Source organism: Canis lupus, chromosome 24 (assembly GCF_003254725.2).
Source record: "Canis lupus dingo isolate Sandy chromosome 24, ASM325472v2, whole genome shotgun sequence".
Classification (NCBI taxonomy): Eukaryota; Metazoa; Chordata; class Mammalia; order Carnivora; family Canidae; genus Canis; species Canis lupus.
The window spans coordinates 22,602,536-22,727,697 of NC_064266.1; the positions used below are offsets into that span (position 1 = coordinate 22,602,536).

At 43.9% G+C, this 125,162-nt stretch overlaps 4 protein-coding genes across 19 annotated transcripts; 2 read left to right on the forward strand and 2 right to left on the reverse strand.

Annotated features, from left to right (window-relative positions):
- Window positions 1-9,074: 9,074 nt before the first annotated feature.
- Window positions 9,075-16,099, forward strand: LOC125753537 (vomeromodulin-like). Of its 2 annotated transcripts, XR_007405615.1 has the most exons (4): window positions 9,075-9,346; window positions 12,405-13,287; window positions 14,569-14,724; window positions 16,014-16,099. XR_007405615.1 is itself a non-coding variant. In XM_049100531.1 (2 exons), exons 1-2 carry the CDS (start codon window positions 9,085-9,087, stop codon window positions 12,890-12,892), a joined length of 750 nt encoding a protein of 249 aa, XP_048956488.1. In that variant the 5' UTR covers window positions 9,075-9,084; the 3' UTR covers window positions 12,893-13,498. The 2 variants fall into 2 exon arrangements, 1 of the variants encoding a protein (XP_048956488.1); XM_049100531.1 differs by lacking the exons at window positions 14,569-14,724; window positions 16,014-16,099 and having other exon boundaries at window positions 12,405-13,498.
- Window positions 16,100-16,183: 84 nt separating this feature from the next.
- LOC112673809 (vomeromodulin-like) lies at window positions 16,184-24,230 on the forward strand. Its single transcript, XM_035705703.2, has 9 exons — window positions 16,184-16,467; window positions 17,160-17,230; window positions 17,673-17,819; window positions 18,687-18,809; window positions 19,135-19,202; window positions 19,444-19,474; window positions 21,248-21,308; window positions 22,095-22,174; window positions 23,436-24,230. Exons 3-9 carry the CDS (start codon window positions 17,769-17,771, stop codon window positions 23,457-23,459), a joined length of 438 nt encoding a protein of 145 aa, XP_035561596.2. The 5' UTR covers window positions 16,184-16,467; window positions 17,160-17,230; window positions 17,673-17,768; the 3' UTR covers window positions 23,460-24,230.
- A 5,401-nt stretch (window positions 24,231-29,631) lies between these two features.
- On the reverse strand, window positions 29,632-69,752 carry CDK5RAP1 (CDK5 regulatory subunit associated protein 1). Of its 11 annotated transcripts, none has more exons than XM_025469738.3 (16): window positions 69,607-69,742; window positions 68,001-68,199; window positions 66,170-66,485; window positions 63,413-63,516; window positions 62,701-62,735; window positions 61,626-61,726; window positions 59,454-59,664; window positions 56,164-56,284; window positions 49,729-49,959; window positions 47,428-47,525; window positions 46,078-46,133; window positions 44,357-44,487; window positions 41,402-41,551; window positions 35,451-35,675; window positions 34,871-35,011; window positions 29,632-29,911 (listed from the first exon to the last, which is right to left on the reverse strand). In XM_025469738.3, the coding sequence occupies exons 3-16, from the start codon at window positions 66,459-66,461 to the stop codon at window positions 29,831-29,833; spliced, it is 1,977 nt and encodes a 658-aa protein (XP_025325523.1). In that variant the 5' UTR covers window positions 66,462-66,485; window positions 68,001-68,199; window positions 69,607-69,742; the 3' UTR covers window positions 29,632-29,830. The 11 variants fall into 11 exon arrangements, with proteins under 11 accessions (XP_025325523.1, XP_048956480.1, XP_025325521.1 ...); XM_049100523.1 differs by having other exon boundaries at window positions 41,402-41,548; window positions 67,936-68,199; XM_025469736.3 differs by having other exon boundaries at window positions 67,936-68,199.
- A 7,639-nt stretch (window positions 69,753-77,391) lies between these two features.
- On the reverse strand, window positions 77,392-109,466 carry SNTA1 (syntrophin alpha 1). 5 transcript variants are annotated; one of them, XM_049100530.1, is made up of 9 exons: window positions 109,142-109,466; window positions 105,134-105,319; window positions 87,191-87,283; window positions 86,351-86,555; window positions 82,794-83,001; window positions 82,521-82,651; window positions 78,992-79,188; window positions 78,112-78,299; window positions 77,392-78,027 (listed from the first exon to the last, which is right to left on the reverse strand). In XM_049100530.1, exons 1-9 carry the CDS (start codon window positions 109,449-109,451, stop codon window positions 77,935-77,937), a joined length of 1,611 nt encoding a protein of 536 aa, XP_048956487.1. In that variant the 5' UTR covers window positions 109,452-109,466; the 3' UTR covers window positions 77,392-77,934. The 5 variants fall into 5 exon arrangements, with proteins under 5 accessions (XP_048956487.1, XP_048956486.1, XP_035561604.1 ...); XM_049100529.1 differs by having other exon boundaries at window positions 82,507-82,651; XM_035705711.2 differs by lacking the exon at window positions 109,142-109,466 and adding an exon at window positions 106,548-107,238 and having other exon boundaries at window positions 82,507-82,651.
- Window positions 109,467-125,162: the final 15,696 nt, after the last annotated feature.

Sequence of the window (125,162 nt, forward strand, 5' to 3'; positions counted from 1 at the left end):
TGATACTCACCTTCCCCCACAAGAAACCCAAATGCCTGAGGTTGACAAGAGCAAGCCAGATCTCACGTTGATCAGGAATCTTGAAGATATTCATTTTCTTTGAAGTGTCTATGATAAATTTTCACTTCTGGAGATTTTCTAAAGAAATCATCAAAGATTCAGAGAAACATTTAAGGGCAAGGCTGGTTGCCACAGCATTGGTTTTATGATGAAAATTTGGGAACAAGCTACATGTCCAACAAGAGAGGATTTATTTTTTTTTTAAGATTTTATTTATTTATTCATGAGAGACACAGAGAGAAGAGGCAGAGACACAGGCAGAGAAGCAGGCTCCATGCAGGGAGCCCGATGTGGGACTCGATCCCAGGACTCCAGGATCATGCCTTGAGCCAAAGGCAGACGCTCAACCACTAAGCCACCCAAGAAGCCCCAAGAGGATTTATTTTTTTCTGACAAATTCTTAGTAAGAAATATTACATAGCCATTGAAGTCATGCTTTTATCTTTTTAAAAAAGATTTATTTATTTTAGGGTGGGTGGTTCAGTGGTTGAGCATCTACCTTTGGCTCAGGTCATGATGCTGGGTCCTGAGATTGAGTCCTGCATCGGGCTCCCGGCAGGGAATCTGCTTCTGCCTTTGCCTATGTCTCTCCCTCTCTCTCTGTGTCTCTCATGAATAAATAAATATAATATTTTTTTAAAATTATTTACTTTAGAGAGAGAGCAAGAAAGAGCATGGTGTGGAGAGACGGGGGAAGGTAAAGTGAGTCTCAAGTAGACTGCACAGAGCACAGAGCCCAACATGGGGCTCCATCTCACAACACTGAGATCACGACCTAAGCCAAAACCCAGAGTCAGGCGCTTAACTGCCCTGCCCCACCCACAACCCCTAAAGTCATGCTTTCAAAGAACATTTGGTGTCAAAAGAAAATACTCACAAGAAAATCAGTATGCATGGGATGCCTGGGGGGCTCAGTGGTGAAGTGTCTGCCTTTGGCTCAGAGCGTGATCCCAGAGTCCCAGGATGAGGTCCCGTATCGGGCTCCCTGCATGGAGCCTGCTTCTCCCTCTGCCCATGTCTCTGCCTCTTTTTTTTTTTTTAATTTTTTTTTCGTGTCTCTGCCTCTTTCGCGCTCTCTCTCTCTCTCTGTGTGTCTCATGAATAAATAAATAAAATCTTTAAAAAAAATCAGGATACAAAATTAGAATAAGATCCCCCCCCAAAAAAGAATAAGATCCCAGACTTGAATATATATAAAATAAATTAATTCAAAATGTTATGTGATTGTCAGATGCTTGAGTTGGTAGGATTGCAAATGATTTTTATTTTCTTCTTAACATCTTTTCCAAACATTTTATGGTTAATATGATTGACTTTTATCATTAGAGGAAAAAAATGTCTGATTTATTCAATAAATAGGATATCAAGCACCTACTCTGTGCCATGTGAGCAAAACAAAGCAAGAGCAAGAATGATTTCTGCCTCCTGAAGCTTGTGAGGCTCAGCCAACAAACAGACACATGACTACAAATTCCAATGATGGCTAAGAAGGAAAACCACAGGGGTACTGGAAGATAATAATGCAGGCGTGCCTGATTTCACCAAGGTGCCAGGGAAGGCCTCTCAGAGGTAACATACAAGCTGAGACCTGTAGGATGAAAAAATTAGGCAAAATGTGGAGGAAAGGGATCAAGGCAATGGGGCCAGAATGTGCAAAGGGTCCTGAGACAGGAACAAGGTAGGTATAGCCAAGAAACTAAAAGAAAGCTAATGCAACTAAAGAGATTAGCAAGAAGTGTTGGAGAATGAGGTTAGAGAGGCAGACAGGAGTCAAACCAGACAAAGCCTCACAGGCCAAGGCCAAAAATAAAGATCTTACTCTGTGTGCAATAGTCAATTATTGCTAAGTATTGAGCAAGAGTTATATGATCCAAATTATGTCATATATATATGACATAATTATATGTATATATGATCATTATAATATAATTAGTATAACATATTAATTATATAATTATATACATATATATATAATTTATTTAGAGAGAGAAAGAGCAAGGGGAGGGGGAAAGGGAGAGGGAGAGAGAGAATCCCAAGCAGACTCCTGCACTGAGCACAGAGCCTGACACAGGGCTCGATCCCATGACCCTGAGATCATGACCTGAGCCGAAATCAAGAGTCAGATGTTTAACCAACTAAGGCACCCAGGCACCCCTGAATTATGTCATATATTTTTAGGAGAGAAAAGATTGAACCAGAGCTTCAAAGCTACAGACCCATAGAGCTTTGGGGGATAATCCAATGTCTTTTATCATAAGAAGTCAGAGAATTCATCCCGAGCCATCCAAACTGACCACCTAAAGGAGTCCATATCTCTGCCCAATGACATTTTGAAAAGGAGTCTGGGACAGGACAAAGGTGGGCTGAAGATGGAGGGAAATCCCTACCTCATGTATGGCTGTCACTCTAAACACACAGAGCCACTGTGTGGCTCTCATACCCACCATGTAATAGAAGGCAAGGAAATGTTAGCCTATTTGACAGTCAGAGAAACTGAGAAGTTGGCCCATTCATGTGTTCATTCACCCATTTGTTCAACATTTGCTATACACTGAGTGGAGAGAGGAATATACAAGATAAGTAAGGCATGCCCCAGCCCTCAAGAATCTCACAGACTAGTGGAACAAGAAGACAAATGGCATGTCCTATGTCAAGGCTTTGGTTTCAGGCACATCTTGGGCTTGCATCTCAATTCTGCCACTTCTGTAGAGAAGTCACTTAACTTGTTTGAGCCACAATTTCTTCATCTCTAAACAGGGATGTGGGTGATGCTGCTGCTGCTGCTGCTGCCGTTGAAGATGATGATAACAGGTTGTTGTCAGGGTGGAAAGCATTTTCTGAGTGTTCATTAGTAGGGTTTGGTAGTTGTGGCCTTAGCACTCAAGTTTCATTGCGATTTTCATGACATGACCCTTTCCTCCTTCTCAGTCAGAGCTAGTTCCCCATAATGTAAAACCCAAGCTGGCTGAATCTATAGGTGAATGCCATCATATTGACACCTGCAGCTATATATGGAGGCAACTTATTGCACTTCCATAACAGGATGCCCATTAGCAGCCATGTGTAGCTAGTGATGGCAAAGTGCTCAGAGGAAAAGCAGCAAATACAAGGTGTCTGTCAGCTACTTGCTCCTCTGGGGATAATGAAAAGCTCCTCTCAGCATAGACAAATTCACCTCTGGCCTACAAAGTCAAGACCACGGGCCTGACACTGGACATTGACACCTGTGGAGCAACTGGGTGGAAAAAAGAACAGAGCCAATACATAAGCATTTGAAAGGTGTCCTGGAAGTAAATACTTAGCCTTTTGACACCTTTTATGCACTTGTGACAAGGTATATTCACAAGTACAGTTGCAGTAGAATGTACCAAGAAAACTCCATCTTTCTACTAACAATTAAAAACTCAGAGTGACATTAAAACGTCTCTATACCTGCCTTTATTTTGGTAAAAGTAGGATGAAAAGTAAAGGATCCATTTCTTTTGTAAAGAAACAATTTAAAAATCCATATTTTCCTGTTGCAAATAAGACACGATAGTTGTCAAAATCTAGGGAAATGGTATGAAATCTGAGATAAAGATGGATGAAAAAAACTGAAAATGGCCAACATGATAATAAAAACTGATGATGATGATGATGATGATGATGATGATGAGTAAATTATGGAATGCTCACATATGCTAAGCATGGTGCTAATCTTGTAACATATTTCATCTCACTTAATTCTCATGACAATCCTATATGGGGACAATATTATCTCTATTTTATGGATGAGACATTGGGTAATGTCCAAGATCATACACCAGTAGGCAGCTGAACCAAGATATACATCCCGGTCTGTCTGGACCCAAAGCCTGTACACAGAAACTTCACATCCTCCTAAAACTCATATTCTAAGCCTTTGATAACTCACAAAGAAAATCTCGTGAGAGATCCTAAGAAATGAAAATTGACCCAAATTTTACAAGTCACCTAAGAGTATGCAGGGATATAAGTTCCCTGCAGGAGGCCCCTGTGAATTCCTGTTATTGGCCAAGATCTGAGATTGGTTACACCAGAGAAGGAAACTGAGGCAGGACTGCTGGACATGACCACTGAGTTCCAGGGACTAGAAAGACATAGACAACCACATGACTGTGTACACAGGTGTGTGTACGTAACTAAAGAAACACCTACAAAAGGTCAAAATCTTGATGCCTGTCAGCAGGACATGTACAGCTCAGCCAGACCTATTGAGACATCTTCTCACAGAGGCCATTAAGAATTGGTACTTGCCTTATCATCTGCAATTGTGATCTCAGCCAAGCCTTGGCCAGCCTTAAAAGGGTCCTCTCCTTCAAGAGTCAGCAGGTCAAATCACTTAGGGCTTGGTTACAAGCAGGCTCTTTTGTCTAGTATGATAAGCCACCATGCATGAAAGATCTTCCCATAAATCTTGGATTAGCAGAATTCAATGGCTGCCCCACCTCCCAAGGTTGAAGGAGAGAAAGACAAAGAACTGGGAGGTCCCAAGGGCTACTAGAGGCTGCATCCAGGATGTGCCCTTTCCCAGCCTTTGAAGTTGTATTCATTCTTTGGGTCCAGAAAACCACTGGAGGCATCAAAAGCAAGGGCCACGTCCACCAACAGGTATCACAAATTTTGCCTAAAAGATGACTCCATTTCCCTCAGATATCCAAGAAAAATAAGACCCAAGACAGTTGGGTTTTGTCTTCTACTTATCATCACGTATAAAACTCTAGGTTCTACCCTTTGAGAAAAGGTCAACTGTCATTTGTTCTAAGCATCTGACATTTCAGCAAAGCCCAAAATGGGACTTTTGGCAAATGAAACTATAGTTGAGGTTCACAGTATGGGAACCCCCCATGGGGTGGAAGAGAGCCCTGCAACAAACATCTGGAGCCTGCCTGAGGCAGGGATCTGAGCTAATTTCCCAGCCTCAGGTAGGCAGGAGCAGGCATTAACCAACCCCTTAGTCAACATCATCTCTCTCTCTCCCAGACTCTTGCACTGTCAGGCTGTGCAAGAAATCACAAAATTTCAAGTGGTAGGAACCTAACATGTGACTAGACCTTCTCTAAAATAAAGGAAAAGCCAGAGGCCCAGAGAACAGGCTCTAGAGTTGTGGGGGCCATTAAATGAGGTAACAGGGATCCCTGGGTGGCGCAGCGTTTTGGCGCCTGCCTTTGGCCCAGGGCGCGATCCTGGAGACCCGGGATCGAATCCCACGTCAGGCTCCCGGTGCATGGAGCCTGCTTCTCCCTCTGCCTGTGTCTCTGCCTCTCTCCCTCTCTCTTGGTGACTATCATAAATAAATAAAAATTTTTAAAAAAATGAGGTAACAGATGAGAGCAAGCCTAGAATTCTTGAATACAAATGAGGCTACCAGGCTACCAACTCTGTTCAAGTTTTATTCCAAGCGCAATTAGGGAAAGGAAAGAGGACTGAGCAAATTATGTAACTACCATGCTTAAAATCCCCCAGGCATGCATTCATGCTCTCACCAGTTACAGACACCATGTACTTTCCAAGCCCCCTGGATCCATCACTTCCTTCTTATCACATACATCTGATATAAAATGTCACTTGACAGAAGGCTCTCCCTAAACACCCTCTCCAGAACAACCCCACCCCTCTCCCTCAGATCCTCACCCTTGCAATGGTCAGTGCTGAGTGCCTACCATGACGAAGCCATGGCATTGGCACCATAAAGGGCTCTCACTGGGTTGGCACCTGGCAGTCTTTCAAATCCCTCTACTCTGCCATTCACACAACACCCACCTAGATTGAAGAAAACAGGCCTGTGAAGGTTTAAAATAAGGAAAGGACAGATACCTGGCCTGGCTGCACCTCCAAAAAAGTTCTAAGTACCCTGAACATCTCTCAGAAAGACACTGGCAATGTCACAACCATTAACAGGTGCTGATTTTGGAAGTCAGCCTATATCACGCCACCCTTATCAGCACACTTGGATTATGCCCCTTCATGTCTAACAACTTCTGTGAGAGACACTGGGCTATAAAATGAGATGCAGCTTTCCTTCTGACAGTTCACAGACAAGAGCAGGAGGAGAGGACACTTCCAAAAGGTCCACCTATCATCCACAGAGACCCATCAACACTGGGCAAGGTAAGAACTTGCTAAATCAAAATTCATGAAAGAAAAGGCCAAAATTCTGAGGCAGGGACACGTATAGGACAGTTCATCAAAGGAGTGATACCTAGGATTTTGCATTTATAATCTCTTTAGCAATGCCCCTTCCCTACTGAAATGCATAGCACTCTATCTAGCGTGGTAGGTGTTAACAAATGCCTGGTATGCAACTGCTTTTAAAAATGAGGGATCTTGGGGATCCCTGGGTGGCTCAGCGGTTTGGCACCTGCCTTTGGCCCAGGGCATGATCCTGGAGTCCTGGGATCGAGTCCCACATCGGGCTCCCTGCATGGAGCCTGCTTCTCCCTCTGCCTGTGTCTCTGCTTCTTTCTGTGTGTTTCTCATGAATAAATAAATAAAATCTTTTTTTTAAAAAAATGAGCTATCTTTTGGGGTACCTGGCTGGCTCAAGTCAGTAGAGCATGTGACTCTTGATCTCAGGGTTGTGAGGTTAAGCCCCATGTTGATTATAAAGATGACTTAAAAATACAATCTTTTAAGGAGTGCCTGGCTGGCTCAGTTGGAAGAGCATACAAGCATGTGACTCTTGATCGCAGGGTCGTGAGTTCAAGTTCCACATTGGGTATAAAGATTATTTAAACTTAAAAAAATAATTAAGATAAAATCTTTTTTTAAAAATAGGGGATCTTTCCTGGGATTATTGAATGATTCCATTTAAGACAATGTCTTAAAAATAGTGCCATAAATTCAGTCACAGGCAGAGAAGTTTATTTCTCCCTCACAGGACACCTACATGTTGCCTTAGACACCAAATCCTAAATTCTCACAGATGAAGGTAAAATGAGAAAAATAATGAAAATGTGATGAGCTTTTTCCTAAAGTCTAACTTATTCAATGTGAAAGATGTCATTGACTTCCCATTATGTCTTCCCAATATTTCAACAATAGCGGTACTTCTCGGTCTTGGTAAATGGCAGGCTGCTTGATTTGGGCAATGCCTATGCATGGCAAGAGCAGAGGTCAAGGAGCCTGAGTTTTTCTTGTTTGTTTGTTTTTTGTTTTTTTTTTTTAAGATTCTATTCATTTATTTATTTGAGAGAGAGAGAGAGAGAGAGAGAGCACACCAGCAACAGGGAGGGGCAGAGGGAGAGGGAGGAGCAGGCTCCCTGCTGAGAAGCCTGGGACCATGACCTCAGCGGAAGGCAGACTCTTAACCGACTGAGCCACCTAGGTGCCCCAATAAGCCTGACTTCATAAAACTTTCAAGGTATGAAATGTAAACAGAGAGGAACTGCAGAGTCTACTGGCTTCATTGAGGGAAAATACCCTAAGACACAAACCTCTCTACTACCTTAAACAAGACAGAAAGACTTGAGAGAATCATTGTTACAGGAGGAATCTGATGGCCAGAGAAGGGAAGTTACCACTAAGTCACACATCTGAGCTCAGAGTCAAACAGGGGTTTTCTGCCTGGGTGGACCCAGCTCTCTGTCTCCTTGCTGAGGCTGTCTCCTAAGCTGGAAATGGGATAATAAATATTATCTAATTCCTAGACTTGCTGAGGATTATATAAAATGTTGCAAATGAAATGTTTAGCACACTGACCAGTACCTACACTGACCAGTACTCCATGAGTAGATATGTACGGACACATCCTAACAAAGAGAGGTAAAGTCAAGACTTACAAGTTTACACATTCATGACAGCTATGGCTGCTCATCCCTGGCCAAAACAAAAAGAAGCCACATGCTCTGTGGTCAATAGAAGAAGCTACAGAAAGTGGGTAAATGGGTTAATTCAATCATCAATCCACACAGAGGAGCCTCCTTTGTGCCATCCACCAACACCACAGTGAGGATGGTCCAATCCCACCATCAGACCATGTCTGTGCTCTCTGAGTTTAATGGGTTTTAAAAAAGATATGAGAACGCCTGATATGGTCATAGCCATAAAGATAGCTCTAGCCTCTGCACACTGAGCTGAAATGCCAGGATAGCTCAATGACCAAAGGGGTGGAGGGTGCCAAACTTGGAACTGATTGAATAGGTGATTTAGTCCTGATTAAGTAAAACTACCAGCTGGAGACTGGCCATTGGGCACAGGGTGAGCATATTGTCTGCTCTGCACCACAAGTTTTGCCATCTGTAAAATGAGGGTATATCCTCCTTCTCAGGGTTGTGTAGAGAGTTTAGAGCAACTCATGTCCATTTACTCTCCACAAAGGGTCTGGTACATAGAAAATTCATACCAACAAGGACAGTACTATATGCTAGTTGACCACATGCTGGGAGAGACTTTTGCCACCACTGGAGTGACATCTATTGTGGCTGGTTCATCCAAAATCCTTGAATTCTCCAGTTGGTAACTGGAAGGCTCCAAGGATATTTGAGAAAGGAAGACTGGCAGAAGGATATGGACCCTAGAGGTAAGGCTGTTAGCAGGGCTTGGCCTGTACTCAAAGGTTGCCACCAGCCTGTAGACATCTTTATGCAAAGTCGAAGAAGTAGTGGGACACCTGGGTGGCTCAGTGGTTGAGCGTCTGCCTTTGGCTCAGGGTGTGATCCCAGGATCCAGGATCGAGTCCCACATCAGGCTCCTGCAGGAAGTCTGCTTCTCCCTCTGCCTGTGTCTCTGCCTCTGTGTGTGTGTGTGTGTGTCTCATGAATAAATAAATGAATAATCTTTTTTTAAAAAAGTTGAAAAAGTAGAAAAAATAAGACTTTGCCATGTGATGGAACATTTTCCAATAAATACAACATACAGACTAGAATATCAATAATGTGAATAGCACCTTTCCACAAGAGCTAGGACCTTGTATGTGCATAGCCAATACAAATGTACAGGTACCCGTATGGTCCTTTGGAATGTGGTGTCTAACAAAGCTCACTTTTGCAGGTATCAGTTGCCAAGATGCTGACCCTCTGGGCCCTGATCATCACGCTGACCATCCAGGCAAGAGCAATTGACCTGCCAAGCCCATCTTTACTGGTGGGAACTCTTCCTATCAATGAAGCCACTGGGGCTGTCAAAAACGTCCCTCTTGCTCTAATGGGAAGACAGCTCAGAAATACCCAAAAAGGCTCTCCATCTATAAAACGTCAAGTTGGGACCCCAGGAGTCAAGTGTTCACCTGTGGCCAAGTACTTACTATCTAGAAACTACCTTGAAGAATGTAAGTAAAAATTGTTTCACCTGCACACCTTTGATTTTCCACCCCCTCACACACACTTCTCATTTCCAAGCCCAAAAGTTAAGTATATCTTCACTAAGAATATATTAGAATCATCTTGGGAGCTTGTTAACAAAACAGTTGCCTTGGCTCCACTCGCAGACATCGTGGTACAGCACTACTCCAGTGCACTTGAAAATCTGGTTTTCTTTTTTTTTTTAAGATTTATTTATGTATTTATTCATGATAGACACAGAGATTGAGAGAGAGGCAGAGACACAGGAGGAGGGAGAAGCGGGCTCCATGCCGGGAGCCCGACGTGGGACTCGATCCCGGGACTCCAGGATCGCGCCCTGGGCCAAAGGCAGGCGCCAAACTGCTGAGCCACCCAGGGATCCCCGAAAATCTGGTTTTCTAATAAGCTCCAAGATGATGTTGAAGCTGCTTGTCTTTAGTCCACACATGGGGAAGGACTGGTTGAAGCAATCTCAGGAAAGGGAACTCTTGGATCCAGCAAAATGTCTGGTTACCTGCATTTTATGTGATCCTTATCACCTGGACACTGCCAGGAGCTCTCACAGCTTCTCAGTGCTGGACTCTACAGTTCACCCCAAACACCCACAGGTGCTTAGAGCATCAACCTGGTTGATAAGGAGGCAGGAAATGAGAAATCCAGGTCCACTACCAAACTCCCTAACCAGATTCACTCCTCCAAGTTCTTTTCTCACACCCTTCCTGAGACTCAGCCTCCTCCTCAAAGATGTGGAATTGTGTTCTCCAGCAATCTCCCAGGGCCAGAGAGCAGAGGAGCTCAGGAATTACAAGGCTTGGCAAAGAAGTGACTCTTTTGGGGGACCAAGAAAGGAGCAGGACTCATCAGCAAATAAAGGCCAGTAGGAAAGTCCACAAAGCAACCTGTCATGGCTTTTTGCAGCCATGGCTTCTATAGCCAGCCTTCCAGGATGACGAGACAGAGTAACATAGGGGAATCAGTGCCTGCCTAATGATCATAGTGTCCAGTCCCAAAGCTCACACATCCACTGTTTTGCCTCTTTAGGAACATTTCCTCTGCTCTGCCTCCCATCATCCTGCCTTATGACAAAATACTTGAAATATATAGAAAAGTTCAGACAGTGATAAAAATAACAGCTGTGGAGGCACGTGGGTGGCTCAGTTGTTAAACATCCAACTCTTGATTTCAGCTCCAGTCATGCATGATCTCAGGGTCATGAGATCAAGCCCCATGGTGGGCTCCATGCTCAGTGGGGAATCTGCTTGAGATTCCCTCCCTCTACTCCTCCTCACCTCTTGCACTCTAATAAATAAACACATCTTTTAAAAAAAATAACAGTTCTGTGCCCAACAAACAGTGATTTGGTGGTGGTAGTTAATTTCATTGTCAGACATACAAAAACCTTAAAATATAGATAGATAGATAGATAGATAGATAGATAGATAGATAGATAGATAGATCAAATACTCTTGTACACACAACTGAGATTAAGGAAGAAAATATCCAGCCACAGGACTGAAGGCCCTGGGGCTCCTGCAGAACTGCCTCTCTCCCTCCCCTTCTCCTCCTATCCTCCAAGGAGACCTCTGGCCTGTTTATTTTTCCCTTGCCATTTCTCTACATATTGTGATATGTGGCTATTTCTTCTCAATATAAAAAATTGCACTACATGTTATAAAGTTTTCCCAAAAGGTAACCTGCTTGCATTGTCTCTCAATCTTGTTTCTGAGGTAATTAATCCATGTTTAATGAGAAAGACTTTCCACTCATTTCCACCATGGTATTCTCCTGGATGAATCCTCTAGTATATGCATCTATTCAATTTCCATTCTGTGCTACTCCAAACAATGCTGACCTAAACATCCTTGTATGCATCTCCTAGTGTCCATGTGAAATTCTCTAGGCAGAAACCTATGATGTGGGTGCATCCACCTCACCCTACATAGGCAAGGCTCTCCAGAGCATAGAGCCCTATGCATGGGAAACAGCAGCAAGACTCCAAAAGCCAAGGCCTCTCAGCTCAGCAGGGCTGGTACTAGTGGACTTCTTCCTCCTGCTACTCTGTAGCCCTTTGGTCCAATTAACTTCTTTTTTTTTTTTTTTTTTTTTTTTTTTTTTTCCAATTAACTTCTTTGCTGAGAGACGCTGGGTTGACCACCAACCAGATGTAATAGCTCCCCTTCTGAGTTGCTTCTCAGGCCACTGAGAGTAGTATGATAGGACAGGACCCCTGTGACTTCAAAGCTCTCCAAGTTGGCCCTTGACCATCTCTCCTTCTCAACCATCTTCTGGGATTCCACTTCTCTCTGCCCTGCTTATCTCCAGTGTAGAGGAAAAGACATGGTGAGCACATCCCCCACCCCGACAATAATAATGCTTCTGGAGGATCAGCGCTGATGCAGGAGGTCTCTTAGCATGGGCAGCTTGTCAAAGGTGGCAAGACCTACCAGTGACCCACAAGGGGGAAATGAGGCCTAAAAAAGAGAAGCATTTGCACAGAATCACACAGAAGGAGAACAGGAGAGTCCAGATCTGTCAGCAACACCATCTTTTCTCTAGCCACCTCAATCCTACTGACCACTTAAAATTAGCTCAACTCATTCATCCTGTACCCAGTAACCCATGCTGTAGGTTCTATCATGCACCCCTGGAAGGGTGCAGAGACTGGAGCTCAGGAAAGAGGAGACCTTGCCCCAGGCTACTCCTAGGAACAGAGTCTAGACCTATAAGCTCTGGGCTACTGGGCTCAAAAGCTAAACTAAGTCCTTTCGTTCCATGCTCAAATCATTCTAGAGCAGCATACTCAACACCAGGTTGGCCTCAGGTAGGTGCTAATAAATGTTGACTCTTGACAGGGGACAGGTTATCCTTACATCGCCAGGCTGTCCTATTGTGGGCAGTGACAGGGAAGAATATATCCACAAGGCATAATATACAGGACCTACAAGCCTCACAATTCAGAGGTGCTGGCTCTCCAGCTGGAAAGGTTCCTCAAGCTGAACCAGCTGGACAGCCAACAGCAGGATCATGTCTCTTAACCCGTTTCAGATCTGAACGCCACCCTGCCCCCAAAGATCAAGAAGAAGTTGATGTGTGAGGAGGTCCTTCTGTCTGGTATGATTGGGAAAGTGATATCCACGGTGTCTAGCTCCGATCTACTGTCTGTGTTAGACATCACTTCAGCCCTCAACATACCTGGAGGTGATCCTCTTGGTGGCATCCTGGGCAAGGAAAGTGGTGGCCAGTCCCCAAAGCTCCCACTGCCATTGCTCTCAAAAGCCACTGATGCACTTGGTACCCAAAAGGATCTGGGCAGCCTACCACCCACTGGTGCAGAGAAGAATCCTGTAAAAGGACTCATCAACAACCTTGGTCTTGCAAATCTCCCCCTGCCCCTGAATGATGTAGGTGACCAAGTCAACAAGCTCACAGAATCCACCCAGGGCATGCTGAACAGTGTAGTGCCAGCAGGCGTTGGAGACGCAGTTACAGGCCTGCTGGGAAATCTTAACATAGAAGATCTCCTATTAGGGTAAGTGATTCCTTGACCATAAGGTCTGGCACAAGAAGAAAGTTGCTATTTAGGGACACTGAAGTTCAACCTCCAACAATCTCATGGAAAGGGACAAGCACATCTTCATGAAGAAATATTCTAGCTCTGTGCTGAAAGGGTGCCCTTTCAGAGGGAAATATGATCGAGATTTCTTGAGCTTAGAGAGCAGTGTGGATGGGTTGGTAAGCTGTTAACTGGCTGCTTCGAGGTTATTTTTCCTACTGCCCAGACTGATTCCCGGAGCCAGGACTGATCCATGATACTATTACTTTGCAGATTAGAGGTTCAAAAAGTGACTGTGGAGAGCATGACAACAACCATGACAGGTGATGGGATTCTCGTCCATGCCACAACTACTGCCTTCATAGGTGGAAAAGGGTGAGTCTGTTTCCAAATGAGTCAGCTGAGACAGCACAGACTGGAGACTTATGATTCAAGGTCCAAGGATCAGGCAGAGATAACACAGAATAAGGTAGAATGACTGAGGATGGGACAAATTGGAAACGAGGCACAGCTGTCTCTCTCCTCTTCCACAAAGGACCAATGCAGGAGAATGACCCTATGGAGCCCCATTCTCAAATAGTGTAAGCACAGCCAGAAATCCAGATTTCCATGTGAAATCTGCACAATTTTATACATGGGCAATAAAGAGAGAAACCTCAGAGAATGACATGCATACTGGTATTATGGCCCCAAATAATCTGGACTCTCCAAGGAAAATCAGCCCATTCTACAAACAGCACTGTCCAAGGCAGTAAGGGGGGACACAGATGATTAAAACACATGCATCATTCGTCCACCTAATCTGTAATTAATATACAGCTCTATACCAGATGTTGTGCTGGGCACAGGAGGACTAATGGCAGTCCCTGTGCTCAGCAAGCATCAACGTGTGGGGGAGAAACAGGTTAACAGTGTAGACTCAAGGCATACAGGAAGGCATTCATGTGAGAGGAAGGTAATCCACACTGGAGAGAAGGCTTCTTGGATGAACACACACAGCACTGAAACCTCTTACTACGCAAGCTCCAGGTAGGCACCTAACTGAGGCACTCTGAACTCACTGACCCCTTTTGACAATCTCATCAGAAAAGCAATCCTCTTTCTAGACTAGGTAGTTTAGACTATCAAACCCGGTCATAAACCTTGCTCAAAGTCACACAGCTGACAGAGTCTGAACCGAGGCATTGTGCCTCCAGAGCCCATGTTTGTGACCACTACAGTCAGCAGTGTCAGGAAGAATCATTTGTCTTCTCCAGAACATCTGACTTTAATGAGACCTGGCTCTAGTACATGGTGAGTTTTTCTTATGCTGTCACCCATCCAACAGACAGCTGGGGATACTGGGCACAAGCATAACCTGTAATGGACATCTTATTCCAAGTTGGCCTGATGCTACCAACAAAAGAAGACATCTTGAAGGCTGGTGATTGAAGGAGAGTGATTTTATCAATGTTTACTGAATGCCTCCGATGAGCCAGGCTCTGAATCCTGTGTAGAGGAGGAAGCCACTCTTGAGGCATGCTCACTGGAAAGCACCAACCTTTCCCTCTCCCAATCTAGACAAATATATGAGGCTGACTCCCCAAAAACCTATTGTTTAGCCTGAGAGACATCTTGCAGCCAGGTCTGGTTTCACCCACATCTTGCTCTCCACAGTCTAGCAGGACCTGTAGTCAGCATACTAGGATATGAAGTACATGGCGATGTAACCCTGAAAATTGGCATTTCCACGAACAACACCCAGTGTGTCAACCTCCAAGTCCAGGACAAGGACATCAAGGTCAAGAAAGTGACTCTTCAGATAACGGACATGTACGTGAGACCATTTTTCTCATTCTCTAGATCAATGTGTGCCAAAATGTCCCCAGTGATACCACCCTTAGAGATGGAATTTGGCCAATCCAATGGTTTGAATAATTAGTAAATGGAGGTTCAGCGAGGGGTCTCTGATTGGGAACAGCTCACTGTGTTTGAAAATAGTCTTCTCTCACTCTGCCTGTATTATGCTAGGTGTAGTATACTCTTTGTATTTTGTTCTTTTTGCATAAGCAATACACACACTTAGATCAAAATTCAAAAGATACAAAAAGCCATACAGTGAAAAGTCCTCCTCTTACCCATGGATGCCAACTGGCTAATTATCCTCCCTGGAAGCAACCAATGGATCTAGTCTCTTCTGTTGGCTTTCAGACATATTATTTGCATGTGTACAGTTGTGTGTGATGTATACACACACAGAAAGGGGCAAATATTATATACGCTTTTCTGGACTATGGTTCACTTAAAAAAAATAGCTTGAAATCTGTTGCATCCATTTAAAAGTAGCTTCTTCACTTTTTTTTTTAAGATTTTATTTATTTATTCATGAGAGACACACAGAGAGAGAGAGAGGCAGAGACACAGGCAGAGGGAGAAGCAGGCTCCATGCAGGGAACCTCACATGGGACTCCATCCCAGGTCTCCAGGATCACGTCCTGGACTGAAGGTGGCGCTAAACCACTGAGCCACCCAGGTTGTCTGCTTCTTCATTTTTTATGGCTTAGTATTCCACTATGAAGATGCACTAAGCTTAACAGTCCCTTATCAAGGAAGAGTTGCATTTTTCAATTAATAACTTTTTTATTTTTATTTATTTATTCATGAGACACAAAGAGAGGCAGAGACATAGGCAGAGGGAGAAACAGGCTCCATGCAGGAAACCCAATGTGGGACTCGATCCCTGGACTCCAGGATCACGACCTGAGCTGAAGGCAGACGCTCAACCACTGAGCTACCCAGGCGTCCCATCAATTAATAACTTTTGTATCCAACTCCAACTAGTAAAGTCCCAGACAAGTCTGTTCACTATCATTAGCAAGTACCTGAAGCACAAATATCTCTGCATGGGATTGCTGGGTCAGATGTCAGGCATTGGCAGTTTTCCCAGGCATCCTTGCATCTTCCTTAATGACTGAAACTGTAGACAAAAGGGCTCAGGTGCTTGCATGAATTAAGAAGCAGGACATCACGCAACTGTTTCATCAAAAAAATGGGTTTTTCCCAAAATCTGGGCAAAATCCAGAAATGCAAGAATTACACGGTTCTTCACATATCTTTCCCAGGCTCACAGATACTTTGCCTCTCCCTGTGCCTCTGCCTTTGGACAACATCATTTCTCAAGTGTTGACAGTAGCTATGAAAGAAAATGTAAGTCCTGGGAAAAAGGAGAACACCACCTCAGAGGTCTAGGTCACTGGGGGAGGACAGAGAGGAGCCCCTTTCTCAGATATTGTCTGATGCTAGGAGAGACTCAAGAAGGACATATCAACCATTCTGGCCCAAAAGACCCCAGCAGCACAACAGAATAAGGCCTCAGGCTGGGAGAGGGAGAAGTCTAAGAAATAGAACAGAGAGAAGAGAAGGAGGATGGGGAAAAGAGGAAGAGGAGCTGGGCTGAGGAGGAGGAGGACAGGCCTGCTGCACTCCTTTGGCAAAGCTAACTCGTGGTGATTTCACAGTTTCAAGAATCGGAATCGTGTAACATTGATTTCAGTGATTTCAACGAATGCAAGAACTGTGAGTACAACCAGACCACCCTGGGGCTGACAGGTCGATGGAGGGCTCCTCTGGGATCCCACCAGATGACAGACCAGGGAGTATGGGGCTATGAGCTCCAATACCATGTACCCCCAGGCATTCAAACCTCAGTACCCTCAGGGCAGAAAATAAGGCAACTTACCTGCTTCTCTAAACCACAGTGACTCATCCTCCAGGACAGAGCAGGGCAAAGAGGTCTCTGTGGCAGCCCCGCCTCCCAAATGGTTTGCAAAATACACACATGTGCAGAGTCAGAGCAAAGAGCATTCCCAGTCCTCATGCCAGAGAAGCTGAGAAGCAAAAATTCTCTCCCATACCCAAACACATCCAGAAGACAGGAATGATAGGATACAGTGGACAGTGACTGCCAACACAGCCAAAGCAGGGAAGCTGGTAACATTTCCCAAATCCTAGAGTAGATGAATCTGGAGCCTGGGCAACAAGTCTTTTCCTCTCACTTGAGGTTTTGGCACAATGAGGATAGGGCCCCCATGTTTTCTTCTTCCCTGAAGCCTCCTCCCAGAAATATGGAAAAGTCAGTAAGACACCAGCTTCCTGCCTGGGCCCTAGAAAGAGGAGGGTGTCCAACTGAACCCCCATCTGGAGGGCAGGGCCACCAAGAGCCCAAGGGTTGCAGGGGTCTCTATAGTTCTCTTTCCTCTCACCTGCAGCTACTGGCTTGTTCAAGTACGATGTTAAAAGTTCCAGGATTTCTACACGAGGCCTTTTCATATCATACTGTGTAAGTGTTCTGTGCTTACAATAGATTCCGGGGGAGGGCTGGAGACATCCCCGAACTCATGAAATATATGCTACGTGAAGGACACTTAAATGGGGGAATTCACCTGAAAAATGAGGATTTGTGGCTTCTCTTAGACAATCAGAGGTCTGGTAGTCCTACGTTGGACTACATCTTACAGCCCTAAGTAGGGCCAATCTGCTAGAGAGGAGCCATGCTTCCTCCTTTACAAGAGGTGTTCCTACTCTCCAGTCTCCACAACCCCACAACTCCCCACAGACTCCTACAGAGGCTGAGTAGGTCTACCGCTGTCATCATTCTCATCCACTGCAATGCTCACAAGGGGCCACTTCAGTCCTCCAAATCTCAGCTGTGCCTCCAAAGACACAGAAATTGATGTTAGTCTCACATAATGACAGGGATTTTTCTGCTTTTCTTTTTCTAGGCTAAAGCCCTCTTTAACAACAATATAGTCCCTGTGCCCGGAAGCCCTCTTCCACCAGATCCTAAAAATGCCAACATTTCCCTAACTCTGTCCCATATGTTACTCAAGGTAATCATCACTCTAAGTGCCAAGCAGAGCTCTGCCAAGGTAAGCATCATCTATATGGCCCCTGGCACCATTCTCCTCTTCACTTAAGCTTAGTCTATCAAACCCTGAAAGGTGAAAATGCAGTGGGTTCCAGAACATTCTTCCAGAGATAAATATGAGAAAACCCTGTGGGATGTAGATTTTCCCTTAATAATCATGTAAATGGATCCTTGTTGACATTGAAGGACAGCAGAGAGCAGGGGCATAGAAGGACAAATGCTTTCGGAATGCCTGCTTGGCGCCAAATTCAATGCCAGGTGTCTTATTTACATAATAAATGTCCTTGCATTCTCACAATAACACTAGAAGGCAGGGATTCTTACCCGTTTTACAAAGAACCAAAGTGAGAGAAGTAATTTACCCATAGTCACAGTATGAGCAAGGGTTTATCCACATGTGAGGTATTCATTTGCTTCTGGCCCCAAAAGAGAAAGAAGAGAGGCAGTAATTAACAGGGATATAATAATCACTGAGTACTTTCTATGGGCTAGACTCAGTTTCAGCAGTGTACAGTGTTTCCGTAACAGTTTCCCAAAATGATCAACTGCAGAGCAGTCTGCCACAAGACCATAGTAAGAAATAGGTTTAAGTTGGATGAATGTAATAGAAAAGTAAGATTTTATGTGTTAAATGCCCTACTGTCTTTCTGAGAATGGAAATGAGATATAGAAAAATATCTGAAATTAGACCCTGTCTGTTGTGGTCACATCAGATGCACAAAAGGTGCACCAGCACCAAGCTAGGTGACCGACTCATACTAGAGGGCCAATAAATATTTGAATAAATGAATGATGCATGGGTGTCTCATAAGGCACCATTCTGCAGTCCTTCTTCTCCATATTCTAAATGATGGCTTCTTTACAACAGATGAATAACCTGACTGCAAGCATCACCAAAATAGCCTACTTCTTCCAATCAGGCAACAAAATCCAAGCCACCTACTGGGTTACTGTGGAAAAGGATGGTGAGAGTGTTGCTAATGGGAAAACGGTAAGTACAATAACAAATCAGGATTGAGGTGTGAGGAGGAACTAATAGGAGCAGAGGTTCCATGGAAAGAAAAGTGGACTGGAGTGTAAAGAAAGCTAATCCCAAACCCTGAGGGCCCAAGTGCCTGGATGTCTCTATGACAAGGGAGGCTGGTGTGCTCAGCCCCCAGAACAGAAGAGATAAACAGGTTGTCTCCTGAGACCAGGTAATCTCTGCTCTGGTCCTTACCTGTGATCTTGTTGGTGATTACCACAATGTGATAGGTTTGCTGACTAGCCAGGTCAAGGTATTATTTTTAACTTATGTTTGTCTTATATTAATACAGACCTTAATCATCTCCCATAACTGCAAGATTTCAAAAGACAAATTGATATTAAGCATCAAGATTGAGAGGTACTGTCAATAACTACAAAATCCTCTTGACATCTGTCAGTGTAAAAACATATATCAAGAACCCAATTCAAATCATATGCATAATTATAGAGAAATCAAAATGGACTTCTACTCACCTTAAAATTGCTTTCTCCTCTGTACCTGACATAAGTTGCTTTGAGAAGTGACCTAATACCTAAACTCTAGAATTGGTTAATATTTATGTGAAAATAATTTTTCCTTGTACTTTGTTTCCTGACAGCTCTGAACACTCAGTGACACCCCCTGAGGCTGTAAGTAGATTCAATTTTCAAAATATCTCTATGTGAGAAATTATTTTAATGCCAGATGCTTAGTGACACAGGGACTCTGGAAGGAAAAGACAGAGTAGAGCACAGATGCAATGTAGAGTAGAACTACAGGTTCCAAACCTAAGCCCTCTCTGAAGAGTTCTTAAAACTAGTTCCCAAAGTCCATTATTGGAGTCCCACACTCAGTTGGTGACCTAAGGAAGGCCTAAATCCATGCTTTTTTAGTGTCATGGGTGATTCTGATACACAAGGAAATGCTAGGGTCCACTAGAAGAATGACAAAATGATCTAGATTCTAATCTTGCCTGGATTCATGAGAGTTGCTCAAAAATATACCCAGCCTCCCATGGCCTCACTCTTCCCATCAGTGATTCTCAACTCATGTTCTATGGAGTATGCACATGATCACTAGATGGGAGCCTGGGAAGTGGAGAAATTGGGAAAGTAAGGGTAGGGTCCAGTGAGCAGCCTCCAGGAAATTCACAGGTGGTCCACCAACCTACCTTCTTTAAGATATTTGATCTTATACACATTCATGCCTTCGTTCAACAAATGTTTAGTGAGCACCACTATGTGCCCAGCCTTAGAATACAACATGAAATAATGATGGGGGATGCCTGGGTGACTCAGTGGCTGGGTGTCTGCCTTAAGCTCAGGGCATGATCCTAGAGTTCCAGGATCGAGTCCCACATTGGGCTCCCTGCCGGGAGCCTGCTTCTCCATATGCCTGTCTCCATCTGTTTTTGTGTGTCTCTCATGAATAAATAAATAAAATCTTTAAAGAAAAAAAAAAAAAGAAATAATGATGAGATCCCTGACTCCAAGAGTGACCCTCAAGTTTAGGTGGGAAGACAGAGACAGACTAAAATCATAAATAAATCAAGTAAATCATTTGGGAGTCTAGCAACCACACACTGGGTGGAGGCATATAATAAGCACCCAGAAGCAAACAATCTTATGACTATCAGAGACTACAGGGACTGTCTGCATCTCATGTCAGCCCTGAGATATAAAGGAGTCATTTGAGACAGACTCTGGGAGGTGTCACAAGCCCAGTGATCCTTCTCATCTTTACTGTTGTGCAGTTATGTAGCATGCCAGGCTCTGTACAGGGGAAGGGATATAGAAGGGCACAGTCCCTAACCATGTATCTACCTACCTGATGGGACACAGACATTTATGCAGAAAGTTGTCAATTTAGCACAAAGATGACAGAGCACCAACTAGATGGCAGACAGTGAGTTCCGTGAGATGATGCCTGAACTTAGCCTTGAAGGAGGAGCAGTTTACCACAAACCCAAAGTGTATACCACATGAAGAAAACAGGAGGTGTCAAAGGTAGGCATCACAGAATCATAGGCCTTTTGAAAAAGGGAAAGATAAGCAGAATGCCAGCAGAAAGAAGCAGATCTTGGAGGCCCTAGGAGGGTATGCAAAGGAGGCAGGCTGAGCTGCTGAATTCCCAATACTGAATTCAGCATTTGTCTCAAGGGTATGCAGCTGCACCAGTGTACCTACAGCACTGTCTGGAACATAATACTAATCCAATAAACATTTGTTCAAGGAGCCACCTAAGGCATCAAAACCTACTAAAGGGCTTTGTAAAACTCCTGAGTCAGAAGAAACCTGAGGGACTGACCCAGATCCACCTCCCTATCTAGTCTTGTCTAGTAATAGACTTCTACTAGGACAAAACCCACGTATCAGAGGCATCCAAAATATACTGGTAAAAAATGCTCCTCTCATCTCTTCCAGGAGGACGAGGTGCAAGATATAATGCACTTGCTTCTGAAGAAATTTTTGTCTGCCTTTAATGGTATGTGGAATTAATAATGTAAACACAAGAGTCCTAAGAAAGGGACAAGGGTATGAAACCACACTACAGAATGTTCCATGGCACTGAGCACAGTATCATTCAATCACCATATGGACTGAAAATCACTTGTTTTCAGATAGAGACTTCAGAATCTTGAGATGGCAAAACATGAAATTAAATCTAAATGCCTCTTCTACAGGTCCTAATGAAATCTAGCTCACTAGGGGTCTTCAGGACCAACATCATCATACCACTTAGAGGAAACATGGACCTGGATCACCTATCACAGAGATGCAGAAGTTTGAGAAACTTGAGACTGAGATCATGAACTTCACAACCATCATGAGATGATGGTACAAAATGCCATTTATACATATTTATGGTAAACCTGTAGATAGGTTCAAAAGATTGCCAATAACACCAAAATAACAGGGTCTTTTAGTCTTAAGTTAGTGAGGGCAGACATGCCTACGTGTCTCTTAATATCAATTCTCTGTACATAGAATACCCACCACATTTCCAGTCAGTTCTAGGGTCATTTCTGATCCTTGTGAACTCACCCTTACACAAAACTAAGAGAATCTATATCTAAAATCTGTCCATTGAAAAAAAAAAAAATAAAAAATAAAAAAAAAATAAAATAAAATCTGTCCATTGAATGGGCATGGGAAAAATTCTTCCTAGAGCCATACACTAACCAGAGATCCCTCTGGTTAACTGTAGCTAAAACAACTCAGCCTGGTCATTGTTTCTTTCAACGCCTATCATAAAATTCTTTTATTTCAGAAATGACGAGTACATGGAATGTTCCACCAGGAATAACCTCAAATCCTCTAACCAATGTCAAGGTTCAAGTACTTAAATCGGTAAGAGAAAAATACAAATACTTTCCTTTTGCCCTAAGGCCTACTCTATACTTCAACCTTCACAAGATTGAATGGGGCCAACAGGCCTCATCCTCAGTCAGTTCCTCCTGCTTTACCAGCTCCAACCAGTCTCCCCATTCTTTCCTAGGCAGATTCATTGCCTATTGTCCCTTTAGACAGAAGTCCTAAAACTGAGACACTCTTGGTTATACATAAGCAAATAATCTACCCATCCCCATAAGGACTCTCATACTTTTCTGAATATGTCTCAATCTCTTCTTTGGAAAGATCTCCACCACATATGCCTAACTCATCTACATTATCACCTTCTATATACTAGAGCCTCTCATTCCTTACCACTTTGACTCAAATTTCCACCCTTCTTCCTATCTAATCTTAAACCCAGAGAAAATTACAAAGAGAATTTGCTTCCTAAGAAACAGATAGAAGAATGAGATTTTTAAATTTATCACCAGAAAAACAGCAAATAATGAGGATGGAACAAGGGAAGATATATGAAAGAGCAAAGAAGTTTAGAATCTCCATCACCCTTAGATGTTCCATTCTTGATAAACATGCTTATTGAGTATGTAATCTAACCAGGAAAATAATGCCTTTCATTTCGGTTCAAATATCAGAAGTTGTATACTTGTGCTTTTACTTAACCCTCAAATTTCCCTGGATCTGTGGCCAAATCAATACTAGAGTATAGAGCAGAGTAAATCAGCATTTACCTTACTGTTGGTTTGCTACCTCCTGCTCTTATACTCCATGGCTCTGGGTGGCCTTGGACCTATCATTTAGCCTCCTGAAGTCAGCCTCGAGTCAAGGGATTAGATTAGATGAACATCAGCTATGTTCCAGCTACAAATGATAGCCCATCCAGAACTGGTTTATGCAAAAATAAAATTATAGGCAGTGAACATCCAGGGATGGGACTAGCTTCAGTAGTGGCCTGATTCAGGGCCCAAAATATGACACCAGAATCCATCTCTTGGCTCTACTATTTCTACATGGGCTCTATTATGGCTGTACATGAAGGTCTCCATGTACTGGGAGCTTCTCTCTCCATTTCTTTCTGGAATAGTTCAAACAACAATCACCCAGAAATAATCTCTGAGGCTCCCACCATCCTGACTAGTTCTCTTCTTGAAGCTAGCTCTGTGGGCAGAGGAATGGAGTATACTGGCTAGCTCAACCTGTGCCTGCAGCCAGCTTATGTATTTAAGAGTATAATTAGTTGTCTTTTATCTCCTCACAGAATGATCTTCAGGCAGCAAACTAAACCCACCACACATGAGGCCAGATAATTTTCCAGAATGAAAGCATTTTAAAACTTCTTTAAGAAATGTTAAGCCAAGGACATCTTTATTACTAAGAAGCCAAGTAGAATAGAGTTCTTAACATGTCAACTATTCTTTGGAATCTCACCAATATTATCTGGAATTTAAAAGTGCAAGAAAAGCAAGAATCCAGAGATTTTTGGCATTTTGTAAACACTTCTTTAATAATTAGCTTATTTTCATGCAAAAAAACTGGACTCCTTTGTCTTCAATTCATACAAATAGGAATTTTGTCTTATGTTTATGACTAGTGAAAGCACTACTTCCTAGGGACATAAAAATTAATAGTATGAATGATGAGGCAATAAACACAGGATTAATTTATCTAGTGCACTAGGGGACAATCCTGACAATGATTAAGACTTTTCTTCCCATATCTCTGCCCTCCTCTCCCCGATTCCAAGTGCTTTATTTTTTGCCCGTTGGTCCAACATGAAAATCACACAGGGGCTAGGATCCAACTTCCCCCATCATCACAAGTTAAACAGTGGGGGGCACAGTCCAAATGCTAAAAGCTGGATGGAAAAGAGAAGGAAGAGCCTGCCAATACCATGAACAGGACAGTAAAAGATCTAGGTCTCAGCTTAGGAACTATAGGCCATGCCAAGTGGCTATGAGAGGGAAGCTAAGCCAAGCAGTCAGGAAACCAATTAATGCAAAAAATTCCCAGAAAAGTATACAAGAGGGATACTGAGAAACACAACTGTGATCTCTACATCAGGCAAAGACCCTATGTCTTGTACACAGTGTCTGCTCTGGAACCAAAAGAATTCAAACTGTGGATACAAAGACCAGGTAGGGGAAGCAGGGCCAGATATTGGGCTTGCCTAACAGCAAGGGGCAGCACCCCACAAAATTAAGGCCAAATCTTCCTATTACCTTCAGCCTCTTGTCCAAACTTTAAGTTCTGATTTCTCCCCAGGCCATACCTCCCATAGTCAATCCCATCTCAGTAAATGGCAATACAATCCACTCAGGTTCCATAGCCAGACACCTGGGATCATTCTTGACTCATCTTTTTGACCAACAGACCAAGTCCTATTGATTCTGCCAAAAGAAGACCTCTCCCATCTGTTTGCTTCTCTCTCACCATCCTAGTCCAAGTCATCATCATTTACTAGGGCAACTGGACCCCCTGTTTCTGCCTATGCCACCTACCATCCAGTCTACCTGGATGTGAGAGTGAGAGAGCGCAAGCAGGGGAAAGGCAGGCAGAGGAAGAGAGAAGCAGACTCCCTGCCTAGCAGGGAGCCTGATATGGAACTCAAACCCACAACCCTGGAATCAGACAGACCCGAACTAAAGGCAGACCCTCAAATGACTGAGCTACCCAGATGCCCCTAAAACAGAAACAGAAACTTCTAAGCAGAGACTAAACAAAACAAACACTTCCAGGGAAGACAGTGGAGTAGGAGGATCCTAAGCTCACCTCATCCCACAGATATACTAGATAACACCCACATCAGTGTAAATAACCCAGAAAGTGACCTAAAGACTGGCAGAAAATACTCTCCACAGCTAAATGTAGAGAAGAGGCCACACTGAGGAGGGTAGGAAGGGAAGAGAAATGGTGGGGAGCTAAATGGACCTGCAGGGCTGGCCGTGGGAGGGAGGGATACCAAAGGTGCTGCATGCTGCTAGGGGAGAAAAACAGACCCTCATACCAGGCATCCCGGGAATAGCGAACCCCCACAGGAAGACAAATCCCCATAACATTTGGCTTTAAAAACAAGAAGGGCTGAATTTCACGAGTTCTTACCGTCAGAGGAGCTTAACACGTGGAACTTTAAAAATCAGCAAGCTCAGCTCTCAGAGAGCTGAGAGGGCAATAACAAAAACAAAAACCTTCCTGGGTGACTGAGTAGTTTAATTCGTTTAGTGTCCAACTGTTTCAGCTCAGGTCATGTTCTCAGGGTTGTGGGATCCAGCCCCTTGTCAGCTCCCCACTCAGCACAGAGTCTGCTTGAGATTCTTATTCCCTCACCCACTCTCTCTGCTCCTCCCACTGCTTGCTCGGCTCATGCGGATGCTCTCTCTCTCAAACAAATAAATAAAATCTTAAAAACAAAAACCTTCCAACTCATAGTAGCGACAAACCACTCAGACATTGTTTTCTAATACCATTCTCTATAAAAGAAATCAGGACCCCTTGGAGAAATGGCTAATTCTAGGACTAGAAAAACAGTACAAGATGACCCTGAAGCATCTTACTAATTACTGAAAAAAAGAAAGTACTCAAAAAAACCACAATGATGGAAGTATGTTAAAGTTACAGTGCTAACTGAAAGGGCTGCAAAAGCTGAAACAACAGAACCAACAGAATAAACAAAGTGGTACTGGATTATAATCCAAATATAAATAAATACCCAACAGTCTATACGGACATAAACAAATTATTCAGTAAATAATTGGGGAGAAAAATAAATAAATAAATAAAATAAAATAAATAAATAAAATAAAATAAAATAAAATAAAATAAATAAATAAAATAAAATAAATAAATAAAATAAAATAAAAATAATAATTGGGGAGAGAACAGACAAACCTCTTGTGCAGAAAACCCCTAACTCATTTACACAGCTACTTAACCTGCATGGAGGTGGAGCATAACTTCCCACTAGTTAAATTCTCAGCTGCACAGTGACTTTTCTCCCAAGAGCACAGTATGGAAAGGAGGAGAAAGCAACTTTACAATGAAGAAAGTTGACAAACACTACCTCCAGCCAGGTGATCAAGGGTAACAGGAATAATGATAAATCATATTAACAGTATGTATCCTTATGTTGTGATGAGAATGGTACTCTATCTCAGTAGCCTTCCTCCTCCAAACTTGCAGCTGTAGTCTAGTCATGAGAAAAATTTGACAAATTCCAATTGAGGGGCACTCTACAAAGTATATGACCAGTTCTCCTTAAAACTGTCCAGGTCATCAAAAACAAGGAAAATCTGAGAAAGGGTACAATGAAGAGGAGAAACTCACTTTAGAACCAAAGACATAACTAAGTTGAAAGAGAAGGAATGGAAAAAGGTATTTCATTCAAATGGTAACCAAAAGACAAATGAGGAAGCTATTCTAGTATTACACAAAATAAACTTTTTTTTAAACTATTTTTTTATATAAAGATTTATTCATTTGAGAGAGAGAGAGCGCGCATGCGAGCATGGCGGGGGCAGGGGGGAGCAGACGGCAAGGGAGAGGGAGGCTCCCTGCTGAGCAGGGAGCCCAACTCAGGACTCTATCCCAGGACCCCGAGATCATGACCTGAGCCAAAGGCAGATGCTTAACAGACTGAGCCACCCAGGGGCCCCCACAAAATAAACTTTAAAACAAAAACTGTTGTAAGAGACAAGGGACATTATATAATAATATAACAGTAAAAAGGCAGGTTATCAAAATGATGTAACAATTACAAACATATGTGCATATGAGCCCAAAAGTTATGGAGCAAACTCTGACACAACTGAAGGCCGAGGGATCCCTGGGTGGCGCAGTGGTTTAGCGCCTGCCTTTGGCCCAGGGTGCGATCCTGGAGACCCAGGATCGAATCCCGCATCGGGCTCCCGGTGCATGGAGCCTGCTTCTCCCTCTGACTGTGTCTCTGCCTCTCTGTGTGTGTGTGTGTGACTATCATAAATAAATTAAAAAAAAAAAAAAAAAAAAAGCTATATGTTTAAAAAAAAAAAAGAACTGAAGGCCGAGGGACGCCTGAGTGGCTCAGTGGTTGAGCATCTGCCTTTGGCTCAGGGCATGGTCCTGGAGTCCCAGGATCGAGTCCCACATCGGGCTTCCTACAGGGAGCCTGCTTCTCCCTCTGCCTTTATCTCTGCCTCTGTCTCTCATGAATAAATAAATAATTTTAAAACTTTAAAAAAAATATTTAAAAGATGAGCTTTAAAGGCATGAAAAGACATTGAGAAACTTTAAATGCATATTACTAAGTGAAAGAAGCCAATCTGAAAAGGCCAAATAACGTATGATTCCAACTATACGACATTCTGGAAAAGGCAAAACTATGGAGAAACAGGGGTGCCTGGGTGGCTCAGTCATTATAGCATCTGCCTTCAACTCTGGTCATGGTCTCTGGGTCCCATGCTTCAGGCTTCCTGCTCTGTGGGGAGTCAGCTTCTCCGTCTCCCTCCTCCCCTCTCCCCCTCAGCCCCTTCTACTTGTACTCTCTCATTCTCTCTCAAATAAATAAATAAATGAATTTTTTAAAAAAAAGAGAGAGAAAGCTAGAGGCATCACAATTCTGGACTTCAAGTTATATTACAAAGCTGTAGTAATCAAAATAGTATAGTACTGGCACAAAAATAGATCACTACAACAGAATAGAAAACCCAGAAATAAACCCACAATTATATTGTCAACTAATCTTTGACAAAGCAGGAAAGAATATCCAATGGAAAAAGTCAGTCTCTTTAATAAGTGGTGATGGGAAAACTGGACAGCAACATGTAAAAGAATAAAACTGGAGCACTTTCTTACACCATATATAAAATTAATTCACAATGGATTAAAGACCTAAAATGTGAGACCTGAAACCATAAAAATCCTAGAAGAGAACACAAGCAGTAACTTTTGACATAAGCAGTAGCAACTTCTTTCTAGATACGTCTCCTGAGGCAAGGGCACCAAAAGCAAAACTAAACTATTAGGACTACATCAAAATAAAAAGTTTCTACACAGGGAAGGAAACAATCAACAAAACTCAAAGGCAACCTATGGAATGGGAGAAGATATTTGTGTAAATGATGTATCTGATAAAATGTTTAGTATCCCAAATATATAAAGAACTTATAAAATTCAACATCCCAAAAACAAACCAAAAAAGGGGGAAGAAGATATGAACAGACATTTCTCCAAAGAAGACAGATGGCCAATAGACACATGAAAAGATGCTCTTTATCACTTATCATCAGGGAAATGCAAACCAAAACTACAATGAGATATCACCTCACACCTGTCAGTATGGCTAAAAACACCACAAAAAACAACAGGTGTTGGCAAGGATGTGGGAAAAAGGAGGCCTCGTGCATAGTTGGTGGGAATGCAAATTGGAGCAGCCACTGTGGAAAACGGTACAGAGGTTTCTCAAAAAGTTAATCACACTACTAGGCAATTACCCAAAGAACACAAGAACACTAATTCAAAGGGATATATGTACCCTTGTGCTTATAGCAGCATTATTTATAGTAGCCAAGATATGGAAGCAGTCCAAGTATCCATTGACTGATAAATGGATAAAGATGTGGTATGTATATACAATGGAATATTACTCAGCCCTGAAAAAGAATGAAATCTTGCCATCTGCAGTGACATGAAAGGAGTAAGAAGGTATAATGCTAAGCTAAGTGAAATAAAGTCAGTCAGAGAAAGACAAGTACCCTTGATTTCACTCCTATGTAGAATTTAAAAAACAAAACAAACAAGCAAAGGGGAAAAAAATGAGAGAAAGGCATATTGGGAAACATTCTCTTAATTATAGAGAACTTATGGTTACTAGAATTATAGAGAACTTATGGTTACTAGAATGGGGGAGATGGCTGAAATAGGTGATGGCGATACAGAAGTGCACTTGTGATGAGCACAGGGTGATATATGGAAGTGCTGATTCATTATACTGTACATCTAAAACTAATATATTAGTTATATACAACTATAATAACAGTTAAGTAACTGGAATTAAAATTACAATGTAATATAAAAACAAAAACAAATTTTAAAAAATAAAAACAAAATAAAATCAGGAAAAAAAAAGTCCTCCAAGTGCTGTCAGACCAAAGGGCAATGAATGAACTGACAAGCTAAAAAAAGAAGGCTATAAGGGAAATTCTCATGTAAAACATGAGAATAAAGTAAGGAGACAGGCAGCTGAGTTAATGTCATTAAACCAAAATTAGAAAGATAAATAGCACAGTTTTTCCCAAGCAAATGGGACTCTCCACCTTCCCCTCCTTCAGTCTCTAACTTCTAGCATGCCAGGTCAAAAATCAGGTAAGTTAGCAGCATCCACAGCAAAAATTGGGTTGCTAAACATTTAACACAGACTGTAGAGAAAACCCCAGAAACACTAACCAAGGCAAAAATGAAGTAAAAGTAGAGAGACAAAGGGATCACTTTACTTTTGGTAAATTTAATGACTGTAAAACTGTTCACGTAGCAGCAAAGAGATACATTTTCCATTTGACATAAAGTTGCTTTACCACTTGCAGCTTGTCTCCAGAGGTTCTACCTCTTTCATTAGTGACCAGTCATATCTCCCTTCCTGTTGGGAAGGACAGCTCATGTCAACTCTAACACCATCCACTCAGGTCAGCAATATGCTGAGGAGTCCTTCAGGGTGGTCCTGCAGAGAACATGTCCTTTAAGTGTCTGAGAGCTGGTGGATGTGATCTGAAAGAAAACCAGTCAGAAGAAAACAAGGTAACCAGGACTGCACTTGAGGGACTTAATGTGGGGCCTCCTGAGGAGAGGCCACCAACAGGGATCTAATGGAGGTGGTGTCAAGCAGAGACTGCATGGTTCCCATGTGCCCCCAATCCTGGAAGGAAGAAACATCTAATACAGTGGTAATATGTATAATTTAAGAAGTCTAATAGTTAAGTCCCAACTACCACTTCCCCTTTTTCTCTTGCGAGATGGCTCTTCTCTAGCACCAACCGTAAGTTTCTGGTATGAGCTGCCCATCATAGACCCTGCTCTCCTAACCCCAGGGGTAAGCTGTGGTTTAGGCTTACTAGTCAAATACTTCCTTAGGATATTTATGACCAAAATTTGGCAAGAAAAACTCTCTCTTTCTCTCTAATTGAGAACTGAAAGAATGTGACCCCAAAGGAGCTTTCAGGAGAAGACCAGCAAAAATAAGTAACCAAGGATAACTTCAAGCACTGAAAAGTGTCACAAAGATAAAATGGGCTGATGTGATAAAGGGAAACTGCTTTAGCTTCCCTAAAGAGGCTTTTCAAGGAAGTGACATTTCAGAGAGAAACCGAAGGTTAAAAAGACAGCAGTCACATAAAAATCAAGAGCCTCCCAAACAACACAACATGTGCAAAGTCTCTGACACTAGAACTAGGTCTGAGGAGCAAAAAGGAGGCCATCAAGGCTAGAGGAAAGAGATTTAGAAGAATAGAGGGGGCAGGAGGTTGGAAAGGTTGCTAGGACAGATCGTATAAGGCCTCAGACACTGTGTTTCATGCTGGTTCCAATGAGAAACCATTGGGGCAGCCCCGGTGGCGCAGCGGTTTGGCACCACCTGCAGCCCAGGGTGTGATCCTGGAGACCTGGGATCGAGTCTCACATCGGGCTCCCTGCGTGAAGCGTGCTTCTCCCTCTGCCTGTGTCTCTGCCTCTTCCCTCTCTCTGTGTCTCTATGAATAAATAAATAAATAAAATCTTTAAAAAAAAAATAAACCAATGAGAAACCATTGGAGGGCTTAAGCAGAGGAGTGAGTGATCTAATTAAGAAAGGCCACAGCAACTACTGTGGGGCGGACAGACAAGAGGGCAAGGATGAAAGTGGGGAATATGAAGCCTTTGGAATTTCCATGCACTGCTGGGGGAGTGCACTATGGTACCTTTACTTTGGCTGGTTCTGTTATATGCACTCTATGACCCAGCAATTCTAGGCCATATATCCAATAGAAATGAATACATATGTGCACTAAAACACATGTACAGGAATAGTCGTAGCAATACCATTCATAACAGCTCCAAAATGGAAACAACCAAAATAGCCATCAATAGTACAACACAGGGGCAGCCCGGGTGGCTCAGCAGTTTAGCGCCGCCTTCAGTCCAGGGCGTGATCCTGGAAATCCGGGATAGAGTCCCACATCAGGCTCCCTGCGTGGAGCCTGCTTCTGCCTCTGCCTGTGTCTCTGTCTCTGTCTCTCATTAATAAATAAATAAAATCTTTAAAAAATAAAAAATATAAAAATAGTACAACGCATAAACAAATTCTAATATATTCATGGATAAATATTATCACGGATGAACTGCACAACATAAGACTGAGGAAAAGAAGACAAGCACCAAAAATACACACTGTACAATTCAATTTTGTAACAAAAATACACAAAACTAAACAATGGTATTAGAAATAAGGATGTAGAGGTGCCTGGGTGGCTTAGTTGGTTGAGCATCTGACTCTTGATTTTGGCTCAGGTCATAATCTCAGGGTGGCGGGATTGAGCCCCACAATGGGCTCCATGCTGAATGCTGAGCTGCTTGGGATTCTCTCTCCTCCTCTGCCTCTCCCCTGCTCTCTCACACTCTCTCAAAAAAAAAAAAAAAAAAAAAGAAGAAGAAAAGAAGAGGGAGAAGAATAAGAAGAAAATTACGATGTAGGGAAAAAGAGTGATGAGTAGGAATATGAAGGCCTCTGAGGTTCTGAAAATAGTCTATTTCTTGATTCATGTGGTAGTTACTGGGGTAGGATCACTTTGTGGTAATTCATCAAGTATTATAATATGGGCAATTTTCTACATTTATGATATGCTTCAATAAAATAATTCATCTTTAAAATACAGAAGCAGAAAATCCTGAGAAGGCTGCTGAAATCTCCTAGCCAAGAAATGATGATAGTTTGGAGACGTAAAGAAATAGGCAGCTTCAAGATACATTCCATAAGCGAGCTGAAACAGATGAACTGCTGATAAAGAACAGGAAAGTGAATATCTAGGATGAGCCCTACATTTTTAGCTTGAGCAACTGAGTATGCCATTTACTGAGATGGGGAGGGCTTAAAAAGAAGAAATTTGCAATAAAAAATTCATTCTATTTTGGCTACATGAAGCTTAAGATGCAAAAGAGAAAGGATATAAATGTAAATCTTGAGAGGATGAGAAGGGATGGAAAGGAAAATATACAGGGACAGTGAAACAGAATATGAAGATGTTTCCTATAAAGTCCCATATGACTGGACAGCATGTATGAGTAGGGATGTGAATGAGCCAGTGGAAATAATGAGACAATAAGGCTTCATCTGATTATATTGCTTTTCTTCATGAAATATGAGGCAAAGATATCAGCTGAGATAAGGTTTAGATAGGTGAGTAAAGATTTAAGGAGAAAAAGTAGGAAAAGTCCATTTATTAGGAAAATATAGTAGGATCAGGATTTCAGGGTCATGCTGAGTGCTCATGTAAGTTTCATCATCACAAATTTGAACTGAATGCAGCTGGATTCATGTGACAAAGACTGTTATTTGTCTCCCAACACTTCTCCTCTTCCTAACAAAACCCAATTTTTAGCTGGGCATCTGATCATTCAGAATGAAGACCACACTTCTCAGCTTCTTTGCAGCCTGATATAATATGTTATAAAAAGTGTAGGGAAACTCCCACAAACTGCCCTGAAAGGAAGAGAGTATGCCCTTTCCTGCTCTTCTTCCTTCCTGGAAGAAGGAAGAAGGAAAATATTTTTCCTGCTAGTTAGAATATGGACATGGTAGCTGGAGCAACCATCTAGGATCATGGAATAACCTTAAGAATGGAGACCACACACAGCAGGGCAAAAGATAGGAGCCTGGACCCCTGATGATCACAAAACCATCCCAATCACCAGTTCTGAACCTTCCATATCTAGATTTTTATGTAAAAGAGAACTACCATATTTTAGGCATTGTATTTTGAGTTTTTAATCACCATCATCTGACCTAATCTATGTAATAAAGATTATCTGTATGCTTTTCCCTAGCAATGTTCAGCTGCTAGGCTGCAAATGCAAAATAAGAAGATAACCACTTTCACCAGGGTTGGGGTTTAGCCAAATAAGCACCAGACAAAAAAGGAGACAAGAAAGTGAAATCTAGGGCACCTAGCTGGCTCAATCGGTGGAGCACGCAACCCCTGATCTTGGGATTATAGGTTCAAGCCCCATGTAAGGTACAGGGATTACTTATTTTAAAAACTTAAAAAAAAATAAACTTTAAAAAAATCGAAATATATGAGTGTATCTATCTCTAGTCTAGAGACTCTCTGTGAAGAGAAATGAGAACAGCAGAGAGGAAGGAACAACAGAGAAACCCATAGAACCTCTGCTCCACAGTGACTTCTTCATTTTGATCCTTCCACTAAATCTTTCCTGTGGGGTTTAGGTCACTTGGGAACAAAAAAGGAGTAGCAAGTAATACAGCATCAACTTTCTACCTTTCTTGACAGATGGAATTTTTCCATTACATAAAAGAATATCAAACTAACAATAAAACCCAGCACACCAACCTCATCCTTTTTTCAAGTAACCCTTAGCTAAAGTGAAAAGAAAGCAGGAGGTGTGAGAAAGTAACTAAAAACCAAAAGCAAACATTCAAGACAAAGAAATAAAAAAACGAAAGTGTCCTAAAAAAACAACAAATGGAGAAGCCTATGAAGAATTATTTCCAAATCAATCACATTGTTGCCTATTAGGAATATTCCACTTAGTAAATTCTTAAAGTAAGACAAAGCTCAGTTGAAACAAAGCCAGAAGGAAATAGGACCAACCAGCAAACTGAATGTGTTTTAAGTTTTTGTCAGATGGACAGAACCGAACATCTCAGTGATGGTAAAATTTCCAGGTCAATCCAAAGAAGTTACATGCCTTCTTCAGCTGAAAGCCACAAACCATGGCCCCCATGACAAGACAGATGTGACAATAAAAGCAAGGACAGAAAGTAGAGTAAAGGGTTAGGCATGAGGGAACAGGACAAAGGATATTATACTGATCAGCATCAGCAGAAAAAAGAATCACCCTCTCTCCATTTCTCTCTTCTGTAGATTCTTCAGACCTCGGTTTGGAAGAAGTGGCTTTATTCCTGCCTACCATCAGTATGTGTCCTGTCAGGCTTTGGTTCTGGGGTAAAGTGGACATGAGGACCAGAAAGGAAAGGAAGATGGCACTAACAGACCTGTACAGTATGATAAGGAGGTAGAAAGAAAGTACAGGAAGGAGGGGAGAAAGGGGAAATCCCACAGCCATTCACCTCCATCTGCTAGTCCAGAACTGAGGGATACCTAGGATATCAGAGACCTTAGAGAGTATGCTCATCTCTGACAGAGAGATGATCAAATCACTCAGAATCACTTACACTTCCTAGTCTCTCTATAGTAGGGAACTGTATGCTACTGCATACTCTAATCTCACCAAATTCCCAAAAAGAATCCTTTAAGACAGAAGAAAGGAGAAGAAAAACAGAAAGGTATTAGTTGGGAGCAGTTTAAAATTCAAATCAAGGTGTCCTTTCATTGTTCAGGCTGAGAAGAGATTTTTATTTCACTAAAAAATTTCCCCTGAAGAAATTCCATTCCCCCAAATTATCTAACCCAACATCCATCTCACAATGCAAGCCAAAAGCCCAAAAGGACACCTTACCTTCACCAGTACATAGTCCCCAGGCTGAGCTCTGACCCTGACGTCAGAATTATTAATGTCCTCCATCTCTACATCGGGGAAGATCACTTTAAGGTTTCCATCATTCCGGCCACACAGATCAGTGGCAGAGCGTTTACTGTGCTGCAGAAAGAAGAGACAGTTTATGAATCTGTCACAATTACCAGTTCTGGGATAGCAGAAATTATGCTTTCTCTGCCTCAGATCACTAAGGGTCTTACTTACAGAGCATTCCTTAATCAAGCAGTCACTGAAGTGTTTACTGCTGCTTCACCAACAAGGAGAGTACATGACAAACTATAGAAACTCAATAAAGTTTTGCTGTCTATATCTTAATAAAGGACTCAATCAGTCTTTGATTAAAGAATCACCTTCCTGGGAATCTGCCTTTGGCTCAGGTCGAAACCGCAGAGTCCTGGGATCGAACCCCACATCGGGCTCCCTGCAGGGAGCCTGCTTCTCCCTCTGCCTATGTCTCTGCCTCTCTGTGTGTGTGTGTGTGTGTGTGTGTGTGTCGTGAATAAATGAATAAAATCATAAAAAAAAAAAAAAAGGGAATCACCTTCCTTAGGAGTGGACTTCCAACAATCCTGAAGGCAAGGCAATGACATATGGGTGATGCAGGTGGCAAACTGACTTTCACTATACCCAGTCTCATATTAATCACTCGGGAATGTTCTGGGGTTGTTTGGCCTGAGTTACCAGCTTCTAATGAACAGGCAGACATGACACCAGAGACTCCATCACAACGTATAGAAGACAAGGTCAGGAGAATAATAAAACCATTCTGAATAAGAGAAAAGTTTATTATTGTAAGTGTATTACATTATACATGTTACATGATGCCCTATCTGCGGTTAAAACAAATGGCCATGAAAATAAATAAATAAATAAATAAATAAATAAATAAATAAATAATAAAATAAAAATAAAAAAAATAAAAAATAAAAAATAAAAAATAAAAAAAAACAAATGGCCATGGGGTACCTGGGTGGCTCAATCAGCTAAGTGGCTTTATTTACCTCAAGTCATGATCCCAGGGTCCCAGAATTGAGTCCTACATCGGGCTTTCTGCTCAACTGGGAATCTGCTTTTTTTTTTTTTTTTTTAAGATTTTATTTATTCATGAGAAACACAGAGAGAGAGAGGCAGAGACACAGGCAGAGGGAGAAGCAGGCTCCATGGATCCCAAGGATCCCTGGGAGTCTGCTTCTCCCTCTACCCCTCTCCACTGCTAAAGCCTTTGTCCCTAGATTAGGGGCATTGAAGAGTCACCTGTTATACTGACATTGATGGTGATGACATCTTGCCTGGTACTGTAAATCCACTACATTAACAGCTATAGAAAGTCTGGCTCAGGGTGTGTGTGGGGGTGTACCTGGCTGGCTCAGTCAGCTAAGCATCTGTCTTTGGCTTAGGTCATGGTTCCAGCGTCCTGGGATTGAGCCCCACACTGGGCTCCCTGCTCAGCAGGGAATCTGCTTCTCCCTCTGCCTCTCCCTGCCCAACCCGCCAACTCATGCTCTCTGTCAAATAAATAAAATCTTTTTAAAAAATAAATGAGGGACGCCTGGGTGGCTCAGTGGTTAAGCATCTGTCTTTAGCCCAGGGCATGATCCTGGAGTCCCGGGATCAAGTCCCACATCGGGCTCCCTGCATGGAGCCTGCTTCTCCCTCTGCCTATGTCTCTGCTCCCCTCTTTTGCTCTCTGTGTCTCTCATGAAAAAATAAATAAAATCTTTTAAAAAAATAAAAATTAAATGAATGAATGAATAAAACAAATGGTCAAAGACAGTCCAAAAGATAATTTGTTCTTAGAAAAATCAAGCTCCCAGGGCACCTGGATGGCTCAATTGGTTAAGCCTCTAACCTCAGATCTTAGCTCAGGTCTTGACCTCAGGGTCATGAGTTCAAAACTGCATTGAGCTCTATGCTGGGCATGGAGCCTACTTAAAAAAAAAAAAAAAAAATCAAGCTCCAACTTCATACTGTATTCTTCAGTGATCAAAGACACAGGAAGAAGTTTAGTTCTTAAACTAATACTACTTTAGGGAAACACCAGTCAGGTAAGATTTAAAAAGATTCCCCACCATCTCCTTACAAAACACTTAACTAGTTACAAAAGGAAAAGAGTAAATTTTCAGTCAACAAGCCTAGCAGACAACACCTTAATGAAATGTTCAAAATTAATATCACCAGTAATGAGATAATCAAAACCGTATGCCACCCCAAAGGATACAATTAAGAAGAACACAATATCATTCCTTTAATATTCCTGCCTAAAATATATAACCTGAATCTTATCACAAGTATACTCTTTAGACAAACTCAAATTAAGGAACGTTCTACAAAATAACTGGCTCATAATCATCAAGTGACAAGATTATAAAAGCCAAGAAAGACTGAGGAATTGTTCTAGACAGACAGGAAATTAATGTAACATGTGACACTGAAATGAATCTTTTTCCTATAAAGGACAGTTCTGAGACAAGTGGAGAAACTTAAATAGGGTCAGAGGGCTAGATGGCAGATATCTAACAAGATTAATTTCCTGATTTTGATGGTTGTACTTGTAGTTATGTAGAAGAATGTCCCTGTTTATATAAAATATATACTACAGTATTTGAGGGGGTTGAGGGCATTAGTCAACAACTAACTCTCAAATGAGTCAAAGAAAAAAAATTCTTGGTACTGTATTGCAACTTTTCTGTAAGTTTGTGATTATTTTACACAGGTTCTGTGATTTGAACAGACCAAAGCTAAAAGAACATTTATAAGACAAACAGGGGGGCAGCCCGGGTGGCTCAGCGGTTTAGCGCCGCCTTCAGCCCAGGGCGTGATCCTGGGGATCCCAGAATCAAGTCTCACATCAGGCTCCCTGCATGGAGCCTGCTTCCCCCTCTGCCTGTGTCTCTGCTTCTCTCTCTCTCTCTCTCATGAATAAGTAAATAAAATCTTTAAAAAATTTTTTTAAAAAAAGACAAACAGAAATTGAAACACTGACTAAATATCTGATAATATTAACAAACAATTATCAATTATTTCACATATGATAATATGATGTTGGATTTTTTTCTTTTTTTTTTTTTAATATTTTTTTTCTTTATTTATTTATGATAGTCACACAGAGAGAGAGAGAGAGAGAGGCAGAGACACAGGCAGAGGGAGAAGCAGGCTCCATGCACCGGGAGCCCGACATGGGATTTGATCCCGGGTCTCCAGGATCGCGCCCTGGGCCAAAGGCAGGTGCCAAACCACTATGCCACCCAGGGATCCCGGATTTTTTTTCTTAAAAGAGTCCTTATCTTAGGGCACCTGGGTGGCATAGTCAGTTGAGCATCCAACTCTGGATTTTGGCTCAGGTCCTGAACTCAGGGTGTTGAGATCGAACCGGGCTCTGTGCTCAAGTCTCTTTCCCTCTCCGTCTCCCCCTCCCACACTCTCTCTCTAAAATAAATACATAAACCTTTTTTTTAAAAAAAAAAAAAAGAGTCCTTATCTTTTATCTTTTAAAGATGTATATACTAAAACATTTACTGACAAAATACTATGATGTGTAAGTATAATATGTATAATATGATATATAAGGTACTTGCTTCAAAACAATCCAACAGGGGGCAGTAAAGATGAAACAAGATTAGCCATGATTAACACTACTGACAGTTGTTGAGGTTTGTTAATGAGTGCATGGACATTCATTACACTATTCTTTATATATCTATGTATTTTTTTAATTCCCCATAATTTAAAAAAAGGAGGAGGGAGGGAAGGTTTCTTAGAGGCTCTAAAACGAGAAAGACCGAAGTCAAATTCTGGCTCTGCCTTACTAGCTGTATGACCTTCAGGAAATGATTATACTTCTCTGAATCTCTGCTTTCATCTCATAAAAGGGCTAATAATAGCACTACCTCTAAAAACTGTGGTAGAGGGCAGCCCAGGTGGCTCAGCAATTTAGTGCCACCTTCAGCCCAGGGTGTGATCGTGGAGACCCAGGGTCAAGTCCCACTTTAGGCTCCCTGCATGGAGCCTGCTTCTCCCTCTGCCTGTGCCTCTGCCTCTCTCTGTGTGTCTCTCATGAATAAATAAATAAAATCTTTAAAAAAAAAAAAAAAGAAAAGAAACTAAAGAAAATGTGGTAGGGACTCAATGTGCTAATGACCATAAAGTACACAGTTCCTTTAAAAAAAAAAAAAGGTCCTCAGTTCCTGGCAGACAGTAAATGCTCAGTATACATGAGTTATCACCATCTTCTCTGCCACTCTGGATATAGGAACCTGAAGTTTTAAATTGACCAAGACTAAAGGAAGGAAAGTCTCCTCTAAAAGAAAGTAAAGATGGGCAGCCCAGGTGGCTCGGCAGTTTAGCGCCGCCTTCAGCCAAGGGCCGGATCCTGGAGACCCAGGATGGAGATCCACATCGGGCTTCCTGCATGGAGCCTGCTTCTCCCTCTGCCTGTGTCTCTGCCTCACTCTCTTCCTCTCTGTGTGTCTGTCATGAATAAATAAATAAAATCTTTAAAAAATAAAATAAATAAAATAAAATAAAATAAAATAAAAAAGAAAAGAAAGTAAAGACTCCCAACTGCTAGCCCTGAAAATTCCACTTATTCTCTAACCACAAGTGAGTACCCACTTATGATAGATGCATAACAAAGAATCTTGTTTTGATTTATTTAATTACCATAGGTTCTCTGTAAAACTGATGATGTCAGAGACACAGATTAGTAAACTTCAGTACTTATTCATTCATTCAAAAGACAAATTAAAAAAAAAAAAAGACAAATACACTATTCTCCTCATTCTGCGAGGAGAGCTGGGAATACAATAAAATGGATAAAATGTAGACTGCTAATAGGCATGCACATGTACAGATCTCCAGAATCACAGCTGATACCCTAAATTACAAAACATTTAGTTAGGCAAATACCTTCTGGGGTATTACACTAGCTCAACATCACCATCCATTGGCCAACTGCCAGTCTAGACCACAGGAAGATACCCTAACCCAGATGATTTCCCTTCTGAAAATTGGAGCTGGGGCTGAGAGACACTATTTTGGTCTGTGAATAGCTAGAACTATACTATGCAAACACAGGAACAACAGGGCTGCTGTGCTCTGCAACAAAGATGAAGAAACAGGAAAAGCTGGTCTAAAGAGGAGACAAGAAAGTATGAACCTGAAGGGCTTCCCAGATTGAGTACAGTCCTTTCTAAACACCTGCAGTGTTCCTGCCCTTGGGCTCCACAAGACACCCTTGAAGTACAAAAAAGAATTCCTTTCATCTTAGGCTGAATGGCTTGATGAAATTACTAAATACCAAAGAGTCCTAACAAACACAAATGCCAGGAAATCAGTGGCTTTGATGCTACCATATCCTAAGGCTTGGAAGAGGACTCTTTTTTTCTCAATCCAAGCCTTGGGAGAAGTCACAGAAAGAGCCCATCTCTCTCCTCCTCCTCTCCAAGGGCTGTAGCATATAGCTTCACACTCCCAAACTCACCCCTTAATCTATCTGTTTAGTGATCTAATGGCTAGGTTCCCAGGCTTGACCACAGAAGCCCAGAGGAACCCCAAAATTCCTCAAACGCAGTACATTTCTAAGAAAATGTGATGCCTGGCTGGCTCAGTTGGTAGAGTGTGCAACTCCTGACCTCGGGATTGTGGTGAGCCCTATGTTGGGTAGAGGTTAATTAAGAATATAAAATCGTCAAAAAAATTTTAAAATAGGGATCCCTAGGTGGCGCAGCGGTTTAGCACCTGCCTTTGGCCCAGGGCGCGATCCTGGAGACCCGGGATCGAATCCTACGTCGGGTTCCGGGTGCATGGAGCCTGCTTCTCCCTCTGCCTATGTCTCTGCCTCTCTCTCTCTCTGTGACTATCATAAATAAAAAAAATAAAAATAAAAATTTAAAAATAAAAATCTAAAAAGGATTAAAGACAGATAAAAATGATTCTAAAAACATACATATGATACTGCTTCCAGAAGATGGTACAGACATACTTTTCCCTAATCCTTCTGCTGCTAAGTACAAAAATATCTTTCAGGAATGAAGGAGAAATCAAAACATGATGAAGAAAGACAATCTGCTGCCAGAGTGTCTAAAGGAAGTTTCCTAAACAGAAAGGAAAAGATAAAAGAAGGAAGCTTGGAAGATCAGGAAGGAAGGAAAAAAACATAATGACATGATTACCTATGCAGAAAATCCCAAGGAAAATACCAAAAAGACTCCTAGGACTACTGATTTCAGCAAGGTCACAGAATACAAGATAAACACACAAAATTCAATTATTTCTGTACAATATAATGAACACAAGAAACACTTAAAATTTAAAAATACAGTAGCAACTATAATAGCTGAAAAAAAAAGATAATCAGGTGTAAATCTAACAAAATACATATAGGATCCTTAACATAAAAATCTGATGAAAGAAATCAAAGATCTAAATAAAAAAAGACATACTGTGTTCCAAAACAAACAAACAAACAAACAAAAAATATACATATGACCTTACCCCCTCCACCAATACCAGCTGGGTAGAACCCACAGAGGCCATGTTGGCTTTTGTTGCTTCTTCTCGAAAGACAGTAATAAGTTCCTCCAAACGTCTTAATTTTACCTCTTCTGGGACATCATCTTTCAATCTGTGATACGCCCGGGTCTTCTATTAAAAAAAGAGAGAGAGGAAAACAAGGACTCATAGAATCCCTTTTTTTATTCCCTCCATTAAATCTTTTAAAAAAAAAAAGATTTACTTCTTTTAGAGAGAGAGAGAGAGAGTGTGCACGTGAATGTGAGCAGGGGAAGGGGCAAAGGGAGACCAAAAAAGATAATCTTCACTCAGACTCCCTACTGAGCAGGGAGCCTGACAAGGGGCTTGATCCCAGGATCCTGAATCATGACCTGAGCCAAAATCAAGAGTCAGATGCTTAACTGACTGAGCCACCCAGGTGTCTCCCCATAGAATCCATTCCTAAGGTACAGAGGCAGACCAGATTCATTCCACCTACAAATTACAGACATATGTACAGGAATCTAAGCCATGTCAGGAGGGTTCTCTAGCTCTCTCATTCTAAGAGAAAAAGGTAACTATGCAGTCAAGTCACATTTGTACAAGGGTTAAATTCTAAATCTAGTACATGAAAATCACGGACTCAAAATTGTTCTTAATATATTTAAGGGATACAAAAGTAACCTTTATATAAATATACTAAATAACTTATGTACCATGTTACTTATACTTAGCACTATTTATAAGACACAAAATGCAAGGAAGCCTAAATGTTTATCAATGGGTTATTAGTAAAACAAATTATGCTTTATCTACATAATAGAATATTACACCAGCAAAAAAGTAATGCAATAACTCAGAGCACCTAGGTGGTTCAGTTGGTTAAGCATCTGCCTTAGGCTCAGGTCATGATCCCAGGGTCCTGGGGTAGAGCCCCAAGTTGGGCCCTCTGCTTAGGGGGGATCCTGCTTCTCCTTCTCCCTCTGCCTGCTGTTCCCCTTGCTTGTGCTCTCTATATATATATCAAATAATATCTTTTAAATAAGTAACAACACGGCAACTCCGTATGTACTAATATGATTTCTCTCCAAAACATACTCTTAATAAGGTACAGATCAACATGTATGACAACTTTGGTGTAACAAGAACACATAGGGACGCCTGGGTGGCTCAGTGGTTGAGCGTCTGCCTTCGGTTCAGGGTATAACCCCAGGATCCAGGATCCAGGATGGAGTCCCACATCAGGTTCCTTGAGGGGAGCCTGCTTCTCCCTCTGCCTGTGTCTCTTTCTCTCTGTATGTCTCTCATGAATAAAGAAGAATAAAGAAGAGTGGTTGCCTTCAAGGAAGGAATTCAAAAACTAGGCAATGTAGGAAGAAGGAAGAACAAGGATTTCTCGTTGAATACTATTTTGAACTTCTGAATTTTATTTTTTTTTATTTTATTTTTTTTAAGATTTTATTTATTTATTCATAGATACAGAGAGAGAGAGGCAGAGACACAGACAGAGGGAGAAGCAGGCATCATACAGAGAGCCTGACGTGGGACTCGATCCAGGGTCTCCAGGATCACGCCCTGGGCTGCAGGCGGCGCTAAACCGCTGCGCCACCAGGGCTGCCCGAACTTTTGAATTTTATATAACGAGCTTGTATTACCTAGTCCAAAAAAATTTTTAAAAGAAAATTTAGGGACACCTAGGTGGCTCAGTGGTTGAGCGTCTGCCTTGGGCTCAGCGCATGACCCCGAAGTCCTGGGATGGAGTCCCATATCAGGTTCCCCACAGGGAGCCTGTTTCTCCATCTGCCTATGTCTATGCCTCTCTCTCTCTGTCTCTCATGAATGAATAAATAAAAATTTTTTAAAAAAAAATTTACCCTTGGAAAGCCTTTAAATTGTCCAAAACCATGGATGAGGTGTATACATGTATGTGTGTGTGTGTATAGTTTTTTTTTAAGTTTTATGTACAAAACCTTATAACATAGTTGAAAAAGCTTATAACATAGTTGAAGAACCACTGAGCTAGATAAAAGTACAGTATAAGAGGAAAACCTCTATACCAAAGTGTGGTCATTCAAATGCATTGAGGTGACTGGAGGAATGAGAAATGACCCATGTAAATTCATCCCTGCCATTGAGGAAATGGCAGCAGACCAGAACTATCCTCTCTCTGCAGCAAAACACATTATTCTCCCTTTCCTTATCTCCTTCTGCTTGATTTTCCTGGGAATTTATGTTATAAGAGAAAATCTATAGTGGCTATCAGTAGGTTCACTTGGCCTAAAAAAATTAAAACTAAAATAGCTGAGGATGGCTAGTTGGACAAGATTCATCTGTAAAACACATCACATTTGTAAGCCAAACAAGTACTGCATATTGAGAAATGATTTTAGTTTTCTTATAAGGAGAATAGCATCCCTATTTCCACATTCCAATTCTAAACAATCTGGGCAGCCCAGGTGGCTCAGTGGTTTAGCACTGCCTTCGGTATAGGGTGTGATCCTGGAAACCCGGGATCAAGTCCCACGTCAGGCTCCCTGCATGGAGTCTGCTTCTCCCTCTGCCTGTGTCTCTGCCTCTCTCTCTCTCTGTCTCTCATGAATGAATGAATAAGTTAATTAATGAATTAGTTAATGAATTAGTTAATTAGTTAATTAATGAATAAGTTATTAATTTTTTTAAAAAATTCTAAACAACCTAACATAATTTAAAATATTTTATGAAAACAAATATTGCCACAAGCAACCCATTTTCATCTCAAATCACTGAATTGGATAAAATAGTAGACAGGTTGACTAGAAAAAATAAAGAAATGAGTGGTAAATAAGATCCTAATGGCTTCTCAAGGACTGCCTCACTGCCATTGTTTTTTCTTCCCAGTGTCTACAAGCAACCAGAAACTGGTCAGTAATTATGTCAGTGTCAGTACAGAAGTAGCTTCTCCTCCATTCCAGGGCTTACCTGTCTCATACTGTAAGCAAAAAGGAAGCCCATGTTGTACTGAACTTCCCGAAGCAAAGACACTGTCTGGAGGTGATCTTCCTCTGTCTCACCACAAAAGCCAGCAATGAAATCGCTGCTGAGGCTCACACCTGCAATACGTGACAAATGACAACATGTCACTACTGCTTACCACGGAGAGAAGCCTTTGGCACTTGTGGGTTACAAAGGGATGAAAAGCAATTGTAAACCTTTCCTGGAGCTGCTAAGCCCATGTGCAAGTGAAACAGAATAGTCATTATAGAGCAAGATGGGATAGGCCTGCTTATCTAGCATGTTCCCATGCCAGAGCCTGGCTTCTCAGTCTATATTCTCCTCAGCAACAGAAAAGGCATTTTTACTTCAAATATTGGATTTAGAGACACAGCAGGAGTCCACATTTTCAAACTGGTCTTTCTTTTACTGGTAAAAACCTTGCAGTACCTCATAAAAACATATACTTTTTTTTCTAAAATTTTATTTTTTTATTTGAGACAGCAGGAAGAGAAGCAGAGGGAGAAGGACAAGCAGACTCCATGCTGGGTGAAGAGCCAGATGCAGGGCTTGATTATTCCAGGACCCTAACATCATGACCTGAGCTCAACCGACCAAGCCACCCACATGCCCCCTTTGCTCTTTTTTTTTAAGATTTATTTATTTTAGAGAGAGAAAGCATGCATACAAGCAGGAGAGGGGCAAAGAGAAAGGAAGAGAATCTCAAGCAGACTGCATTCAGAGAGTGTGACCTCATGACCCTGAGATCATGACTTAAGCTGAAACCAAGAATTGGATGCTTAACCAACTGAGTACCCTTACTTTTGTGGCTTAGTCAGTTAAGTGTTGGACTCTTGGTTTCGGTTTAGGTCATGATCTCAGGGTTATGAGGTCGAGCCCTGTGTGGTGCTCCACATTGAGTAAGAAGCCCGCCTCTCTCCCTCTCCCTCTGTTCCTTCCCTGGCATGTGCACTCTCTCTCTCTAATAAATAAATAAATCTTTATAAAGCAAATCTTTTATAAATTTTTTAAATAAAATCTTAAAAAAGGGGGCACCTGGGTGGCTCAGTGGTTGAGTGTGTCTGCCTTTGGCTCAGGTTGTGATCCCAGAGTCCTGGGATTGAGTCCTACATCCAGCTCTCCACAGGGAGCCTACTTCTTCCTCTGCCTGTCTCTGCCTCTCTGTGTCTCTCATGAACATGAACATAAATAAAAATCCTTTACAAAAAAAAAGAAATTTGGAAACAAATGTAGACGTTGTCAACCAAATCTAAATTAAGACTACAAAGTTAATTTTATTAGGAGGAAGGGAAAAGAGAAAAAGGAGTAAGAGGTAAGATAATAGGAAAGGAATTACTGCTAAGTACACATTTTTAAAGATATCAATTGCCCTCAACTAATTTAGACCAAATTAACTTTGCCAGCTAACAAGAAGGAACAAGGTCTGTCCCATAAGTTCAGAAACACAAAGACTATAGAAAAGACATCTCTTTAGCCTTGAGGCCACAAGCTGATCCACACCTTTGTGAATATCTAGCAAGACATTAAAAAACCAGAAAGGAGTAAAATAAGAAGAGGAAAATGAAGAAGAGCAAAAGAAGCATAAAGAGTATCATAAGGTAGTATCATAGGCATTGCCAGTATCTGATAAAAACACTGTGGTCACTGGTAGAATGATGTGCTCAAAAGAATACATTTCTTAAATGTACCTGGAATAGATTCTCTAATATGATGAATTAACTCCACATAAGCTTCTCTTGAATACCTGCAATAAAGAACAAAAAAAGAAAATGCTTAGATGAATTAGTCTTCTTTAAAAGATACTACTATGAATTACCACATATAACCAACCCCTCCTCATCCACACAAGATAGTACAAAAGTAGATTAATGTATCCAAAAGAACCCTTTTGATCCAAATCCTATAGTGTAACCTTATCTACAGCCCATGAATCTTTAGTTCAAGAACATACATTATTTTAAATAGCTTTTTTAAAAATAAGTAGGGAGCACCTGAGTGGCACAGTAGGTTAAATAATAGGCTCTTTTTGTAAAAAAGATTTTTATTTATTTATTCATGAGAGACACAGAGAGAGGCAGAGACAGAAGCAGAGGGAAAAGCAAGCTCCATGCAGGGATCCCGATGTGGAACTCGATCCTGGGACTCCGGGATCATGCCCTGAGTCAAGGCAGACGCTCAACCGCTGAGCTACCCAGGCATCCCAAGACTCTCAGCTCTTGAGATCAAGCCCCATGCCAGGCTCTACGCTCAATAAGGAGTCTGCTGGAGATTCTCTCTCCTTCTCTTACTGCCCCTCCCACTCAAGCTTTCTCTCAAATAAATAATCTTAAAAAAAAAATAAGTAAATAGGTAAGTAGCCCTTTTTATTTAGAAAGGACAGATTAAACACTTAAGAGGATCTCTAAAATTGCCAATGTGGAAAACAAGGCAAAGCACTAGTTCCATACAGCTTGCCATTTGTTATCTTACCCCTTCAGTCTTATCTCTGCAATACATGTTAGTCCTGAAGTAAGTGAACACACAAAGATATGTTTAAATTCCAAGACTTAAAAAACTTTAATGTTAGAAGCTGCAAGATTCCAGTTTCAAAAAGAGTGTGCCACATAGTAAATAATTAATAGAAAAACATGCTATAGGCACCTGAGTAGCACAGTCAGTTGAGCATCTGACTTGGTTTTGGATCAAGTAGCGATCTCAGGGTCATGAGATCAAGCCCCGTGTCTGGCTCTGTGCTCAGTGCACAGTCTGCTTAAGACTCTGCCCCCTCTCACATGCCCTCTCTCTAAAATAAATAAATAAATCTTACAAAAAAAAAAAAAAAAGAACATACTAAACAAATGACATGAATGATTCAGTCCTTAGTCTATTATTTATGGAGTAAACAGAAGCAAGCTTATATTGTCCATGAGTTCATTCCTAGAACAGATATTTATTGAGCAGCTACTATGTGCCACACACTCTACTACATTCTTAGACATTGTGTGTTCCATAAGAAAACATGGAGAGGTACAGGAAGCCCCCTCCCAAGCAAGTCTGACCCCCTCCTCATGGCCTCCAATACACGGCTGCTTCCACTCTGGGCTGGTAGGTGGATCTGTTTACAGATGTTGTCTCTCTCATGAATCAGCTGTAGAACCTAATCAGACAAAACATATTAGACATCATCAGAGTCTCACCAAAGAATCCTGCAGAAACGAATGCCATGTCCACTGTTTCTCTACCAAGGTTAATTTTCAAGTAATTAACTGGCCAATTAAATCAAACCTATGAATTACCCAAATCCTTTACTTTTGCTCAAGCAATGCTGTCTGTCCCAGACATTTCATTGATGGCATCTCTGTTAAAGAGTAAAGAAAGCAAGCAGAGCTCAGATTCAAGCCATGGGCTGACACAGACAAGAAAGGAAAAATGGTATTTGTTTCATCTAACTTTCAAACTAATTAGCCACTTTAAAAGACACTATCGGGCAGCCCGGGTGGCTCAGCGGTTCTGCGCCGCCTTCAGCCCAGGGCCTGATCCCGGAGTCCCGGGATCGAGTCCCACATCTGGCTCCCTGCATGGAGCCTGCTTCTCCCTCTGCCTGTGTCTCTGCCTCTCTCTCTCTGTGTGTCTCTCATGAATGAATAAATAAAATATTTAAAAAAAAATTTTTTTTAGGGATCCCTGGGTGGCGCAGCGGTTTGGCGCCTGCCTTTGGCCCAGGGCGCGATCCTGGAGACCCGGGATCGAATCCCACGTCAGGCTCCCGGTGCATGGAGCCTGCTTCTCTCTCTGCCTGTGTCTCTGCCTCTCTCTCTCTCTCACTGTGTGCCTATCATAAATAAATAAAAAAAAAAAAAAAAAAAAAAATTTTTTTTAAAAAGACACTATTAAGGGCAGCCTGGGTGGCTCAGCAGTTTAGCACCACCTTCAGCCCAGGGCCTGATCCTGGAGTCTCGGGATCGAGTCCCGCATTCGGCTCCCTGCATGGAGCCTATTTCTCTCTCTGTGTCTCTGCCTCTCTCTCTCTCGCTCTCTCTCTCTCCCTCTGTCTCTCGTGAATAAATAAATTTTTTAAATCTTTAAAAAAAAAAGACACCATCAAGAAACAAACTAGACGGGGCACCTGGTTGGCCCAATTGATGGAATGTGCAACTCTTGATCTCAGGGTTGTGTTCAAGCCCCATACTAGGTGTGGAGATTACTTAAAAATAAAATCCTTAAGGGGCGCCTAGGTGGCTAAGTCGGTTAGGCATCCAACTCTTTTTTTTTTTTTTTAATTTTTATTTATTTATGATAGTCACACAGAGAGAGAGAGAGAGGCAGAGGGAGAAGCAGGCTCCATGCACCGGGAGCCCGACATGGGATTCGATCCCGGGTCTCCAGGATCACGCCCTGAGCCAAAGGCAGGCGCTAAACCGCTGCACCACCCAGGGATCCCGGCATCCAACTCTTGATTTCAGTTCAGGTCATGATCTCAGGGTCCTGGGGTCAAGTCCCGCATCAGGCTCTGCAGTCATCAGGAAGTCTGCTTGAAATTCTCTCTCTCTCTCTCCCTCTGTCCTTCCCCCTGCCCTTTGTTTGCATGCTCTCTAAAATAAATAAATAAATCTTAAAAAAAATAAAATATTTTAGAAAAAGAAACGAATTACTAAAAAAAAAAAAGACTTAAAAAATATGCTAACAAAAGATTTATATCAAGAATACATAAAGAGGGACACCTGGGTGGCTCAGCGGTTTAGCATCTGCCTTTGGCTCAGGGCAGGATCCCACGATCTTGGGATCAAGTCCCGTAAGAGGCTCCCCACAGGGAGCATGCTTCTCCCTCTGCCTGTGTCTCTTCCTCTGTCTCTCATGAATAAAATTTTTTAAAAAAGAAAAGAAAAGAATGCATAAAGAACCTTTAGAACTCAATAAGAAGGCAATCCAGTGGTGAAAAGGTAGGGGTGGGGCCAAAAGACAGATATTTCACCAAAACAAAAAACGAAAAAACAAAAAGTTTTCTATGTAGGCTATACACTCTACACATTGCTAAGGCACTTTGATTAAGTACGTTCCATACTTTTTACCTATTTCCCAACAACCCAAAATAGGAGATAATTACTAACTCCATTTTATAGATCAGAAGATGAGAATCTGACCTTAATGACCTTGAAGACAAATTTTAAAAAATATATCAGTCCTATCTCTGCCCTACCTGGGTGGACTTTAAATCTTTGGTGGAATTAAAGGGCAATACAGCAATACACCACAAGATCCTCTGAGTGAGATTCAAGGACTGCTACCTTCCACTGGGTCCAGCCTTTGGTATGCTTAAGGATACTGAGAAGAGCGTGGCACAGTACACTGTCGATACTCACCTCATCAGGAAAGTCTTTAGGGTGGGGAGAGGTGAAACGGATCCTCATTTCAGGATCTACTCTGGAGACCTGATCCAGAAGGTAAGTGAAGCGAAGGCCCCCTTTCTTGGGTTTATAGTTGGTAGAAAAGCCGCGGCTAAGGTTAGTAGATACTGCATTGTTGAACTGGACCTCTGAACTGTCCTGAAAACTATTAACATTCTGACCAAGAAGTGTCACTTCTTTCAGTCCCTAAGAAAGGGAAAATATACATTGGAAGCAATTTAAAACTTTTTTGATTCAAAAAATAAATTAAAAAAATAAAAAAAATAAAACTTTTTTGATAGTTTCATGCCAAATCACTACTTGGAATTAGTTGAATCTACCAAGAGCCATCCATAAATATATCCTCTTCTATCTTTAACCCAATAATTTCACATTTGGGCATCTTGGCTGAAGAACTGAACTTTAGAATAAAACCTCAAATAAAAATTACCGGGACACCGGGGTGGCTCAGTGGTTGAGCATCTGCCTTCAGCCCAGGGCTCCCTGCATGGAGCCTGCTTCTCCCTCTGCCTGTGTCTCTGCCTCTCTCTGTGTCTCTCATGAATAAATAAATAAAATCTTAAAAAAAAAAATTACCGTCAAAGGATTTTTTAGAGTAGCAAAAAACTGGATACAAACTCGATGTTCATTGATGTTAATCTATAATACCATGAACCAAATTATGACAGTATTATGCCAGTTGAATATTATATGATTATTGCTTATTCTTTCCAAAATAAATATTTAGCCTAAATTGAATCAAGTTTCTACACCTAACTTGCAGTTTACCAGAATTCAGAGGATTCTTCCCCACAGAGGAATATTTTAAATGACAAATGAAGAAGCAATCAGACAAATCCAGACATATCTGATCTCTTAACGTATCATTTAAAGCAAACAATAAAAAAGTGAGAGGGCTGTTTTAAATTAAGAGGAATTGAAGAAGAGGGCCTGGGGGGCTCAGTCAGTTAAATGTCTGCCTTTGGCTCAAGTCACAACCCCAGGGTCCTGGGATCAAGTCCCACATCGGGCTCCTTGCTCAGTGGAGCCTGCTTCTCCCTCTCCCTCTGCACCCTCTCTCCTTCCTTCGTGTGCTTGCTGTCTCTCTCAAATAAATAAATAAAATTTAAAAAAAAAAAAGAGGAATTGAAGAAATATAAAAACCAAGTAAAACCACAAATCTTAATTGGATCTTGGTTTGAAAATAGAATAGCAATAAGATATCTTTGAACAATTAAGAAATTTTGAGGGACACCTGGCTGGCTCAGTGGGTAGAGCATAGAACTCTGGATCTCAGAGTTGTGAGTTTAACCCCCATGTTGGGTATAGAGATCACTTAAAAACAAACTAAAAAAAAGAATTTTTTTTTTTTAAAGAAATTTTGAATATGAGTTACATAGTATATAATACTAGTTGTTAAATTTCCTACATGTGGTATTGGTATTATAGTTACAAAAGGAAAAACTCTTAAGATACATACTGAAATACCCAGTGTTAAGTAGCCTGATATCTAAAACTCACTTTCAAATGTTTCAGAAAAAAGGGATCCCTGGGTGGCGCAGTGGTTTAGCGCCTGCCTTTGGCCCAGGGCGCCATCCTGGAGACCCAGGATCGAATCCCACATCGGGCTCCCGGTGCATGGAGCCTGCTTCTCCCTCTGCCTGTGTTTCTGCCTCTCTCTCTCTCTCACTGTGTGCCTATCATAAATAAATAAAAATTTAAAAAAAAAAAGTTTCAGAAAAAATATATTTATACATCTATAGAGATAGGCTGATAAACTAAAAATGTTATATGACAAAAATGTTATTAACTATGCTTACCATACTAGTCTTTCAACTTCTCTATTTCTGAAAATTCGCATTATAAAATTTCAGTAAGTAAAAAATGGTTGCTATAAAGACTAGGGATCCACATACCATAAATCAAATTTTCACCAAAATAATGTCCAGGTAATGTTCTTTATAACTTTGCTTTAATCTTTATTTAATAATGGCATGACTAGGAATTTATCCTATAGATATAATCATCAAGATGGACAAAAATAATTGCATAGAGAGGACTTCTACACAGCACTATTTCAATAGGAGAAGAAACGAAAGCAATTTGAAAGCTATTATCCTACAAGTAATCCTACGAAAAATAAAGCTAAAAGCTGTTAGTGACATAGGAAAATGCTCACACTATTAAAAACGATACAAAACTGTTAAACAATGAGATCACAACTACATAAAAGTATGTTTTGGGTTTTTTAAAAACCCTATTTTTTCCTAATCAGAACTCTACTCTAGGACCATTATGCAATGCATTTAATTGTCATGACTCTAGTCTCCATAAAGACTAGGAATTATTTCAAAAAAAAAAAAAAAAAGACTAGGAATTATTACAAGGTATGACATATTGCTAATCTAAAAAAAACAGGATAGGGGCTCCTGGGTGGCTCAATCAGTTGTCTGGCTCTTGGTTTTGGCTCAGGTTGTGATCTCACGGGTCATGGGATTGAGCTTCATGTAGGGCTCCACACTTAGTGAGGAGTCTGCTTGAAGATTCTCTCCCTCTGTCCCTCCCCCAACTCAAATGTCTCACTCTCTCAAATGAATAAATAAACCTTTAAAAAAAAAAAAGTGGGGTGCCTGGGTGGCTCAGTTGGTTAAGTGTCTGCCTTTGGCTTAGGTCTTGATTCCAGGGCCCTGGAATTGAGCCCAGCTTTGGGCTCCCTGCTCAGTAGAGAGCCTGCTTCTCCTTCTCCCTCTGCCTGTCACTCCTCCTACTCTCTGTCATATAAATAAAATCTTTTAAAAAATTAAAAAATAAGGGTAGCCCTGGTGGCTCAGAGGTTTGGCACCACCTTCAGCCCAGGGCCTGATCCTGGAGACCCGGGATAGAGTCTCACTTCAGGTTCCCAGCGTGGAGTCTGCTTCTCCCTCTGCCTGTGTCTCTGCCTCTCTCTCTCTCTATTATGAGTGATTAAATAAAATCTTTAAAAAAAATTTAAAAATAATAACAAAAAAATTTTTTAAAGATTTTATTTATTTATTTGAGAGAGTGACAGAGCAAGCAGGAACAAGGTGGTGGGGGGATGGGCAGAGGGAGAGAGAAGCAGACTCCCCTCTGAGCAGGGAGCTGATGCGGGGCTTGATCCCAGGACCCTGGGATCATGACTTGAGCTGAAGGCAGATGCTTAACCACTTGAGCCACCCAGGTACCCCGGAATAACAAATTTTTTTAAATATGATGTGGATCCTGGATTGGATCCTCAAAAAAAGGTTATTAGTTGAATACTGGCAAAATCATTGGGGCACCTGGGTGGCTCAGCAGTCTAGCATCTGCCTTTGGCTCAGGACGTGATCCTGGTGTTCTGAGATCAAGTCCCGCATCAGGCTCCCTGTGTGGAACCTGCTTCTCCCTCTGCCTATGTCTCTGCCTCTCTCTGTCTCTCATGAATAAATAAATAAAAATTTAAAAAAAAAAAAGAAAAGAAAACTGCAAAATCAGAATGAAGTCTGAAGTTAGTTAATGGTAATGTATCAATATTAATCTTCTAGTTTTGACAAACATACCAAAGTTACATCAATGTTAACATTAGAGGTAACTAAACAAGTTTATTATTAAAAAAAAAGAAAGAAAGAAACTACATAGACGTATAAAAAAACATTAACATCCAAATGTAGAAAGAGTTGTGGGGCAATTTGAATATGGGTAGACTAGGATGAGATGAGATGATTGATATTTAGCAAATTTACTTAAATATGTTAGAATTAACAGTATTGAAAATAATTTTAGGGGTGCCTGGGTGCCTCAGTGGATAAAGCATGTGACACTTGATCTTGTGGTTCCAGCCCCATATTGGGTGTAGAGATTACTTAAAAAAATGAAGTCTTTGGGCACCTTGGTGGTTCAGTCGGTTAAATGTCCAACTCCTCATTTCAGGTCAGGTCATGATCTCAGGGTTGTGGGATCAAGCACCACATTGGGCTCCAATCTGAGTGTGGAGACTGCTGGGGATTTGTTTTCTTTCTCTCCGCCCCCCCCCCCCCCACCTCTCCCCCAGCTCGAGCTATCTCTGTCTAAAATAAATAAATAAAATCTTTAAAATACAATAAAATCTTTAAAAAAAATAACAAAATAACCTTATTTTGTAATGCTTAATTACTCAAGGGTGAAATATGCTGAAACACTTTATCAACAATAAAAAATAAAGCAAATATGACAAAAGGTAATAACTGAATTATTGAAAACCATCCGAACTACCCAGGAGCCCCAATCATTATTAAATTTAAGTGACTGTTACCTGGGGAAGAGGGGGTCATTATGCAATTCTCTCTTTTCTGTGCATTTAAATTTTTTCATATAAAAAAGAAACTTCGGGGATCCCTGGGTGGCTCAGCGGTTTAACGCCTGCCTTTGGCCCAGGGTGCAATCCTGGAGTCCCGGGATCAAGTCCCTCGTCGGGCTCCCAGCATAGAGCCTGCTTCTCCCTCTGCCTGTGTCTCTGCCTCTCTATGTCTATCATGAATTTAAATAAATAAAATCTTTAGATAGATAGATAGATAGATAGATAGATAGATAGATAGATAGATAGATAAGAAACTTTAAAAGAAGGCTGCTTACTGATGACTTCCAGTCAATAACCATGATTTAAATAAACACCATTCCTTTAAAGGAATATTATTCTATTCTCTTTGCAACTGTTGTCTAAAAATCTAAATTAAAGAAAAAATCTTTTAAGAAATTATCCTTAGGCAAAATAATTAAAGATACTTTAAAACCCAATGCAGAATCTTAATTCTTCATATATCAGTAGCTTTGAATTCATCAAGCTTCACCTTAATGTTATTAAGTTCCTTCTTTTATATGCAAATACCATAGAAAGGTTAGGTAGTTTCTGTCACCACCTCAATCTATTTAAACAGAACATCTCTCTCTTGAAGAGTAAGTTCTGGTACTGTGGAGTTGGAAGAGGAGGAGGAGACAACTTGAGACCAGGAAGCACTTGAAGAGGTAGGGTATGGAAAATACCTCACAGTGCCTGTGAGCAACCAGGGACCAAATCAGGGAACTGAAAATTGAGGAACGGGAGATGAAAAGAGAGCACTGCCAGAGTGTAAGAACAAAGACAAATTACTGACTGAAAACTGGAGCAGGGGCTAGCCTCCCACAGTTCCTGAGCCAAGCAAGTAAGGAAACAGGAAACTCTAGTGGAAGAAAAGCTTCATATTCCCACCTACAGTCCTCCTTCTCAGGGCTAGAGGATCCACGTCTAGAGTTAGCATGGACCAGCTCCCAATAGGAAGAAAATAGCAATTATCTCCCCTCTGGCCTCTGATGGGATTTGCTACCCTCATCTATTCTCTGTCCCTCATCTAGTGAGCTTGCTCTGTGATAAAATGAACAAGATATTTGGGAAGTCTCCCTAAAATAAATCATTCTCTGAAAATTTACTATGTGCCAGGGAGCTTAAAAACATTTAGGTATGGAACCCTGGGTGGCTCAATCAGTTGAGGGGCCAACTCCTGATTGGACTCCTGATCAGGTCACAATCTCAAGATCCTGAGATCAATCCCCATGGTGGGGTCCATGCTCAGTGGGAAGTCTGTTTGAGATTCTCTCCCTTCCCCTCTCCCTCTGCCCCTTCCCCAACTCTCTCTCTCTAAAATAAATAATAAATCTGAAAAAAAAACAAAAACAAAAACAGCAGCACTTAGGGGGGACCTTGGTGGCTCAGTCAGTTGAATGCCCAACTCTTGGTTTCAGCTCAGGTCATGATCTCAGGGTCGTTGAGATCAAGCCCCATGTTGGGCTCCTAACTCAGCACAAAGCCTGTTTGTAAGTCTCTTTCTCCCTCTCCCTCTGCTCCTCCCCCTACTCATGCGTGTTCTCTAAAAATAAATAAATCTTTTTAAAAAAAAATTTTAAACTACGGGGGTACCTAGCTGGCTTACTCAGTACAGCGTTGAGTTTGAACCCCATGTGGGATGTGGAGATTACTGTAAAAAAAAAAAAAAAAAAAAAAAAAAAAAAATTTTAAAAAATTTAAACTACAACAATCCTTCCAATAACACAGAAAGGAAGTTACTATTCTATCTTCTTTTCATAGATCGGCAAACTATGTTTCAAAGAAGATAGTTAAATGACCAAGGCACCAAACCAGAGGATGCTACAGCCAGGATTGACAATCATCTGATTCTAAACTCATGCTCTTTCCATTCCACTGTGCTGCCTCCTCAGCAAACTTCACATAGATCTGCCTATAATTTATGAGCAGCAAATCAGATATTCACCCAGGTATTTCTTTCTGGCCAGATATGGGTTCTAAAATTTACAGCGCAGAGATAGCACACGCAGCAAAACTAGAAAGGTTGTCCTCATTCTCCTAAAACACACTTGTAAAACAAAGCCTGGAGAACTTTTCACCTGTTCTGAAAGCTTCCTCACTTCCTCTAGAATGGAAGCAACAGGTCGACTCCTCTCCCGGCCACGTGTGAAAGGAACAATGCAGTAGCTGCACATGTTGTCACAGCCTCGCATAATAGACCTAGGAAGAAAAGCATCAAAACTTAGTAACAGAAGTAACAGGAGCCTTACTCCTCCTCAAGGAGCAGGACACAGCTACCTTGGCATTATCCTTTGGCTCTGAATCCTCTTGGCACCACATTCAGATTGGACCAATCTGAGGCATTTTAAAGGCAGACTTTTTTTTTCTTTAAAAACTAGAATCTGGGGATGCCTGGGTGGCTCAGCAGTTAAGGGTCTGCCTTCGGCCCAGGGCATGATCCTGGGGTCCCGGGATTGAGGCCGTCGGGCTCCCTGCATGGGGCCTGCTTCTCCCTCTGCCTGTGTCTCTGCCTCTCTCTCTGTGTGTCTCTCATGAATAAATAAATAAAATCTTTAAAAAAGAACTAGGGGGCAGCCCCAGTGGCACAGCAGTTTAGCGCTGCCTGCAGCCCAGGGTGTGATCCTAGAGACCTGGGATCGAGTCCCACATGAAGCTCCTTGCATGGAGCCTGCTTCTCCCTCTGCCTGTGTCTCTGCCTCTCTCTCTCTCTCTCTCTCTGCGTCTCTCATGAATAAATAAATAAAATCTTTAAAAAAAAAAAAACTAGAATCTGGGGATCTCTGGGTGGCTAGGAGGTTTAGCACCTGCATTCAGCCCAGGGCGTGATCCTGGGGACTAGGGATTGAGTCCCACATCGGGCTCCCTGCATGGACCTTGCTTCTCCCTCTGCCTGTATCTCTGCCTCTTTCTCTCTGTGTCTCTCATGAATAAATAAAATCTTTAAAAAAAAAAAAAAACTAGACTCTGATCACAAGATAGAAACCACATCATAATTGGTGGATACAGCAGTTACCCAGAGGGAGCACAGTGGTGAGAAAAATAGAGTGCAGATATACTACCACTCCTGGTATAAATATAAAATATAAATATACTGTTTGAACTTTTTTCATCTAGAGCAGAAAAAAAATATAGAATGTGTATAATAAAAAGAAACCTCAGATTTGAGACAGAGGGTTCTGGGACACCTCAGGGCATGGATCCATGAGGTCCAGGAATGGAGTCTCACAACAGGTTCCCTGCAAGGACCCTGCTTCTCCCTCTGCCTATGTCTCTGTCTCACTCTCTGTGTCTCTCATGAATAAATAAATAAAATCTTAAAAAAAAAAAAAAAAAAAGACAGAGGGTTCCATATTTCTCACTCATTCCTAATCCAATTATTATGGTATATAAATTAAATCACTCTCTTTCTTCCATTTGCATCCTGTATTTGAAAGCCTCAAATTATGTTAAGGAAATAATTATGAATATGTATCAAAGATGTTCACTGAAGAACTGTTAGATAAATGTTAGTTATTATTTTCATTAAGCATTCCAACAATGCCATTAAAATGACAGAGGTTGGCAAACTTTCTATAAACAAACAGAAAATTAATTAATTAATTAAAATTAAATTAAATTAAATTAAAATTAAAAAACAATCAGTAAATATCTTGGGCTTTGCAGACCATACAGTCCCTGTCCCTACTCAATTGCTATTATAGTAGCAAAAGCAGCCATGGGTAACATATAAACAAATGAGCATGGCTATATTTCAACAGAACTATATTTACAAAAAACAGGCTGTAATTTTTTTTGCCAATTTGCCAAACTCTGTTATAGAAAATTTAATGCCATGAGAAATGTTCACCATTTATAATAAGGTTATAAAACCAAGTAAATTGGGATGCCTGGGTAGCATAGTCTGTTAAGCATTAGACTCTTGGTTTCAGCTCCGGTCCTGGGATCTCACAGCCCTGGGATCAAGCCCATCAGACTCCGCTTAGGATTCCCTCTCCTCTCTTCATCCACTCCTCCCCACTGTGCTCCCCAACCCCCTCTAATGAATAAATAAATCTTTTAAAAAAATAATTTAAAAATTAAAATTAAAAATTCCAAGTAAATCAAGAGCCAATTTTTACAAATAAATGTAGATATAAAGCATATACAGAAATAATATTACAAAATGATAACTGTTCATCATTAGGTGTTTGGAATAGATGATTCTGACTTTCTTCATGTTTTTTCTATCTTCTCCACATATTCTTCAACAAATATGAACTCTTGTCACTAGAATTTACTACTTTTTTTCCAGCTAAAGTTCAGGAAGAAAAAAAAGGAATAGGAAAGCTGACGATATTTTTTAAGTAAAAAATTAAGAGTATACAAAGAAGGGTAAGAAAGACCCCATATCATGTTTATGAATGGATATGCAAAGAATACTTCTAAAAGAACAATACAAAAAATTACTAACAAGGCTATCTCTGAGAGACTGGTATGACAGGTGAGGGAATCTGACTTCATCATTTTTTAGTTTTTTATGTTTTGTACTATATGCATGTATTAATTGTTTTAACACAGCAAAATTAGCGCTTTTTTTTTGTAAATAGACTCCACACCCAGCAGAGAGCCAAACACAGGGTTAAACTCATGACCCTGAGATCAAGACTCAGACACAGGATACCTGGGTGACTCAGTGGTTGAGTGTCTGCTTTGGGCTCAGGGTGTGATCCTGGGGTCCTGGGATCAAGTCCCATATCAGGCTCCCTACAGGGAGCCTGCTTCTCCCTCTCCCTATGTCTCTGCCTCTCTCTGTGTCTCTCATGAATGAATGAATGAATGAATGAATGAATAATAAATAAATAAATAAATAACTCAGACACTTAACCAACTGGCACCCTTAACATTATTTTAAAAGTGAGAAAGGAGAGGATCCTTGGGTGGCTCAGCGGTTTAGCACCTGCCTTTGGCCCAGGGTGTGATGTTGGAGTTCCTGGATCAAGTCCCACATAGGGCTCCCTGCATGAAGCCTGCTTCTCCCTCTGCCTGTGTCTCTGCCTCTCTCTCTCTCTCTCTTTCTCTCTCTCTGTCTCTCTCATGAATAAATAAATAAAATCTTTAAAAAAATGAAAAAGGAGGAGCACATGGGTGGCACAGTCGGTTGGACATCCAACTCTTGGTTTTAGGTCAGGTCATGATCTTACGGTTCTGAGATCGGGCTCTGCAATCTGTGAGGAGTATGCTTGAGACTCTCTCTCTGCCCCTCCCTATTCCCACCCCCAACCCCAGCTCATGTGTATGCACTCTCTTTTCTCTCTCTCTCTAAAATAAATAAATAAATAAAAGAGAAAAAGGAGGTGTTCACTCCCGGCCTCTTGGGTGGTGTTCTCACACGAAAGCAGAAGTAGCACTAGGGCTTGTCTGGACTGGCATGACATCAGCATAAGTCTCATCCAGAGAGAGCAGCACATTGGCAGCTTGTTGGCCTGACTCAGCAACAGCCAGCAGTCGAGGAAGGTCCCGATAGGCATCTGGACCTGCCAAAATATCCACCATTTTCTCCCTGTTGAGAATCTCCTCCTTCAATCTCTCAGCCATGCAGCCTGGAAAGGAAAAAAAAAAAAAAAAAGAGCACCTGTTCCCAAATTCATCTATTCTCATGGCTACTTCTCAGTACACATATCTCCAACTATGATCAGAGACAAAGGCACAGAAACTTCACAGAGTTTAGCATTAGCATCATCACTCCTCAGATTTGCCCAATACTTCATAGCACTAGAACTTGCATCTTCCTATACAAGAAAACCACAGGAAGCAAGCAACTAAAGAAACTCAATTAAATACCCAGAAAAAATTAAACCATCCCCAAAAAACATTTCTAAACATGAACCATCTCTTCTTTTTTTTTTTTTTTTTGAACCATCTCGTTTTTCAACTGAAATTTACTTGGTACTCCAAATAAAAAAATATTTTTTTCAGGAACTTATTTTTAAAAATAAAACTTACATACAACTGCACTTATATCTTTTATCCCTTTTTTTGCCCATAATGCTCAGTAAAACCTTTAAGAAATGAATTAACTATGTATGCTGCTATTTTATCCTAAAAAACCCACTGTTTATTTGTAGGGCTATAGAATTTCAAAGTCTAGGGGCACCTGAGTGGCTTGGTCAGTTAAGCGTCTAATTTCGGCTTAGGTCATGATCTCCAAGTCCTGAGACCAAAACCCACATTGGGCTCTCTGCTCAGCAAAAAACCTGCTTCTCCCTCTCCATTTCCCCTATTTGTGCTCTCTGGCTCTATCTCTCTGTCAAATAAATGAATAAAACCTTTAAAAGAAAAAAACAGTTCAAATGATGAATTTTATCTTACATATATTTTACCATAATAAAAAACAAAGTATCTAGGAGATTTCTGAAATTCCTAACAAAGATATAACCAGGGACTTCTATAATGAAGGAACTGAAATGAAACATTTCAGCAAATCCTTCTAATCTTCTACATCACTTAGTACATTAATCTGTATAATAGGATATGCTCCAACTATGTTTTGACCCATCATCAAAAGAAATTAATTTAATTATTCCACAATGGGCAGTCGGTTTTAAAGTTAAACACATTAACTAAATTCTGAGACCAAGAGGGTACAGATTATTCATTTTTAAAATATGCTTCCCAATTATCCACATCAGAGCTGTACTACAGAACTTTCTAAGATGATAGAAATGTTCTTTATCTGTGCTGTCCAAACTGTTAACCACTAATTAAGTGTGGCTAGTGAGCAGTCAATATGTGGCTAGTGAGAGTGAAAAAGTGAATTTTTAATATTACTTTATTTTACTTAAATTTTTTTTTAAGTTTTTTTTTAGATTTTATTTGAGAGAGAGAGAGAGAGAGAGCACGCAAGAGCAGGAAGAGCTGCAGGGAGAGGGAGAGGGACAAGCAGGCTCCCCGCTGAGCAGGGAGACTGAAGCAGGGCTGGATCCCAGGAACTGAGGATCAGGACATGAGCGGAAGGCAGATGCTTAAGCCACTAAGCTACCCAGGTCCTCAAAGATTTTTTTTTTTTTTTTAAATAATCTGTATACCCAACATGGGACAGCAACTCACAATCCTGAGATCAAGAGTTACATGCTCCACCAACTGAGCCAGCCACGGGTCCCTAATTTTAGTTAAAGTTAAATAACCACACGTGGCTAGTGGCTACCGTACTGGTCAGTGCAGATCTAGATCTTCGCTTGGGCATATATCAGGAGTCAAGATGAAAGGTGCCTCTGCTATAAATTCATGCTGCTCTTTCATATTCCAAACTCTCTCCTATCCAGAACTCTACACTGCCATAAGCCACATCAGACTCTAGGAAGGATAGGCCACTTTCTGAGTACCTATTACTTCAAGGAACTATGAAAAGCCCTTTTATGAGCTTTACCTCATTTAACCCTACAGCCTCTGACATCAAACACAAGAATTACATGAGGTGTATAATAGTTCTTCAAACACTAGGAATCCAGCCTCTAAGGGTTTCCCAAGTATCAAAACACAAAATCTGTAAATTACCGGATACCTAGAATCCCAATCCTCAGAGGTACTCGGGAGCGGAGCCGTTTGGTCTTCAGGGCTTTAAGCTGTTGTAAACGATTCCAGATGGTCTGCTCTGCCTTCTCCCTACAAAAATCAAAAGAGGCAGAACTGAACCTGAAAATAAACTATAGCACAAGCTAAAAGAGTAGGACAATGGAAACAAAATTAAAACAAACTTCAACTTTTTAAATGAAAATCTATCTTTTAGGTTAAGGAAGATAGGCAGGGAGCCAACTGAAGAAGCATCACTTGCTGTAATTTACCATTCCCACAATGACACCCTTCCTGAATATCTCCAAACCTGACAAGCCTTTTAGTCAAATTCAGAAACAATCTACTTCACAAAACCTCACAGAGTTTTGCCTACTCTTCAAATGCCCTATCACTTTAACTATATTTTTTCCTATAGTTATAGCAACTTCTCTTTGATTTTTTACATAGTGCTTTCTGCCAGACATTAGACCTATGCTGTGTCTCTGCCTTAGTTCCCGTATCAGACTAAGCTCCTTAAAGCCAAGCTCCATGGAAGGATTCATTTCTGAATCTCCCAAAGCCATGTAGTTCAGTATCTTATAGCAGAAACACTCCAAACAAAAATGTTGGATTATATATAGTAATACTAAGGAAACATTAACACTAATACCTTGTACACAAAAACAAAGTAAGAAACAGTATGTTCACTTCTGAGGAATGCCACCATCTCTGCACTGACTGCACCCTAACCCTTATGATATGAATTGTATCATAAACACGTGCCATTACCTGCAAGAGAAACCTTAGGAAAAGTTGGATGCCTCTGCATATTCTCAGTTCCCTCATCTATAAAACAGGTTTGATAACAGCACTTACTTCATAGGGTTGTTGTGAGAATTAATGCACGTACAATGCTCAGCACAAGACCTAGTACACAGTACATTCTCAGCAAATGCTAACCCAGTTCTATCAATGCTATCTCCACTGCAGTAAAATTGCAAGTCCACTGACTCATCTCCACAGCCTGGCACTGTTAACTCTGGCATAAAATATATTCACTCTCTAAGTAAAGAACAAACTCCTACCTGATGGAACATGTGACAAGGAGGATCACATCAGCCTAAGTGGAAAACAAGGGGAAAAAAAGGAAAATTATGATCTTTGCAATCTCCTTATAGAATCACTACTCATTGTCCTTTTTTAATTACTGTGGTAAAACATACATACCATAAAATTTACCATTTGAACCATTTTTAGGTATATAGTTCAGTAACATTAACTACATTCACCATCACCACCACCACTACCAAGCTCCAGAACCACTGGGGAACTCCCAACTAAAACTCTGTACCCATTAAACACTAATTCCCCATTCTCCTCCACCTCACAGCCCATTTTTAACTTAGTTCCTTGCCTAAAAGTGAGCACCACCATAGAAGTTTCAAAAATAACTGAAACAAAAATATACCTTAGTTCTATGCTACACACTTTACTCAAGGGAACTCACTCTCACCAGGCCATACCCTATTTCTGAAGCCGTATCTAAAAAGTGGCACAAGGGCACCTGGGTGGCTCAGTGGTTGGGCATCTGCCTTCAGCTCAGGGCATGATCCCAGAGTTCCGGGATTGAGTCCCACACGGGGCTCCCTGTGAGGAGCCTGCTTCTCCCTCTGCCTTATCTCTGTCTCTCTATATCTCTCATGAATAAACAAATAAAATCTTTTTAAAAAATAAAAACTGGCACAATAAAAGTCTCACCCAGGCCCAGAAAACAATGGAAGGAGAAAATGCATGTACCTCTTGGAGGTTCCTGGTCCGCAGGTAGCCACTCTTCTGTAAGACAGACCAGGCTATCTCTGTGTCATTCACATTCATCTGGCAGCCATAGGTCTCCAGATAGACTGCAATAAGAGAGGGATTCCGCAGTAGGCAGACTAAACGGGACCACATGTCTCAAAAGGTCTCCTTCCCAAATGCCCCAGAAACATCTGAGAGAACTGGTTATCCACTAAATCTCCTGTTGCCTCAATTCTAAGACACCATTAAGTTGTACCCTGAATCAATGACTTTCAGAACAAAAGAAATACTATGGGATCCCTGGGTGGCGCAGCGGTTTGGTGCCTGCCTTTGGCCCAGGGCGCGATCCTGGAGACCCAGGATCGAATCCCACATCGGGCTCCAGGTACATGGAGCCTGCTTCTCCCTCTGCCTGTGTCTCTGACTCTCTCTCTCTCTCTCTTTCTCCCTCTGTGACTATCATAAATAAATAAATAAATAAATAAATAAATAAATAAATAAATAAATAAAGAATTAAAAAAAAAAAAAAGAAAACCAAGAGAAAAAAAGAAATTTTTAAAAGAAAGAAAGAAACATTGGGAGTTTTTTTTAAACCTTCCTTGGCTCACTTTCTTGTCTTAAAAAAAGAAAACACCAATATTTATGTCAGAGAACTGAGGGGAACAACAAATATATATATTTATATATATATAAAGGACTACAAAATACCTAGCAGGAGTCACAAGATGTACATATTCCTTTTTTTTTTTTCAAGATTTTATTTATTTATTCACAAGAGAAAGAGAGAGAGAGAGAAGGAGAGAGAGAGAGACAGGCAGAGGAAGAAGAAACAAGCTCCATGCAGGGACCCCCATGTGGGACTTGATCCCAGGACTCCAGGGATCACGCCTTGAGCTGAAGGCAGACGTTCAACCACTGAGCCACCCAGGCATCCCCATACTTGATTTACTAATTCAACTCCTAGATAGTTATCCTGGAAAAAAAAATTAATAGGAGATAGATAGATAGATAGATAGATAGATAGATAGATAGATAGATATATAGATAGATATACACACACATTTATATTCATATGCATGGGTGTATATATGAACAGACATAGCATCACTTATAAAAATTTTTAAAACAATTTAATGTCCAACTTTAGGGGACAGGTACATCATAGTACAGCTCAATGTAATATTTTGTACCAATTTTTAAAAATTTAATTACGGGGGCACCTGGGTGACTCAGTCAGTTAAGCATCTGCCTTTGGCTCAGGTCATGGTCCCAGAGTCCCAGGATGGAGCTCAGTGGGGAGTCTGCTTCTCCCTCCCCGCTCTGCCTGCTATTCCCCCTACTTATGCATTCTTTCTCTCTCTCTCTCTGTTAAATAAATACATAAAATCTTTTTAAAAATTTTTTTTAAATTTTAAAGTGGTGCCTGGGTGGCTCAGTTGGTTAAGCAACCTGATTCTTGATTTGGGCTCAGGTCATGATCTCAGGGTCACGGGAGAGAGCCCTGCATGGGGCTCCACGGTCAGTGGGGAGTCTTATTAAAGATTTTCACTCTGCCCCTCCACCTACTCACATGAGCATGCATACACACACTCCCTCTCTCTCTAATAAATAAATTTTAAAAAAGAAGAAAATCAGGTTCGGCATAAAGAGGGAATTCCTACAGCACGAATTGTGAAAACTGTCTTATGACTTAAGACCTAAAAACATCTAAAAATCACAACAGAGGGATGCCTGGGTGGCTCAGTGGTTTGAGCGTCTGCCTTTGGCTCAGAGCATGATCCTAGGATCAAGTCCTGCCCAGGCTCTACACAAGGAGTCTGCTTCTCCCTCTGCCTATGTCTCTCTCTCACTGTGTCTCTCATGAATAAATAAATAATATCATAAATAAATAAATATCAGAACAGAGATTATAGGGTTTCCAAAGGTAACTAAAGAGAGAACTCCCCAGAACTTCTACCCCCACCACCAGTCACATGGACCAAAAGTATGAGTTTATTTTTTTTTAAGATTTTATTTATTTAGGGGCATCTGGGTGGCTCAGTTGGTTAAGCATCTGCCTTCAGCTCAGGTCATGATCCCAGGGTCCCGGGATCAAGCCCATCAGGCTATCTGCTCAGCAAAGGACCTGCTTCTCCCTCTCCCTCTCCTTCTTGCTCTGCCTACTTGTGCCCTCTCTCTCTGTCAAATAAATAAAATCTTAAAAAAAAAAAAGATTTTATTTATTTGAAAGAGAGAGGAGACAGAGTGCACCAAGTACGCACATGCTAGGCAGAGGGGCACAGGGAGAGGGACAAGCAGACCCTGCTGAGCACAGAGCACTACAGGGGGTTCAGTTGGTTCAGTCAGATACTTAACTGATTGGGGCAGCCCTGGTGGCTCAGTGGTTTAGTGCCGCCTTCAGCATGGGGTGTGATCCTGGAGACCTGGGATCGAGTCCCACATCAGGCTCCCTGCATGGAGCCTGCTTCTCCCTCTGCCTGTGTCTCTGCCTCTCTCTCTCTGGCTGTCATGAATAAATAAATAAAATCTTAAAAAAAAAAAAAAAAAAAAAAGATACTTAACTGATTGAACCAACCAGGCACCCCAAGTTTCTTTATATTAATGTTACTTTATGAAGTCTCTGACAATTCCATAACTAGCAGCTATTCCCAGACTATTAATCCTCCAAATAAATAAAAAAATAATTAAGAATCAGGCCGTCGATGCTGGAAAGGAGCAGAGCAGGAAGTCCAAAGAGAGAAGAAAAATAAAACCAACCTTTTCTCTGCCTCCCTAAAAGTTCTTCCACTGTGACATAGGGGGGTGGGTCCTCCATGTCTGGCTTCTCTTGAGGAGCTGAAGCACTTCTTAAAAAATGCTGAAAAGTTGGCCCAGTGGCCAGCCTGGAGCTGAAATCCTTCCGAACTCCATCTTCCTGCTGCTTCTCTGGACTGGGACATGCAGTGCTAGGGAGATTACTAAGTGCCCTGCAGGTCCTGAGCAGCAGCCAGGACACAGAAGCCAAGGGCCCCCACTTCTGTGCTTGCAGGACACACTGTAAAGGATGCATGGCACTAAATCAGCAGCCCAAAGTCTGCAAAAGAATAACAGGTATCACCAACATTTATTGAACACTATATACAGGGTAATGCTTTAAAAGCTTCCAGTGTACTAGTATTATTTAATACACAAAAACACAAGATACACTTAATATTATCCTTATTTTGCAAGTTTAAAAAAACTGGGGCAACTTGCCCAAGATCACACTAAGAAATGCTAGGTAAGATACAAATCTAGGTAGTTTTCAAAACAAAGGAGTGGTAGAGATCAGATGAGACAGTGCAACAATATAAGAAGCATCTTGTACTGTAAATAAAAAAATGCTTTTAGAAAAAAAAAAAAAAAAAAAAGAAGCATCTTGTGGGCAGCCCTGGTGGCTCAGTGGTTTGGCGCCGGCCTTCAGCCTGGGGTGTGATCCTGGAGACCCAGGATCGAGTCCCATGTCGGGCTCCCTGCATGGAGCCTGCTTCTCCCTCTGCCTGTGTTTCTGCCTCACTCTCTCTCTCTCTGTGTCTCTAATAAATAAATAAATAAAATCTTTAAAAAAAAAAAAAAAAGAAGCTCTTGTGCCAGGAACAGTTTCAAGGGCTTTCCTGTAACAATTCATTAAATCTTCACAGCAATCCTCAGCAAAATAGACAATAGACACTATTATTTTTTTTTTAATTTTATTTATTTATTTATGATAGTCACAGAGAGAGAGAGAGAGAGGCAGAGACACACAGGCAGAGGGAGAAGCAGGCTCCATGCACCGGGAGCCCGACGTGGGATTCGATCCCAGGTCTCCAGGATCGCGCCCAGGGCCAAAGGCAGGCGCCAAACCGCTGCGCCACCCAGGGATCCCTAGACACTATTATTATCCCCATTCAGAGATGAGGAAATAGATGCAGAGGGCTGAGGAACTTACCTAAGCTCCCACCAAAGCAACAGAGCCAGGACTCAAATGAAGGTCTATATGACTACAAAGCCCATGCTCCTAGCCACCTTGCTACATTGCCTCCCAGTACTATGAAAACCACTTACTATCTGAGGGCATCTTCCTTTGAGTTCCTTCAAATGGAAAGTATCTAACATGGGGTACCGTATGTCTGATCAGTGACTCCTACCCTTCAAGATCTCGAATTACTCGCCTTTAAACTTTCTACCGAGGCCCTATCACACATAGCTAGGAGGATGGAAAACAAGCATGCTCTTTATAGAGGGCAATTTGCCACTTGCCACCAAAGTTACAAACACACAAACCCTTGGAGCAAGCAGTGCCATTTCTAAATATTTATCCTACAGATACAGTCTCACATGTGCAAAATGACCCATGTATATGGATACTCAATGCAGCAGCAAAGGTACGGAAAATATCTAAATGTCATCAAAAGGGGAGTAAAGAAGTCATAGCACATCCATGCAATAGGATCAAATCCAACTGTTAGAAAGTAAGGCTGTACCTATACATGACGAAAACAAGGAAGCAAGGTGCTCAATAGTACCTTAGTGTGCTCTACTTTAATTTGCAGTGGGGGAGGAGAGAGTACAGGAATACTAAGGTACACACTTGTAAATGAACATAGTTATCTCTACAATGCATAAGAAACAGTGGTTGCGGGACAGGTGGTTCAGCGGTTTAGCGCTGCCTTCAGCCCAGGGTGTGATCCTGGAGACTGGGGATCGAGTCCCACGTCGGGCTCCCTACGTGGAGCCTGCTTCTCCTTCTGCCTGTGTCTCCTCTCTCTCTCAAATAAATAAATAAAATCCTAAAAAAAAAAAAAAAGAGAAACAAACAAACAGTGGTTGCCTCCCAGGAAGGAACTCAAGTGACCCAAAGTACAAGGGATGGAGACAGAATTCCCACCACACATCCTTCAGGGACCTCGGGATCTCCAGCCTGACTGCCTCACTCCAGTCACAGCATTTTTGTACTGATCTTCACTAGCTTCTAGGCTGTTATATACGCTGTACTCTCTGGCCAGCCTATCTTCTCTCTGACTCAGCCAACTCCTGTGCTTTTAAGGCCTCTGCCTCCTCCCAAAAGCCTGTCCTGACCACCACTCTCAAAGTCCAGGTTGGGGTCCTCCACGAGGTTCCCAAAGCCTCCCAATGTCTATCTCACGACTCCTCACACTTTGCTGTCAATGACGACTTACACTTCGGCTATCCCTTACAGACTGGGAGGTCCCTAAAAACAGGGAACAATCTTTCATTTCTACATCTCAGCGTCTCCCATGCAGGAACTGGCTCATGGCAGGTGCTGTACGGGTAAAATGAGCAGATGGAGTCTTACCTCTCTAACTCGGCCACCTGCTGGATACGCACGCCGCCAGCCCTTTGGGCAGGCGCAGTGCTAACCTACATTCAAGTATCAGAGGATAACAGACTTCAGTGTGAGCTTCCAAGTCACTCTTTTCTGCCCCCTTACTCGCTGTGTGACCTTGGGCAAGTCAAATTCCTATCTCTGATCTGCCAATTCCACACGTGTAAAGAGATAAAGGCAGTTTATCCCCCAGGCCCCGGAGGTATCGTGAGAATTAAAGATGTTAAAAATCCAACGTGGCACACAGTACATCTTCAGTAACCGCACCTGTGCAGCCGGCACTCCCTTTCCTGGGAGATACACGGCCTCCGGACTCACAGTGGGCCCCAGCTGCTGCGGAGCCAGGTAACCCTGGGCACCTGGGGACCGAGCTCCCACTGCTCCAGGAGTAAGATGCGGAGAATAGTAAGATCAAATGTGATGATACAAATGCAATGTTTGCAAAGCACAGTGTGGGGAGCCACGAGGTGGAGAGGGGCGGGGGCTCAAATAACGACGACACAGCAGCTTCATCTCAACAGAAGTAAACCTAACGATAAAACCTCCCACACATTCCGCTGGGGTGACTACAATGCTGCAGGCGCGGTGCTCCGCGCTTCCCACGGATTCCCGTGTGCGAGCCTCACGGCAACAATGCAGAGCAGGTTCTATCGTCCCCACCTCACGGGTGACGAGGCTGAGGCTGAAGGACAAGGAGGCGACGTGCCCAAGGTCACAGGGAAATAGGCAGCGGGGCTGGGGCGCGAACCCCGACAGTCTGACTCCAGCGCCCCCGCCATCCTCCCCTGTGCGGGGCTCCGCCGCCCTCTGGCCCCAAGAACCGGCCACCTCCGCCGACCGCCCGGCTCACCTCCCGCAAGCCGAGCGCCCGGCGACAGAAGCTCCCCTAGGCCCGCGGGATGCCGCCTCAGCCTTCCGCGGCTAAACGCGCACACGGGCGACTTCCGTCCCGGGCGCTCCGGCGGAAGCGGAAGTGCTTCTCCCTGTGCGGTCCGGGTGGGTCCCGGGCCCGGTTTTATGATACCGCTGCCACGCTGAGCCGAGTGAGCGGTCGACCCTCGTCGTGGCTTCCGAGTGCTCGGAACGGTGTGAGTGAGGAGTAGTGTGTTCCGAGTTGTAAAATACACACCGGATGTCGCAGGAAGAGTGCAAAATAATCAATCGTTTTCATATTGCTTACGTGTTGAAACAATATGTGGGATATACTGGGTTAAATAACTATAAATTAGTTTCGCGGCACCCAGCTGGCTCAGTCAAGGGAGCACATGCTCTTGATCTTAGGTTGTGAGTTCGAGTCCCCCGTTGGATGTAGTAGAGATTATACTTTAAAAATAAGATAAAATCATTTTTTTAAAAACGGTAAAACTTTGGGCTGCCCGGGTGGCTCGGCGGTTTAGCGCCCCCTTCAGCCCAGGGCGTGATCCTGGAGACCCGGGATCGAGTCCCACATCAGGATCCCTGCATGGAGCCTGCTTCTCCCTCTGCCTCTCTCTGTGTCTCTCATGAATAAATAAATAAAATCTTTATTTAAAAAAATAAAAATAAATTAGTTTCACTTGTTTCTTTTTTTTTTTTTTTGATGTGGCTACTGGGAAATTTTAAAGATTTACTTATTTATGATAGGCAGAGACACAGGCTGTATACAGGGATCCTGATGTGGGACTCGATCCCAGGTCTCCAGGATAGCGCCTTGGCCCAGAGGCAGGCGCGAGGCCGCTGAGCCACCCAGGGACCCCCACTACTGGGAAGTTTTAAATTGCATACGTGGCTCACGTCCTCTTTCCACCGGACAGCGGTGCGCTGTAGGTTGAAGACGTCCCATTCACCGTTCCAGCCTGGACTCAGAGTCCAGATGCATAGGGGGCACCTCCCTTAGGTATCTAATGACTAATTTAATACAGAACTCTTCAAGGACGCCTGGCTGGCTCAGTGGTTGAGCGTCTGCCTTTGGCTCAGGTCATGATCCTGGGGTCCTGGAATCAAGCCCCATGTTGGGTTCCCTGCTCGGCGGGGAGCCTGCTTCTGCCCCTCCCCCATCTCTCTCAAATAAAATCTTTAAAAATAAAAAAAGAGAGACTTTGTGTTTTATTGACTCAGAGCTCATCACTCTTCCACTGAAAACACTAGGTGGCTTGTCACAGCTGTTACAATAAAATCCAGATTTCCTACTGTGTCCTAGGGCCTGTGGGATCTGGTCTGCTTACTTTTGCTTCTCCAACTTACTTCTAATATGTTCTCTCTAATTGACTACACATCAACTCCCTCCGTAACTTTGCTTTGCTCCTTCAGTAAATACGCCAATCACGTGTCTATATGAGAGTCTACTTAATGTTCTCTTTCTGGAATGCTCTTTCCCTCAAGATTGTTTTTGCCTGGCCCCGTCTTGTCGTCTTGTCGTTCTTCATGTCTCAGCTTAAATACCAGCTCTAAGAGAGGCCCTCCCTGACCCCCCGTGTAACCTGCTCCTATCACTATCACATCATTTTCCTCACAGCACTTGTCACTATCCAAAATGATGGTGTCATTTGTTTACTTGCTATTGCTGGTTCCCCAGGCTTTCAGGTCCCTGAGAGCAGGGACACATTCTGTCTTGTTTGTTGCAACATCCCCGGGATCTAGCACAGATTCTAACTCGTGAAAGAGCTTAATAAGTCATTGCTGAATGAATAAATGATTTGCATTATATTTCAATTTGGGTTCCCCAGAAATAGACCTGAGACAAGGATTTGAGTGTAAGTAGGTGGTCTCAGGAAACACTAATGGGGTAGTTAGGAAATGAGACAGGAACAGGATTGGGGTGATAGCCAATAAAGAATGTTACCATGGTGGGCATCTGGGTCTTAATTCTGTTGGGGAGTCCTGGGAAACAGTGCAGTACATACAACTCAGAATTATTTCACCCAAGAAGAGAGGAAGTTAAAGTAGTTACATGTTAGCAGTCATGGTAGAAAGATGCTCCTGTGTATATTTAGTTCCTCAGCACTTCTGTCTGCACAGGGGGGGTTGTGATTTGGAAGAAAACCCTGTGTCAGTAAGATGTAGACACTGGCCCCAGCACTCCAAATTAGTAAGACTTTGGGGGCTCTGCTGCCATGATTTCTTTGACTACTCATTAGAACTCTATAAACTTATTATTGTCCACTTTAAGGCAAGAAAACTGGAAATACAAAAGGTAGACACATGCTGAAGCTTGCACAACTAGTGCATGGCTTAACTGGGATCCACCCACAGGCCAGTCTAACCCCAAAGCACTATTCTTACCACTGACTGACTAAATGAAAGTCAGACTGGCTGGTTCCCACTGAGGCTTTGACACCATGATAGCCAAGTCCAAATTAATCACTCTTACTGATTCCCAGTTTCTTTGCCAATAAAGTGGCTGCTGTTTGGAGAATACTCTGCACTGGGGGGTCAGAGGATGGAAAGACAAATAAGGAGAGCATTTAGAAATCTGTGGCAATTGCCCAAAGATTGTGGAGTCCAGGACCATTGTGCTGTCTTGGGGTTGTGAGGATGATGGAAACAAAACTGGATTTCAGGAGTTTGAAACATACTGGAATTAAACTCATACTGTCTCCTTACATGACTGCTGGGTACCGATTCAGTCAAAAATGCAAAGGCAAACACAGGCCAAAAACTATATTATGGTTCTTAATTTTTACTCTGGTTCTCCATATAAGCTAGAATGTGATCTAATCATTTGGGGGTAATCATCAATACTGTGAAAGTATAATGTTTCAGAATTCCTGCAAAATGCTTAAACTCTAGAGACAAGGGGGATCCCTGGGTGGCTCAGCAGTTTAGCACCTTGTCTTCAGCCTGGGGTGTGATCCTGGAGTCCAAGGATGGAGTCCCACATCAGGCTCCCTGCATGGAGCCTGCTTCTCCCTCTGTGTCTCTGCCTCTGTGTGTGTGTGTCTCATGAATAAATAAATAAAATATTTTTTAAAAATAAAAACTCTAGAGATGAGTTCCTGGTCACTCTGGAATCTAAAGACTCCCACTGGAGAAATATTCAGGTTTACTGTGAAGTTTTTTACTGCAAAGGGAAGATGTCCTGTCCAAATTTGGCCATGGAAGGGGGAGCAGGTGCACCTGTCCCACAGAGCCCCACCATGGTGGCAGCACTTGCATCCCAATATGAGTTGTGTTGAAGGAGGGATGCCTTCCACACTGCCAAGGGTGACCATCAAGCATAGGCCCTGTCCTTCCATGCATACCAACTTCCTGTTTCAGGTCCTGCTTATGGTATCAGCATGGCCCTCTCTTTACTCTGACTTGTCCTCTTAGAGTGACAGGAGAGAGGAATTCTAGACCTAGAAGGAAGCCAATGTGAGAAGGTTCCAATGTGAGAATCAGGGAAAAGTCAGGGTTTGAACCCAGGTCTCTCCGGAGCTTAGAACTGGCTCTTTCAGATCTGGCCCTTTCCCTTGCAGCACCACAGGGCGATGTCACCTTTCCCCCCTTGTGGTCAGGGCAGGAGGCTGCAATTCTGATTGCCCACAGGATGAAGCTGGGAGCTTGAGGGATGTTCTCTGTTTTGCTGCACTCAACACATATACACTCAACAGCCATTCCCAACATCCCTTACTATCCTTCCCTGCACACATACCAGCACACATGGGAACCAGGGATCATTTCCCACCACCTGCCCCATCACATCTCACCACATTCCAACCACAAGGCTCTACTTTTAGTTGCCATGTTGTAGACTGTTGAACAGTGTTGTGTCTTGGACAATGAATGTGATGAAAACAACCCCACCCTACCCCCAGATTCCAGTTTAGACACTCCTTTATTCAAATAAGGAGAGCATTTAGAAATCTGTGGCAATTGATCACCGCTGATCTCAGCTCAGGATCTTTCACCTGGGATGCCATTCCCTCCCTTTCACCTAACTCTTACTGGCTGAGGATAGTTGTTACTGAGCAATGATTCCTCCCTTTCCCTTTCCCCACTGATGGCTCAGCTACATGACATGTTTTGGCCAATGGAATGAGAGGACATAATGTAGACAGAGGATGTAACCATGCTTGTGTAATTTGCTTGTCTTTGAACTCCAATGACTTGCCAGAGAACATCCCCTCACAGCTGATGTCCCTTCATCCTGGGCTCCAGAAACTACATAAAGTAGACGTGAGCCCAACCCATAGCCTTGGGCAAAGCCACGCAGCCAAGCCCAACTTATAATGGTCAAGCTGCAGTCAAAGTGCAGCCCCAGGAGCATGAAAATAAATGCTTGTGGCTGTGGCCACGGAGGTTGGGTTAGCTTTTTGTTTTTGTTTTTGTTTTTTTCCACCATAGCATTATAGCAGTGGGAGCTGATTTTTACAATACTTGGGTGTTTTTTTTTTTAAGATTTTATTTACTTATTCGTGAGAGACACAGAGAGAGAGAGAGAAAGAGAGAGAGGCAGAGACACGGGCAGAGGGAGAAGCAGGCTCCATGCAGGGAGCCCGATATGGAACTTGATCCTGGGACTCCAGGATCACGCCCTGAGCCAAAGGCAGAGGCTAAACTGCTGAGCCACCCAGGCATCCTAGCATTCTAGTTTAGATTAACATTAGCTTCCATGTCTCCTGAGAGAAACCTCCCCTGAGCCCCTAGAGTAGATCAGGTCCCTGCTGGCCCCTCTGCTATTTCTATATCTGTTCAATCTGTATCACACATTTGATTGTGGGAGATCCTGCTGGATTTCCATTCCCTGTGCATGGGGACCTGTCAGTCTTGCTCTTTGCAAACCAGCTCCTGGCAACAAGGACTAGCAACAGAGTAGGCTTACAGTAGATATTTCTCAGATGACAATGTATTGACAGATGGATGGGCAGATGGATGGATGCATAGGCAAGGTTGGAATACCTCTGCTCACCTGCATCTCCCTAGACTTCCAGAACCAGCTCTGGCTCTGGCTCATTATGTGACTTCACATGGGCCTCAGTGTCCTCATGCAGATGCTTGCTTAGGACTGCTTAGTCCAGTATAATAGCCACCACCCACATGTGGCTACTGAGCACTTGATATGCAGCTAGTGTGAATGAGGAACTAAATTTTATTTAGGTTTAGTTACTTTGAATTTAAAAACTGACAAATTATTTGGAAAATCTTAGTGCATTTAGAACAACTTGGGCATGTGATTCTACTTTTTTCAACTATAAATGTTATGAAATATAAATATAAATCAAGAATTTCGAATTGGAACACCTGGGTGGATCAGTCGGTTAAGAGTCCAACTCTTGGTTTCAACTCAGGTCATGATCTCAGAGTCATGAGATTGAGCCCCGCTTCTGGCTCTGTGCTCAGAGGGGAATCTGCTTGAGATTCTTTCCCTTCCTTCTCCTTCCCTTTCTGCTCCTCCCCCTACTTGTGCTCTCTCTCTTTCAAAAAATAAAATCTTGGGCAGCCCCTGTAGCTTGGTGGTTTAGCGCCACCTTCATCCCAGGGCCGGATCCTGGAGACCCAGGATCGAGTCCCACGTCAGGCTCCCTGCATGGAGCCTGCTTCTCCCTCTGCCTGTGTCTCTGCCTCTCTTTCTCTCTGTGTCTCTCATGACTAAATAAAATCTTTAAAAATAAAATAAATAAAATAAAATAAAATAAAATAAAATCTTAAAAAAAAAAAAAAAGATTTTCTAATGAAAATTTGGCACCTGGGATGCCTGAGTGGCTTAGTGGTTGAACATCTGCCTTGGTCTCAGAGCATGATCCCAGAGTCCCAGGACTGAGTCCCACATCAGGCTCCTTGTGTGGAGCCTGCTTCTCCCTCTGCCTATGTCTCTGCCTGTCTCTCTCTGTGTCTCTCATGAATAAATAAATAAAATCTTTTTAAAAAATAAAAATAAGGGCAGCCCGGGTGGTTCAGCAGTTTAGAGCCGCCTTCAGCCCAGGGCCTGATTCTGGAGACCCATGATCGAGTCCCACATCTGGTCCTTGCATGGAGCCTGCTTCTCCCTCTGCCTGTGTCTGTGCCTCTCTCTCTCTTTCTCTCTCTCTCCCCTCTCTCTCTCTAATGGATAAATGAATAAAATCTTAAAAAAAATAAAAATAAAAATAAAATTACTCTCACCTATTTTTTTTTTTTTACATTTTAAAATGTGGCTACTAGAAAATTTTTAGTTACATATGTGATTCTCATTATATGTCTGATGATGGCTCTGAAGTGAAGGAGACCTGGTTTGGATCCAAGCTCAGAGCTGTGTGACTTTGAGCAAGGCATCTTCTGTCTCTGGGCCCCAGCTCCACACCTGTGAAATGGAGATCATCGGTGTGTGGTGAAGATCCAATGAAGAAACATATGCAGTGGGCAGCCCTGGTGGCGCAGCGGTTTACTACTGCCTGCAGCCTGGGGTGTGATCCTGGAGACTGGGATCGAGTCCCATGTCGGGCTTCCTGCATGGAGCCTGCTTCTCCCTCTGCCTGTGTCTCTGCCTCTCTCTCTCTCTCTCTCTGTGTCTCTCATGAATAAATAAATAAAATCTTTTTAAAAATTTTTTTAAAAAGAGAAATGTATGCAGAGTGCCTGGCAGATAGCAAGCACTCTCTAATTATAAGCTGTCAATACTGTTGTCACTGATTTTCTGGACAATGCAAGCAAGTACAGAGTTATAAATGTGGCATGCTTACATCCAAGCAACACATTACAGCTTCTAAAGAACATTCCACAAAGCATGTTCAAAGTGTCCTCTCTCCTGCAGGACAGGGGCCTGAGGCTCTGTATGATGGTTTCTAAATAGGTCCACAAATTCTCTGACATTCCTTTCTTCAATAAATGAAGCCTAATTCCCTTCCCCATAAGTGTCAGCTGGACAAACGACTCACTTCTAATGAGCAGAATGAAGCATAACTGACAGTCTGAGATATCCAAGATTGGGTCATAAGAGGCATTGTGGACTTCCTCTTTGGCTCTCTCTTGTGTGTCTTGTATGTCTTGTCTTGGGAGAAGCCAGCTAGTGCTCACTTCATCAGCATATTTGCTAAAATTGGGGGAAGCCAGCTACCTTGTCATGTATGGTTAGGCCCATGTCGTAGGAAACTGGGACTGGAAAACTGGAAACAACCAAATGAGTGAGTGATATTGGAAATGGATTGTCTAGCCCTGGTCAAGCTTTCAGGTAAGTGCAGCCTCAGCCAATACCTTGACTGCATCCTCATTAAAGACCCTGAGTCCAGAACATCCCAGCTTAGCCTCTCACATATTCCTGATCCACAGAACCTGAAAAATAATAAATATTCATTGTTTCAGGCACCTGGGCAGTTCAGTCGCTGAGCATCTGCCTTCAGCTCAGGTTGTGATCCTGGGGTCCTGGGATGGAGCCCTGCATTGGGCTCCCTGCTCAGCAGGGGAGTCTGCTTCTCCTTCTGCCTCTGCCTCTGTCTCTGCCTCTCTCTCTCTTTCATGAATAAATTAAATAAATAATTAATTAATTAATTAATTAATTAGTTGTTTCAAGCTGTTAGATTTGGGGATCATTTGTCATGCAATAATAGATAACAAATACACTTTCTTTATGGGCCTGTGGTTACAGGTCTGCTCTTCTCCAGAAAAAGGACTGCCAATCCTGGGTCTGGTCCTTCTTGGGACTACCATGGCTACCAAAGAGTCCAGAGGCCAAGGTACAAACCACAAACGCTAGGCCAGGTTGCCTATGTGCTCACAGGCTGTTTATTTGCCCAAGAGTAAGGAGGAGAGAGGATGAGAAGAAAAACCGATGCCCCAAGGTGGTGGAGCTGAGGGGAGAAATGAACAGAAAGGTTCCTCCTCTTTCTCTTGCCATGGACCCCAGGGAACTCCAGCTTCAGATGAGGCCTCTGAGGGTGGTGTAGGGGCCTCTAGGAGGCCTGGCAGTTGTTGTCTGGGGTCAAGATCCCCACAGGGGCAGGTCCCAGGCTCGGAATGGCTTTTGTGTACACAAAATATCTCTCTGCAAAAGGCACTGGTGGGGGAATGGTGGGGCAGCTAGGAGGTTACCCCATCACAGGCAGGATCCACTGTGTCCTGAGTCTGGTTCCCAGTCCCAAGACTATCCCAGCCTCTAAGGGAGTCCCTTAGAGGCCGGGACTTTGCACACTTATTCCTTTCCTCTCCCTTCCCTCAGCCCAGTGATGAGCAGGCAGTCAGCGGAGGGCCAGGTCACGCCACGTGGCAGACACCCTCTCTTCAGGGCTAGTGCATCTGGTGACCTCTAGGCCAAAAGCCCCAGGCGGGTGACTTTGGCTGAGAGGAAGGAGTGGATGATGAAGACCATGGTTTTGGGGCACGAATGCAGGTCCAGCTGCTGCAGGGTGGATGGAGAGAAGGGTCAGGAGCCCCATCCAGCCTGGCCTCCAGGAGAACATAACCCCCCACCCCCTCCACTCACAATCTCTCCTTCAGCACCCCCGAAGTCCAGGAAGAGGAGGCTGGCACCGTCATCCGAGGACATCTGCAGCTTCTCAAAGGGCTGTCGAAGCAGCACAGCTCGGGCAGCGCCAGGCTCAGCCGCCCACAGTGTGAAGCCCTTGTCGATGTGCACGGAGAGGCTGCAGGGACGGCCATTCCATGTACAGGCTGCAGGGAGGCATGTGGATACAGGCACAGATGGCATCTCAGAGACCCATAAGCCCTCACCAGCAACTCCACAAATGGGGCTTGAATACCACTCAGGATGGGAAGTTCACTGCCTGTTATGTCATCTGCACTTTCACCCTGCATAGAGTTGCCCCCACCCTAAAATACAGAGAAATGGTCCCTCAGAGAAACTATAACCCACTTCAAGTCCCACTTCCAGAAACACCAAAAGGGAAAGCTTAAACTCTACCATGCTCAGAAGGCCCACTCCCTTACTCCCTATAAAGGTATCAGTAGACCCACAAAGCATGACCCTTGGAGACCTTAGACACCTGTAGAATTGCCCAGGTAAATGTGAATTTCAGATAAACAATGGATAATTTGGACATACTTATACTAAAAAAGATTCGTGGTTTATGTGAAAGTCACATTTAAGTAGGTGTCCTATATTTTACCTGGCAATCATACTCCAAGTGCCATGTCTTGGAATCACAAAGCCAGGGCAAGAAAACCCAGAGTAAAGAGTCTTACTATCTACTGAGACACCTGCACATCCAAAAGAGAGAGCCCTTGAAGACCCCAAACCCCACTTTTTATCCCTTTCCTGAAGTACCCTAAAAAAGGAAATTTGGATGCCTCTAGGGGTGAGAGGCTCATTACCAGAGAGGCACGCCCAGATCTGCCCAGCCCACCTGTAGACACCTCCTGCACACCCTCGGCAGCCCGGTGACAGCCGTCCACCAGTTGCCGGGTCCAGGTGGCCAGCTCCTGTGGTGACTCCACGCTGAACAGGTGAGTGTCCACACCATGACGTGTGCCCGTACGCAGGGCAAAAGAGAGCTCTGCATCATAGGGCACTGAACCCTTAGAGGGACCTGAGTGCACCAGCCTAGGGGCAAAGGGGAGAGTGCTAAGTATGAGGTCTCACACTGTGGGGAAATAGGTGGTGACCCGGGAAGGAACGCTGTGACTCCTTTACCATCTAATTGGTGAACAGGACTTCCAGCTGGCCCCTGACTGACTCACAGGAGCCCATCTCCTGCCACCCTCCCCCTTGCTCCCTCAGCTCCAGCCATACCAGGTCTTCAAACACACCAAACACATTCTTGCCTCAACAGCTCTGCACACACTGTTCCCTCTGTCAAGTGCACTCTTCCCTGATGATCTGCACTGCTCACTCCCTCACTTCCTTCAGATCTTTGCTCAAATGTCATCTCCTCTGAGAAGCCTTCCCTGACCGCTCTGTCTAAAATAACACCCCTGGCACTCACTAGCCTTACTTTTCATCATGATACCAGAAATGATACTTATTCTTTATTTATTTCACTTGGCTTTTTTTTTTTAATAATTTTTTTAAATTTTTATTTATTTATGATAGTCACACAGAGAGAGAGAGAGAGGCAGAGACACAGGCAGAGGGAGAAGCAGGCTCCACGCACCGGGAGCCCGACGTGGGATTCGATCCTGGGTCTCCTCCAGGATCGCGCCCTGGGCCAAAGGCAGGCGCCAAACCACTGCACCACCCAGGGATCCCTCACTTGGCTTTTGATCATCTTTTTAACTAGAATATCATCTAAGATACAAATTTTTGTCTAATCTGCTCACCATTCTATTCTGAGCAATTAAAACAATGCCTGGGGGGCACCCAGGGGCTCAGTCAGTTAAAAGTCTGCCTTTGGCTCAGATCATGATCCCAGGGTCCTGCGATTGAGCTCTGCATCTCTGCATCTGGCTCCCTGCTCCACAGGCAGCCTGCTTCTCCCTCTCCCTCTGCCTTCCACTCCCCCTGCTTGTTCATTTTCTCTCTCTCTCTCTCTCTCTCAAATAAATAAATTTTAAAAAATAAAAAATAAAAATAAAGCAATGACTGGCATGTAGTAGGTGTTCAATAAACATTTGTGACCCAAATTAATGAGTCACTTGATTAGTTTGGCAATCCATGACCTGCTTATTCCTGGTAGACAGCTGGCTCCTAACACATGGGCCAGAGCCCCACCCAGAGGAAGAGACATGAGCAGCAAGGGCCCAGGCACTCAGTCTGATTCCCACTTGCTGTGTAACCTTGGGCAGCTTACTTCCCCTCTCTGGGCAACAGACTCAGAGTTCTGGCCCTTAGCTCTCTTTGCTTCTCACTCCACACACTCTCTCTCGTAATTTCAGCTACCTGCTAGAGCTGCTGCTGACACTGTTTCCCATTTTCCAGCTTGGAACTAAAACTCACAATTCCCCAAGATTCCTCTGTAAGCTCCCTATCCGTCACCCCCCCCACACACACTTTGCACTCAACTCAGCATCTTGCTCCAGCCTCCCCCTTTTGCACTCCCACCCCTAATCCCACTGCTTGCCCAGACACACGCTCCAAACCTCCCATTCATCCATTCATCCTGGACACCTCCCTCACCCTCCCCATCTGGCAAGCACTAAACCCAGTTAATTTTACCACCCATGTGTCTTCCAATTCAAATGCGGCCTTTCTTCTCCATCTGCTGCCTCCACCCACCTCCACCATCTCTCCTGCATGACTGCACCAGCCTCCCAGCTTCCATCCTGCCCCCTCCAGTGCATTTTCCACGTGGCAGCCACAGGGGTGTTTTTAAAACTCAACCCAAGTCTGGGCACCTGGGTCGCTCAGTTGGGTAAATATCTGATTCTTGAATTTAGCTCAGGTCATGATCTTGGGGGGTCATGAGATCCAACACTGCTTTGGGTTCTGCACTCAGCAGGGAGTCTGCTTGGGATTCTCTCTCTCCTCCCTCTGCCTCTACACCCCTTCCTGCTCATTTGTGTGCTCTCTCTTTCTCTATCTCTCTAAAATAAACAAATAAAGGGTGGGTGACTCAGTCAGTTGAGCATCTACCTTCTGCTCAGGTCATGATCTCAGGTTCCTGGGATCAAACTCCCATGTAGGGCTCCCTGCTCAGTGAGAGGGGGTAGGGGGGTCTGCTTCTTTCTCTCCCTCTGCCCCTCTCCTCCTCTTGCTCTCTCTTGAGCTCTCTGTCTCTCTCAAATAATAAAATATTTTTAAAATAATAATAAGGGATCCCTGGGTGGCTCAGCGGTTTAGCGCCTGCCTTCAGCCCAGGGCGTGATCCTGAAGTCCTGGGATCGAGTCCCACATCGGGCTCCCTGCATGGAGCCTGCTTCTCCCCCTGCCTGTGTCTCTGCCTCTCTTTCTCTGTGTCTCTCATGAATAAATAAATAAAATATTTAAAAAATAATAATAAATAAAAATATAGGAATTTTTTTATTTTAAAAGCTTAAAAAATAATTTAAAAAATTAAAACACACACACACACACGCAACCCACATCACCTCACTCCCAGGCTAAAACCTTTCCACTCTGCCACAACTCTTAAGATAAAGCTACTAGCATTCCTTTTTTTTTTTTTTTTTTTTTTTAATTTATGATAGTCACACACAGAGAGAGAGAGAGAGAGAGAAGCAGAGACACAGGCAGAGGGAGAAGCAGGCTCCATGCACTGGGAGCCCGACGTGGGATTCGATCCCGGGTCCCCAGGATCCCGCCCTGAGCCAAAGGCAGGAGCCAAACCGCTGCGCCACCCAGGGATCCCCACTACTAGCATTCCTTAACCAAGCAGGAGAGGTTCTGCAAGGTCAAGCCCTACAACTTCCTGTCTCATTTCTCTCCATTTCCTGTATAGATTCAACATACTGGTTATAGCACACTCAGAGCTCTATGAACACACTATAGCCCTTAATAGTTCTATAACTTTGTCCATGTTGTTCTCACTGTGATGTTCTTCCACTCTTTCTTAAATAGCAAACTTCTACTCATCCATCAAAATCCAGCTCAATAGCACCTCTTCCTAAAGGTTTCCCAATCAGGCCAGGCAGAGTTAAATGGCTTCTACAGCTCTGCACTATGAAGGCTGTTCCTAGGTCAGCCTTCCCTACCAGACTGGGTGCTCACTAAGGGCAGACTGTTGGGATCAGCTCCCTATCCCCTGAACCATGCTGCACAGATTGGGCAGAGTAGGCGTCAATCAGTGAGTGACTAGTGGGACCTCACATCCTTCTCTTGCAAGTCCCCATCTCACAGATGAAGAAACTGAGGCCCAGACAACATAGAGACTTGTTTCAGGTCACCCGGGAGATAACTCAGGGCAGTAAAGGCCTGGAATCCCCCACTCCTGAGGCTCATTGACAGCATCACCCCCCAATCTCTGGTTGAGACAGACACCCTCACCTGCCCATGGATACCTGGTAGCAATGAGCGGGGCAGTACGGCTTGGCTGGCTCAGTGCCTCACGGGTCTGGGGTAGATGGCAGTAGAGAAGCAGCTCCTTCTCAGTCAGCAAGGCCAGGGTAGGTGCTGTGCCCCCATTGGGCAGCTGCAAGGGGTAAGGCAACAGTGAGATGGGGCACAGAGGGGAGAGGTCAGAGGGCCAGGGTAAAGTGGGATGGTAAACAGGAATGTGGTTAGCTCCAGGGGAGGGTTGGAGGTGGGGGACAGATGCCTGGCCCAGCAGGCACCTGCTCAGTCAGCCAGCCGATCTGCTTGATGTCTTGGCTTCCAGTTGTACTGGTGGCTGCCAGCAGTGCCTGCAGCTCGTCCTTGACCCAAGGCATCAGAGCGTTGACCTGAGCCTGGATGGCAGCTGCCCACGACTTTGCACTAGCCTCATCCTTGGCCCTCAGGAAGAGGGTGTCTTGGCCATCTGCTGAACAGATCTCCAAATACCTGCAGGCACAAACAGAGAGGAAGGGAGGACCAGTCCACTAGGCTGCAGCTGGCCAACCTTGAAATCTGGCCCCAAATCCCATTCACTGCAAAACCAGGAGAAACCACAGGATACTCATGAGACAATCAGGAGTGACACTCACCGCTGGGGCTCCAGCCACAATTGGGGCTTCATGGGGTCTAGGGACAAGAGACTATGACATGTACACACAGAAGCATATACATACAAATTAAACACATAGTCAAACATGTGTGATAGGAGCCAAAATCCCCATGTAAGTTTCATGATCTTGTTTTTGTCTCCTGGTTTCTAAGGGGAAGGCTTCTCCTGCTGGGAAATTTCTCCCCCTAGCTTCTCCCTTGTGGCATAGGACCAAAGTAATACACCAATGTGGCAGGGGCAGGGGGAGAGCATAAAACTGAAGAGGTTTGAGGGGATCCCTGAGTGGCGCAGCGGTTTGGCGCCTGCCTTTGGCCCAGGGTGCGATCCTGGAGACCCAGGATCGAATCCCACATCAGGCTCCCGGTGCATGGAGCCTGCTTCTCCCTCTGCCTATGTCTGTCTGTCTGTCTGTCTGTCTCTCTCTCTCTCTGTGTGACTATCATAAATAAATAAAAATTAAAAAAAAAACTGAAGAGGTTTGAGAGGCCAAGTCAGTCTATATAAAAAGAGTTGGAGCAGAGAAGGGAGAGGGAAGGAGATAAAAAGCCATGTGGACAACTGGGGTTGGGGTAGGGTTTCAGGGAGGTACCAAGAGAAGTAGTGGCAGGAAAAGGATTTTAAAATGGTATGTGAAAAAAATTAAATTAAAAAATAAATAAATAAAATGGTATGTGGACCATTAAAGATTCGCTCCTCCTCTGGTTTTTCTGTCACAGATGAAGTTGGGCAGGACCTACTTGAAACCCCTTTACTTTTGCCTCCCTCTGCTGCAGAACTAGGAAACAAAATACTTGAATTCCCACCTCTCTTGCAGCTAGGGCTGGCCATGTGACCCAGGTCCAACAATGAGATATAGACAGAAGTCTCTGGGGAGGGTGTCCCTTCCCAAATGAAGGTAAAGTTTCCCTAGATGTGGTGGTTCCTCTCCAAAGATGGCCTCTACCAAATCCTTCCCTCCCTGCACACACAGCCCACTTTCCTCATCAAGAGGTGAAGTTTATTTCTCTTTTCTTTGACCTTGTAACTTGGTTTGACAAATAAAATGTGGCAGAAGTGACATTCTGGCATTGCCAACACACCATGAAATCCAAGTACCCTGGACCAACTACCCTTAGAGGAAACACAAAAAGGTACACAGAAAGGCCTATGGAAAGAGGAATGCTTAGCCAGCTGTTCCAACCATTCCAGCTAAGGCAGCAGACATGGGAGCAAAGCAGCCATTCTATACTTCCAGCCCCAGCAGATACCACATAAAGCAGAAGCACTGGCCAGCAGAGCCAGCTCAGATTATAGAATTGGAAGAAATAATCAACTGTAATCTTCTACGCCACTAAATTTTAGGATGGCTTATTATGCAGCATAAGAACAAAATGCCAGGAGAAAAGTTCCTTTCCATTTTGCCTTCTTCCTATTTGGAATGTAGACACATGCTTTGAGGCACAGCCACCAGTCTATCTCCAAAAAGAAAATGCCACAATAAAAATGGCAGAGGAATTGGGACACCTGGGTGGCTCAGTGGTTGAGTGTCTGCCTTTGGCTCAGGGTGCGATCCTGGAGTCCTGGGATTGAGTCCCACATCGGGCTCCCTGCATGGAGCCTGCTTCTCCCTCTGCCTGTGTCTCTGCCTCTGTGTGTCTCTCATGAATAAATAAATTTTAAAAATCTTTTTTTAAAAAATGGCAGAAAAAAAAAGGCAGAAGAAGCTGGAAGCCTGATTCATTAAGGGCATTCTTGAGTAGTGATAAAAGATCCTAAGGAGCTGACCCTGAACTACTAAACATGTGGAAAAATAAACCCCTCATTTATTTCAGCCATCATTTACTGGCATTTCTGATACTTGCAACCCAACATAATCTTACCACTTAGTGTAAGTATGAAATATTTTTCATTATATTTTGGTTACCAGATTGTATTCCTTTGACTGGGATATTTAGTGCTAATAAAGAACCCCAGTTATATTCAAGTTACATGTGTTACACATGTGCACATGGTCAAACACATGTGCATACATGCATACTATATGTATGAATATTAACATAAACACACACAAACACATATGCACAAATCTATACCCATATCCAAGCAAATGCTCACATATACACATAAACATTTGCATTTACATGTCAACTACATGTGTACACACAGAAATACATGTACACACATGCTTCAGGTGATGTCTGGGATCAGGCTGGGAACCACGATTAACCTAATAATGTTCTGTAAGTGTTGAGGACTCATACCACCTTACCTTCACCCAACGCAAAAGGCCCCTTTTGTGGAACACCTTAGGTGACCTGTAATCACCAGTTCTTGCCTGTTGGGGGCAGGCTGGGGCTGGGGCATGAGGTAGGGCTAGGAGATCTGGATACTGAACCTCCAGGCCAATGTTGAGCACCTGCCTGGCATTGAAACTCAGCTGTAACTAGGACCCAAGTCTTTCATGTTCAGAAGACTTTTATGTTCACAATATGTATACCACCCCCGATACTGCATACCCCACTTGATCAACATATACTCCACTCACCCACCACCATCACTCAGGCACCTACAGTTTCTAAAGCAGAGGGGCTACCTGGAATGAAGCAAGTTCCATCCCTTCCTGGTTGTGTGATCTTGGGCAGGTTACTTCCTCTCTCTGTCCTCATCTACAAAATTGGGGTGAAATAATAGGACTTTGCTCATAGGGTCACTGTGAGTGTTAAGTTGTGCATGTAAACACTCAATAATGTTGGCTGTTACCAATCTTATCATCAGTGAACTGTTAAGGGCTGCTCATATGTGAAGGATGGTAACTTTCCATGGCCCTGACATGAATGTTACTAGATCTCTAAGAACCTCAGCAGAGTTAGAAAAGACTTGAGAGGATCACTGAGTCTGAAAACTTTATTTCCCAGTGAGAAATCTAAAGGTCAGTGAGGCAGAGACTAGTTCAAGGCGAACCAGGACTGGAACCCGGGGTTCTTCCGCAGACCAAGCTCCTCCTCAGATGTGAACTACTCACAGGAAAAAGCCAAGAATGCCATTATCCCCTTAACTTTGCTCTTACATCCATTCAACAAATATTTCTTAAGCCCTACTATGTTCAGGCATTGTGCTGGTCGCTTGCAACACAGGGCTATCTTTCCTTTGGCCCCACCACTTAACAACAAGGCATATCTACCTGGGTTCCCCCCACCCCAGACTTACCTATGCTCCGGGTCAGTCGAGGTGCACCTCCTCGAAACATATGCCATCTTCAAGGACATGTGTTTGGCATCACTGAGGTCCCGGGGTGAGGGGCCAGGGGAAGATGGCTGTCGCGGAAGGGGTGAAGCAGGAGGCGAGTCCCAGCCAACCGAGGTCCCACCAGCAGAGTTCTTGAAATATGGTGAGACCTCCTTCATGTACTTGACTGGTTAGAGGACAGGTCAGCAGTTACTGTTGTGACATTGGCTCCCATACACATCACAATTGTCACTAATTCATAAGAGTTTAATTTATGTTCTATATCACTATCCTCCTCTAAGCTAAAGTCTCTGACCAGGCAGTGTGGTAGAAAATACTGGATGCATACCAACATCCATGCTCTCATGTTTTCACTGGTTTACAGACTCATGCCACCTGGAAGAAAAACTACACTTCCCAGCCTCCTTTGCAGCTAGATATGGCCATGTAACTAAGTTCTAACCAAGTAATTAGAAGTATTTGGACCTTTGGGATGGCTACTTAAAGGAAACGGACAACAGCCACAACAAAGCAATGAAAGAGCACTGAGACAGGAGTCAGGAGATATGACTGCTCTTCCATTGGGCCATTGTTTGCCTCTATTTCTTCAGCCTGCTCATCTGTAAAGAGGAAGCATGGAATGAGAGTCCTTTGGGACAGGTTACCAATTGTCCTCTAATATAGTGATAGCCCTCTAGCTTGAGACTTCACTTTCCAGGCTCCCTTATAACTACAAGGGCTTACGTGCCCAAATCTAGCCAATAGGATGAAAGCAGAAGGGATGCCACTATCAAGTTCTATCTGTTAAAGAAAGATTCATACCCTTCCTTTCCTCCTCTTTTCCCTTGACAGGGTTGAGCTGGCTGGAACACAGACAATGAAGCACCATCTTGACCTGAGGACATGTACCATAATCTAAGGAAAGACGACCAACAAAACAGAAAGGAATGGATGCTGACACTTTGGAGATACCATGTCAGACTTGGACTGTTACCTAAGAAAGCAAGGACTTCTATTATCTATCTATCTATCTATCTACCTACCTATCTAAAAGATTTTTACTTATTTATTTCAGAGAGAGATAACATAAGCAGGGAGAGGTGCAGAGGGGGAGAGAGAGGGACAAACAGACTCTGTGCTGAGTGCAGAGCCCTACTTGGGGCTCAATCCCAGGACCTCAAGATCATGACCTGAGCCAAAACTAAGAGTCAGATACTCAACCAACTGAGCCACTCAGGTACCCCAGGACTTCTGTTACATTTAAGCCATAGTATTTTATGAGTCTCTTGTTATAGTAGCATAGCTTATACCCTAACCAATATACCTGCTCTTAGCTCTAACATCATTGACTAAGTATAGTAGACACTTTCTAGATAGCATTGTCCAACAGAGTTTTCTATGCTTGTGTAAATGTTCCATATATACACTGTCCAATACAGTAGATACTAGCTGCTGTGGCTACTGAGCACTTGAAATGTGGCTAGTACAAATGAGGAACTGAATTATTTTTATTTCATCTTAATTAATTTAAAATTAAATTCAGGGACACCTGGGTGGCTCAATGGTTGAGTGTCTGCCTTCAGCTCAGGTCATGATCCCAGAGTCCTGGGATCAAGTCCCAGCATCAGGCTCCTACAGGGAGCCTGCTTCTCCCTCTGCCTATGTCTCTGCCTCTCTCTATGTGTCTCTCATGAATAAATAAATAAAATATGTTAAAGACTAAACTAAATTCAAATAGTCACTTAGAGCTACTGGTGACCACGCTAGACAGTAGAATTCTAGAATAACAGCTCAGATCTACTTCTCTGCCCAACTGATCCATAAATGCATGTTCTAATATGTGATCCTGCCCTTCTGGCTCTGCTAGCTAGACCAAGGTGAACACCAGACCCACACCAGGCTACCCGAATGGAGTCTGGTAGAGATTCTAGACTGGTGTTTTGAACCAACATAAATGCTATGGGGCAACTACTTTCTGCTATGGGAATAGAGAAGAGGAGAAAGCTGGTTTATAGAGAAAGAATTAGAGATGCATGTGGAGAAACAGAGGGAAGGCCCTGCCAATCACCTGCTAATGCTCCAGTTTCTGATACTCATCCTTTAGAAAGTTGAACTGCCATCCCAACAGGAGTTTTATTTGCAACCAAAACAGTCCTGATTTGGGCCTGAATCCATGCCTTTTTAGAAAAGGAAGATCTCACTAACAATGATAGCTGGAAGTGAAAGGCAATAATGATGACAAGAGTGATCTGAGAAAAGCCTGGTAGGAGTAGAGATTCAGAAACAAGTCAGTTTTCTTGAGTACCTACTCTGTGCCAGGTATTGGACTGGCCTTTGGTAGGAGTGGGATAGTAAAGATATGCACTTGCACTACCACTTATTTATCCTTTGCTCATGAAAGACATCATAAATCATAGTAATTTTTGGCAGCCATTATTCATCCGTTAAGGCTGATTGGTGGCAGCCTGGGTGGCTCAGCAGTTTAGCACCTCCTTCAGCCCAGGGCCTGATTCTGGAGACCCAGGAACGAGTTCCACATCAGGCTCCCTGCATGGAGCCTGCTTCTCCCTCTGCCTGTGTCTCTGCCTATCTCTCTCTCTCTCTCTCTCTCTCTCTCTCTCTGTCTCTCATGAGTAAATAAAATCTTAAAAAAAAAAAAAGGCTGATTGTTAATAAAATATTTTGGTCATTCTTGCTTATTTATTAGATGAGTTTGGCTACAAATAAGAGAATATATGATAAAAGTGCCGTAAGCAATAAACATATTGATAATTTCACATAACAAGATGTCTTAGAGGCACCTGGCTGGCTCAGTTGATAGAGCATGCAACTCTTAATCTCAGGGTCATAAGTGTGAGCCCAATGTTAGGCATGGAGCCTATAAAAAAATAAAAATAGGGGTACCTGGTTGGCTCAGTGGTTGAGAATCTGCCTTTGGCTCAGGTTGTGATCTCAGGATTGAGTCCCAGGCTCCCCACATGCTTCTCCCTCTGCCTATGTCTCAGCCTCTTTCTGTGTGTCTCTCATAAATAAATAAATAAAATATTTATAAATAAATAAATAAATAAATAAATAATAAAATAATGAAATGTTATTTTAAAGAGCAGTCTAAGGACGCCTGTGTAGCTCAGTAGCTGAGCATCTGCCTTTGTCTCGGGGCGGGATCCCGGAGTTCTGGGATCGAGTCCCATATCAGGCTCCCTGCATGGAGCTTGCTTCTCCTGTCTCTGCCTCTCTCTCTGCCTCTCTGTGTCTCTCGTGAATAAATAAACAAAATCTTTTAAAAATAAAAATATAATTAAAAAATAAAAAAGCGGGGCAGCCCTGGTGGCACAGCGGTTTAGTGCTGCCTGCAGCCCAGGGTGTGGTCCTGGCGACCAGGGGTCGAGTCCCACATCCGGCTCCCTGCATGGAGCCTGCTTCTCCCTCTGCCTGTGCCTCTGCCTCTCTCTCTCTCTGTGTCTCTCATGAATGAATGAATGAATGAATAAATAAATAAATAAATAAATCTTAAAAAATAAAATAAAATAAAATAAAATAAAATAAAATAAAATAAAATAAAATAAAATAAAATAGCAGTCTAGAGGAAGGCAATTTTAGGACTGGTTCAGTGACTCAATGACATTAAATTCAGGGTAGGCCTCTCTGCCATTCTCTTGGCCTTCCCCTCATGGCCACAAGATGGCTGCCACAGCTCAAGCCAATCATTCCTTACAGAACAAAATCCAGAGCAGGGAGGTAATAGGCAGAAAAGGGGCTTTCTCTTCAGAGCTCCTTCTTATCAGAGAAGTAAACATTCCCATGAAGACTTGTATCTCGTTGGCCTGACTGCACTCCATGCCCACCTCCAGCACAATCATTAGTAAAAGGGAATAGTCATAACTTAGATGAAATTTCACCCAATAATATCAGGTTTCTGTTAGCAACGAAGAAGAGAAAATACTTGGTAGGCAGGCAATCAACAGTGTCTGCCACATTTGCCCTGGCATCTGGACTGTTCCCAGTTCTGATGAGCAACAGTCTCCTCATCCCTAAAATCAGGTAATAGGAAGACAGTGTGTACATCAAGGTGGTTAAAAGACTTGCTCAAGTACTGGCCTCTCTTCACCTAGTGAGGCTGTCCCCTCTGCTGCCCTACTAAGGGGTGCCTATATCTGCTAATCCCTGGGCAGCCTCCCTTCCTCCCCACAACTGCCATGCTCTCATAGCCTTCTAGCTTGCTAACCAGCTGACTTCTGCAGTCAAAGCCTAGCCAGTATGCTCTGCCTGTGAGCAGACAAGCCAGGAAGGGGTGAGGAAGCAGTTATTGGACCAGCTCCATGGAAAAAACAGATAAGAAGCTATTTCTATCACAGGAGACTATCCCTCAGGCTCAGACAGGATCCAAGGCAAACAGCAGTGAAAGTGAGAGGGAGTTACAAATCCTACTGGAGTTGGAAGAGCAATTAAGTTGAAAACAAAAGCAGGGTTTTTTTGTTTTTGTTTTTGTTGTTGTTGTTGTTTTTAAGAACTATGCCTTGGCCTAAAGTTTGGGCTAAAAATGACTCAATGACTCATCCTCATCATTACAGCAATGACTTACAACAGGACTGACTATTGGATTATGTCTCAAGGGGCAATGGAGGTGGGACACATCACAGGCTATCTGACAGCCAAACCGTTCTCCCCTTTTCTCTGCTAACAGAATCCTGAGCCCTGGGCTTCTCCCCAGACAAGGAAGAAAATCATGATTAGTCAAAGCTAGTCATGATGGTTCCATCCCTCTTGCTTGTGATTGGTTTAGAAAGGGGCAAATGTTACAATTCTGGACAATGAGAAGTGAGGGAAAGCACACTCCCTTCTCTTTCTCTCCTCTCCCTAGCCTTTACAAGTTGCTGGTAGGGGAGCTGGTCCTAGAGCAATGAGTCACTTTTTGAGTACAAGGACTAGGCTCCACACATTGAGGATGGTGCGGCCTTAAAGGAATCTACCCTGTAGCCATACAGCTTTTGAGTATTCTGGAAAAAAGCTCATTTCCTTCAATGTACAAACCATTTTGAATTGAGTTCCTATTATTTGCAGATGAAACCATCCTGATTAATACAGGCTCCTCACTCTGTATGAGTGGGGGATATAACTGATAATATCCTCCTGATGTCACTAGCCACACTCCTCTCCTGCATGAAATCCTGTTCTGGCTCCCACACTTTTCATCAAAATCCAAGGCTTTACAGGATTTGAGCCTTGCCTACCTCTCTGGCTTCACCTCCTCCCACATTCCTAACCTCACCCTCTAGTCTAATCATCTTGGCCTCTTCAGAGCTCTCAGAAGCTGTATGATTTTCCAAACTTGCACACCTTTGAAAATGCAGTTCCATCTGCACAGAATGCCCTTAGTACATAGTTTCTTTCTTTCTTTCTTTTCTTTTTTCTTTTCTTTCTTTCTTTTTTTTTTTTTTTTTTTTTTTATGATAGTCACAGAGAGAGAGAGAGAGAGAGGCAGAGACACAGGCAGAGGGAGAAGCAGGCTCCATGCACCGGGAGCCTGATGTGGGATTCGATCCCGGGTCTCCAGGATCACGCCCTGGGCCAAAGGCAGGCGCCAAACCGCTGCGCCACCCAGGGATCCCCTCTTTCTTTCTTTTTATATTTTATTTATTTCTGTATTTAAGAGAGAGAGAGAGAAAGTACTTGAGTGGAAGGAGGAGGAGAGGGAGAGAATCTCAAGCAGACTCTGCACTGAATGTGGAGCCTGACTCAGGGCTCAATCTCACAACCCTGAGATCATGACCTGAGCCAAAACCAAGAATCAGACGCCCAATCAACTGAGCTACCCAGGTGCCCCATGACATAGTTTAGAGACAGGCATTCTTGGATTTGCATTCCAGCTCCAGCATTATCTAGCTATGTGATCACAGCCAAGGGAAATCACCTCTCTGGCCCTCATTCTGCAAGTCAATAAAAGAGAAATAATAATAATAATAGGAGTAATAATACGTGGCTCAGCCAGTTAAGCATCTGTCTTTAGCTCAAGTCATAAAGGTCATGATTCTAGGGTCCTGGGATCTAGGGTCCTGGGATCGAGCTTTACATTGGGCTCCCTGCTCAGCAGGCAGCCTGCTTCTCCCTCTCCCTCTGCTACTTACCCTGCTTATGTTCTCTCTCTCTCTCTCCCTGTCAAATAAATAAATAAAATCTTTTTTAAAAAAAAGAGGAATAACAATATCTACCCCATAGAGATGTTAAAATTCAATGGGATGATATAAAACATGTGGCGCAAGTAAACAACTCAAGATCTATGAGTTTCTCACTTATCACCCACCCCTGCCCTTCTTAGAACTCTGCTATGGTTTTGTGTGTTAGGGCTCTCTCTCACCAAAATGAGGGTTTCTAGAAACCTCAGAAATTGGAGTTGATTTGAGCCTCGAGTCAGTGTTCTGTAAATGAAGAAATGAATGCCAGGGCAGGACAGGTTCATTCCAGAGGGAGAAGGTGTCACAGCCCAGCCCAGTTCCATCACCCCTCCAGGAAACTTTCCCAGATGCCTACTCTGGATTCACCACATGCATCACTTCTGCAGTCCCCTAGATCCCACTCCCCTATGTGTCTGTGTGGGAGTTTGTGCCCTCACCAGGCTGGGAGCACTGTGAGAGCAAGGACCTCATCTGACTCATCTCTGTGTCCCCAGAATGCAGCAGGGATCGCCTATGCTACAGGCTCAGCAAACGAACATTTGTCAACTTTGAAGCCAGAGAAACTACTTAGAGCCCCTGCTCACCCAGGCCATCCCAGAAGTAAGTCCTGCATCTCTTTCCCCGCAGAAACATACTATAAATGGACAGCACACCAGCTGGTGCCCAAAACAGGGCTTGGGTTTCACAAACCAATTGGCTTGCCCAGAGTGTGGGTGGGGGCCAGGGGGCCCCAGAGCGTGGCCATAAATAGCCCAGCTCTGAGGCCTCCTCCCTGCTCTGATTTCTGTCTGAGTCACCTGACCAGGCAGGGTGGGGCTATCCAAAGGCAGTGGCCTGAGAGCTGATGGCCCTGTGGTCAGCATTCTTAAGACTCCAAAGATAAGCCCAGCTGGTTATCCACACCCTCCCCAGCCAAGCCCCTGACCCAGGAGCCTAGTGAAGCAGAGACATATGGGCCCTTCCTCCACAGGGAAGCTAAGACACACAGACATAGGATACCCTGCCCCTTCCAGAGGCTCCAGGTCCCCTCCAGTTCGGCCAAAAAGAGACAGGACCCAGCCCTGGCTGCAAGGATCCAGGAAATAGATTCCACCAGAAATACAAGGAACTGAAACAGGGCAGGACCATTCACCCAGCCCAGTACACTTAGGAGGGAACACATGTGCTGCAGAGAGAAGGGGATACATCTGCTTTGGCTCAACACAGTATCCCCAGTACTCATCCCAGTGCTCAATAAATGTTTGTAGCTGAACTTCCTAAGTTTGAGTCTTGAATGAAGCCTGTCCTCCAAGCTCAAACTGTTCCTTGTCTGTTGAGTGGGTGGTCACTTACTTTCCCCTGCCCAAAATTACAAGGTCTATCCACTTGTTTACTAGGCTATAGCCTCTCCTCCAGCCAAAATGTCAGCTCCATGAGAGCAGGGACCTGTTTTCTTATTCACTAGGGTATCTCAGAATCTAGCATAGTACCTCACATATAGTACCAGTACCAGTACTGATAAGTAGGTATGAAATTTGTTAAATGAACAAACATAGGCCTGGGGCTTCTCAGCCTGGAGAGAAAACACTGAATGTGGGCTCTGAAGTGAGACAGGTTTGAGTTTAACTTCTTTGCTCTGTGACCTTGGACAAGTGAAATGACTTCTGTGACCTTCTACTTCGTTTTTAAATTTTTTATTTTATTTTATTTTATTTATTTTATTCTATTAGAGAGAGAGATTGCATGTGAGCAGGGGGACTGGGGAGGGACAGAGGGAGAGGAGACAGAGAAAATCTCAAGCAGACTCTGTGCTCAGCATATGGAGCCTAACACAGGACTCGATCCTCGATCCCACGACCCTGAGATCATGACCTGAGCCAAAATCAAGAATTGACTGTTTAACTGATTGAGCCATCCAGACGTTCCAATTTCTTCATCTTTATAATGAGAGTAAAATATATCCATTTCTCAGGGTACTGAGACTCAATATCTGTAAAGCACTTTGCCCTGCCTAGCATAGACTAAGTCTTCAGTAAACTGCAGTGTGGTTATTATTTCTGTTGCTGTTCTTAGTAAGACTGCTTAAGGAGACAGGCACAGGAAGCAGTGATAGATTTCAGTCTAGGCCCTCTCACCTGCTATCTGGCCTTGGCAAATCCCAAGGTCTCTCTGAGCCTCATTTTCCTTGCCTCTATGTTGGGCACTGATGCACACAGCTCTGAGTATAGTATGGTGAAAACTTAGGCCCAGGTTGCCCATCTTTAAGGTCCTGGCATAACAACCTCACCTTATCACACCTGTGCAGTATAGGCGACACCATCTCTTAAGATCCTAAAGCCATGTGAGCCTTTTGACCTAACACTCTTTGTAGGAACCCTTCTTCAGATAAATGCTCACAGGTGAACCAAGGGTTCACAGCACCATTGTCTCTGGTGCAACAGGCTAAGAACAACTTGAATGTCCACGAGTAGGGGCTGCTGAATACAAAATGTGAGCTTCGGGCAGCCCGGGTGGCTCAGCGGTTTGGCGCTGCCTTTAGCCCAGGGTGTGATCCTGGAGACCCAGAATCGAGTCCCATGTCGGGCTCCCTGCATGGAGCCTGCTTCTCCCTCTGCCTATGTCTCTGCCTCTCTCTCTCTGTCTCTCTCTCATGAATAAATAAATAAAATCTTTTTTTTAAAAAATGCGAGGTTGGGATCCCTGGGTGGCACAGCGGTTTGGCACCTGCCTTTGGCCCAGGGCGCGATCCTGGAGACTGGGGATCTAATCCCACATCGGGCTCCTGGTGCATGGAGCCTGCTTCTCCCTCTGCCTATGTCTCTGCCTCTCTCTCTCTCTGTGTGACTATCATAAATAATAAATAAAAGAAAAAAAAATTTTTTAAAAATGCAAGGTTCCTAACTGGCAGACCATTCTATCTTACTCATGGGTATATCCCTGGTGCCTACATCAAGTCATGGCACAGAGCAAGGGTTTAGTAAATACTTGTTAAATGAATATATGAATCCCAATAATGGGATAATAGGCAACCATTAAAAAGAATGAGACAGAACTACAAGTATTGTCCTGTCCAAGTATTGTCCATATTGGAAATATGTCCTCAACTTGTTAAATGATAAAAACAAATACAGAAACTTTCTGAAACTGTGAAAATATCAACTGTAGTTATCTCTCTAAGAAGATAACTGGGGTGCCTGGGTGGCTCAGTTAAGTGTCTGACTTTAACTCAGGCTTGAATGTCCATGGGTAGGGGCTGCTGAATACAAAATGTGAGCTCCCTGGGACGCCTGGGTGGCTCAGTGGTTGAGCATCTGCCTTTGGCTCAAGGCATGATCCCAGGGTCCTGGGATCAAGTCCCGCATCTGTCTCCCTGTTTAGCAGGGGGTCTGCTTCTCCCTCTGCCCTTCCCTCCCCCACTCATGTGCTCACGCTCTCTCTCTCTCATCAATAAATAAATGTAAAAAAAAAAGAAGAAGAAGAAGAAGAAAATTGCTTTACATTCTCCTGGGGTTTTTTTGAAGTGTATATTACTTTTTACATGTTTTTAAAAATCTACTTTACTTTCAAAAATATACCATCACATGGGTTGTTTTTTTGTTTTGTTTTGTTTTAGATTTTATTTATTTATTCATGAGAGATACAGAGAGAGAGAGGCAGAGACACAGGCAGAGGGAGAAGCAGGCTCCATGCAGGGAGCCCGACGTAGGACTCGATCCCAGATCTCCAGGATCACACCCTGGGATGAAGGCAGCGCTTAACCGCTGAGCCACCTGGGCTACCCCCACAAGGGTGTTGCAACTGATGAATCACTAAACTGTACCTCTGAAACTAATAATACACATATGTTAACTAAACTGAATTTATTTTTTTTAACTGAATTTAAATAAAAATTGTTAAAATATACATATGTGTGTATATATATATATACATATATATATTGCAAACCATATAAGAGAGGATCCAGAGATGAAGCTCTCATCACCTTGATAAGCAAAGGGCTCCCTTAGTACTGGGAGAAAGTCACGCTTACTGAGAGCTCACCAAAGACCAAGCACCAAACTTGACTCTCACAAACACATCTTCACCTAACTGCAACAATTCAATGAGAAGGATCGTGTCCTTACATAATAGTTAAATACATTGAATAAATAGTCTGACAGGGGTGACATGCCTTGCAATGCATCGTAACTATTTTTTTAAGATTTATTTATTTATTTATTCATGAGAAACACACACAGAGAGGACTCAATGCAGGACTCAATCCCAGACCCCAGGATCACTCCCTGAGCCAAAGGCAGATGCTAAACTGCTAAGCCACCCAGGTGTCCCCGTAGATGCACTTTTGAGGAATCGGTGAGAAAACATATGGAAGGCACTTGGCACAGTACCTAGCACATTATAGGTCCTCAATAAACGGCAGACAGTACCATCATGATCATTATCGTCATTATTTCCACCACCATCAGCAGCCAGGGTCACACAGCTAATTGAGGCCAGAACCTGTCTCCAGAGCCCCACAGGCATTTTCATCACAATCCAGGGAATAGGCCAGGCCTAGATTAAGCCAGGCTTTATCTACAGGGAGTCACATGGCCCAAAGCCATGTATGCATGTGTATGGGTGTGTGTGTGTGTGTGTTTGTGTAGCCAAATAAGTGTTTCCCTGAGAACAATGATTAAAAGAACAGGTCTTTGTGGCCATGGGAGGAGTGGCTGGAGGCTCCATTTTTGACTTGGTTCCCAGGTCAGAAGTCCCTCAGATGCCTCAGGGGCACAGCATCACTTGGCTAAGCCAGGCCCGGTGCCTTCATATTAGCTGCATCCATTACTTACATCCCTCTTTTGACAATAGTGATACATCAAGCCAAATTTTGGGCAGGACATCTAGCAGTGCCCATCTCCCAGGGGAGGAGCCAGCAGGAGTTCCAAGGACTCATAAAGGATACTCTCCAGACTTAGTCAAGCCCAGCTTGAGCCTTGAGCCCATCCTAAGTATTTAGGAAAGTCAACCGCAATTGACAAGGCCAAGGTGAAGTAGAAAGGGCCAGAGATGTACCCCAGGGATCAATCCCTACTGACCAAGAGCTAATGTGCTCTTCTGGGCTCAGAGCCAGGGGTAGGCCTCTGAGACAAACTGCACAAGAGTTTTGCCCTGAAAGACCTTTGAGTTTGCTGGAGGAACCAAAACTGACCACCTGCTGCTGACGTAAGGATGAGAGAGGCTGATACTCATGAATGATGACACATGAAAGAAATTGTGCCAGGCATTTCAAATGCACTGTCCCATCCTTAAAGAGAGCAAACCAACTGAGTAATTGAGTGCTCAATGAGCACTGCCTTGGTGTGTTTTATTTTTTAATTTCGCAAATAGGGGATCCCTGGGTGGCTCAACGGTTAAGCACCTGCCTTCAGCCCAGGGCGTGATCCTGGAGTCCCGGGATCGAGTCCCACATCAGGCTCCCTGCATGGAGCTTGCTTCTTCCTCTGCCTGTGTCTCTGCCTCTCTCTCTCTCTCTCTCTCCGACTCTCATGAATAAGTAAATAAAATCTTAAAAAAAAAAAAATCTCGCAAATAACCATGCAAGGTAGGTACTACCCAAAGCTGAAGTAATAGTGCTCTCTGTAACCAAACAGACCTCGGTTTGAATTCTGTCCATTTATCAGCCATATGACCTGAAGAAAGTTATTTCTTCTCAATAAACCTTGGTTACCTTGTCTGTAAAACAGGGATTATGGCAATTCTTATCATTCTATACTACCTTTTTTTTTTAAGATTTTATTTATTTATTTGAGAGACAGAGGGAGAGAGCATGAGCAGGGGAGAGGGGCAGAGGGAGAGGAAGAGAGAGAATCCACAAGTACATCACTGAGCGCAGAACCTGATACAGAGCTCAATCCCAGGACCCTGAGATCTGACCTGAGCTGAAACCAAGAGTCAGACACTCAACTGACTGAGCTACCCAGGTGCCCCACTCTATACTGTCTTTTATCAAGAATACTTATAGGCATGCTATTCTATGCCTGTTATCTTCTAAAAGCTTGATCTTGAGGTACCTGGGTGGCTCAGTCAATCCTGCATCAGGGTCCCTGCTCAGCAGAGAGCCTGCTTTTCCCTCTCCCTCTGCCTGCTGCTCCCCCTGCTTGTGCTCTCTCTCTGTCAAAAAATATATATATATTTAAAAAAAATTTTTTTAATTTTTTATTTATTTATGATAGTCACACAGAGAGAGAGAGAGAGAGAGGCAGAGACATAGGCAGAGGGAGAAGCAGGCTCCATGCACTGGGAGCCCAACGTGGGATTCGATCCCGGGTCTCCAGGATCACGCCCTGGGCCAAAGGCAGGCGCCAAACCGCTGCGCCACCCAGGGATCCCCCCAAAAAAAATTATTTTTAATAAAAGTTTGATCTTTATGTAGGATGTACCTTCCCTACTTTGTACAAAGTATTGAAACTGACTTTAGTTTTTACTATCCTTTAGTATTTTTTTAAGATTTTAGGGCAGCCCCGGTGGCGCAGCGGTTTAGCGCCACCTGCAGCCCAGGGCGTGATCCTGAAGCCTCGGGATCGAGTCCCACGTCAGGCTCTCTGCGTGGAGCCTGCTTCTCCCTCTGCCCCTCTCTCTCTCTCTCTCTCTCTGCATCTCTATGAATAAATAAATAAAATCTTTTTTAAAAAAATATATTTTATTTTTATTTTTATTTTTTAAAGATTTTATTTATTGGGATCCCTGGGTGGCGCAGCAGTTTGGCGCCTGCCTGTGGCCCAGGGCGCGATCCTGGGGACCCAGGATCGAGTCCCACGTCGGGCTCCCGGTGCATGGAGCCTGCTTCTCCCTCTGCCTGTATCTCTGCCTCTCTCTCTCTCTCTCTTTCTCTCTCTCTCTCTGTGACTATCATAAATAAATTTTTAAAAAGATTTTATTTATTTATTCATAGACACAGAGAGAGAGAGGCAGAGGGAGAAGCAGGCTCCATGCAGGGAGCCCGACGTGGGACTCGATCCCGGGTCTCCAGGATCACACCCCAGGCAGCCGATGGTGCTAAACCACTGCACCATCGGGGCTGCCCCTTTTATTATTTTTTTTAACATTTTATTTATTTATTCATAGAGATGCAGAGAGAGAGAGAGAAGCAGAGACACAGGCAGAGGGAGAAGCAGGCTCCATGCAGGAAGCCTGATGTGGGACTCGATCCAGGGTCTCCAGGATCACGCCCTGGGCTGCATGCCACGGTAAACCGCTGTGCCACCTGGGCTGCCCAAGATTTTATTTTTAAAGTAATCTCTACACCCAATGCAGGGCTCGAACTCACAACCTCGAGATCAAGAGTCACACGCATGGGTATCTGGGTGGCTCAGTCAGTCAAGCGTCAGACTCTTGATTTTGGCTCAGGTCATGATCTCAGGTTTATGGGATCAAGCCCTGTGTCGGACTCCACGCTCAGTATGGAGTCTACTTAAGACTCTCTCTCAGGACGCCTCAGTAGCTCAGTGGTTGAGTGTCTGCCTTCGGCTCAGGGCATGATCCCAGAGTTCTGGGATCGAGTCCCATATTGGGCTCCTTGCATGGAGCCTGTTTCTCCTGTCTGTGCCTCTCTCTGTGTGTCTCTCATGAATAAATAAACAAAATCTTAAAAAAAAAAAAAAAGACTCTCTCCTTCTGCCCCTGTCCCCACTTACACACTCTCCGTCTCTACCTCTCTCACTCTCTTTCCCCCTCTCTCAAATAAATAAATCTTTAAAAACAAAAAAAAACACACACACAAAAAAATAAAAAAATAAAAAAAAATTAAATAAATAAAAACAAACAAACAAAGAAGAGTGGCATGCTCTACCATCTGAGCCAGCCAGGTACCCCTGTCTTTTAGCATTTTTTCCAAATGTATCTCAGGCTCACTTCTGTCCCTGTCTTGCCAGCCACAATGAGGGTAGTGAGGGAGACAGCATTTGGCTGTCTCTCCCTTTTCTCCCAGGCCTGGTCTCCAAAGGCCCAGGCTAGCCCTGGCTCCAGGTCTGTGCACACAATGGGCCTCTCTAAGCAGCAGACAGAGGCGTGTTGGCTGCCAGCTTGGGCCCAGACTTTGATCACAAACACAGCCCTGTGGCTGAGAACAAGCTGAAAACATTTGTGCAAACCCCTGACCTACCAGAGGCAAGGTCTAGAAGGCAGGCTAGGGTTACCGAAGTCCAAATGAACTCCTGACTTAGGTCAGGGAAGTATAGGGTTGGCACCCAGAGTTTGCTAGTAACATCTGTCTTTCTAGGATGCTCTGCGGGGGCTCTGTACCCATTAAGCCCCAGCCCTCAGGAAAGATGCCTAGCTGCCCTGCCAGGTTCATATCCAAAAGACAGGCCATTTTTCCATGGTCCCGTGGAGGAGGGCTTAGGAGTAGGTTGGGGGTGGGGAATTTTGAACAATGTGGCTAGTAATTGGGCTCCAAGGCAAAACCTAGGCCCAGAGAGTGTCTCAGGAGCCCTGAGTCCAGACTGGAGAAGCTGCCAGACCCTTACCTTCTCCACAAGCTCCTCCAAATCTCAAGGACCAATCACATCCCAGCATCCTAGCTCCCTCATATCCTCCAGGCTTCTCAGGTCACCCCTGCAATTCAAAGACTCTTGACCCCAATGCCTGCCCCCTAAACCCTTTGCTGTCTTGGGTGAAATTATCCTTCCACAAGCCTGCTGAGCTAGGAGAGCAACTCAAAAGAGACTTCAACTAAGAAAAAGATGGAAAAACTAGCAAGAAGGCCACGACCTCCAGACTCTTCCTCCTATCCAAGCCTGCTTAGGTTAAACCACCATCATCTTCCTGTTCACAGTCCCAGGTTCCACACTGCCATTCTGTTTCTGCCTCCCTCCGAACCAGGCTGATGCCGCTAAAACCCAGATCTGCCTATGTGTGGCTCCTGCTGAATCCCCTTTAATGGCCCTCTGTTTCCCTCCAGAGGAAGTCCAAATGCCTTTAGCCTAGCATTCAAGGCTCTGAGGGCTTTCCTTTTTCTCCACTTCCTTCCTCACACCTTCGGCTCAGATAACACTAACTAGTTCCCAGGCAGGTCCCCAGGTAAGTCAAGTCATTTCATCCCCCTGAGGTCTTGCTCACACAGCAACCCTGCCTGGAATGCCCTTCTGCTCCCCACACCCACATCTGCTTATTGTTCATAAAGTGCCAGCATCCCCATCTCCAGAAATTCTTTCCTGACTATCCAGAGAGAAGTAACCACTGCCTCCTCTGATCCCTGGACAGACTCCATCTCAGGACCTATTATACATCTGTAATCTGGCAGTTTTGCTCAGCTGCCCCCCCCACACACACACACTAGACTGAGATTCCCCTCAAAACCACTGAGCAGAGGAGCACCTGGGTGGCTAGTGGTTGAGCATCTGCCTTTGGCTCAGATCGTGATCGCAGGATCCTAGGACTGAGTCCTGCACCAGGCTCCACGCGAGGAGCCTGCTTCTCCCTCTGCCTATGTCTCTGCCTCTCTTTCTGTGTCTCTCATAAATAAATAAATAAAATCTTTAAGAAAAAAACCCCACTGAGTAGAGCAGTATAAAGGGAGGAGGAGGGATCCCTGGGTGGCGCAGTGGTTTAGCGCCTGCCTTTGGCCCAGGGCGCGATCCTGGAGACCCGGGATCAAGTCCCACGTCAGGCTCCTTGCATGGAGCCTGCTTCTCCCCCTGCCTATGTATCTACCTCTCTCTCTCTCATTCTGTCTCTCTCTGTGACTATCATAAATAAAAAAAATTAAATAAATAAATAAATAAATAAATAAATAAATAAAGGGAGGAGGAAAAAGAAAGCAGAGAGCACTCTCACCCAAAAGGGAGGAATAATATGGGAAAATTACACAACTTTATGCCAATAAGTTTGACAACTTAGATGAAATGGACAAATTCTTAAAAAGACATAAACCAACAAAGCCCATTCAAGACAAAATAGATCATCAAAATCACTCTATTAACAACACTAAAATTGCAGTTAAAAGCCTTTCTATAAAGATGGCTTCCAAAAAAAAAAAAAAAAAAAAAAAAAAAGATGGCTTCCTTAGAGAATGCTACCAAACATTTCAAGAGGAAATAATACCAATTCTAAATAAATGTGACAGGGCAGGAGGGTAGTTACTAATGTGTACTGAGTGCCTACTATATGCCACATCTTATTTTGGGTAAGAGAGAGGCCAGGCTCCAGCTGGAGGCCTGGGGCAAAGTTTGCCAAGGAAAGATCTTATCCTGGAAAAAGTCTCAGAAAATGTAACAGCTAAAGACCTTCAACTTGGAATGGTACATGTTACTTCTCGTCCTTACTGTATCCATGATAGACATTGCTAATCACTTCTAGCTCCTTCCTGCTGAGCTCAGATAAGACTTCCCAATCCTTCCAAATACATGTCTCCTGGTAGCCACCAGGGAAGATGACACTCAAAATGAAAGCTAGTGGTCATCTCTACTCTGGTCTAGGGATCCCTGGGTGGCGCAGCGGTTTGGCGCCTGCCTTTGGCCCAGGGTGCGATCCTGGAGACCCGGGATCGAATCCCACATCAGGCTCCCGGTGCATGGAGCCTGCTTCTCCCTCTGCCTGTGTCTCTGCCTCTCTCTCTCTCTGTGACTATCATAAATAAATAAAAATTAAAAAAAAAAATACTCTGGTCTAATCCCAACCTATAGGGAGACTGAGGGCCAGAGAAGGCAAGGGTCTTACCCAAGGCTAGAGATTCATCACAGAGCAGACAGATTTTAGAAACTGATTTTTAAAGAGTTTGTATGAACAAGACTCTCCTCCACCAGATAATGAGCTCTTTCAGGAGAAGGCCTGGGTCTGATTTAGCTTCTGACCCCGTGCTCTGCACACCAGGTACATAGTAGGTGTCTATAAATGTTTCTTGACTTAGTAAGGAAAGAATGGAGTACAAGAATGATACAGAAGGCTTGGGTGTTAGCTCCTGAAACCAGAAGCCTCAAGCTTTCAACACTCAGAGACGCTGTCTTCTCAGAATGACCCATGCTGAGAACCCAGATAGACATTCTCAACCTAAAGACGAGAAGATGAGGGGGATCTCAGTGTGCATTAGAATTGTGTCTACAGTAGAAATCTTACCATCTACAGGTTAAACTTTCAAACAGCATAAACTAAAAGATCTTCTCAAGTCAACCAAAATATAACATTTTGATGAGTTTCAACTGCATTACCAGCAATAAATATCAAAGTAATGAGGCATGGGATGGGGAGAGTCTTTTATATCCATATCATCTCTCAGTGATCTTGTTATTTAACTTTGCTGTTAAAATATGACTGTTATACTTAAGCTTCAAGGACCAATACCACAGAGTTGACTTTTTTTTTAAGTATATATTTTAAAAATGCACCAGTGTCACTTAAAGAGGTACACAAAAATGTAAAAAATAAAACAAAACCAAGAGAGAACTGAGGTCAGGGCCATAACACACCAAAGATCACCCAAAGCCTGTTTGTTTCTGTGGCCTCTTGGAGACCTGTTTGGGGAAACAAAGGCAATCTATCAGGATCCAGGCCTGGGGCTCAGCTCAGCAGCTACATTAGCCATGGCATTCTCCATCAGCCCCCGCCATCTCCCTGTGCCTGTTCTGGGCCTAGAGCCAAACACACATTCCTCGGGCCCCCACAGCTTCCGGAATTGACAGAGGGGAGTTTGAAGAAAGGGCTGAGCAAAGCAGAAACCTCCTGAGAGAGATAGCAAAAGGCAGATGAGGGACAGCCACAGCAAGAGGCTATCACAATCGATGGGGAAACCAAGGCCCAGAGAAGATAAAGGTATTGTCCAAGACCACATAGTGTGAGCATAGTGGAGGAGAACCACAAAACCCCCCATCGAAACTCCTCTCTGATCCTTGCTGGAAGGATCTGATGTTCTGCAACATAAAGGTCAAGTCTTCTCCCACAGGAGGATGGGTCTCAGGGTTTCAGGGTCCCTGGAGCTAGGAACTCTCCAGTTTCCTCAAGAGAGAATATTAGCTGCTCCTTCCCCAGTCTCTGTCCCTCTCCTTCCCTGATTCACTCACTGAGTGGCAGATCCTGCCATGTACCTTTTGTCCTGAACACACAACCCAACAAAATAGAAGTGTTACATCCCTGGTTTTTGTTTTGTTTGGGTTTTTTTGTTTGTTTATTTTAAATACTTTATTTATTTGACAGAGAAAGAGAGACTCAGAGAGCATGGGAAGTGGCAGGCAGAGGGAGAGGGAGAAGCAGGCTCCCTGTTGAGCAGAGCCCAATGCAGGACTCAATCCCAGGACCCTGGGATCATGACCCGAGCCAAAGGCAGACACTTAACCGACTGAGCCACCCAGGTGCCCCCACATCCCTGTTTTATAGATGAAGAAATTGAAACTCAGGGAAATGAAATGACTTGTCCAAGTCTACAGAGCTAATGAATGGGGGAGAAAAAATGAAAACTAGATCTGTCTGGCTCTATACCGGCTCTCCCACCACCACCCTGTACTGTGTCAAAGCAGGTCCCCATGTACAGCTTCTGTTTTCAACCCTGCTCACCTCTCAGTCCCCATTGCTGGACTGGGGCTACTTAAGGCCTAGAGGAGGCAGGAGACAATTGAACACCCGTAGGGTCCCCAGTGCTTACCCTCCAGCACCACCTCTTTGCCTGTCTTCTTCAAGACCTGCACCGCCTCATCATGGGTAGCAGAGGAGAGATCCTCCCCATTCACAGACAAGATGGCATCTCCCACGAAGAGGGCCTCAGTCTGGTCAGCTGCCAGGCCCTTGAAGATCTTGGAAATGAGAATAGGCATCTTGTTCTCCCGGCCCCCTGCATGGGCACAGAAACAGGAAGAGACTGAAGCAGATGCTCCAATGCTTAAGAGTCCCACGAAGGCAAAATTATTTCTGAAAGCCTACCTCGGCGCCCAGCCCAGTGCCAGGAAAGCGGGGATGAGAGAGTAAAGAGAATCTCAGAAAGGAGTCTTACAAGTCTGGAACACTAATAAGTCATTTTCTAAATTCTTTTTTTATTTTATTTTATTTATTTATTCATGACACAAACACACAGAAAGAGGCAGAGACATAGACAGAGGAAGAAGCAGGCTCCCTGTGGGGGGCCTAATGCGGGACTCAATCCCAGAACCCCAGGATCACACCCTGAGCCCAAGGCAGACACTCAGCCACTGAACCACCCAAGTGTCCCTCGTTTTCTAAATTTTTTTTATGTATATATTTTTTATTGGAATCAATTTGCCAACATATAGTATAATACCCAGTGCTCATCCTATCAAGTACCCCCCTCAGTGCCTATCACCCAGTCACCACAGTCCCCCACCCAACCCCCCTTCCACTACCCCTTGTTTGTTTCCCAGAGTTAGGAGTCTCTCATGTTTTCTCACTGTCTCTGATTTTTCCCACTCATTTTCTTTCCATTTTCTAAATTCTTAATGGAGTTTGGTCACTGGATCGTTGGTTAAATGCTTTGGGTGTTCGCCCGTGTTTGAGTAACTTACAAGTGCTTCGATAGCTTTTTCTTAAATATTTAATATTTTAAGTTATTTTCCCCACAACGGGGGAACCCACTGATACCACTTAATCTGGAGTAAAGATAGAAATCAGTTATTGCTATGGCCCCCCAAGGACCTCTTCACAATTGGAAAGTTTTACAATCCAGGACCCAGCTGAAAACCAAGGCCTGAAAGTCTAGATTTCAAAAGCCTATCCAGATTGCATCTCTGATGCAAAAAAAAAAAAAACTTAATACAACTTACTGAATCACTTTATGGCTGAGATCTTGAATATCCTTTTAAAACATAAAATAGGGACACCTGGGTGGCTCAGCGTTTAGCACCTGCCTTCAGCCCAGGGCATGATCCTGGAGTCTCGGGATCAAGTCCCACACGGGGCTCCCTGCATGGACCCTGCTTCTCCCTCTGCCTGTGTCTCTGCCCCTCTCTGTGTGTGTCTCCCATGAATAAACAAAATCTTTAAAATAAATAAAAATCTTAAAAATAAAACATGAAATAGTCATAATAGTTTGCATTAGTTTCACATACCAAGTGCTAAGCATCGTGCTAAACGTTTCCAATGTTGTCTCACTGCATCTTCACGACATCCCAATCACACATGCGTGCTGTTTCCTCTCAGAAAAAATAAAATGCAGAGAGAAGCTCCTTGCCCAAGGTCATCCAGCTAGTTGGTGGCAGCAAAGTAGTATTTTAACCTAGGTCTCCTGGCTCCAGAACCAGGCTCTTAACCCTATGGTTGACTGTAAATTAGGCCCTCAGATATCATATTACTGGTCCATCCCAGAATGCTGAAGATGAGGATCTAGTGGCCCATAGAGAGGAGGTCATTATTTCAAGGTCACACAATAAGTTGGTGGCAAAGGTAGGACTAGAATGCCTCTCCTGGCCCCCATACAGGCCCAATAGTATGCTCACTGCATGGCACAGGACTTAAAGCCTAGAAAGGAGTGGGTTTCTATTTATATCTGCTCTCCTCCACATGAAACTAGGAAATTCAGTTCAATTTGAAGCTATGATCATCCCAAGCCACCTCAAGCCAGGCTGGACCCTCGAAGGGAGGTCACCATGGCAACAAGAGCCCAGTCTCTATTCATGAAGAACTGAATGGAGCTAGTACTTCCCCTGACCTCTCCTAAAAGTACCTTCACTCCCACTGGGCAGTATGAAGCTAAGGAGTAACTTCATGTGACCTTGGAAAGTCTGTGCTCCTCTCCAAGTCTCAGCTTGTCCATCTGTAAAATGGAACTCTATATTAACTCTCTTTCTGCTTGGGATGCCTGGGTTTGGCTCGGCAGTTGAGTGTCTGCCTTTGGCTCAGGGCGTGATCCTGGAGTCCCGGAATGGAGTCCCACGTCGGGCTCCCTGCATGGAGCCTGCTTCTCCCTCTGCCTGTCTCTGCCTCTCTCTCTCTCTCTGTCTCTCTCTGTGTCTCTCATGAATAAATAAATAAAATCTTTAAAAAATAAAAAAAATTAATTCCTTTCTGCTTTAACACATTGAGTGTCCAATTTCTGGATTGATCTGTTGCCCTATTCCACTCTGGAGTTGAGGGGCAAGACTGGTGTCCACTCTCCGCATTCCCCATTTCTCCCTTTTAGATTCCTTTGGTCAGCTGCCTGATAATCTGCCCTTTGATGGGGAAGAACCAAATCCTCTGAGCACTCTCTTAAGGCCTGATCATTGAGGTTCAAATCATTCACTGTGTGATCCTGGGAAGACTGTTTTCCTTCTCTTTTTCTTTTTTTTTTTTTTTTAAGATTTTATTTATTTATTTATTCATGAGAGACACAGAAAGAGACGCAGAGACACAGGCAGAGGGAGAAGCAGGCTCCATGCAGGGAGCCTGATGTGGGATTTGATCCCGGGACTCCAGGATCACACCCTGGGCCGAAGGCAGGCTCCAAACCGCTGAGCCATCGGGGATCCCTGTTTTCCTTTTCTGAGTCTCAGTTTCTTCCCCTGCTAAATGGAGATTATGCTCCTCACTTTTTACCACTTGTTGCCTGGATAAAATAGATCCTAAGTACGGAACACAGCATTCCAGCACACGGTGGTAGCTGAGTCACCACCATCCCCACCCCCTCACCCAGGCCAAAGGGTCTGGAGACACCAATGAAAGGACCCAGCAGCAGGGAGAGAACAGTGCATATCCAAGGTGATACAAGAGCCAACACCCTTTCCCGAGGCAGACAGCACCCTGAGAAGCAGATGGGTAGGAATGGTGAACCCAGCTGCTGTGAGTATACAGGGATTTTAAGCACTATGGTTAGTTGCCTTGGCAGTCTCTCCTGGACTCCATTTTTCCTCTCATCTAACAGCAATAATTAACTAGGCATCTACTGCGTGCTGGCAGAGTACAAATTTCAGACTCCTGTTCTCATGGAATTGTTACAACTCTATCATTAGCCTCATTATATAGCAAAGAAACTGAAATCCAGAAATGGGAAGTGACTTGTCTAAGTGCACACAGATCCAGGATTCAAACACTACCTGCTTGCATCCTAAAGAAAGCTCTCAGTATCGGGGCCGAGATTTCTCTATGCCCACTCTCAGTTCCGCGCAAGGTGATGATGGCCAGGCAGGGAAACTCAAACCCAGTTGTCGGGACTCTCCACCTAGATACATGGGGTCCTGGGTCCTCAGATTTCTGGGTCCTTCCTGGACCCCTGTCTGTGAGCCCAGCCTGTGCCTCTCCCCAAGTCTCCAAACCTGTGCTCCCAACTCCAGGCCTTACCCCTCCCCGCCACCTTGGCGGCGTCTCAGGGAAGCTTCCCAGGCCTCAATCCCCTCTCTCCATCCCTCGCTCTCCGGGCTCCTCTCCTACTTGATGTCCACGCAACCCCTGACGTCTCTATGCTTCCACACAGAAGCCACCCGCCTGTCCTTGGTGCGCCCCCACTGCCTCCGCCTGTGCCTTCTGACTGAGGCCTCCGACCTTGCTGCTCCCCGTGTCCTCCTCGGTCCCTCTGTCCCTCAGCCACCCTCCTCGTCCCCGGACCGAAGTCTTCCAACTCCGCGTCCCGCGTGCGCCGCTCGGCCGGCCTCCGCGACCCCGGCGCGCTCGGCGGCCCCGCAGACCCCGCGCCCCCGCGCCCCCGCGCCCCCGGTGCCCCCGCGCCCACCTTTGATGCTGATGCCCAGCCCGCCCGCGTCGGCCTTGCGCACCGTCACGCGGCGCCGCTGGAGCAGCAGCGCCTCGGGCAGCTGCGGGGGCGCCGCGCCGGGCTCGGCGGCGCCGTTGAGCTGCGCGGGCTCCGGCTCCCGCGGGGCGCCGGGCTCCGGGCCGCGCTCGCCGTCGGCGGGGCTCACGGTCAGGGCGTCCTCCGCCAGGCTGAGCAGCACCCGCCGCCAGCGCTCGCCGCCCGCCCCCGGACCGGCCCCGGCGCGGAGCTCCAGCAGCCCGGTGCGCGGGGAGCGCCGGCCGGACGCCATCTTCGCCGCGGAGCCCCCGGGCCGCCGCGTTCCCCTGCCCCGCAGTGCCCGGCCCGCTCCGACCGAGCGCCCGGGGCAGAGGGCAGCGGGGGCCCGCCTGGGCCAGCCGCCACCCTACCCCGGGCCGCTGGGGGTGGAGCCTGGGGCGGGGCCGCCGGGGTGTGGCTGGCGGCGGGGGGCGGCGGCGGGGCGGGGCGCAGGCGAGCCGGGGCACGCGGCGGCGCGGGGACCCGAGGGATGCGGCGGGGCAGCGCGCGCCCGGGGGGTTGCGGCCTTGGGGCGTAGGGCGAGCGGTCCAGGGTGAGGGGCGCCGCGGCCACGCGCGGGGCGGGGCGGGGCGGGGCCGCCGGGGCGGGGCCTCGTGTCCGGGCAGGAGCCCGCGGAGGGGCTCGGAGCTCCGCAAGGCCGTCGAGGGCCGGGACCGGAGCTCACGGACGTAGAAGCCTGAGCGAAAGCGGTAGGACCGCGGATCCTGTTGCGAGGCTTTGGGGGTGGGCGCAGAGCCGTGTGCTGCGGAGAGCTGCTCTTAGGGGCCGGCCGAGCTGGACACGGAGCCCCCGCGCCGGCAGGCAGGCTTGGGAAGCGGCTGATTTCCCGACGCGGGCGCGGGCCTCGGTCTGCCTGTGGGCGTGGCTTCTCGCGGACGGTCCCGCCCCCTGGGATGGGCACGCTGCAGGCCGTTCGGGGCCCACCGAGGGGTTGGACGCGGTCGCCACCTCGATGGAAGGGAGTTTGAGAGATTAACCACCTGTTCTGTTAGCAGTCGAACAGAAAAAAAAAAAAAAAAAAAGCCTGAAGTCCCACACCCTCTGCGAGACCTGGCTGGAGAAGAACCCAGGACTCCTGGTGTGAGGAAAGAGGGCTGGAAGGTGGGGCTTTGGGTCTGGGGCCTCACTCTGTTAGCTCCTTGTCGACCTTGATCTCATCACTTCACTTCTCCAGGCTTCAATTTCCTTATCTATGAAATGGGGATCACAAGAATCGCTACCTGACAGTGTTTGTGTCAGAATTAAATTGATTTGAAAATGCATTGTAGACTGCGACTCCTGTGCAATCAATAGTCGCTTTTATTTTTTTAAGATTGTATTTATTTGACAGAAAGAGCACAAGCAGCGGAAACAGCAGAGGGAGAAATAGAAGCAGGCTCCCCCGTGAGCAGAAGTCCAACAAAAGGCCTGGATCCCACAGCCCCAGGATCGTGAGCCCAGAGGAAGGCAGAGCCCTAACCAACCGACTGAGCCACCCAGGCACCCTAGTCGCTTTTATTTATTGAGTGCTTACCATTGGCCAGGCCTAGATCTGAGCATATTCCTGTGTTATCTCAACTTTACAGTAGCCTGCAGGAGTAACTGTAGTTAGCAACACTCCCATTATACAGTAGGGAAAACTTAGATATAGAAGGCCTAAATGGCCTCTATCACACATTCGTGAGGAGGACAGGGAAAGGACTTAAACCTAGGCTTGTTTGACGTCAGTGCCTAAGCACTGAACCACTGCCAGACAGCTGCCAAATACAGAAGTGAGGTGGGATCATTACAGAAAAATCCCACCAAATTGCACACTTCACCCAGCCTTCCTATCTGCTCCTGTCTCTAGCTTCCACTCCTAGCAGTAATGTGTTAGGTGATACTTAGGGCCACATCACTATGTAGACTGCCTGCATCTCCAGGTAGATATGATCAAAGGAAAAAGAAAACTAAAAAAAATAAATAAATAAATAAATAAATAAATAAATAAATAAATAAAGGATACCTGGGTGGCTCAGCGGTTGAGCGTCTGCCTTCCACCCAGGGCGTAATCCTGGGATCCAAGATCGAGTCCCACATCAGGCTCCCTACATGGAGCCTGCTTCTCCCTCTGCCTATGTCTCTCTGTGTGTGTCTCTCATGAATAAAAATTTTTTTTAAAAAAAAGGAAAAAGAAAACAGTTACATATACAAGTTGTCCACAGCAAATGTATGTTTGCAAATAACTAGAGACCAGCCCAACTGTCCAACAATAAGGGAATGGCACTACACCACTGAAAATCCACTGAGGCCACATGTATAATACATATGTATTACATACACATGTATATATAATACATAGATGCCATTTATTCAACTTGCTGTACATTGGCACATGAGCTGGCTAATTTATAGACATTTTCATTTAAACCTCACACATCTGGGGATCCCTGGGTGGCGCAGCGGTTTAGCGCCTGCCTTTGGCCCAGGGCGCGATCCTGGAGACCAGGGATCGAATCCCATGTTGGGCTCCCGGTGCATGGAGCCTGCTTCTCCCTCTGCCTGTGTCTCTGCCTCTCTCTCTCTCTCTCTCTCTGTGTGACTATCATAAATAAATAAAAATTAAAAAAAAATAAAATAAAAAAATAAACCTCACACATCCTGCACAGCCTGTATATTATCTCCATTTTATAGATGGGGAAAGTGAGACAGCACTAATAAAAACAGACCTGTATTCTAACCTGGATCTGTCTGGCTACCAAGCCCATTCACTCTTACTTCTCCTTTCTTCAGTCCACATAGCAGCAAAGGATGAGTTTACAATCCATTCATTCATTCAACAATACCTACTGGGGATCCCTGGGTGGCGCAGCGGTTTGGCGCCTGCCTTTGGCTCAGGGCGCGATCCTGGAGACCAGGGATCGAATCCCACATCGGGCTCCCAGTGCATGGAGCCTGTTTCTCCCTCTGCCTATGTCTCTGCCTCTCTCTCTCTCTCTCTGTGACTATCATAAATAAATAAAAATAAAAAAAAAAACAATACCTACTGAATATCTCCCTTTTTTTTTTTTAAGATTTTATTATTCATGAGAAACACAGAGAGAGAGGGGCAGAGACACAGGCAGAGGGAGAAGCAGGCTCCATGCAGGGAGCCCGATGTAGGACTCGATCCTGGAACTCCAGGATCACGCCCTGGGTCAAAGGCAGGCGCTAAACCGCTGAGCCACCCAGGTATCCCCAACAATACCTACTGAATATCTCCTATATGCCAGTCACAGTGGTAGGTACACAAGCCCTAGGTTCCAACAAGATAAACAAGTAGGGTGGGGTTTTTTAAAGATTTTTATTTATTCATGAGAGGCACAGAGAGAGGCAGAGACATAGGCAGAGGGAGGAGAAGCGGGCTCTACACAGGGAGCCCGATGCAGGGAGTCCGATGCAAGGACCCTGATGTGGGACTTGATCCCAGAACTCCAGGATCACGTCCTGAGCCGAAGGCAGATGCTCAACCTCTGAGCCACCCACACGACCCGATACACAAGTAGTTCTAAACAAGATAAGTGGCTCACCTCACAGGACACACAGCCCACTGAGAGGTAGGATCCCACAGTGGTTAGGAGGATCGGTGTTGTATCCTGATTTTCTACGTTCAAATTTTTACTGTGCCCTTTTTTCCCCCCATCTTTACTGAGATATAACTGACATATATTACTATGCCAGTTTCTATCTCTGTGGTCCTAGGTGACTTTTTTAATACCCATAACTTTCCATTTAATAATCTATAAAATAAGAATATTGAAATTACTATCCCTAGATTATTATAAGGAATAAATAAAATAATGCTGATAAACTGCTTAGCACAATTCCTGGGTATAGTAAGCACTGAAAAAATATGAGTTGTAATTATCTTGGAAAACAGGCATCAGTCAAATAGTTTTATTTTATTTTTAAAGATTTTATTTTTTTATTCATGAGACAGAGAGAGAGAGAATGGCAGAGACACAGGCAGAGGGAGAAGCAGGCTCCATGTAGGGAGCCCAACATGGGACTCAATCCCGGGTCTCCAGGATCACACCCTGGGCTGAAGGCGGCCCCAAACCGCTGAGCCACCTGGGCTGCCCAGTCAAATAGTTTTAATTTAGAGTGATAAGTATCAAAACAGAAAAGACACAACTAAAACACACACACACACAGGGTATGATATGTATATATGATATATGATATTCAGTAAATATGAGAGAAAGAGACAGAAAGTGAGAGAGGAAATAGGGGAGGAAGAAAGAAAGAAATATAGCATTATGTAGTGATTTTTTTTTAAGGTTTTTTGTTTTGTTTTGTTTTGGAATCTCTACACCCAATGTGGGACTTGAATTCACAACTCTGAAATTAAGAGTCACATGCTTTTCTGACTGAGTCAGGCAGGCACCCTTATGCATTGATATTTTAAAAGTATGAGTTTTATGCTCTAAAGATGGTAGAGCAACCTGAGAAAATTAAGGGTAAACATTTGTGATGAATGAGAACTTCATTCCACTTGGATTTTGGAAGCTTCACTCTAAAGGTAGAGAGGGAGAGGAGGAGGGATCAAGCAGGAGGCAAGAGACCTGGGGAGAGCAAGAGATCAGACTTCTTTCCCAGGACCAAAGCCTGAAGCCAGATCCTTAAAAGTCCCCCCACGTATTGCCCTGCTTAAAAAAGACTGAAAGAGCCCCAGACAAACTTGTTGAGAAAGAGCTCTGATATAGAATTCCTCCCCTGGGAGACTGTTTTCTATGGTTATAATGGGATGGGAGGAAGGAGAGAGGTGATGTGTCCAGAATAAGAGGAGGCTAGCAGAGAAGGGCAAAGAATGTAGAGCCAGAAAAAAGAATGATGTATGAATGTGTATATGTACATGTGTATGTGTGTGTATTTTATGTTTTATGTGCGTGTGTGTGTGTGTGTCAGCAATCACACAGTATGGACAATGCCAATCAGCTGTGCCCCAAACAGCCCACCCCCAGGAACTCTGTAGTTGGAGGAACACTCTACTCCTCCACTGTGGTCAGCTGATGCCTCTCTGCTATAGCCCAGAAATTGGCCTTAAACACACACACACACACAGGCCTGGCTCACCACCAAACCACAGGGCACAGCTCCCAGAAAAAAACAGTTCAGTCCCAAGGGATGAGAGGGAGAAGGGCAGAGAGGAAGGGAAGCTGCCCAGCTAACTAGTCTCAAATTCACTCTGAAGGCCCTACAGTCTGGATCTAGAGTCTGGAGCCCTAGTCAAGCGAGGAAGCCTCTCTATGCATGGGCTCCAAGGCAGGAAGCAGAGATTCTTACATCCCTGACCTCCCAGACCCAAAGATGGCAGTAATAATGTGAGTTTACACAATCCACTGCTTAACTGCTTTCCATAGATCATCTCATTTAATCTTCAAGACAACCTAGGAAGTAGGTCCTGTTATTATCCCCAGTAGGCAGATGAGGAAACCATGGCTCAGGGACGTGAAGTGATAAGTCCAGTCAGTCTGGCACCAGGACTTATTGTGACATCACACTGCACCCCAGGAGAAGTTTGAATCTTACTGGAGGCTGAGTGGCTTGCAAAGCCTAAGAGTCCATAGTGCCCTGTGGGATAGAAACCAAACCAAGTGCTTCCCTTATGCGTCACTTTTTAATCTGCAGTGTAGCCTTGTAAGGCAGGCTTTATCATCTCCATTTTGCAGAGGAAGAAACCAAGGCTTAGAGAGGGAAGGGGATTTGTCCAGAGTCATGCAGCTAATAAATGGCAGAGCCTGAATATGAACTGAGTTATTTCTGATTACAAAGCTTTAGTCCTTTCTACTGGACTACTCCAGGATCCTAGCCAAAGTCAGATTCACAGAATATAGGCATGTGAAACTTAGAGATAAAGGAATGTTAGTATCCTTTAGTCTTGGTGGTTAGAAGGAGGACCCATCAAATGTCACCAACTCCAATTCCCCACCCAACCCCAACCAAGAAGCCCCTTAATAGCATCCCATAGGGATGCCTGGGTGGCTCAGAGGTTGAATGTCTGCATTCAGCTCAGGGCATGATCCTGGAGTCCCAGGATTGAGTCCCACATCAGGCTCCCCACAGAGAGCCTGCTTCTCCCTCTGCCTATGTCTCTGACTCTCTCTGTGTGTCTCTCATGAATAAATAAATAAAATCTTAAAAAAAAAAAAAAAGAGCAGGGATGCCTGGGTGGCTCAGCAGTTGACCATCTGCCTTGGGCTCAGGGAGTGATCCTGGGGTCCTGGGATCTAGTCCCACATCGGGCTCCCTGCATGGAGCCTGCTTCTCCCTCTGCCTGTGTCTCTGCCTCTCTATCTCTCTGTGTCTCTCATGAATAAATAAATAAAATCTTTTAAAAATAATAATAAATAAATACATACATAAATAAATAGCATCCCATAGAGCTCACCCTCTAGCCTGAGCTTGGATGCTTTCAGCAATGGGGACTTCACCTCTCCACAAGGCAACCCACTCAAGGTAAAAGGCCACTCCCCACCACCTAAGCCCAGACAGGGAGAGGGAATTCACACACATTTTTTAGTCTTGCTGTCTCAGTACAGGGGACTCAGGCTCCCTCCTTAAAATGCTTGTCCAAATCGGGGCACCGGGGTGGCTCAGTCAGTTGAACATCTGACTCTTTTTTTTTTTTTTTTTTTTTTTTTTTTTTTTTTTTTATTTATGATAGTCACAGAGAGAGAGAGAGAGAGAGGCAGAGACACAGGCAGAGGGAGAAGCAGGCTCCATGCACCGGGAGCCCGATGTGGGATTCGATCCCGGGTCTCCAGGATCGCGCCCTGGGCCAAAGGCAGGCGCCAAACCGCTGCGCCACCCAGGGATCCCGAACATCTGACTCTTGATTTCAGCTCAGGTCATGATCTCTGTGTCGTGAGACTGATACTTAGGTTGGGCTCTGCGCTCAGTGGGAGTCTGCTTGAAATCCTCTCCCTCTCCCTCTGCCTGCTTGTGCTCTGTCTCTCTGTCAAATAAATAAATATAATATTTTTTAGGGATCCCTGGGTGGCGCAGCGGTTTGGCGCCTGCCTTTGGCCCAGGGCACGATCCTGGAGACCCGGGATCGAATCCCACGTCAGGCTCCCGCTGCATGGAGCCTGCTTCTCCCTCTGCCTGTGTCTCTGCCTCTCTCTCTCTCTGTGTGTGACTATCATAAATAAATAAAATTTAAAAAAATAATAATAATATTTTTAAAAGATTTATTTATTTATTTTAGAGAGCGAGTGAGGGAGGGGAGGGGCAGAGGGAGAGGGAGAAGTTCCCCCCCGAGCAGATAGCCCAATGTGGGGCTCGATACCAGGACCCTGGGATTATGACCTGAGCCAAAGCCAGAGAGTTAACCGACTGAGCCACCCAGGTGCCCCTAAATAAATAAATCATTAAAGAAAAGAAATCTTGTTCAAATTAAAGCTGAGAAAAAATATAATTATCCCATGACCATTATATTCATTTCCTCCACAGCACTCATCACAATTTGTACCTTATGCTTAAAGTGTTTGTTTACCTGACTATCATCTGTCTCCCCCACTAGACTGGACACCCTTTGAGGGCAGCAACTCTATCTACCTAGCACAGTGCCTGGCACTATAAATATCTCTTAAGTGAATGAATGAATGAATGAATGAATGCTGAGGGAGAGTAATAAGAGCTTAGGTCCCTGAAAGATAGAGAGATGGTTTTCCAGGCTGAAGGCTGGGAGAGGGGCTGAGCTCAGCACTTCATACCTTTAGGCAGGATCTAATGATTTCCCACTGTTAGGGAGGGCACTGTATTGCCCACCATTAAAGCCCCACAACAAGACCTAATAAACAGTAAAAGTCCAGTAATGTTTGATAAATGAATGATGAATAGCAGAAAAGGTTCTGGTTTGCACTTAAAAGGATGCCATCCACAACTGGAATTCTTTCCTTCTTACTTTATTTTTCAATAAATTTTGTTTAGTGGGACTCAGGTAGGTGAGGAAAATCACATCCTTTCTGATCAGACACTTCCTGGGCATCCTCTCTCAATCTATCTAACATCATTTACTTATTCATTCAAAAATATTTACTAAGTCCCAACTCTGAGGCAAACATGGTGCCATGTACCAGGGATAAACGATGGACGGGTGTATACACTACTAGGGCACCTGCCTGACTCAGTCCGTAGAGTATATGACTCTTGATTTCAAGGTCATGAGTTCAAGCCCCACATTGGGTGTGGAGCCCACTTAAAACTGAATGAATCAGGGATCCCTGGGTGGTGCAGCGGTTTGGCGCCTGCCTTTGGCCCAGGGCGTGATCCTGGAGACCCGGGATCAAATCCCACATCGGGCTCCTGGTGCATGGAGCCTGCTTCTCCCTCTGCCTGCGTCTCTGCCTCTCTCTCTCTCCTCTCTGTGCATTCTCGTGAATAAATAAATAAAATCTTTAAAAAAAAAAACTGAATGAATGAATCAGAGATGGCTGGGTGGTTCAGCAGTTGAGTGTCTGCCTTCAGCTCAAGGTATGATCCTGCAGTCCCGCGATCGAGTCCCACATCGGGCTCCCTACATGGAGCCTGCTTCTCCCTCTGCCTGTGTCTCTGCCTCTCTCTCTCTTTGTGTCTCTTGTGAATAAATAAACACAATCTTTAAAACAAAATGAATGAATGAATGAATGAATGAATGAGATTGTATATATGCCCACCTCACCCTAATGAAATCTATAGTCTAATGGGGAAGTCTTTCTTTAAAAAAAAAAAAAAAAAAAGATTGTATTTATTTATTCACGAGAGACACACACAGAGAGAGAGAGGCAGAGACACAGGCAGAGGGAGAAGCAGGCTCCATGCAGGGAACCAGATGTGGGACTCGATGACGGATCCCAGGATCCCGCTCTGAGCTGAAGACAGATGCTCAACCGCTGAGCCAGCCAGGAATCCTGAGGGAGTCTTTCTTTTTTATTTCTATTTTATTTTATTTTTTTTATTTATGATAATCACACAGAGAGAGAGAGAGAGGCAGAGACATAGGCAGAGGGAGAAGCAGGCTCCATGCACCAGGAGCCCGACGTGGGACTCGATCCCGGGTGTCCAGGATCGCGCCCTGGGCCAAAGGCAGGCGCTAAACCGCTGCGCCACCCAGGGATCCCTGAGGGAGTCTTTCTTAAACAAAACAAAACAATTAAAATTATTACCAAATCGGGAAGCCCAAGTGGCTCAGCGGTTTAGCGCGGCCTTTGGCCCAGGACGTGATCCCGGAGTTTCAGAATCGAGTCCCACGTTGGGCTCCCTGTGTGGAGCCTGCTTCTCCCTCTGCCTGTGTCTCTGCCTCTCTCTCTCTCTCTCTCTCTCTCTCTCTCTGCGTTTCTCATGAGTAAATAAATAAAATCTTTAAAAAAAAAATTATTACCAAATCTAATGTGTGCCTGAAGAAAAAAATGAACAGAGGACAATGATAGAAGATAACGAGGCAGGAGGACCTTCTGGAAGATAGTAAGGGAAGGAGATATTTTCAAGCCAAGACCTAACAGTTAACCAGGAGGGATGTCTAGGGTGGCTCAGCGTTGAGCATCTGCCTTTGGATCAGGTCTTGATCCCAGGGTCTGGAGATCAATTCCCTTCCCCCATCAGGCTCCCTACAGGGGAGCCTGCTTCTCCCTCTGCCTATGTCTGGGCCTCTCTCTCTCTGTGTCTCTCATGAATAAATAAGTAAAATATTTAAATAAATACATACATACATACATACATACATACATAAATGTTAACCAGGAGGCAAATATGCCTGGGAGAAAGAGCCTGTGCAAAGGTCCTGTAATGGGAAAGACTTTGGCTTCTTTGGATGGCTCTAGTGACCAAGGGAGGAGGCACAGAGAAGTCAAGTCACAAGAGCCAAACAATGCAGATCTTCTGAAATAAGGAAATACACCCAGATTTTATTCCAAGCTAGAGGATACTGGAGGGTTTCAGTGTAGGACATGGTTTGTTTGGTAGGATTACACTGAATGTTTTATTAACTATTAAAATTATTTAAGGAACTCCTGGGTGGCTTAGTCACTTAAGCATCTGACTCCTGATTTCAGCTCAGGTCTCAGTCTCAGGGTCATGAGCTCAAGCCCTACATCTAAATTAATTAATTAATTGATTAATTAATATATACATATTTTATTTTATTTTTTTAAAGATTTTATTTATTTATTCATGATAGTCACACAGAGAGAGAGAGAGAGAGAAGCAGAGACACAGGCAGAGGGACAAGCAGGCTCCACGCAGGGAGCCCGACGTGGGACTCGATCCTGGGTCTCCAGGATCGCGCCCCGGGCCAAAGGCAGGCGCCAAACCGCTGCGCCACCCAGGGATCCCAATATATACATATTTTAAAAATAATTGGGATCCCTGGGTGGCGCAGCGGTTTGGCGCCTGCCTTTGGCCCGGGGCGCGATCCTGGAGACCCGGGATCGAATCCCACATCGGGCTCCCGGTGCTTGGAGCCTGCTTCTCCCTCTGCCTGTGTCTCTGCCTCTCTCTCTCTCTTCGTGTGACTATCATGAATAAATAAATTTAAAAAGAAAAAAAATTTAAAAAAAAAAGAAATTACAACATCTAGGTAATATGTAAAGAATAAGAAAACAATCATGCACCTAGCATGCGGTTTAAAGAATAGAAGATGATCATAAATAAATAAACACTAAAATAAAGAACAGAACATAATCAATTCATCTGAGGCCTTCTGACCCCCCTCTCTGATCACATTCCTCCTTCCCACATCCAGTGACTACCACTACCAAATTTTGTTATAATCGTGTCCTTACATTTCATTACAGTGGTAATATATATGCATGAATCTTAAACAAGCTATTATTTACATTTACTATTTCTTGAATGTCTTACTAATGGACCCTTCTCCTTCTACTATTTGTAAGTTATATTCTCTAATTATATTAACTCTGTTACCTTCAATTACTCTCTCCCAAATTATTTGCTGTATTTACCTAGTACTTTGGCGATCACTTGTTTTTCTCAATCCCACAAATTAGATATCACTGTTGCTTTACACAGTGAGGATTCATTCAAAGTAACCTACATTTTTTTCTTTGCTCTTCACTCTTTCTTGCATCTCAGTACTTTCTTCTGGGGTTATTTTCCTTCTCTGAATTATATCCTTTAGAATTTCCCATAGTAAGTGAGGGCACACTAGTAGTAAACTCTCTGGTTTTCTTTCTTTCTTTCTTTCTTTCTTTCTTTCTTTCTTTCTTTCTTTCTTTCTTTCTTTCTTTCTGTTTTGACTTAAAGAATTTTATTTTTGGGTGCCTGGTGGCTCAGTTGCCTAAGTGTCTGCCTTCAGCTCATGATCTTGGCGTCCTGGGATCAAGTCCCACATAGAGCTCCCTGCTTAGTGGGGAGCCTGCTTGTCCCTCTCCCTCTGCCCCCTTCTCTCCCTGCTTGAACTATCATTCTCACTTATTCTCTCTCTCAAATAAATAAATAAATTTTTTAAAATTTTATTTTCTTCCTCCAGATAGGATGGAGGACACAAGTTAGAAATTTTACCAAAGATTAACAATAATCTTTGATTCTTCAGAGTTGGTGCAGGCTTCTAGACAGTCCTCAGTGTACACAAAAGCCTTGTGAGGGGCAGCCCGGGTGGTTCAGCGGTTTAGCGATTCTTTCAGCCCAGGGTGTGATGCTGGAGACCCGGGATCAAGTCCCACATCGGGCTCCCTGCATGGAGCCTGCTTCCTCCTTCTGCCTGTGTCTGTGCTTCCCTGTGTGTGTGTGTCTCTTATGAATAAATAAAATCTTAAAAAAAAAAAAACCCTTGTGAGACTGATTCAACGGGAACTATTAAGTGCCCTTTCTCAGTAAAACACAGGGTCAGTGGTTTTCAAGAAGGCTTGTATTCCCAGGGCACCTGGGTGGCTCAGTCAGTTGAGCAACTGACTCTTGATTTTATCTTCAAGTCATGATCTCAGGGTGGGAGATGGAAGGCTGGGATAGAAGGCTCCCCCAGTGCACTGTCTCTCTCTAAAATATAAATTTTTGGGGATCCCTGGGTGGCGCAGCGGTTTAGCGCCTGCCTTTGGCCCAGGGCGTGATCCTGGAGACCCGGGATCGAATCCCACGTCAGGCTCCCGGTGCATGGAGCCTGCTTCTCCCTCTGCCTGTGTCTCTGCCTCTCTCTCTCTCTCTCTGTGTGACTATCATAAATAAATGAAAAAAAAATTTAAAAAAAATATATAAATTTTTTTAAGGTTTTTATTTATTCATGAGAGACTCAGAGAGAGAGGCAGAGACACAGGCAGAGGGAGAAGCAGGCTCCATGCAGGGAGCCCGACATAGAACTCCATCCCTGGACCCCAGGATCACTCAACCGCTGAGCCACCCAGGCATTCCCAAAAAAAAATTTTAATAAAGATTTTTATTATAATTATAATAAAAAATTTTATTATAATTATAATATTATATTATAATCTTTATAAATAAAGATTTATTCTAGTTTTGCAATTAGGCAGTTCCTTAAATGTTAAACATAGGGTTATCATATGACCCAGCACTTCTACTCTTAGGTACATACCTGTCTCTCTCATAAATAAATTATATATATGTATATATATATGAAAAAATTTTTATATATGAAAATATAAAATGAAAATCTGACTAGATTATGGTGGTAGCCTCATAACTCTGTAAATATACTAAAACCACTGTACACTTTAATTTTATTTATTTTTAAGATTTTATTTATTTATTCATGAGAGACACAGAGAGAGAGAGGCAGAGACACAGGCAGAGGGAGAAGCAGGCTCCATGCAAGGAGCCTGATGTGGGACTCGATCCAAGGTCTCCAGGGTCACACCCTGGGCTGCAGGCGGCGCTAAACCGCTGAGCCACCGGGGCTGCCCACACTTTAATTTTAAAAAAGATTTTATTTATCTATTTGACAGGGAGAGAGAGCACAAGCAGGAGGAGTGGCAGAGGGAGAAGGAGAAGCAAGCTCCCCGCTGAGCAGGGAACCTGACATGGAGCTGGATCCCAGGACCCCAGGACCATGACCCAAGCTGAAGACAGATGCTTAACCAACTGAGCCACCCAAGCGCCCCCCACTGTACACTTTAAATCAGTAAACTTTATGATATGTAAATTATATCTCAATACCACAATGTACTTATGTGATTCCAGTCTTATTCCAATGAAAGAAAATTTATAATTTTCAGAACCAAAGATTCCACCATCAAGTATGAGAGAGATGATCTAGAGAGAAGATCTAGAATGGTTGATTGTTACTCCTGTCCAGTCATGTCTGAGATTTATATGTGGCAAGCCTTAATGAATTGATAATTTCCTTTATTTCCATATCATAAGTTGTATGATTCAGATGTTGCAGAAATACTTGTGTATCAGAATAGGTTTTGCAAAGAAAAAAAAAAGAAGAAGAAGAAGAAAGGAATAGGTTTTGCCATATCCATTTCACTCTTAGCAGCTCAGTAACATATTTTTAGATTTTTATCCAACACTTGTATTTTTTTTTTTTTTGAGCAGGAGAGTTGTTCAGAGTATCTAATCCCCTAAACTGTTAATTGATCTATGTTTATAAAAGATCCCTCTAGCCACCGAACAGAATATGGACAATATGAGGAAGCAGTGAGACCATTTAAGAGTATTCAGGGCAGCCCCGGGTGGCGCAGCGGTTTAGCGCCGCCTTCAGCCCAGGGCCTGATCCTGGAGACTCGGGATTGAGTCCCACGTCAGGCTCCATGCATGGAGCCTGCTTCTCCCTCTGCCTGTGTCTCTGCCTCTCTCTCTCAGTGTCTCTCATTAATAAATAAATAAATAAAATCTTAACAACAACAAAAAAGAGTATTCAGGTTAATATTACTGGGTAAAAAACAACCCCACTCAAGGCTTAAAACAGTGACAGTCAATTACGTATTCACTATCTGCAACTGGGTCAGAGCTCAGTGGGGACAGCTTATCTCTGTCCCACATAATAGTTGAGCAGCGGCTTGACTGGAGGATGGAAGATCTATTTTCAAGATAGCTCATTCATATGCCTAGCAAATTGGTATGGACTTGGCTGAGAGCCCAGGTGAGGCCGGGACTGGGGGCTGCTGTTCCTGTCCATGAGCTGCTGGACTTCCCCACAGCATGGTGGTTGGAGTGCAAGGTCAAGTGTCCCAGGGTGGCTGGGTGGCTCAGTCCATTAAGTGTCTGCCTTTGGCTCAGGGTTCAGGTTCCCAGGGTCCTGGGATAGAGCCCCACATCAGGCTCCCTGCTCGGTAAGAAGCCTACTTCTCCCTCTCCCTCTGCCACTACCCCTGCTTGTGCCTCTCACTCTGTCAAATAAAAATCTTAAAAAAAAAAATCAAGTGTCCCAGGGAAGCAAGGTAGAAGGTCATGGTATTCTTATTATCTAGTCTGGGAAGTCCCATAACATCATTTCTATTGTGCTCTATTGATCAAGACAGTCCCCCATATCAAGAAGAGGAGAATTTGACTCCACCTCTTGATGCAAGAATAAGAGGTTTCTAGAAGAGCATATGGAATGGGAGCTATTGTTATGGCCATCCCTGGAAAATACAATCTGCACAGAGGCTGTTGAAGTTGTCCATATGGCAGATGGTGGCAACCAGGACTAGGGAGTGGCTGCAGCAGGGATGGAGAGGAGTAAATATAATTAGGAGGTATTGAGGAGGGAAGATGGATAAGACTTGCTAAAGGCTTGGGTGCAGGAGGTTAGGGAGAGTCAACAGCAGTTGGAAGGCGTTGAAAGTATGTGACAGATGAAGATAACTCAGGAAGGGCACAGAGAAAGAAGAAAAATGAACCAAGGGCTGCACCCTGGGATAGAAAGCAAGCAAAAGAGGACAGAGCAAGGTTAAACAATCATCTCAGGAAGCAAGACATTTATTCTTGTGTGTGTTCGGCTGAGTGGAGGATTAAGAGAGAGTTTTTCTCTTTCCATCATTTATGGGCCCTCATTCTAACCCTCCAGGCAAGAAAATAAACACTGTGGGGGGATGATAATGGTTCAAACTGGGTTTTGAATATGCTCAGGTAAGAAGCAAGAGGGTTTCAGATGCTAGGAGTACAGAGACAGGAGTCAGGGTTTGGCTTTTTTCCTAGAGATAATGAGGAGTCAAGAAGGTGTCAACCTTGGCAGAGACAGATTCAGAGTCACGGTCTGAGAGCTTTTACTCCCAAATCCAACACTTCATAAAGGAGGAACCAGAGGTCCTAGAGGGCCTCACTAGCCCTGTCTTCCACCCCCCACCCCCGCCCACCCCAGACCAGTATTGGTCACTGGCGAAAGACACTGTTAAGCTGGAGACCAGCTTATGATGCTGAGGCCACATAGTTTCCACAGCCTACCGCCACATCTGACTGGTGCCAGCAGAGGGCAGCAGAAAGCCGGAGCTGGCGGGTCTACGCAAGCTGGCCTTCAGCCGGGGCAGAAGGTGGGAGTCTAGAATGAGGGTAGCACTTCCTTCCTTCCTCATGTAAGAATTATACAGGGCAGGTGGCTCGGCGGTTGAGCATCTGCCTTTGGCTCAGAGCATGATCCTGGAGTCCCAGGATCGAGTTCTACGTCGGGCTCCCTGTATGGAGCCTGCTTCTCCCTCTGCCTGTGTCTCTGCCTCTCTCTCTCTCTGTGTGTCTCATGAATAAATAAATAAAATGTTTTTTAAAAAAAGAATTACACATCCACCTATTATACATACAGATGATGATTAAAATAATTGTTACCATTATTATACCAGCCACTATTTTTCAAGGCCATCCCATCTCGGCACCCCTACCACCCAGTCACTGCCCCAGCTGATGGAAAAAGAACCAGTTTTGTGGGGTCAGGGCAAACTTGACCTCTCACCCTGGCTCTTCCACTAACACCAGGTGACCTCAAACATGTCACTTCTTCTCTGAGTCCTACTTTCTGCGTCTGTAAAATGGGGATAGTAAAACGCTAAAGGGCTCTGAAAGAACTAAATGAGCCTGT

Coding starts and splice junctions, on each gene's coding strand:
- LOC125753537 (XM_049100531.1), top strand. CDS start 9,085: ATGCTGACCCTCTGGGCCCTGATCATCACGCTGACCATCCAGGCAAGA. Junction 9,347..12,404: donor TAGAAACTACCTTGAAGAAT/GTAAGTAAAAAT, acceptor AACCCGTTTCAG/ATCTGAACGCCACCCTGCCC.
- LOC112673809 (XM_035705703.2), top strand. CDS start 17,769: ATGTTACTCAAGGTAATCATCACTCTAAGTGCCAAGCAGAGCTCTGCC. Junction 18,810..19,134: donor GTGTTGCTAATGGGAAAACG/GTAAGTACAATA, acceptor ATATTAATACAG/ACCTTAATCATCTCCCATAA. Junction 19,475..21,247: donor CAGTGACACCCCCTGAGGCT/GTAAGTAGATTC, acceptor CATCTCTTCCAG/GAGGACGAGGTGCAAGATAT.
- CDK5RAP1 (XM_025469737.3), bottom strand. CDS start 66,461: ATGCATCCTTTACAGTGTGTCCTGCAAGCACAGAAGTGGGGGCCCTTG. Junction 41,552..44,356: donor TTGCTTACAGTATGAGACAG/GTAAGCCCTGGA, acceptor TTTTTTTAATAG/AAGACCCGGGCGTATCACAG. Junction 35,012..35,450: donor GAAGTCCACTCCTAAGGAAG/GTGATTCCCTTT, acceptor TTCTTTCTGCAG/CACAGTAAACGCTCTGCCAC.
- SNTA1 (XM_049100529.1), bottom strand. CDS start 109,451: ATGGCGTCCGGCCGGCGCTCCCCGCGCACCGGGCTGCTGGAGCTCCGC. Junction 87,284..105,133: donor CAAAGAGGTGGTGCTGGAGG/GTAAGCACTGGG, acceptor GTCTTTCCTTAG/ATTATGGTACATGTCCTCAG. Junction 82,652..82,793: donor TCGGCTGGCTGACTGAGCAG/GTGCCTGCTGGG, acceptor TACCCCTTGCAG/CTGCCCAATGGGGGCACAGC.